The sequence below is a fragment of the Schistocerca gregaria genome, chromosome 9, assembly GCF_023897955.1.
Source record: "Schistocerca gregaria isolate iqSchGreg1 chromosome 9, iqSchGreg1.2, whole genome shotgun sequence".
Lineage (NCBI taxonomy): Eukaryota > Metazoa > Arthropoda > Insecta > Orthoptera > Acrididae > Schistocerca > Schistocerca gregaria.
Genome location: NC_064928.1, coordinates 180,388,350 through 180,532,528, shown reverse-complemented (window position 1 = coordinate 180,532,528; position 144,179 = coordinate 180,388,350). Strand labels below are relative to the sequence as shown.

The following is a 144,179-nucleotide window of genomic DNA, read 5'->3' as shown; positions in this document are numbered from 1 at the left end:
CGGACTTTCTGCGGAGTCAGCGCCCCCGAGTCAAAATGTATGCCGGACTGGCATTCATACCTGAGATCTCCCACTTTCTATGCAGTTGTGTTAACCACTGCACCACGTGGTCGCAGTGTTAAATGCAGTTGTGTGTACCATCTTGGTATGTCCGTCGGCAGATTGACATTCCCCACGTAGCGCTTCCCATTCACAGTCCTCGTCCATGTCCTCCATGCTCATTACTTTGAGATTGCCGAAGGACATCGAATGTGACTGTGCATTTGCACTGAACGTGATGGATTCATAGTGCACTGATGCATCTCAGTCATATGAATGCATGATGTCTGTTGTTTCGAACATATAAAACAAAAAGACATCACGTGGAATAACTGCTGTGATACATATTATGTAAACTGAAGGTGGAGGGTAGAGAAAGGGATGATTTCATAATGTCAGCTACATCTGCAATTTATGCGGAGTTATCGGTCCCAAGTGAAAATACCTGCTGGTGCAGGATTCGAACCTGGGATCTCCTACCTACGAGACAGTTGCATTAACCACTGTACCACACATATACAGCATTTATTGCAATTGTGTAGACTATCTTGACATGACCATCGGCTGACTCACGTTTCCACCTAGCGCTATCTATCTCAAGGCTCTGTCCATGTCTTCCATGCTTGCTACTCTGAGATTCCAACAGAAGGTCGAACGTGGTTGTGCATTTAAACTGAAGGTGGTGGGTTCATAGGCCATCGCTGTGACTCAATTATATGAATGCATGGTGTCTGTTCTTTTGGACATGTCTGAAAGAACAGACACCATGTGGAAATCGCAGCTGTGCTACATGTTATGTAAACTGAAGGTGGAAGGTGGAGAAAGAAAAGGAAAGGCAAGGAACTCGTCATGTCACACATTTTCACTTGGCACCGCTGACTCTACATAAAGTGCCGATGCAGTTGATGTGACACCAGACATTCATGTAACTGAGTAGTCTTGATGGCCTATGAATCCACCACATTCAGTGTGAATTCACAATCGCGTTCGACTTTCTGCAGGAATCTCATAGCACCATGCATGGGGACACAGATGGGGACAGCGGATATGTGGCACTAGGTGGTAATGTGCAGAGACATGAACACTGTGTCCAATTACCTCAGTGGTTAACACAACTGCCTCAGGAAGCAGGTGATCCAGGTTCTAATCCTGGTCTGGCAAACATTTTCACTCAGAGCGACTGCCTCCAAATAAAGTCCTGATGCAGTTTTAACATCATGAGTTCCCTTTCTTTTCCTTTCTCCCCCCCCCCCCCCCCCTGCCATAAATTTACATAATTCTAGGTAACTTCTCTCAAAACTAAGTAACTAAGTACAAGGGGAAGGCCTCAGGCACAGCCAACCGATTCGGCTCATATTCGTCAGATCGCTTGTGTACAATGTAAACTGGAAGACTCTTAATTTCGGCTCAAAGAAGTTTTTAAGAAAACAACCGTTAAAGTTCATGAAGTGCAATCGGCTCAGAATTGACAGGATCGATAGACAATTGAAAACAGAGTACTTTCATCAACATGTATGGGGTCGGCAAACGCCTGTTTTCATAGATATTGTGGAAAGAAACTTTTTTGACTGCCACTTAAGAACTCACAAGTTATGTGCTGTTGTGCGAAGGCACCGCGGGTGTAGCAACGAAAGCATTTGACTGGAAAGCGGAGAACCTATTACCGATTCCTAATTGCCTTCGCAGTTATTTTTATTTGTGTCTTTTTCTGCGTCGAAAGTGGTAGGAACAGGAGGTAAGTAAACCAGTAAGAAATAATAACAAAGTGGGCAAACAAATTTCTCAAACAACTTGGATCAGCACAGAATTGAAACTTTAAATCTTGTTGTGTGGACACTATTCTGGGTAAAACTGCTGCGAAAGTGAGCATTCGGTGAGCCTTATCGTATAACAGAGAAAACGAATCCCTGTCGCTGTTGGTACAGCGCTTAAAACAGTCGTGGCAAAGCACAGATCCAGAGTCATTCCCCTCCAGCGATTTCTTCCCACTCAAGCTGTGCGATGCAGTGATGTCACAGTCTCGCCACTGGGGAAAACGAGATATACACGCCCTGCACCGAACTTGTGACGTCATACTAGTCGGCTTGTCCGTCACATGTGACGAACTCTCGGCTCTGTGCAGGCCCCATGGGAAATCAATCCTCTCGTGAGCCTCTCTCACCGCAGCCTATGGTTGCTCATTTATCAGCAGTCGTGTGCGCAGTCTCTCTTAAGGCGACATTGTATGTCCTATGCCGCCATTGTTAGATTATCGAATTTTGTGACCCATTATCTTGGAAACATTTCCAGAATTATTAAATGCACCTTTCTAGATACACTGAACTAGAATTATTAATAAAATTGTAATTTGTAGCATGTTATCTTTTTTTTCAAACACTCAATTTTTTGACAAAATTTTGTAAATAAATGAACATAAAAACAAAACAACTCAGGATATATTAATTATTCTAGTTCCATATGAGTTGAATCTCCCACTAGGCATGCTGTGAAAATTTTGTGTCTCTACCATCAGTACTTTTTTAGAAAATAGGTCATTTATTGCAAAAATGTAGTTCAGAGACATTGAGGTTTTAAATTTTTTATTAGAAATTCTTATGTAGACTTACATTTCTGCGTCTTTTGTGCACTAGAACTGCCCTGGCCCATAGTCTGTGTCTTCTTCAGTGAGACAACGGCCCAGTGCTTGCCTCCTCCGTTTGTTTCTTGCTTGTTTTGTAATTTGCTGAGCAGCTAACTCTGCTTCATGTGCACAAAGCTCATCCAATTCCCACAGTCCTTTAGCTGTGTTCTGTCCAAATCTTACCCCAAACTTCTCTAGAACCTTAAGTCTTTCATAGTTCCCACCATTAAAAGTTATTACAGCATCAGACACTGCTAACCTTAGAGTCATAAGACCAAGAAATACATTTTTAGGCACACGGCAACACACAACGCTATTGAAGGACTCATTCACATTCTGGGTCTTCCCATCCAAACATTTCTTTAGTAGCTCAGCATTTGCCAAATCTCTGTAAATACGTTTGATTGTCTTCTTTACTGCCAAGGGAAGGGAATATTTATGTGTACATGCATGCAGGGTGCCAGAAAATTCAGCTTGCCTATATTTACACCAAGTGTTTGGTGGAAGTGGACACAAAGCATGACTGGCTTTTCATTGGTTGATATTCGAAGAAAGAAAGTGCTCCATACAGCTTTTTTCGTTTTCTCTAAATTGTCACAGTTATCTCTAAAGGCCTTCCCATAATTTTATTTACATATAAAAAAACAATAGAAGTTAGCTTACTACAAAAATAGTCGATAATCCCACTACTTTCAACGAAAACTAGTATCAGAAACAAAGGACTGATTTGCTTATTCGTAATGCCAACTTCTGAGACGTAGCAGTAGGCAAAAAACAAAGCAATTCACAGCCTTCTAGACTGTGTAGTTCCCAAGATATCACTGCTCAAATGTCGCAGTATATGTGTAGCTGCAAAATTTGACAGTCACACGACAACAGTCAAACTATTATTTGGTGGTCTCACAACTGTCTGATTTTAATCTATTATGTACCAAAATGTTCAGGAAAGTCCAAAGTAAATTATGGAGAAGAAAACAGAAAATGTCAGATTTCAACGAATTTCATGTACAATGTCCCTTAAGCCCTTTTCAGACGATGAACGAAACTGTGCCAGAAAGATTACAGTCAACTGCAGCGTTCCAAGCGTACTAGGCTCGGAACTACAAACTTGTACAAGATCTTGCGCCAGCATATTTAAATGACAAATGTAAACACAGCGTACTACTAACTTAACAGTGCCAAAGTCGTGATTTCACATTAGCGTATCATTAATTGTATTTGAAATTTCCGAAGATTTAAAAACTTCTGCGAAAATGAAACTTCCTGCTAGATTAAAACTGTGTGCCGGACCGAGACTCGAAGTCGGGACCTTTGCTTTTCGTGGGCAAGTGCTCTGCCAACTGAGCTATCCAAGAACGACTCACGCCCCGTCCTCACAGCTTTACTTCTGCCAGTACCTCGTCTCCTAATTTCCAGACTTTACAAAAACTCTCCTGCGAACCATGTTCGTTCGTTCATCGTGTAAAACGGGCATTACTCTGGACTTGGTTGTGGTTATTACTGGGGCTATTCTTTCATTTCAGTTCTCAGGAATATCGAACCCAAACAGTACTCAAAACCGTGCTTTCGATGAGTAGTGGGAGATTAAGTACTTCTTTGCATGCAATTCCGACAAACAAAACCCAGAGTTTAGTATGTTGAAAATGTTCAAGTCAAAAGAAAGGTTTTAATCTTGCTCGACAACTTTCTTCGCTCCATGAGCAACATACGGACGCTATTATCATGACAAACGATGAAGTTAAAGAAAGATACCGAACCTACAAGAGTTGCCTGAACGATTAAGTCTTAAAGAAAAGAGCTCAAGTGCGTCGTATGTGGTACGTTTAACAACGTAGCTCAAAAATGCTTTACCAATGGCGTAGTTGTGAAAGTATGTGGAGTAGAAATGGCAAAACCATTTTGTAAGGTGGCAGGATAAATGGTCAGATTTGCACCTTACATGAGACCTTTACAAATCGCAATGAGCAAGTGAAGATGACACCTAACGTAAATCGACACTTATGAGAACATTTGCCTATCAATATGTAATGCAAAAAGGGATGACAGTCAATCTGCGGTAATTAACACACCATTTCTATACAACGCATGTCTTTGAGCGGAAGGTAGAACAAGGAACGCGAGTCGAGTCGTTTTTAGTTTTGAAAAGCCAGCTCCAACAGGAAGCTGTGCTGTGGGAGTTACGCCGGAAACCACTTAAAGGGCTGGCAGGATGGAGGACAGCGACCCTGGAACAGGTGATTCAAGCCGGAGGACCGCCTGTAGCGGGGGCATCTGCTCAAGGGCAGAGAAGAAGCTTTAGAAAACCATGTTTTGGAATTCCAGCGGGATACATACAAAAGAGTGACGCATTTTCGTCCAGCGAGTGTGACACAAGGAAAGGTCAATGTACTTTAGGCATCTAGAATGGGCACAAAACGTCCGATTGGTGGAAACAAAAAAATGCTGAAGTTTCGACGCATTTTGATAGAAGGGACGTTGCGATTGGTAGAGGGTGTTTCTACAAATAAGAGGAACGCTCCTATTGGTCGAAAAAAGCCGTGACTTGAAAAAAGAACCCAAGTGAAGGGAGGTAGTTCTGCCATGGGTAGAACAAGAGAAATTTTTGGGAACTCTTCTCTGACCTGGCGTCAAGTGCAGAACGGAGAACTTAACGCTCCCTATGACGCAGAGAAGAAATTTGTGTGAACACTGCGTTCACAGCGGCTGCAGCTAAGGAATTAGCTGTAGCAACATTTAGCTCCAACTGTGGAGAAACGAACCAGACAAATTAGTTAATTGTTATTGCGAGAACTGAGAGGTCACTATAATATGCACGCTGCTCCAACCATGCATGTGTCTATCGCCACATAATAAGACTGAGCCTGAGTACATGTTTTCTCGCATAATGAGAAACATAGGGAAAGTTTCTGCTGGAAATTTCAGTAAAGGCCAGATTAGTTTTGTAGGAATTTCACTGGGAGAGAACAGCCTTGCAGACAGCAGCACGTCACAACTTAAGGTAAATACCATATGCAGAGGCGTAAACTTTGTTGGTTCACCAGCTTGTGTCCACTGTAAACTTGAGCAGCCTTGGCTAATCTTGCACTCAAATTTGTCACTTCACAAACCATCCATTGTAGATTTGATTGTTAGCCTAAATAGTACCGAACTTGGAACTGGAATCAGACGATTTTCGTAGTACTGACCAACATGATAACGTATATGTAGAAGCAATTTTGTAAAGAAACTTCCAATTAAACTTTCATGTTATTGTGCTTAGGATTAATGTAAAGAAATTTCCAATTAAACTTTCATAATTTTGTGTTTAGGATTAATGTGCTTTCAGAGAGTTAATATTTAACACTGTTGTGAAGAAACGTATTTCACTTTTTGATTTTGGCAAGATGCGTTATCTGTTGTGCTGTTTTATTTTGGCGTGTTGAAAAATGTGAAAGCTGTAATTTTGTGAGAAATAGTGCGACATTAAACTTGTCATTTCACCTCACACAGTTGTTCTCAATTCAAGAATAAAAAGCAAAATCATACTCCTACACCCTTACAATTTGATTACCATGATGCTACTGAGCACTTTAAACAGTTACTTTGTCACATAATGCAGTAAAGAAATCGAGTTCTTGATGTGGAACATAGCATAACAAGGAACTAAACAATTTAGTGGCAAACTGTCGATATTATTCCTTGTGTGTGGACCAGGGTGCCGATGGAACATATCTTAGTCAATTACTATTTTTTATTCGTCTAATGATGACCGACTTTTCTACACCGGTATGTGAAGAGTTATTCAATTTAATTCCTGTACTCACAAGGGAAACTTCCCATACCACTTCTCTCAGATTTGTTGGTAAGACAGTCCAATGGACAGCCCGTTAAATGCTGAACACGGATCAAGCGTGAAAACAGGAAGGTGTACTGAACTGTGAAAAACAAAATAGAAACCATGGACAGTATAACAGAGTGGTTAAATGGTCATGGTGTTGGATTGCACAGCAGGTGGACTAGCCATGTTCTAAACTTTCTTCTGCCATCTATTTTTTTTTTCCCACAACATTATGAACTATCCTTCCAGTCATTGAAATGTTTGTTCTCTTTCTGTAGTCTTGGCAGTTGTCTTACTGTAACTAATTACAGAAAACGAGTCATGTTGTAAGAATACGTTACCGTCGCAGGTAAATGTGCTGAACAGCAAGAGCAGGCGAAACACTACACCAATGATCGTCAAAGCTTTTTTCTCAAGGGCCAGTATTAACACCGAGGGACGACACCTTGGGCCGCATCTTATTATTACGAGGGTCACTCCAAAAGAAATGCACACTATTATTATTTTTAAATCCATCTTTTATTCTACATGTTTGAAAGTTTTACAGTGTGTAGATATATCCTTAGGAACAATATTTTCATTTCTCCACATAATTTCCATCCTTCTCAACTACCTTACTCCATCTTGGATCCAGCGCCTGTATACCCACATGGTAAAATTCTGGATGAACCTGTTGGAGCCACTGTTTGGCAGCGTGCACAAGGGAGTCAACAGCTTAAAACTTTGTTTCATGAAGAGAGTGTTTCAGTTTCCCAAAGAGATGATAGTCACACGGAACCAGGTCAGGACTGTAAGGCGGGTATTTCAGTGTTGTCCATCCGAGTTTTGTGATCGCTTCTACCGTTTTTGGCTGACATGTGGCCATGCATTGTCACGCAACAGCAAAACATACTGATTTTGCCGATGTGGTCAAACACAACTCAGTCGAACTTGAAGTTTCTTCAGTGTCGCGACATATGCATCAGAATTTATGGTGATTCCACTTGGTTCCACTTGGCATGATGTCCACAAGCAAGAGTCCTTCGGAATCGAAAAACACAGTAGCCATAATTTTTTCCAGAAGAAGGTGTGGTTTCGAATTTTTTTATTTTATATATATATATATACATATATATATATATATATATATATATATATATATATATATATATATTTTTTTTTTTTTTTTTTTTTTTTTTTTGTTGGGTGAATTTGCACGATACCATCCCATTGATTGCCTCTTCGTCTCTGGTGAAAAATGATGGAGGTATGTTTCATAACCTGTCACAATTCTTCCAAGAAATTCATCTCCACCATTCTCGTACTGTTCCAAAAGTTCGCTGCATACCGTTTTTCTTATTTCTTTGTGAGCCACTGTCAACATCCTAGGAACCCACCCAGCACAAACCTTTTTTAACGCCAATACTTTTATTATTCTGCAAACACTTCCTTCCCCTATCCCAACGTAGCATGACAATTCGTTCACTGTGAGGCGTCTGTCAGCAGTCACTAATTCGTGAACTCCCTGCACATTGTCTGGAGTGTGTGCAGTACGAGGCCTGCCACTGCGAGGACAATCCTCAATATTGCCATGCCCGCTTTCATCACGTAACCTGCTTGCTCACCGACTAACTGTACTGCGATCGACAGCAGCATCTCCATACACGTTTTGTCAACCTCTTGTCGATGTTTCCCACTGTCTCGTTTTCACAGCACTGGCATTCTTTGACAGCACGTTGCTTCTGACGAATGTCAAGTGTAGCAGCCATCTTGAAGACATGCTGTGACAGCGCCACTCACGGGCACAGGTTGAACTGAGTTTGAAAACAAGCGGGAAGGATGTATCTACACACTGTAAAACTTTCACACAAGCAGAATGAAAACTGTATTTTTACAAAAATAGTGTACATTTCTTTGGGAGTGACCCTCGTAGTTGGTAAGATATACAAATTGGTATGTTGCAAGCGTCCAGTAGACTAGTTGTGATAAGGGCGGGATAAGTTGGCAGCTGGCCCCCATGTAGTGATCGTTAAAAATCGGCACCATTCAGACTACTTCATTTCAACTGTTCTCTGTTTCAGATTGTTGCACCTCAGTGACCCCAAAGCTGTAGCGCAGCTTTGCCTAACTTACTCTTGAGTTGTCTGTGTGAACGGGTGGTTAATTGATTAATAAAAGTAACTGTAGTTATGTTTCAAAGCATTATTAAGTATGAGGCACTATGACATATGATTTGAATGTCAGTTTTCTTCTACTCATTGCACTGTATTATAAGATCTTTAATGTAATGTTCCTCTCTGCACGCAAGTATTTACTGATTTGCAAAACATGACACCAGAGGAGAACCTGTGGCAACTCCGTCTGTCTGTTGGTAGAATTTACCACCACATTGGAAGTAGTTGGTAGTGAGTGTGTGGCGGAATAGTTCCACTGTGTCTTCGTCGAAGTAGCAGCTTGGTAAAGTGAAGGAGTTCTGAAGAGATACCTGCGTGAAGAGGGACGTGACATCAATCCTGACCAGGATGTCACCTTTGTCCAGATGTGTCCCTCGAAGTATCTTCTCAAACGCCGTCGAATTTTTGACATGGTGAGGACAAAGACCCGTGAGAGGCTTCAATAGCTGCGCCAGGTGGTTGGTTATTCCATAAGTTTGTGAATAGGAAGTGCAATGCGAACTTTTCAGGATATCTTACTGTATTCCATTCACAACGCGACACACTGTCGATCCAGAAATCCAGTGAATGATAGATTCTGGAATTGTAGAACGATCAGACAGTGAATACAGAACGCAAAATCCACACTGTTATGAAACAATGTTGATTAGCAAGAACAATATTAGTGCCAAAGAAATAAACGCTATGTTTTGATATTTACATCAACCACATTCCATTTTGTTTCTATTTGGACCGTTTTGTACTGATTTTCGTTTTCGTATGTTTCATAGACATTGCCTCCCCATGTCAGCTTGGTGCCATCAATATATGAAACCAAGGTTTGCACGTCAGTCTATGATTTCTATTTTGATTCAGTGAAATATTCTGAAAATTAAACTTGATCGTCATTTGAAACTGCATTATTCTGGCATTGGACTCGGTTGGTGTGCTGTCCTAAAGCATTGACTGCACACCGACCAATGCAGCGCCATGCCGTGAAACGGCATCGAAGAGGCACTGACCCGCATGCTAACAGAAAGAGTGGGCAGCACCACACCTCAAGGAAGACAGAGATCGGCGCCCCTTATCAATGCTGACATAACCAGCCGCCCATCGCCGGCTGCCAGTTCGGTCGCAGATTTCGAGACCATAAGTAATAGCAAGTAACAAGAAGACAATACTTAGCATCTTTTCTGTGAGTAGTAAAAGAGACTAAAGTACTTGCAAGTAGGAGGCACAGGAAGCCACTTTATAAAGAGAAGTTTTGTTGCTTTTGTTTTTAGAAGTAATGTGTTCCATTAGGGTACAAGTGTTTTGCACAGATCATTTGGATTCTTGCCACCAGTCATAGAACTTTCCTCCTTTCTTGTTTGTGTCCATGCTGACTCCCAAAGTAAACGACACAACAGTTGGTATCTTTAGAGTGATACCACATGCGACCATAACAAAAAATTAAACTTGTCTCAACTGAAAGTGGGCAGTGGGGGCAGAATCTCAGTTAGTTCTTACAGTTTCAGATGCCAAGACAATGCGCATCTTCGATTCGGATAAGTAATACCTTGGCAACACTGACGGCATTAACATCTTTTATTTCGAGCTAAATGAATTTTTTTTAACTTCACACAAAGTTTTTGTGTATTTTCCAGTACTGAATGTCCTGTCAAATTTCAAATACAGCCTTGGACAATGTGATACTGTCCCACATTGTCCTTTAGTTAAAAATATACCAACTTAGCGATATCGTATCAGGTTGGCGACTTGATTCAAGACTTCCTTGGTGTCAGAACTCAACACGTCGCTCTTAATGGAGCGAAAACGATAGATGTAAAAGTAATTTCAACAGGGCCCCAAGAATGTGACAGAACCGTTACTGTATACAATGTATGTTAATGATCTAGTTGAATGTTTCGGAAGGTCTTTAAGGCTGTTTGCAGATGATGAAGTTGCCTAAAAGAAAGCAGCAACACTAGAAGAGAGTAACGATTTGCTGAGGTCTGATGACTGGCAGTTGACCATGAATGTAAATAAACGAAAAATACTGCGCATATGTAGAAAAAGAAATCCACTACTGCTTCAACTATGCTATTGATGGCAAATTGCCAGGCACAGTAACATCCATGATATGCCTAGGAGTACCTCCGCAGAGCGACATTAAGTGGAATGAGCACATCAAACAAACAGCACGAAAAGTTGTTGCCAGATGGAGATTAACAAGAATAATCTCAAGGAATTGTAATTCATCCTCAAAAGAAGTGGCTTAGAAGGCGTTTGTTCGACGAATTCTTGAGTATTACTACTCCATCTACGCCCATTACCAGGTTGGGTTAATAGAAAAGATCCAAAGAAGGGTGGCGCGTTTCGTCACTGGATCGTTTAATCGGCGTGAGAGTGTTATGGAGATGCTCAACATACGCCAGTGGCAGACGTTAGAAGAGATGTGTTGTGGATCACGGGGAGGTTTACTATCGAAATTATGAGAGAGTGACGTGCAGCCATATTTACCTGTGCGAATATGCCTCTAGTTTTGCGCCTCTGTCGAATGTAGCTGAAAACTGGTTGTCTAAAATAGGCTATTTTAAATAATGTGGTCTATACCAGGTTTTCGATCCAACTGTTGTGGAACAAGATACAGTTTATGGCCATATCGAGCTGAAAGTATCTAACCAAAAAATTAATTATTCAGCAAACCTGCATCTGACTGTGTCTGTGAACTTGTTTCTTGCACTCCTCCATTTTTCCAGAAATGCAACATGTATTTGACTCAGCAATCAAGTTTAAGAGAATAATGCTGTTTGTGCACTGGCATTAAGATGGTATTGGAAAATTAACTTTTACCCCTGATGTTTACTTGGTTCTTTCATTGGTGGGTAATTTTAGTTTACTACTCATTTTCATATTCAATACAAGCAAAGGATGTGGATTAGGATTCAGGCTGTTAGATGTAAACACAATGTTCATCTAAATACACATATTGTTAAAATTTTGAATCATACACAAAACCTACTATTTCAAACATTTTCGTAGCACGAATCAGTCTTAAAAAAATATTTTACAAAACGCTTACTGTGTCAAACCTTGGACATACAAACCCTAACTCTGAACATTATCTAACAAAAACCAATTTGAAATGATTATATATCTTCTCTCATTTATGTGCTAAAGTTTGATCAGGGGCAGCAACCTACCTTAACGCTGTCACCACGAGTCTGCTTCCTCCGCGCACCTAGCTGCTACTCCTACCTTAAAGCTGTCTGCACACGTCTGCTTCCTCCAGGCATCTACCTGCGACTCCCCAGTTTTTTACTGTGCGTGCCTGGCTCTCTTAAACATCAAAGACCCTCCTATCAAAGATATTATACTCGTTCCACCTTGCAGTTGGCAACTACCGACTATTTTCTGGAGCTACCCTGATCAGACCTTAGCACATACCTTTCAGAGTATCACTCATTATAATTTATGCTGATATAAACAGGTAGCCACATACTACATAGGATAGATGCCCTACATCACTGATGGAATGCAGTAGCCTAACTCTGAAGTGACCCAAAAGTTTTGATGTGGCAAGTAAATCATCAACACTTTTCCTAATTAGACTGTCATTTCAAGTATATAGTCTAGTTTGCCAAAATACACCATTCTGTTTCAATAACAATGCTTTAACTAGAAATGCTAATTACTCTGAGACTTAATGTGCCCAGAAAGTTAACATATTTCCAACATCAGCTGGAGAGATACTTCATTTATTAATACATACTTTTGATTTACTTTATCTGAAACTCAGTAACAAGATACATATTTACATATGAACAATGGTAACGAAGTTAGCAATTATTGATACTTGTGACGAGCATAGTTTTAAGGTAAATTAATTACATATACAGTTTCTCATTAATTAAATCAATATACTGGATAATAAAGCTATTTGGCGAATCACCAAGTTAATATTCTAGATTTTTTGCTATTGCACATAAGTAATAATATTGAAGATATTTGCAAAAATTAAAATAAAATACACAGATTGAATACATTTGGGGTAGGTTGAAGATCCACCTCTGTATTTGCCAAGATGTTATCATCAGCTTACTGATGTTTGATGACAGCTGTTGTGGTCCTTTTGCTTTTAGCTTGGAGTCTGCTAAGGTTGAATAGCTTACCATCAGTCCTATAAGCTATTTCAATACTCAACGACAGGTTTTCCTTAACAAGGTGTAGTATGATTCCCACATACATAGAGAATAGGCTATGTGTAATAACACATCCCTGCTTACTGATGGCATAACCTCAAATGTTTCTCCAGGTCCATTGCTGACAAGGACAGCAGCATTCGTGTTGTCATGTAGAAGCTGGAGTATTTTGATGTATTTTCCAGGACATCCATTTGATGCCTGAATTTTCCAGAGTGGTTCTCGATTAACAGAGTCAAAGCCTTTAAAAATGTCTATGAGTACCTTGTGCAGGGGTTGGTTCTGTTCTTCACATTTTTCTTGCATTTACCTTGCACTGAAAATTATACCTGGCGTGCCTCGATTAGGTGTCATGAAGTGACACAATGAGAAAACTATGGAAATTAGAGCTAATAGGGACCTTTATCGATGGCCATTCTTCCCACGAGTTATTTGCGACCAAACAGGGGTGAGTGCATCAGCTAGTGTCACCAAAAATACAGAGCACTACACACCGTCAGGAGTAAAGTTGTTGATGTATGACTCACTCGACGTGTTGGCTTACCTTGCCAGTGCATGCCCCTGACGCAGTGGGCTGCAGACAGCACCCACTTGGGTGCCACGATCGTGACGGTGCACGACAGTGTCGTGATCTCCTTCAGGATGAAGATGTATGCGGCAAACGGATAGAGGCCGACGTGGGTGACGAAGCCGCCGAACACCTTGGTGTGTGGCGACCAGCCCACGTCGCTCATGTCGGCCGTGCGGCGCCATGACTCCAGAGCCTGCCTCCCTAGCCGGATCTCGTCGGCAGTGTTAATGCTACAGCGCGCCGCTGCGATCAGCGCGCCCCAAGCGGCGATGCGGCACACCACGGCCATGACGCAGTAGTCCAAGGACGGCAGGCAATTGTTAGCTTGGATCCTCCTTTCTATCATTTGAGCGTTGAAAACAGCCAGGGAGAACTGAACGTATGGTACATTTCAAACAATTACTGACAGTATAGGTATCACACTACAGTATGAAATCTGATAATGTCATCGGCAGCATTACACCAAATTTTGTTTACATAACAAAGCGACAGCGTTAAATACTGTCAGCTGTTTATCGATCGTTATGTGACGTCTCTGTTTGATGCTACTCAATAGCCTCTCTGCTTCTATCAGAGCCTCTGGCGTGTTTACATTTGCATTTTTGCATTCATTGTCTCCATCTCCACCTCCTCTGTCAGAAGGAAGAAACCACACACTCAGAAATCGACCGATATTTGGGAATTAAACAGTCAGATATTTGTCAGAAGGAAGAAGTAAATTTTATTGCTACGAGTGTAGGAAATCGCCAAACATTCGGAAATAAAGAACCATATATCTGTCGGAAGGAAGAAGATGCACGTTATTGCTCCTCGTGTCACTCACAGCATTTTAAACTGTTCTCTTAGGTTCCTGTCTAACAACATTCTCTCAAATCGCCGCATATTCGGAAACAAACAGCCAAATATTTATTTCATTTTTCATTCTGTAATCAAACCGAAACATCAAATAACGGTGAATATTGCGGAAATAGTGGTATTAATTCATAACAAAGCCCCAGAATGTGTTAACTGATCTAAAATACAAAAATTTTAGCACATTGTGAGATACAGACTATGTCTTTTGTCTCCATGACCCACAAGCTTAAGTCTATTTACATGAAATTTGTCTGAAGTCTTTGTTATCATGATATCTCTCGAAATCCTGTTCCATTGGGCGCTATTTATTAACATTTAATAATAAGGGTAATGTGTTTGTTATACATTATCAATGTGCTGTTGCCATGAAATGGCATACTGCAAGTAATAATACAAAACAGTTAAAGTTTCGAATATAAATATGGCGTCTGCCGGATCGATCGCCGGTATTCATCATCACAGGCATTTACTCGTTGACAAGAATGAAATGTTTTCTGGTAGTGCTATCTGTGAATTCTTTGGTGGCTAAATAGTCCAATTCTACAGTCACAGAATTTTGTCGTATTTGTCTTGAGGACATCTTTATATAGTTATGTTTGCCCTCCCTGATTGCGTTGGCCATTATTCAATTGGAAGAACATGATTTGCTTAGGGAGACGGGAGTTTGGGATGCAGATGATATGATGAGCCCAACGAAGTTGGTGTACACCCAAGGAGAATATGAAAGAAAAATGACAGGATCGGCGAACAAACAACAGCATTTTGGTTTCTTCCAGAATGCTGCTGTTTGTTCGCCGATCCTGCCATTTTAGTCTCAATATTCTCCTTAGGCAGCGCTGGTGGTATTTTTCTAAGGACTTTAAGTGATGCCTATATATGGTCCAAATTTCACATCCATAAATAAGTGTAGGCAAGATAACAGAATTTTAGACTTTAAGCTTAGTTTGAACACTGAAACCATGGTTATCAAACACTCTTAGTACTTGCACAGTTTCTGCAGAAAGATGGCCTCCCGGATATGGAAAACTACTATCTCTAGAAGTGTTCCATCAACTGTGATAACTGGAGCTGCTGCAGTGGAATTTGGGGCTTGTGTTTTGTCTGTGTTAAGCTCTAGACCAATGGATTTGTTTGCCAGACTGCATGCATTTGGGTAGTTTGTAGATCCTCCTCCGTGTTAGCCAAGATAATGTTATCATCAGCTTACTGAAGTTCGATGACAGCTGTTGTGGTTCTTTGCTTTCAGCTCGGAGTCTTCCGAGGTTGAACAGTTTACCATCAATCCTATAAGCTATTTCAACACCCAAGGGTAGGTTTTCCATAACAAGGTGAAGTATGGTTCCAACAAACATCGAGCATAGGCTAGGTGTAATAACACATCCCTGCTTACTGGTGGTGTAACCTGAAACGTTTCTCTGGGCCCATTGCCGGCAAGGACAGCGGCATTTATGTTGCCATGTAGCAGCTGAAGTATTTTGATGAATTTTCCAGGACATCCATTTTTTCAGAGTGCTTCTCGATTAACAGAGTCAAAGCCTTTAAAAAGGTCTACGAGTACCTTGTGCAGGGGTTGGTTCTGTTCTCTATATTCTTCTTGCATTTACCTTGCACTGAAAATCATATCCAGTGTGCTTCGATTAGGTGTAATGCCGGCCTGCGTTTCAGGTAGGGTTTTTGCAGCCAGAGGAATTATTCAGTAGGAGAGACTCCTAGCAAGGATCTTTCCAGCTGTTGGGAGTGGTGATATTCCTCGGTAGTTTCCACAACGGGTCTTAACACACTTATTGAATATAGTTATAATAGTGGTGTCACGCAGATCAGCAGGTATTGTCTCAGTGTCCCATATCTTGGTAATAAGGATGTGAAAGTTTTTGCTTAATTCGGTACTGCCATTTTTAAAAGTTCAGCCGAGATTTCATTCAGCCTATGAGCTTTGTTATTCCTCAGCTGGTGGATATTTCTTCAACCTCTTGAAGGACAGGAACATCATTCATATGGTACTGAGTGGGTTTTTGTGGTATTTTTGTAAAAACGTCCTCTTATACCTCTGAATCTCTGTTCAGAAGTTTTCAAAGTGCTTCTTCCACGGAGAGCCGATAGATGCCGAATCTTTAAAAAGGTGTGTACCGTCTGTAGACCTAAGGGGGTTTAGGACTTTTTCTGGAGGGGCCATAGATCGCTGCTGCGGCAGTGACGAAGTCTCTGGAGCTGTTGGTTTCTGCTAAATTTTCCATTTCGGTTGATTTTGTAGTCCACCACAGATTTTTGAGAGCTCTGGATTTCCTTTGAAAATCAACTTTGGCATGGGGATAAGCTCGTTTCTTGTGGACTGATTTTGGGTCATTTTTCCAGGATTGTAGGCCTTTCCTTTATCTAACATGCTTTGAAGTTTATCATCATTTTCGTCAGCCCAGTCTCGAGGTTTTATTTCAATGAATCCAGTTGATTCTTGGCAAACTGTAAGCACGAAAGTTTTCAGTACTGACCAGTGTTCTTCATGATTGTCGGGATACTCAGCAACAACTTTTGCTTCACAATGTTCTGCAAATTCTTTTAGCTGCCAGCCGCGGTGGCTGAGTGGTTCTAGGCGCTACAGTCTGGAACCGCGAGACCGCTACGGTCGCTGGTTCGAATCCTGCCTCGGGCATGGATGTGTGTGATGTCCTTAGGTTAGTTAGGTTTAAGTAGTTCTAAGTTCTAGGAGACTGATGACCTCAGAAGTTGAGTCCCATGGTGCTCAGAGCCATTTGAACCATTTTTTTCTTTTAGCTATTCAATATTTAGCAAACTTTTTTGCTAGTTTCTTTTGCTTCCACCGTTTGAGTGACACTTGTAGAGCCATTACTGAACGGACTATTCTATGATCTGTCCAGCAGTCATGAGACCGAGCTACAGTTCTTGTGATCCTCACATCACGTTGATCACTAGACCGCACACTCACATAATCTGTGAGATGCTATTGTTTTGATCTGGGTGTTGCCATATGATTTTAAGCTTATTTTTCTGTCGAGAGAGAGTGTGTGTAATGACGACATCATGTTCTGCGCATTTAGTCAGAAAAACGGTTCCATTGAAGTTGCCATCGCCTATAACCTCTTACCAACGACACCTTTCCATAGTACATAGTCTCTGCCAACTCGTGCATTGAAATCACCTAAAGGAATAATTTCATCTCATCGAGGCTGGTTGATAAGAGTCGATCCAGTTGGCTGTAGAGCTCTTCTTTTTATCATCCTCTGTGTCCAGGATTGGTGCGTATGCACTAATTATACACACATCAAAAAGAGTTTTGCATCACCTCGGCTCCAAGAGTTCCAGAACCTGTACAGAAATTTGGAATAGAGATCAACATAAACATCATTTCCGCCCTCATTTTGCTCATGAAAACCACACATTGCATGTTGTACCACCATACAGCGAGATCTTCAGAAGTGGTGGTCCAGATTGCTGTACACACTGGTACCTCTAATACCCAGTAACACGTCTTCTTGCATTGATGCATGTCTGTATTCGTCGTGGCATACTATCCACAAGTTCATCAAGGCACTGTTGGTCCAGATTGTCCCACTACTCAACGGCGATTTGGCGTAGATACCTCAGCCTGGTTGGTTGGTCACGTCATACATAAACAGCCCTTTTCAATCTGTCCCAGGCATGTTCAATAGGGGTCACGTCTGGAGAGCATGCTGGCCACTCTAGTCGAGCGATGTCGTTATCCTGAAGGAAGTCATTCACAAGATGTGCACAATGGGGGAGCGAATTGTCGTCCATGAAGACGAATGCCTCGCCAATATGCTGTCAATATGGTTGCACTATCAGTCGGAGGATGGCATTCACGTATCATGCAGCCCTTACAGCGCCTTCCATCACCTCCAGCGGCGTACGTCGGCCCCACATAATGCCACCCCAAAACAGGAGGGAACCTCCACCTTGCTGCACTCGCTGGCGTTCAGCCTTACCGGGTTGCCCTCCAAACACATCTCCGACGATTGTCTGTTTGATGGTACATGCGACACTCATCAGTGAAGAGAACGTGATGCCAATCTTGAGAGGTCCATTCGGCATGTTGTTGGGCACTGCGTGGTGCATGGTGTTGTGGTTGCAAAGATGGAACTCATCATGGAAGTTGGGAGTGAAGTTGCGCTTCATGCAGCCTACTGCACACAGTTGAGTCGTAACACAATGTCATGTGGCTGCACGAAAAGCACTATGGCGTTGCTGTCGGGGTTCCTCCGAGTCATAACCCGTAGGTAGCGGTCATCCACTGCACTAGTAGCCCTTAGGCGGCCTGAGCGAGGCATGTCATCGACAGGTCCTGTCTCTCTGTAGCTCCTCCCTGTGCAAACAAGATCGCTTTGGTTCACTCTGAGATGCCTGGACACTTCCCTTGTTGAGAGCCGTTCCTGGCACATAGTAACAATGCGGACGCGATCGAACCGCGGTATTGACCATCTAGGCATGGTTGAACTACGGACAACACGAGCCATGTATCTTCTTCCTGGTGGAATGACTGGTACTGATCGGCTGTTGGACCCCCTCCGTCTAATAGGCGCTGCTCATGCATGGTTTTTCACATCTTTGGGTGGGTTTAGTGACATCTCTCAGCAGTCAAAAGGACTGTTTCTGTAATACAATATCCAGAGACAATGTCCATCTTCAGGACTTCTGAGAACTGGGGTGATGCAACTTTCCGAGCGATATATTATCCATGAAGAGATAATGAATAAAATCAACATTTTACGCATACAGTCACATGCAGGCGGAAGTGGAATGAAATAAAAGAAATCGAAGTTCTCCAGTTCTTCCGTGGAAGATTTGGGCTATTCATTCACTTAGTTGTGTTATCTTAATGAACATTCGTTATAGGGCCAAGTAGAAGAGAATGAATTTTCGCATACTTGCGTCTTCTTTTTCAATGTGAGGGCGAAGTAACTCTAAACAAGTTAACAAACGTTTCACTATCCATCAGCAGAAAGCTGATGCAATCATCAAAATGTGAGTGTAACATTTCCATTAATGGGTTTTCAGTTGCATAGTTCTCTCTCTCATTCCCTGCACCATTGTCTTGTTTGATTAATATTTTAACTCAGTGCCAGAGTCAATGTTGTTCAAAATGCAAATGAGATCGTATTTCATAGCTTATTGTGGAACTACACTCCTGGAAATGGAAAAAAGAACACATTGACACCGGTGTGTCAGACCCACCATACTTGCTCCGGACACTGCGAGAGGGCTGTACACGCACGGCACAGCGAACACACCAGGAACCGCGGTGTTGGCCGTCGAATGGCGCTAGCTGCGCAGCATTTGTGCATCGCCGCCGTCAGTGTCAGCCAGTTTGCCGTGGCATACGGCGCTCCATCGCAGTCTTTTAACGCTGGTAGCATGCCGCGACAGCGTGGACGTGAACCGTATGTGCCGTTGACGGACTTTGAGCGAGGGCGTATAGTGGGCATGCGGGAGGCCGGGTGGACGTAACGCCGAATTGCTCAACACGTGGGGCGTGAGGTCTCCACAGTACATCGATGTTGTCGCCAGTGGTCGGCGGAAGGTGCACGTGCCCGTCGACCTGGGACCGGACCGCAGCGACGCACGGATGCACGCCAAGACCGTAGGATCCTACGCAGTGCCCTAGGGGACCGCACCGCCACTTCCCAGCAAATTAGGGACACTGTTTCTCCTGGGGTATCGGCGAGGACCATTTGCAACCGTCTCCACGAAGCTGGGCTACGGTCCCGCACACCGTTATGCCGTCTTCCGCTCACGCCCCAACATCGTGCAGCCCGCCTCCAGTGGTGTCGCGACAGGCATGAATGGAGGGACGAATGGAGACATGTCGTCTTCAGCGATGAGAGTCGCTTCTGCCTTGGTGCCAATGATGGTCGTATGCGTGTTTGGCGCCGTGCAGGTGACCGCCACAATCAGGACTGCATACGACCGAGGCACACAGGGCCAACACCCGGCATCATGGTGTGGGGAGCGATCTCCTACACTGGCCGTACACCTCTGGTGATCGTCGAGGGGACACTGAATAGTGCACGGTACATCCAAACCGTCTCGAACCCATCGTTCTACCATACCTAGACCGGCAAGGGAACTTGCTGTTCCAACAGGACAATGCACGTCCGCATGTATCCCGTGCCACCCAACGTGCTCTAGAAGGTGTAAGTCAACTACCCTGGCCAGCAAGATCTCCGTATCTGTCCCCCATTGAGCATGTTTGGGACTGGATGAAGCGTCGTCTCACGCGGTCTACACGTCCAGCACGAACGCTGGTCCAACTGAGGCGCCAGGTGGAAATGGCATGGCAAGCCGTTCCACAGGACTACATCCAGCATCTCTACGATCGTCTCCATGGGAGAATAGCAGCCTGCATTGCTGCGAAAGGTGGATATACACTGTACTAGTGCCGACATTGTGCATGCTCTGTTGCCTGTGTCTATGTGCCTGTGGTTCAGTCAGTGTGTGTATCTGACCCCAGGAATGTCTCAATAAAGTTTCCCCTTCCTGGAACAATGAATTCACGGTGTTCTTATTTCAATTTCCAGGAGTGTAGAAATGTAGATGTTTTACACTGAAGCGCAAAAGAAACTGATATAGACACGCGTATTCAACTACAGAGATATGTAAACAGGCAGAATACGGCGCTGGCGTCGGCAATGCCTCTATAAGATAAGTGTCTGGCGCATTTGTTAGATCGGTTACTGCTGCTATGGCTGGTTATCAAGATTGAAGTGAGTTTGAACGTGGTGTTATAGTCGGCGCACGAGCGATGGGACACAGCATCTCCGAGGTGTTGATGAAATGGGGACTTTCCTGTACTACCGTTTCACGAGTGTACTGTGAATATCAGGAATCCGGTAAAATATCAAATCTCCGACATAGCTGCAGCCGGAAAAATATCCTGCAAGAACGGGGCCAACGACGACTGAAGAGAATCGTTCAACGTGACAGAAGTGCAAGACTTCCGTAAACTGCTGCAGATCTGAATGCTGGGCCCTCAACAAGTGTCCATGCGAACCATTCAACGAAACACCGTCAATATGGGCTTTCGGAGCCGAAGGTCCACTCGTGTACCCTTGATGACTGCATGACACAAAGCTTTACGCCTCGCCTTGGCTCATCAACCTCGACGTTGGACTGATGACGACTGAAAACATGTGGTCCCATTTCAAATTGCATCGAGCGAATGTACATGTACGTGTGTGGAAACAACCTCAGGAATTCATGGACCCTTCATGTCAGCAGGGGACTGTCCAAGCTGGTGGAGGCTCTGTAATGGTGTGAAACATGTGCAGTAGGAGTGATATAGAACCCCTAATATGCCTAGTACGAGTCTGACAGGTGACATATGTTGTTTGGTTGGACGAGTCTAGTTTGAAATTGCACGGAGCAGATAGACGTGTGCTGGTATAGAGACAAACTCATGGATCCATGGACCCTGCATGTCAGCAGAGGACTGTTGATGCTGGTAGAGGCTGTGTAATGGTGCGGAGCTTGCGCATTTGCAGTAATATGTGACCCCTGATATGTCTAGATACGACTCTGACAGGTGAGACTATGTAATAATACTGTCTGATCACCTGCATCCATTCATGTCCATTATGCATTATGACGGAATTCCAGCAGCACAATACGACATTCCATACGTCCAGAATTGCTACAGAGTGGCTCCAGGAACACTCCTCTGAGTTTGAATACTTCTGTTGGCCATCAAACTCCCCACACATGAACATTATTGAGCATATCTGGGATGCCTTGTAACGTGCTGTTCAGAAATGATCTCCACCCCCTCGACCTCTTACGGGTTTATGGGCAACCTGGCAGAATTCATGGTGTTAGTTCCCTCCATCACTACTTCAGACATTAATCGAGTCCATGCGACGTCGTGTTGTGGCACTTCTGCATGCTCGCTGGGGCCCTATACGATATTAGGCATGTGTAACAGTTTGTTTCGCTCTTCAGTGTAAACTGTTGGGTATAACAAAATGTTATTTCTTTTTAAGACAGTGTGGTATTGGTAAAAGAGAGAGATGGGAACCTGCTTTCTTTCTTCAAAGCGAATTAGAATAATCTGCATTGACAGATTCGTATAAAAAGTCAAAACAGGGAAGGTGTAAGACAAGTTTATTGTCAATACTGATGTTTAATTGTTCTTTGAAAATGGAATGAGGAAAGAAAAACATCGTTATTGTTTGTCAGAAACAGAAAATTAGCACAATAAGGTTCATTGGTGATGAAGCAGTAGTAGCCGAAATAAAATGGTTTTTGTGCTAAATGTAATGGAACCTGTGGTAACTCTAGGTTAAGATATGCAGATAAATAAGAAAGTGTCACAGGTGGACACGCTGCAGGACTAAATGTTATAGCCGGTGAAGAGAATCCAGATGCGATCTGTAAATTTTGATATCTGGCAAGCAGGAAAGATAAACCTGATAGGTACACGCAATGCATACAAGCAATGAAAAGGACAAGAGGTCTTTTATAAGAATAAATAGCGGTTAATGCCCATGAATGTAATACTTGTGCCTAGTTTTAAATGTACTATAATGAGTCCGAAACCCGCAAAGAAATTCGCGAAACGAACTACAATCGGCTCAAAGCATCAGAGGGTTTGTGGCAAGCATGCATGTATACTCAATCAGTTCCTTTTGAACTTCAACACATCAAGCATCAATCATTTCTCGCCTTAAATGATTTTAGATGATACAATTACAACTCAGTTACTGTAAACCACATATATTACATCCCACTCAGTTTTTATTATTACATGGTCCAGCCACATTAATGTTCGGCATCAAATTGCAATAAACACTCACAGACGGTAGGCGACAGCACTAACAGTGGAAAGAGTATAAAGCGTGTCAGCACACGAAAAACAAAGCGCAGTCGTTGTCATAATATGGAGATGGAGCGATTTATGTGACGTCCAAAGGCGCATGATCATTGGTTTACAGACCCCCCCCCCCTCTCCCCCAGGGGGCTTGCCGCTCTTTGGAAGGTTCATGATTGGCTACCACAGGGCCCCAGCCTTTGCAGCATATTTTTCCCTTCTGCACTTCATGTCTATCCTCTTGTTATTCTTTTTCCCCTCCCTTGGGGAACATGTCTGGGGTGCTGTTGGGAATGTTCTGCATTGTCTGTCACTGACGTAAGAACAGTCTCACATTTGTTCTTCGCTCCCTTCTTCTTTCTCGTTCCTCCGTTTCTGTGTTTGATGATCCTCTTTTTTCTTCTTCCTCCCAGTGTGCTCCTGAAGGCCGGCCCACACATCTGACGCGTAACAGGTGACTGGGTAATATGTAATTTCCAGCAGTGGGTCGACAGGTAGTGTTTGCACGTATCCCATGGTACGGGCCAGGCCCAGTGTGGGGTGATTGCCTGAGTTGCAACCTTCCCAAATTGCTGAATGGTCCCTCTGTCAGGTATTCGGGAGGAGTGACCTAAGGTGAGAACAATCACCTAAGGCAGGTGAGCCCCTTTGTGAAGGGGACCCCCAGTTGGAAGGAGTATGCCACCAGAGATGTTGGCAATCGTGGGGGATTTTCTCACAATGAATCAATCATCTTCAAAATCAATGTCTACAAAATGTAAACGTAATGAGACTAATGATTCAAAGTCCCTTCTTCCTGCACCATAGTTCCTCACGATCTCACATACTGAAGACTGTCAGTCCTTCGTCATGGTAAATCCGTTTATTATTCAGAAAGGTGTTGATGCAATTACTGGCCCTGTGAAATCCTGTTCTCGTTCACACAGTGGCAATTTCCTTTTGGAGACTACTACTGACTCTCAAGCATAACAACTACTTGCTGCTTCACTTCTCCATAGCTACCCTGTTCATGTCGAGGGCCATAGCACTCCGAATTCTTCCCACTGTGTCATTTACACCAGGCTGCTCTATCGTCTACTCGAGGACAAGACCCAATCTTACCTCTCCCTCTCTTATCAGGGTGTCATTGCCATCCATCATGTAATGAGAAAGATCGATTCCTCCTTAGTTCCCAGTCGCACTCTTTGTCTCACCTTTGACAAAGTGGTGCTTCTGTCCAAGATCAAATGAGATTATCACAGTCTGACTGTACATTCTGAAACCGATGTGCTGCTACCAGTGCCATTGTTTCAACCACACTAGAACATCTTGTCAACACCCAGCCAAAAGTGTAACCTGTGGTAGGGATGAGCACGAGGGCGATTGTTCGCCTACTTCTCCCTGCTGTATCAACTTCAATGGCGGCCATGCCGCCTCCTCTCAGGATTGTCCCATGTATCTTGATGAGCGGGCTGTTCAAGAGATCTGGGTAAAGAAAAGAAGTGCCTTACCCATTAGCTCGCAAGTTACTGGTTAGTCGTAAACCCTGTGTTCTCCCATCTGGCATCTATAGATTTGTTCTTGTTACCCCTCACTCCATGCAGGACATGGCCATGCACACATGCAACCTCCAATTCAGCTCTGAGGTAGTGTAATTATCCACTGCCAAGGTAGCATCGCCAACCCCCCATCCAGCTGTGCAACAAGCTGTCAAACTGTCGCCTCATGGAGCGAAGCCACCAGCTACACAACTGGCAGGCCAGAGAGGACAGAAGGATTACTGCTGTGAAGACCTACTCTGTCCCCCCAGCCAAAGAAAACCCGAGTCTTCCTCTAACTGGAAAGGCTCAAAATACTCCACCAAAGGCGAACTGTTTTTTCCTTTGCTGACTTGAAGACCCTCTTTAACGGTGTTGTGATGTGTTACGTTAGCCTGGCCGGCTTCCCTGTCGCCGGAGCGCACCACCAACCGTTTTTCAGCATTTGAGTCCACAGACCGACCACACAAGCAAGCCAATGCTTCTGTGGACCCCATGGAGCAGGATACTACTCCTTCTGTGCCCTGTAGTAGAGACTTTCACAGACTGTCACTTGGCAGCCGCTGAGGTGACCCCTACATCTCTTCCTCATCATGACTCTCCTCCAGTGGAACGTTCATGGTCTTCGGACCCTCACAGAGGATTTACAGCTGATTTTGGCACTACAGCGTCCCCTTGTACTCTACCTTCAGGAAACGAAATCGCACCCTCATGACCGCTTTGAGCTTTCACATTTCTTCCCAGTTCAGTTTGACCTTTCCCCTCAGGTCAGCATTCCATGGCATGGGGGCGTCATGCTGCTCATACAGGATGACAATCAAAGTCAATCCATCTCCCTCACTACCCATCTTCAAGCTGTTGCAGTTCGCATTTTCCTTCCCCACCCGACTTTTCCCTCTGTACATTTATGTCCCCCTGTCATTCGATGTCACTAGCACAGACCACCTTCAGCTTATTGGGCAGCTATCTCCTCCATTTTTTTCTATTTGGTGACTTTAATGTGCATCATCCCCTTTGGGGTTTTCAGAGGGGTGCCCTCTTGGCTGACCTTCTTAACCACTTTAACCTCTTCTGCTTCTGCCTTAACACTGGAGCTCCCATTTTCCTTTCCACCTCCTCGCACACCTATTCCATTTGGACCTACCATTCTGCACTGCCCAGCCACACGGAGTGGCCACGCAGTTAGAGGCGCCAAGTCACTAATTGTGCGGCCCCTCCCGCCAGAGGTTTGAGTCCTCCCTCCGGCATGGGCGTGTGTGTGCTGCCTTTAGTGTAAGTTAGTTTAAGTAGTGTGTAAGTCTAGGGAGCGATGACATTAGCAGTTTGGTCCCTTAGAAATTCACACACATTTGAACTTTTTTTTTGCACTGCCCAGCTTGGCCATCGTCTTGAGTGGTCCATTCTTACTGACACCTACTCGAGCAACCATTTCCTATGTGTTATCCGTTTGCTGATTCCTACTCCATCCACGTACACACCCAAATGGCAGCTTACCAAGGCTGACTGGCAGCTTTGCTCCTCCCTAGCGATCTTCAAGGAACAAGATTTCCCCAGTTATGATGACCACGTGGAATATCTCACAAACATTATCCTTATTGCTGTAGAAAGCTCCATTCTTCGCACTTCCTCTTTACCATGTCGTGTCCCACTCCATTGGTGGACTCAGACAAGCTGTGACGCAATTTGTGCACGAGATGTGCTCTCCACAATTATAACCGTCATCCAACAATGGCAAACTGCATTCATTACAAACGGATGAGTACAAAGTGTCGTCGCATTCTTCGGGATAGCAAAAGAGGTAGCTGGATTTCAATCACTAGTTCTTTTAACAGTTCCACCCCTTCCTCCGTCATGTGGGCCAACCACCAGTGGCTCTCTGGGACCAAAATCCATTCCCCAATTTCCAGCCTGACAGTAGCAAATGATGTCATCATGGACCCTATTTCTATCTCCAACACCTTGGGCTGCCATTTTGCGGAATTTCAAGCTCTTCCCACTATCACCCTGCCTTCCTCCATTGGAAGTGAGGAGGAGACTCATGTGATACCCTTCTCTTCGAATCTTGAGTGCTACAATGCCGTCTTTACTATGTGGGAGCTCTCAGTTCATCTCGATCCTCCACCCCAGGGCCAAACGTCATCCACATTCAGATGTTGCAGCACCTCTCTCTTGTGGGCAAACACTTTTTGCTTAACACATACAACAGCGCCTCGGCAGAGGGCACATTTCCTAGATGCTGACGCGAAGCCACCGTCATACTTATACCTAAGCCTGGTAAAGAAAAAAATCTTCCTTCTAGCTACTGCTCCATCTCTCTTTCCAGCTGTGTTTGCAAGGTAATGGAACGTGTTGTACATGCCTGGCTGGTATGTTGGCTCGAGTCTCGTAACCACTGCACAATGAGAATTTCGAGCGTGGCGTTCTGCAGTTTACCATCTCGTTGCTTTGTCCACCAATGTCATGAATGCTTTTCTGCGGAAATCCCAGACTGTGGCTGTGTCTTTCGATTTGGAGAAGGCCTACAACATCTGTTGGAGAATTGGTATCCTCCGTACTCTTTACATGTTGGGATTCCGTGGCCACCCTCCCTGTTTCCTTCAGGAATTGTTAAAGATCGAATTTTCAAGGTGTTTGTCAGGCATCTTTATTCAGGAAAACAGTGTGACTCAGGGTTCTGTCCTGAGTGTCGTCCGCTTTGCTATCACCATTAACCCTATCATGGCCTGTCTCCCACTGGGCATCTCCGGCTCCCTTTTTGTTGACGATTTTGCAGTTCTCGACGGACCCATCTCACTGAGCGTCGTCTTCAGCGATGTATTGATCATCTTCATCCCTGGAGCATTGGTAAAGACTTTTGCTTTTCCACTGACAAAACCGTCTGTATGAATTTCTGGCGATGCAATTGGTTTCTCCCACCATCTTTACATCTTGGGCCTCTTACCCTTCTGTTCGTTGAAACTACTAAATTCCTAGGGCTCATGCTAGATAGGAAACTGTCTTGGTCCTCCCATGAGTCGTACATGGCAGCCCACTGTACATGGTTCCCCAATATCCCATGTGTCGTCAATGGTATTTCTTGGGGTGCCGATCGAATCACCCTCTTCTGTTTATACTGGTCCCTTGTCCGTTCAAAACTTGACTGTGGCTGGTTTGTTTGTGTATCTGCATGTCCATCCCTCTTACGCCATCTCAACACTATCAATCATTGTGGCATCCGTTTGGCCACGTGCGCCTTTCACACTAGCTCAGTTGAGAGTCTGCATGCTGAAGCTGCTGAACTACCATTGTCCTACTGCAGCGACTTTCTCCTCAGCAGGTATGCATGCCATTTGTCTCCCTTGACACACTATGTCTCTTTCTTTGATAATTCCTTTGATCGCCAGTATGGGTCTTGTCCCTCTTCTCTGTTACCTCCTGGAGTCTGCTTTCAGCACTTGCTACAGCAACTTAACATCACACTACCTGTAGCTTTTCTGGTAGGTGTGAACCCTTCACCACCTTGCCTTCATGAAGCGGCCCATATGAACCTGGCCTCCATTCCCTTTCTAAGGACACTACTCCAGCCTCGATCTATCGCCTTCAGTCACAACCTTCATACGGAACTTCGCAATAGCACCTTTGTCTACAGTGATGGCTCTCGGACTGACAATGGGGTTGGGTGTGCCTTCATCATTGACACCCGTGTCTTTTGATGCTTCTAGCACACTGCTCAGTATTTACAGCCTAGCTCTGCGCCCTGTGTCAGGCCATGGAGTACATCCGGCAACACAGCCTTTTCAATTGTGTCCTCTGCTCAGACTCACTGAGCGCCCTTCAAAGTGTTACGTGCTCTGTACAGTGCCCATTTCTTGGTGCAGCAGGTCCAGGGAAACTGTCACTTGCTCACTCTTGGTGGAGCCAGTGTGCCAGGCCATGTCCGTCTGTCAGGAAACGAGATTACTCACACCGCTGCCAAGGCTGCAGTCCTCACAACTCAGCCCGTGAGTTCCTATATTCCCTCTGATGATCTCTGTGTTGCCGTCTGTCAGGAGGTGCTGTCCCTTTGGCATCGCCAATGGTTCTCCCCTCACGGGAATAAGGTCTGGTTTATTAAGCCTCTCTCAGTGGCTTGGACGACGTCCTCACGGCCCTCCAGCCAGGAGGAGGTTATTTTAACTAGGCTGCATATTGTGCACTACCATTTAGGCATCATCATTTGATAAGTGGCACTACTACCCCACTACTATGTACACATTGCGCCCAAGTTTTAACTGTCCGCCGCTTCCTGATGGAATGCCCATTTTTTAACCATTTACGTTCCTGCTGGGGATTGCTGTCTGAGCTATGGGCGATTTTAGCAAATGAAATGCGGGCTGTCGACCGAATTTTACTTTTTATCTTCCAAAGCAATATGGTGAAGGCCATTTAACTTTGTTTTGGACCTCTATTTCTGTATGGTATCTTTTTTAACCCTTTCTCCGCGTGCCTGTTTGTAGCTGTCTTCTCTTATGTCAATAGGGACATGTATAGTCTTTGTGTTACATAGTTTTGACTTGAGCGCATATGACTCCAGTTTTTTGTGCTTCCTAAAGATAAGCAATTGGTTCACAGGCCAAGGGTGGAAGCATTTCTGAAACGTGTAACTTTGTAAACTGCTCGCGTGTCCCCGTCGTTAAGGTATAGACTGATGGAAAAATGGCGCTATCCAGCGCCAGCCCTGAGGCAACTGTGGTGCACCACAGGCCACAGATGACAGAGGTGAATGACGAATGCAGATATGTGTACGGGCTAACAGAGGTGCAGCTGTTGAGCAATTGACTGTCCAGATGAACCAAGGGGCTACCAACAATGTCTCCTCAATGACCGTTCATATGTGAACGTTGCCGTGCATGGCCCTCCACTGCATGTGCCTGGTTCATGCGCCCATGCTCAGATGCTGTTCATCAGCTACATGGGCTGGAATTGGCATGCCTGTACCGCAAGTGGTCGTCATTGAGCGACAACAGGTGGTCTCTTCAGATAGATCACTTTTCATGCTCCACCAGGCATGAAGCGTCCAGAAATAAACGCCAGCAACCATTTTTAGATGGGCCATTATAGTCTGGGGAATGTTTTTATGTCTCTGGGTGATATAGTCAGTAGTATGACAGTGCCATTTCCAGGGCATTTTTATGTAATTTACAATCTTGATTCCTGACTGCTGTTGAGACAACAACTTAATTAATTCCCTCTCTCTTATGTAATATTTACAGCTACATCTTTACTCTACAATTCCCAATTAAGTGCCTGGCAGAGAGTTCATTGAACCACTACTAAACCACTTATCTGCTGTTTCACTGGAAAAGCAAACACTTCCCATACGAGCTCTGATCTCTCTTATTTTATTATGATGATCATTGCTTCCTATGTCGGTGGACGCCAACAAAATATTTTGACACTCTGAAGAGAAAGTTGGTGATTGAAATATCATGAGAAGGTCCTGCCCCAGTGAAAAACGTCTCTGTTTTGCGGATTCTTTTTAATGCTCATGTGGATGACAGTACGTTTCATGACTTAGGGCCAATTGCCACTTTTTGCACCATGCAGATGTCTTGTCTAAAACATTTTGCAATTTGTTTTGATTATCTGATGATTTTACATGACAGCATCATCTCCAAACAATCAAAGAGGGCTGCTCAGATTGACTGCTAAATCGTTTATGTAGATCAGGAATAATAGAGGGCATATAGCACTTCCTTCGGGACCGCCAGATATTACTTCTGTTTTATTCGATGATTTTCTGTCAGTTATTAGGAATTGAAACATTTCTGAAAGAAAATCATGAAAACAGTAACACATACGAGACGATACTGCATGGGCAAACAGCTTAATCAGAAGTCGCTTATGAGAGACAGTGTCAAAAACGTTCTGGAAATTTAATAATAAGGAATCAGTCTGTCGTCCCCTGTCGATAGTGCCCATTATTTCGAGAGAATATAGAGCTAGTTGTGTTTCACAACAACGGTGTTTTCTGATCCGTATTGGCTATTTGCCAATAAATCGTTTTCTTCTAGATAACTCATAATGTTCGAGAACAGCATACGTTCCAAAATTCTACTGCAAATCGACATTAGTGATACGGACCTGTAATTCAATGGATTACTCCTACTACCTTTCTTGGACATTGGTGTGACCAGTGCAACTTTCCCATCTTTCGGTATCGATACGGATCTTCTGTCGAACGAACGGTTCTACATGATTATTAAATATGGAACTAGTGTATCGATATACTCTGAAAGAAACCTGACTGGTATATGAGTACAATGTGGACCGGAAGCTTCGCCTTTCTTAATTGTTTTACGCTGCTTCACTGCACCGAGGATATCTGTTTCTGAGTTCCTCGAATTCTAGCCAGCCAGTGTGGCCGAGCGGTTCTAGGCACTTCAGTCTGGAACCGCGCAACCTCTACGGTCGCAGGTTGGAATCCTGCCTGGGGCATGGATGTGTATGATGTCCTTAGGTTAGTTAGGTTTAAGTAGTTCTTAGTTCTAGGGGACTGATGACCTCAGATGTTGAGTCCCATAGAGCTCAGAGCCATTTGAACCTCGAATTCTGGACTATTTACTTCACCTTATGTTGTGGAAAAATTTCGGAATACCGTGTGTAGTAATTCTGCATTAGTGACACTGTCGTCTGTAACATCACCATCGTTACCGTTTAGTGAAGATACTGATAGCATCTTGCCACAGGTGTACTTCACATGCGACTAGAATCCCTTTGTTTTTGTATGTACGTCCTTTTGATTGGAGGTTTGAGGGACTTCGACCGTGCACTTATGCAATAAAATGGAACACCTACAGCCGTCCTTATGATGTTATTTATTATATGGCTACCAGTTTTGGTGCTTGAGTGCACCATCTTTGGGCCTTAACTGACGCTGATGGGGTTAACTCCAATCGTATACACAGTTCATCAGAAGCTAATATCTATGAACTGGTTTTGGCTGACTACCTGTAACAATGATGTTGAGTCTCTGACCATCAACTACTAACTGACTAGACTCAGTCAGAGGTCGTGCCTCCAATCATCAACTACCAACTGCCTGACTTTGACTCCAGTCAGTTGATAGTTGAAGGCTGAAGACACATCTTTGTTGCAGGCAGTCTGTGAAAGCCAATTCACATACGTCTGCCTCTGATGAATCGTGTAAGCGATTGGAGTTAATACCCTCAGCGTTAGCTGAGACCTGAAGATGATGATCCGAAGCACCGAAACTGGTAGGCATATAATAAATAACAAGGGCGGCTGTAGGTGGTCAGTTTTATTACACAATCTCTTTGGGTTTTCCGCCACATTTCGAGACAGAGTTTCGTTGTGGAGAGTATTAAAACCATCTCGCATTGAAGTTCGCGCTAAATTTCGAAGTTCTGCAGAACTTCGTCAAGCTTAGAGATCTTGCGTTCTTTTAAATTTGGTCGGCTTTTTCGTTGTTTCTGGTATAGAGTTCTGAGGTGTTTTGTGTACCACAGGGTGGATCATTACCATCTCTTATTAATTAATTAGTGTATATCTCTAAGTTTCCATCGATACCATTTCTTTGAATTTAAATCACATCTGGTCCATACTTATATAGTCAGATCAGAAAGAGTGGAGACCGTCTCTTAGGAAGGCGTCTAGCGAATTTTTATCTTGTTTTTTAAGTAGATGTATTTTGCGCTTACTTTTCGGTTGGGTTTGGATGTTACGGTATTAAGTCTATTCGCAACAACCCTGTGGAAACTAATCCCTATCTGTCATGATGCTCCTTATTAGGTCAGAATTAATCATCGTGTGGTGTTGCAGTTCTTCTTCTTATGTCCATGCTTGCTACACCTCAGAGCACTGAAAAACAATAGCTCACACTCAGCATTTGCAGACCACCTGACAGCACACAATCACCACCCAACGAACACTCAAACGGACTTGCACATCTCTCAAACTAGTAATAGCTCATACCAAAAATTAACTATAGAAGAAAACTATCGTATCCAAAAATCGATATCCCAATGAAAGAAAGTACTCAATGAATACACATCACTGTAGAATAAAACCCTCTTCGTCACAATAGAAGAACTATACAAATAACACCCACACCAAAACAACTCAAAAATAGAATTCTCCCCCCCCCCTCTCTCTCTCTCTCTCTCTCTCTCTCTCTCTCTCTCTCTCTCTCTCTCTCTCTCTCTCTCACCCCCTCCTCTGCCCCAGTCCTGAAAACACACACACACACACACCAAATAACTTCAAACTCGCGTGCCTCACCCAGCCAAACACGCTACGAAACAATGGACATCACATAGCAGCGACAACATGTAATGGCGCGGAAAACTCTGTCTATGTTTTGAAAATTTGGAGAAAGTGAAATGTCAAGCGACCATAGGACACGAAATCTGCCTATTCACTTCACCAACAACGTATGAGAAAGTACCACAATATCAAAACCGTGCCGGCCGGTTTGGCCGAGAGGTTCTAGGCCTTCAGTCTGGAACCGCTGCGGTCGCAGGTTCGAATCCTACCTTGGGCATGGATGTGTGTTATGTCCTTAGGTTATTTAGGTTTACTTACTTCTAGACTGATGACCTCAGATGTTAAGTCCCATAGTGCTCAGAGCCATGAACCATAAAGCCCATAAGTTACACACGAAAATCGTGATATACATTCATTTCCGATTTTAAATGCATAATAAACAGAAAAATAAAAATTACGTTTTTCTGTTTTACAGATGAGAAGTTTCATCTTATGTAGCAGAATAGCTGCCAAAATAAACGTCCAATAGTACCATGTAAGGTATGTAAACTAATGCATACATCCACTCTTTTTGCCAATTAACTATAAACAGAACTATGCCGTAATGTTATAAACAACACATACTGCATCAGGTCGGTAATAAATATCTCAACTGTGAACTATGAACAAATGATGTATAATATTTTACAACAGTTATTCATTCACAATTGTAAATATTACGTACCAAAAGTTTGGCTAAATGTTAATTTGTAACAACAACTTTACAGTTAAAAAATAAAAAAAGAACCCACTGAAGGTAGCACAAAATGTGCTTAAATTTGTCTGGGTGAAACAAAACAGAAAAAAAGGTGTCTTGCATAAGGCGGAATCCTCTTTCCATTAGTCAGAATTATTTGTTTTTCTTGTGGTTTTGATACTGTGGTGCATTCTCATATGTTGTTGCCGATTTCGTGGCCTATAGTCGCTTGACACTGCACTTTCTCCGATTTTTCAAAACATAGGCAGAGTTTGCGCCGCCATTACGTGTTGTTGTGGCTGTGTGGTATTCATTTGTTTCGTAGCGCGTTTGGCTGGATGAGGCGCGCGAGTTTGAAGTGTATTTGGAATCTGTGGTATTTGGTTTGTTGAATGAGCGTCTATTCCCCTCTCCGTATGTCCCTTGTCTCCCCACTCGCCTCGTGTTGGGGGGTTCCAATAGCGTTTGAGTATTGGCGCACTGACCTGGACTCCGCTTCTGTCAGGAGCCCAAACAACAGGTGATCGACATGCATTGAATCTATGAAATGGTGCATTGGTAACAGGTAGGCATAGCCACAATCTAGACTTGCCTAATAAAACCTGCAAGAAAAGGATGACTCATTGCTGTGCTCTATCATTTGAAAGTCATATCATAGTCGCTGAGTGCACCCATGTTCCTAATGGAAGGTAACCTGATAAACCTCTGACTGTTTGTGCTGTTCTTCTCTGTATATGTTCAGTATGCCCTGTTAGTCCTTTTTGGTATGAGTCCCCACACACTTGAGCAATATTCTAGACTGGGTCATAAAAGTGATTTGTAAGCAATCTCCTTTGTGCACTGATTGCACTTCCCAAGTATTCTGCCAATAAACCTGCTTTGCCCATGACAGAGCCTATGTGATCATTCTATTTCATATTCCTACAAAGATATATACCCAGGTATTTGTGTGAGTTGGCCAAGCCTAACTGTGACTCACTTTACTGTAGTCACAGTATACGAGGTTTTTTCGTTTCATGGAATGCACAATTTTACGTTTCTGAACATTTAAAGCAAGTTGTCAATCTTTACACCACTTTAAAATTTTGTCAAGGTCTGACTGAACATGTTTGCATCTGCCTTCCGACAGTACTTCATTGCAGCCAACTGCATAATCAATAAAAAGTCACAGGTTACTATTAATATTGTCTGCAAGGTCATTAATATACAATATGAACAGCAATGCTTCCAGCATACTTCTCTAGAACATACTCTAAGTTACTTCTACACCTGACGATAACTCTCCATCTAAGATTTCACTTGATACCAGGGTGCGATTTGTGGTTCTATCAATGGGGGGATGTCTTAGAGGGTTAGTAGAATTATATATGTTACTAGCTTGGACCATGGCGTTACGGATCGTTAGACAGCTATTTATAAATAGATGTTAATGCTGAAACTCACTATAGACGCTTATGCATTATCAGAAAAGCCATCCCTTGTTATATCTTTAAAAGTACACTATAAGTGAAGGTTATTTACAAAATCATCTGCATACAGGTACAGGTATACGAGGGGAATTCAAAATGTAGAGGCACATTTGTGAAAAGTTGTACTTATTCTGATGATATAAAACTGAAACATATTAATATGTGTCAATAAAATAGAAAGAAACTTCCACATAGGAAAAATAAATTAAAAACAAAGATTCCAAGACTTACCAAGCGGGAAAGCGCCGGTAGACAGGCACAATAAAACAACGCACACACAAAATTTCGAGCTTTCGCAACCGGCGGTTGCTTCGTCAGGAAAGAGGGAAGGAAAAGGAAAGAGGAAAGGATGTGGGTTTTAAGGGAGAGGGTAAGGAGTCATTCCAATCCCGGGAGCGGAAAGACTTACCTTAGGGGGAAAAAAGGATAGGTATATATTCGCGCGCGCGCGCGCACGCACACACACACACACACACACACACACACACACACACACACACACACACACACGCACACACGCACCCCCCCCCCCCCCCCACACACACACACATATATATCCATCCATACATATATATTAAAAACAAAGATTCCAAGACTTACCAAGCGGGAAAGCGCAGGCAGACAGGCACAATGAACAAAACACACAAACACACACACAGAATTACTAGCTTTCGCAACCAATGGTTGCTTCTTCAGGAAGGAGAGGGAAAGACGAAAGGATGTGGGTTTTAAGGGAGAGGGTAAGGAGTCATTCCAATCCCGGGAGCGGGAGCGGAAATACTTCCCTTGGGGAAAAAAAGGACAGGTGTACACTCACACGCGCGCGCGCCCACACACACACACACACACACACACACACACACACACACACAAGCAGACATATTTAAAGGCAAAGAGTAAGGGCAGAGATGTCAGTCGAGGCGGAAGTACAGAGGCAAAGAAGTTGTTGAAAGACAGGTGAGGTATGAGCGGCGGCAACTTGAAATTAGCGGAGGTTGAGGCCTGGCGGATATCGAGAAGAGAGGATATATTGAAGGGCGAGTTTCCATCTCCGGAGTTCGGATAGGTTGGTGTTGGTGGGAAGTATCCAGATAACTCGGACGGTGTAACACTGTGCCAAGATGTGCTGGCCGTGCATCAAGGCATGTTTAGCCACAGGGTGATCCTCATTACCAACAAACACACACTTAAAGTTCCCATCTCTGGCTGCAATCCTTCTTTCCATCAGTCCTTATACCAGTTCCAAACAGCACAATCCATAGCCCTCACCCACCTAATCCTTCACCTATACATCGACTCGGCCAATGAACACACCCGTCAACTCCTATCCCAAATCAAAGTCCTCAATCTTTCCTCTCCCACATCCACACCGGCTGTACATAGCATCCTCCTACAGGCCAACCGCAAATTAGAACAACATGCCACCCTCCACCTCAAAAAACTATCCAATCTCCTGGTTTCTCACCTCCGGAAAGGCAACTCACCCACCCTCCACAACCTTTCCAACAAACCTCAACCTCCTCTCATTGCACACAGACCCAGTCTCTCCTATCTACTCAATCTCCCACTTCCAGCTCCACTCCCCCCAACACCTAGTCAACACAATTTGGAACCACAACACCCCAATTCAGTAGTTAACCTTTCCTCCAAACCCCTCTCCCAATCTGAAACTGCCCTTGCCCTTGTCAAAGATTTACTGTCCCACACTCGTAGTCTCTGCTGGAAATATCACTTTGCCACGAAGAAAAATAATACTGATCCCACTCCTAATGATCCAACTCCCCAAGACACTATCCAAATTGAACCCTGCCTGCAACAGTTCCGTCCTCCATCACAGCGGGACCCACCTCCTCTTCCTCAAAATCACCCTCTCCAAACCTTCCAGGAATTTCTCACTTCCAGCCTTGCCTCCCAATCTTTCTTGAAAAACCTTAATCCTACTCCCAACATCACCACAGCTGAAGCCCAGGCCATCCGTGATCTGAAAGCTGACCGATCCATCATCATTCTTCCGGCTGACAAGGGTTCCACGACCGTGGTACTTGATCATCGGGAGTATGTGGCTGAGGGACTGCGTCAGCTTTCAGACAACTCTACACACAAAGTCTGCCAAGGTAATCCCATTCCTGATGTCCAGGCAGAGCTTCAAGGAATCCTCAGAACCTTAGGCCCCCTACAAAACCTTTCACCTGACTCCATCAAACTCCTGACCCCACCGACACCTCGCACTCCTACCTTCTACCTACTTCCTAAAATTCACAAACCCAAACATCCTGGCCGCCCCATTGTAGCTGGTTACCAAGCCCCCACAGAACGTATCTCTGCCTACGTAGATCAACATCTTCAACCCATTACATGCAGTCTCCCATCCTTCATCAAAGACACCAACCACTTTCTCGAACGCCTGGAATCCGTACCCAGTGTGTTACCCCCGGAAACCATCCTTGTAACCATTGATGCCACTTCCCTATACACGAATATCCCGCACGTTCAGGGCCTCGCTGCAATGGAGCACTTCCTTTCACGCCGATCACCTGCCACCCTACCTAAAACCTCTTTCCTCGTCACCTTAGCCAGCTTCATCCTGACCCACAACTTCTTCACTTTTGAAGGCCAGACATACCAACAATTAAAGGGAACAGCCATGGGTACCAGGATGGCCCCCTCGTATGCCAACCTATTTATGGGTCGCTTAGAGGAAGCCTTCTTGGTTACCCAAGCCTGCCAACCCAAAGTTTGGTACAGATTTATTGATGACATCTTCATGATCTGGACTCACAGTGAAGAACAACTCCAGAATTTCCTCTCCAACCTCAACTCCTTTGGTTCCATCAGATTCACCTGGTCCTACTCCAAATCCCATGCCACTTTCCTAGACGTTGACCTCCATCTGTCCAATGGCCAGCTTCACACATCCGTCCACATCAAACCCACCAACAAGCAATAGTACCTCCATTATGACAGCTCCCACCCATTCCATATCAAACGGTCCCTTCCCTACAGCCTAGGCCTTCGTGGCAAACGAATCTGCTCCAGTCCTGAATCCCTCGACCATTACACCAACAACCTGGAAACAGCTTTCGCATCCCCGCAACTACCCTCCCAACCTGGTACAGAAGCAGATAACCAGAGCCACTTCCTCATCCCCTCAAACCCAGAACCTCTCACAGAAGAACCCCAAAAGTGCCCCACTTGTGACAAAATACTTCCCGGGACTGGATCAGACCTTGAATGTGGCTCTCCAGCAGGGATACAACTTCCTAAAATCCTGCCCCGAAATGAGATCCATCCTTCATGAAATCCTCCCCACTCCACCAAGAGTGTCTTTCCGCCGTCCACCTAACCTTCGTAACCTCTTGGTTCATCCCTATGAAATCCCCAAACCACCTTCCCTACCCTCTGGCTCCTACCCTTGCAACCGCCCCCGGTGTAAAACCTGTCCTATGCACCCTCCCACCACCACCTACTCCAGTCCTGTAACCCGGAAGGTGTACACGATCAAAGGCAGAGCCATGTGTGAAAGCACCCACGTGATTTACCAACTGACCTGCCTACACTGTGATGCTTTTTATGTGGGAATGACCAGCAACAAACTGTCCATTCGCATGAATGGACACAGCCAGACAGTGTTTGTTGGTAATGAGGATCACCCTGTGGCTAAACATGCCTTGATGCACGGCCAGCACATCTTGGCACAGTGTTACACCGTCCAAGTTATCTGGATACTTCCCACCAACACCAACCTATTCGAACTCCGGAGATGGGAACTCGCCCTTCAGTATATCCTCTCTTCTCGATATCCGCCAGGCCTCAACCTCCGCTAATTTCAAGTTTCCACCACTCATACCTCACCTGTCTTTCAACAACTTCTTTGCCTCTGTACTTCCGCCTCGACTGACATCTCTGCCCTTACTCTTTGCCTTTAAATATGTCTGCTTGTGTCTGTGTATGTGCGGATGGACGTGTGTGTGTGTGTGTGTGTGTGTGTGTGTGTGTGTGTGTGTGTGTGTGTGTGTGTGCGCACGCGAGTGTACACCTGTCCTTTTTTTCCCCAAGGGAAGTCTTTCCGCTCCCGGGATTGGAATGACTCCTTACCCTCTCCCTTAAAACCCACATCCTTTCGTCTTTCCCTCTCCTTCCTGAAGAAGCAACCATCGGTTGCGAAAGCTAGTAATTCTGTGTGTGTGTTTGTGTGTTTTGTTCATTGTGCCTGTCTGCCTGCGCTTTCCCGCTTGGTAAGTCTTGGAATCTTTGTTTTTAATATATTTTTCCCATGTTGAAGCTTCTTTCTATTTTATTTACATCCATACATATACATATACATATCCTTAGCATAAGTTAAGTTTAAGTAAGATTAAGTAGTGCATAAGCTTAGGGCCTGATGACCTCATCAGTTTGATCCCATAACACCTTACCACAAATTTCCAGTTTCCACATCTCATGATTTGTCAGATCAGGCACATGAAGCAGCCATGCCTAGCCCACTTTAACTGGCAGTGATCTCTTCTTGCCATATGGACAAGTAGTATAGGGCATTCAAAGTTAAGTGACACCTTTTCCCCCTTTATTTGGCTGTAATTATGAGACACAATACTATGTCTAATGTGGCCATTTTCAGTTGATAATACATAGAGATAAGTAAAAAAAAAAATCACTTGAAAATAGCCATAGAATCTAATATCAGGTGACTGTGTCAGATGTAAAGACTTTTGTCTAAAATTACAGTGCAATAAGGGAAAAAATGATGTAACTTAATAATTTCAAGCAGAATGTAGACATTAGTTCTAAGAAATATTACAAAGACTTTTCACAGTCCCTGTACAGGCAGTCTTAAAATTACACAAACAGGTCTGTACATGTATGGATGTGTGTGTGTGTGTGTGTGTGTGTGTGTGTGTGTGTGTGTGTGTGTGTGCGCGCGCGAGTATATACCTATCCCTAAGGTAAGTCTTTCCACTCCCGGGACATTATGCCTGTCTACCGGCGCTTTCCCGCTTGGTAATAGTGTTAATAGTAAGACTTATTAAAAACTTTCTGCGTTCGGGTCCACAAATTTAAATTATATGTAAAGTTTTACTCCAGTGAGTAGGAAATAAACAGCCCAGGTTGGGATGCATAAACTAAAACCAGAGGAGGGGATGGTCTGATGCAGAGGGGGAGAAATCCCCCCCTTTCCCCCCTCAAATTGCACACTGCTTGATACCCCTTATGATTCTACATTTGACAATAAGCAAAGGAGTGGTGATGAGTCAAATGCTTTTTGGAAATCAAGAAACACTACATCTGTCTGACTGCCTTGATCCAAAGCTTTCAGCATTTCATGTGAGAAAAGTGTGAGTTGAGTTGCACATGATCGATGTTTTCAGAATCCATGTTGGTTGACACTGAGGAGGTCATTTTGTTCAAGATAGCTAATTATGTTTGAGCTCAGAATATGTTCTAAGATTCTATAACAAATCGACGTCAAATATATTGGACGGTAGTTTTGTTAATCACTTTGAGTACTCTTCTTATAGACGAGTGTTACGTGTGCTTTCTTCCAACTACTGGGCGTGGCTCCTTGTTCGAGAGATCCATGATAGATTATAGTCAGAAAACGAGCTAACTCAGCCGTAAATTTGGTATAGGATCTGATAGGACTTCCATCGGGCGCCGGTACGTAATGGTGTCAGTCGTGATGTGGCAAAAGTGGTGTGGCCACGTAGTTGAAAATATTGCTTAGTATTTCCCTACCTATCGTGAACAGATACTCCAACACACAGCTGTGTAGTTCAAAAAAGTAATGATAAGTGTGAGACCACATTCGACGATTCTATGACGGCAGTAGCCAAGCATTACCGGCGGCAATAACTGCCAAACAAACCTGCTGAAAATGACACTGCGTAGCAATGTTGCTTCCAGCAGCATCACAATATTGTGAACATGGGAGGCAGTAGTAATATTTCTGAGCCAGCAAAAGCAGAGTGGAAATCAATAATGAACTAAGTTTCAAAAACATTTTTTTTAGTTAGACCCGAAAAACTAAGCTAAGTGCCATTGCCAACAGCCTGAAAAGCGGGCAAAGTGTTATGATCATTTTTAGTAGTGGACATCTTACAGTCAAAGCCCGAAATCGACCAAAGAGGGAATTGGCTGGCCAAGCCACAAAATGGTTACTTTCGCTTTAAATTGGCCAGCCAATGTCGGATCTTTTCCTGATTTTGGGATCTGGCCGACCAGTTCATGAAGTGGCTGGGGCTGATCGACTAAACTCTGAAGAAAGAAGCAAAGCAGATTTGACTGAACAATCCAAACTGCATAAGTCAGGAAATGGCGTACATCACTGCAAATTTTCCGGTTAATGTCCAATCTTAATTCACACATGTCAGGTGAGAAAGAGTCATGATAATATGCAGCTCACAAATGTATGTTACGTGTTAAATGAATTTAACTTGAGTGTTAACTGGCCTGCTGACAAGTTGAAACAAATGTCCCAGAGAGAGGTTAATCTTCTGTGAAAGGAAGCTAACCTCAGGTTCACTACTATAATTTCCTTAGTAATCATATAAATACAGAAATTGAGAATGTACGTAATGATAAGGCGTAAGGTCAGTATTGCCTCACGTGTTCCAGCATTTCTGAAGAAGAGAAATTTGTTAACATTGAGTATTGATTGAAGTGTGAGGAAGTCATTTCTGAAAGTATTTGTATGGAGTGTTGCCATGTATGGAAGTGAAACATGGATGATAAATAGTTTGGACAAGAAGAGAATACAAGCTTTCGAAATGTGGTGCTACAGAAGAATGCTGAAGATTAGATGGGTAGATCACATAATTAATGAGGAAGTATTGAATAGGATTGGGGAGAACAGAAGTTTGTGGCACAACTTGAGCAGAAGAAGGGATCCGTTGGTAGGACATGTTTTGAGGCATCAAGGGATCACCAATTTAGTATTGGAGGCCAACATGGAGGGTAAAAATCGTAGAGGGAGACCAAGAGATGAATACACTAACCAGATTCAGAAGGATGTAGGTTGCAGTAGGTACTGTGAGATGAAGAAGCTTGCACAGGATAGAGTAGGATGGAGAGCTGCATCAAACCAATCTCAGGACTGAAGACCACAACAACAACGTAATGAGAAGCCTAGAAAGACAGTACAAATAATGTTGTCTTTCATATTAATAGTAAGGTTCAGTTGAATTAGTCAATATCAGTAGAAGTTCAGTTTTTTAGCCCTACCATTTCCAGGTCTGTTCAACTGTTATAAACATGAATACTAGAGCCTATTTAGGGTTTGTGTGTTTAAAGCAAAGTGTTTCCACATCTTAAAAAAATGTTTAATACAGTTTATCTGCAAAAACATGTTTTCATAATAGTATATTTAATCAATGTTTGAAATAAATAAAAAGCTTTTTAGTTTGTGTGTATGTTCTCATGTGTGTTGTTAGTATTTTATACAGATTACAGTAGAGGAAGCATGCGAATGTCGAAAAAATGAGTGAGGTATTAGGGAAGGTGGTATTGGCACCTAATTTGTATTTATTTATCTGAAGAAATTATTTTCAAAAAGCTGCAATCATAGAGAGCCATATGGCAACTGTGAAAAGAATCAGTTCAATTAAACTCGTTATGATTAACCTTAAAATAATGTAGTTATTTTCTCGTCCATTTTCACAGAAAAAAATGTAACACATGAAAGACAAGCTTTAAGTATGTTTAGTAAATATATTTTCTATTCAAAATGGCCAGGGTAGACCTCAAGTAAGGGGGGGGGGGGGGATGGAGTGGGGGTACATCACATTTCATGACAAAACTTCACAAATGGATGAAGTGGGAGCAAATAAAAGAGAAAAACAAAAATTAGGTTTCATAATTAACTGACATTCCCCTATCGCATCTGAAAGATATGCAAATAGAAAAACCAGAAAACGTAACAGTACTCACAATGAATCCAATTTATCAGGAAGAAAGACAAAGCGCAATAGGCAGACCCTTCTCCACAAAGCAGCAGCTATAGGTCACACAGGGTATGATGGCCGTTACCAATTTTCGTCAAAAGCACTGGACGACTTCTTTGATTGTTCAGAAGGGGAGGCCGACAAACGTTCGCCACCTTTCATCCAGTCGGCGATGTCTGAATCGACGTGCAGGCCCTGCAGTCTTTCTCAAATGATTTTACACAAACCATTTGGTAAAAGAAAAACTCATTTTTGCTTTGCTTGTAGCATTATATGTCAGGTTCATCACAGCATGCCCATCATTCTGTTAACGGTCGTAGTTATTGTGATATTTACGTGGAAGTAAGACACTGCGGAATTCGAAAAAATTTTTAATGAAAACTAGAGGTCACTATGATTTTGCATTTGGTGCATATTACATAATATGTCGCCGCATATGAAATTTAGCTAACATTTTGAAATTTTATTTAGACTTGGATGGAGGTCTCTATCTTTCACTATTCTCAAGAAAATTGATCTGTAGTAGTACACACATTTGCGATAACGCCATGCCAGCGACAAAGCCAGAGTGAAATATCTACAACATTCCTCATATTTCATAAACGGTTGGAGATATCGAAATGAGATTTTGTCAAATGGTAACACACAACAGGTGATCTTTCCATATGGTTATTATGCAGAACTTCATTATCTACCATGTTATTCCACTAACTACAGATCTTTCCGATCAAGGAATACAATTTCTAAGGGCCATCGATAGCTTGTGAAACGAGAAATGCTATGGGTTTTGGAACAATGTAAGTGAAGTCATTACTCGTTTATTTTGTACCAAGGATGTGCTTTTTCATAAGATGCTGACCTTACTTTTCCTCAGTTCCTCATTTAATAAATTTAATCAACATCTGTTTCAGAATTCTCTCGCAATTGCGTCTGCAGAACATGATAGTGAAGTGAGACTATGTAAACTCTGCTGAGTTTTGGCAAAAAAGCAAATTTTGACATGGAAACAAGAGAAATGTATAGGTTTCTCTCAAAATTCCCCACTCATGAAACGTCTCTGAAAGATACAATTGGTTAACAAACCAGGCGAAAGAAACCACTGCATTTTCAGTGGAATTCATTTTAGATAGTAACCAAAGAAGAGGTGACAGATCCTTTTGAATGTTCTCCATTTATGTATGGGGGTAAAGGAGCCCCATTTAATATTTGCAGTCAGTGCTTTTTTTCTAAAAAAAAAAAAAAAAAAAAGTAAAATAGTTCGAGGATGCTCCGACAGTGGATACAATCCAGCGAAAATTACTTATAACTGAAGCATGGGATACGACCTGTCTACTTTGAGCCATATCATCATCAACATATCAAGGGTGGAGGGGGGAGGGGGGGGGGCGGGGGGTGGAAGGTATCAGGCTCTTCAGTTGATTTTACAGCTCAAATTAAGCAGACGATACCGAGAAACACCCAAAGATACAAGAGAATGTGGGATCGAACGCTTCAGTTTACATCACCTCAAATGACGCATGCGATTCCCATCAACCCCTGAACAATAAAATGAAATGGTATCGTAAACTTCAATTAACCTATGATACACCTAAATGAAACAGCAAGAGGAACGGCAAGCACAAACAAATAAAGAACAACAAAAACAAAGATGAAAATGAATCGCAAAGGATCATGGTAGCAGGACCATAGACACATCTACCGGTAACTCGGCTTTGAGCGTACGCATATCCGTTTAGCATTACCATTGCCCACTATTAGCGGGCAAGGGCACTACATGCTTGTTGACCTGGCTGCCAGCGGTTCAGTTGTTGAGAATTGTTGCCGTAGCTTCGAAATGCTGGAAACAGTCAATGACATCGCTTTTCCCACCAAAAACTGCACTGGTATCGTCGTATGCAATTACCAACATGAAAAAGTGAAATAAAAAATTTACATCCATGAAATAAATCTTTGGCACTCTTCCAAGTTCCCAACATCGTAAAAAATTTACTTTGTCGATAAAAAAGTTTAGGGGTACGCATTCCCCAGAAAAACAGCACTGTTTGCAGTTCAGAACGACACTTCCCTTCCAGCGCCAGCCCGCAGCTCCCACCATTACCGCTCTCCCCAAGCGTGCCCTGCAGTTTGCGCATCTACCCGCCACTATATTCTGCATGCACTATACTACATGCACGGCACAGTTAACACTGAATGTTAGAAAAGTGCCGCCTACCTCGTATTGTTGCCTCATCACAGTACGCAGTTCGATTTAGCCAGGTATTTCCCGACATTGCAATGACATTGCATTTTGGCTAGGAATCTCCAGCCAATTCGTGAAATGTCTACATGTATGTGATTACTCTGCTATTCACAATAAAGTGCCTGGCAAAGAGTTCAATGAACCGTCTTCAAGCTGTCTCTGTACCACTCCACTCTCGAACGGCGTGCGGGGAAAACATGCACTTAATTTTTTCTGTGCGAGCCCTGATTTACCTTATTTTATCATGATGAACATTTCTCCCTCTGTAGGTGGGTGCCAACAGGATGCTTCCACAATAGGAATAGAAAACAGGTGATTGAAGTTTCATGAGAAGATCCCATGGCACGAAAAACGCCTTTGTTTTAATGATTGCCACTCCAATACACATATCATGTCTGTGACACTATCTCTCCTATTTCATGATGATACCAAACGAGCTGACCTCCTTTGTATTTTTTGATGTCATCCATCAGTCCCACCTGATGTGGACCCCACACCGCACAGCAATACTCTGGAATACGGCAGACAAGTGTGCTGTAACCAGTCTCTTCAGTATACCCCTTGCACCTTCTAAGTGTTCTGCCAATGAATTGCAGTCTTTGGTTTGCTCTACCCACAACATTACCTACGTGATCATTTCAATTTAGGTTATTTGAAACTGTTATCCCTAAGTATCTAGTTGAATTTACAGCCTTAAGATTCATGCGAGTCATCGTGTAATTGAAATTTAGGGGCTTTCTTTTAATACTCATGCGAGTAAGTTCACACGTGAAACTTCCTGGCAGATTAAAACTGTGTGCTGGACCGAGACTTGAGAACTTGGGACCTTTGCCTTTCGCGGGCAAGCGCTCTACACAGTTTTAATCTGCCAGGAAGTTTCATTTCAGTGCACACTCTGCTGCAGAGTGAAAATCTCATTCTGGGAACTTCACATGTTTTTTCATTCAGGGTCAATTGACACTCTTCACACCATACAGATATCTTATCTAAAGCATTTTGCAATTCGCTTTGGTCATCTGATGACTTTACAAGATGGCTACTCAGATTGTCTCCTATGTCGTTAAATGCAGATCAGGAACAATAGAGGGTCTATAAGACTTCCTTGGGGAATGCGGATATTATTACTTATTCTGAATCAGTAATTTCATTTCATAAATCTAAATATTCATACAAATCTACACTCACTAAAATTCATTATTTCATAAACCACTGTTTATAACTTATATACATTCTAAATTTAGGTCTAACACATTTTGATAAATAGTTAAAAGGTGACATTTTTTACAATGATGTAAATCTCTTTGCTTTGCTTTCTGTGGTATATTTGTGCTACTACTTTATGAACACTTGGTGGGAAGTTGGGTAGTAATCGAGACCAGTCATGTGTATGATCAGTAGGAAGCAGACATTGTAGTTGAGATCGATAGCTCATGGAATCGAATGAACTTCACATTATGTTATTCTGATGTTTCAATAGTCGAATTACAAATACTGAAAGTGCAGATTTTTTTTCTTTTTATTTTGTAGATAGTGATGAACCAGACTTTCAGATCCTAGCATACATTTTTTGTACAAAGCAGACCTGCTGCATTATTCTACCTCTATAAGATGACAATGGAGCCAACTTCAAGACAATCAGCTAAGTAAAAAATATATTTTAGCGATGTGAACATAACCTTCAAAGCAACAAATCCACTATAATGACAGATGTCAATTCCAAGGGCAAATCATTGTATATCCAGTAGTGAATTGGTATATTACAACAAGAGGAAGAAATACACATTAAATTATTTGAACAGTTATTGCACAAAGGAATGTTGACTGATATTCAGTGTACAATAACAGAAAAATACCAAAGAATTCTTTGAGGGCTGCAGTACCCAAAACGCTATACTCTTAACGCACTGTTTCATTTGTCCAGACAAGTCTAAATTTCTACAATAATATTACAACTTGCTTGGTTTTTAATTCCCACAAGAACATGATTCTTTTCTTACCTTTTCAACATCCTTTGAACAAACATTTACAGAGATGGCAACATTTTGTTCTTTTCCATTCTTTTATTGAGCATTTATAACAGCACCACACACAACAAGTTGTGACCTGGTCACAGATTGACACAGTGGTACAGGAATTGTAGAATGAATTTCTTTCATTTCTGCCAGTGATCTAAAGACCAAAAGTTTTGTGACTTTTGGCCAAAATAAAAGAAATTCATTCAACGATACATACATGCAGTTATTAAGTGCACAAAAATTCCATCCAGTGGGATCAAATACATTGACAATCGGCTTTACTTTTGGATTGTCACTCTGAAATGAAGCACAAATCAGCCTGTCTTCACTGATTTTGATGTTGAAGTTGAAACTCCAGCTACAATAGATGGCACCAAAATGTACTGCATTAAGCTGACTTCATTAACAGATTGTGTGATATCTGGTTGCATAGTGTCAACTTAATCAACACACTGACCTGTGGAAGGTTGCACACACTTAGGTTTTTCAACACCTTGACAACATTTATGAGGCAGAGGCAATGTGATTGCTATCTCTCGGTACTGAGTCGAGTGCCAGTGAGCTGACTTCAAACTGCTCACTCCAGTGGCGGAGAGATCGATGCCACGGAAATCCCGTGTATCAGTACCGGAGTCCAGACTTGGGCTGGAGTTGCCGTCTTTGCCACTCGCCAGCAGGCCACGCCACTGTCCCTGTTCTGCTGGCAACACGATTATGGTTTTGTTCCACTACAAGCTAGCAGTGATGTTTTCAAACTGTCACAGCTTGTAACAGTGCGTCCAAATGATGTACTGTTGGGCTAGTATTTGTTTGCACCTGTAGGCCTCTAACTGCTTGCCTTCTCAGCTGTGAAATTCCTTGCAATGGCCATTCCCTTAGAGCCCTTCATCTTTCTCGGTTTCACCCATAGCAGGGACATGTCTCGCCTCACCTAAAAGAGAAAGCACATTATTCGATTTACAGTAACAGGCTAAAAATATGATAAAAGCAGTATGGAACTTAATGCACTACTGTGAGGTTAAGGCTTACCTTATCTGGGTTTAAACCTCAAGCAGTCACGTTGGTTGACTGAGTCGACCAGAGTTCACTGTTTTGATCTGAATTCTTATTACTTATTGTTGGACTGCTTGAGGTTCCATCTATCTTCAAGCTGGACCTCTATTAGTCACATGTATTGTTGCTGGAGTTGTAGTGAGAAGACACACTGGCAATAATTGCAGCTTATTTTTGTTCACGCTCTGGTGTACGAAGTCAACAACACAGCCACTAATGAGAGTAAAATTTTTTATATTAATAATTTATACCAACTTTTAATAGATTAAAATCTTGCACTATCAAATAAGTTTCATTTTATTTGTACTTTGAGGGCTTGTTTCAAAAAAGGATTGGCAGAGCAGGAAATTGAAAATCTTCTAAATGATGATTCCAACAACAGGGAGTATTCTGAATTTGACAGGTCCAACTGGGAGGAAGAACTAATATGAGTTAGCAATCACAAAACTTAATCAGAAATAGAAGCTGTTCCATTAGACGGAAATAAACATATACATCTGGAGGAAGAGGAAATCCAATGTCATGAAGACGATGATGATCTTGATTTTATTTGTGGGTCTGTTGCTGGTAAAGATGGTAAAACTATATGGTCCAAGGCAAGTGTTACAGCCAAAACGCTCTCAAGAAATATAAGAAAAATTCTTCCAGGTTCAAAGAAGTCTGTTATGATTATTACACAGCAAGTGATGGCATTCAAGAAGGTTATTAATGAGGACATAATGATTCACTTGTTGGCTACACCAGCTTGCATATTGGAAATCTGATATCGTAAAACAACTGTTCCAGAGAGGGGGATGAAAAGGAGACTTTGACGGAAGACATCTGTGCTTTTACTGGAACCCTTCTATTGATTGGCTTTTGAAGGGTGGAAATAAAATAAATGTTGAATCACTTTGGAATAATGATGGCACTGGCATGACGATTCTAAGAGCTTATATGTCTTATAGACGGTTCTTATTCCTCCTCGTAAGTGTGAGATTTGTTGACAAAGTGACAAAACACAAAATCATGAAGAAGATAAAATAACAATGATTAGGGCATATTTCCATAAATTTGTTGCAAATTGTAAGGAAAGCTTTAGTTTGGAAGAGTTTGCAACCATAGATGAGTCGTTAGAGAAAGATGTTTGTTTGTTCTATATATATCAAATGAACCAGCCAAGTAGGACTGGAAATATTTTGTTATTCATGATACCAAACTTTCTACACAGTGTCAGTGGAGTTACACTGTGGAACACAACAAGATGGTCCTTACAAGGCTTCAAAACATATGGTATTGAGCACCGACTAACAGAAACTCCGAATGGACCCCACTGGAATTGATACGTCAGTCAGTCAGTCAGTCAGTCAGTCTCTCTTTCTCTCTCTCGACGTCCTTTGGTAATGAGGATCCAGGAGTCTGTATATGCCCTTGGTCACAGTAGACATTTAGCAACCTTCATTTGGACCCCAGGACATGTTGGGATTCCGGGCAATGAACTTGCTGACAAACTGTCCAAACAGGCTACCAGTAAACCAACTCTGGAGATCAGCCTGCCAGAGACTGATGTTTGATCGGTCTTCCACCATAAAGTTTTCACAATTTGTGATACTGAATGGTGCACCCTTAGTACACCTAATAAACTCCATGTTATCAAGGAGACAACAAATGTGTGACGGTCATCCATGCGAGCCATTCAGAGGGTCTGTGCATTCTGTCTTACGTCACAAAGTTTTTTGGCTTTGGAAGACGGAGTGGTATAACAGTATGCACAACAAACTGTCTTAAGGAGACTGCAAATGTGTGGAAGTCTTCCCTGTGGGCTTCTCGTAGGTAATCAGTTGTCCTCTGCTGGCTCTGCATCGGCCATACTTGGCTAACACATGCTCACCTTCTCTGTCATAAGAATCCACCCCAGTGTCGCTGTGGCTCCCACATGACTGCTGTCCACATTTCGGTGGACTGCCCAATTTTAGCCACTCTGCGGCAGACTTTTAACCTTCCCAGCACCCTACCTATGGTGTTGGGTGACAAAGACTCACATGGATGGTTTAGTTTTACGTTTTATTTGTGACGGGGGTTTTTATCGTACAATCTAAGGTTGGGCGTCTGGCCTTCTCTACCAGGCCTCCACACTTCCTCCATTTTACCTCTTTGTCACTCTTTCTTTGCATTTTGCTTGCCTTGGTGTTCATCTTTTACCTGTGTGTTCATCTCACCTTGTCTTTTAAGCTGGCAATTTTAGTATGTTGCAGAGTGGCTGGCTCCTCCTTTTTTTTATTCTTGTCATCAGCCACCCCAGGCCACCTGGTATATGATTTTAATACCTTCCTCTACTTTTCCTTTTTAGTGTACAGTTTCCCCTTTGGTTTGCTTCTTTCTTTTTGTCTTTTGGTGTGGCTTACCATTGGTTTTATGCCCTTTTACTTTCCCCAACTCCTTTTGGTAATTGTTTTACTTTGAGACTTGTTTGCTTGAGGAAAAAAAGGCTGATGACCATGTAGTTTGGTCCCTTTATAACCCAAACCAACCTACATGCATACATTTTTTAAAGAAAGAATAAACCACCATTTGACTGTGTATTACTCTATTTATCTTCTGTACCATCTAGAGATTGACTTTTATGCCATTATCAAGTACAATGCTAAAAGTTCTTAGACCACTGACTGTTACATCTGCAAGGCATGTGTTAGTTTTGTTTACCCACTTTGGACTACCTTAACAGACACAGTTTTTTTATGGACTATTAGATGGACTTTCTTTCAAAAAACTCCCTCCAAAATTCATGTGCATCTTACATTCAAAATCTATATAAAAATTTAGTGTTTGATTTAAAATTCCTGCCAGTCTTAAAAATGGCCATATATTCGATGCTGTGCCCACCTATCTCTATCTGGCAACACTGGACTGAACTGGAATCAGCAGTGCATCACTGCAACAAATTTAAGTTGTGGGCATTCAGAAGCTTGCTAACAATCTTACCCTTCTGCCCGTCCATCACAAACCCAGGACACTGTCTAGCCTATGACAGTACAATATTTTTGTTCATAGCTAGTTTTGTAACTGAAAAAAATAAAAGGTATTCATATGATGCAGGCTATAAATTGGAAGTAATAGCATATGCAGAAGAATATGGAAACTGAGCAGTTGAGAGGCATTTCAACCTTCCACCAACAGAAATAAAGCATTCACCATTGGTGGGCTAGTAAAGCAGAAGTGAAAAAAATAAAGGAAGCCTAAATTTGCAAACAGAGGACTGAATGCAAAATGGCCAAATTAGAAAATGAAGATTTTCAGGTATTTTAAAGATCAGTTCAGTTCTATAAACAAAGAGCTTCTTTTTCAGTCTGGCTTTGCAGTCTAATAATAAAAATGGTAAAAATGTAATTTGTTTAAAAATTGGTTAAGAATTAAGGTACATATTATAGTCCATAGTATCTTATAGTATGTAAAATATGGTATGATGTGTTAATGGTCTAAGAACTTTTAGCACTGTACTCAATAATGGCATAAAGGCCCAAATCTACATAGCACATAAGATGAATACAGTGATACACAGTCAAATGGCACTTTATTGTTTCAAAAAAAATGTTGGAAGACTGAGGCTCAGCACCATCGAAAACTTTTTACTCTCATCAGTTTTCTTATGTCATTTACTCACTTTCCATTAGGTTCCCATTCAGACATTTACCATCAGCTCACTTGGCTGGTTGTCACTGGAGTCAAAATTATGACTCCCACACCATTCCAATCTATTTCCAATACATTTCTTTGTTTTTCTTACTTCTCACAGTAGCTCCCATCATGCAGGTCTTCACTGCTTGCTAAATAATCCCCAGACATTTCAAACGATTTTTAAGTCTATACCTCCTTGCTGTAATTAGACACTCATGGTATACAATGATCATTAACTTTACACCTGATCGTGGAAATTCACTGTCAATTTTATTTTCAGTTTGTTAATTATACATTATGTTAGTTTCTTCTTATTGATTTTGCTCCATTAAGTTGTTCTGTCATTTTTTGAAGTAAAGGGTGAAATACCATCACCAAAAACAAAGGAGGTTCAGATGTGCCCTGGAAACTTAAGTACTACCCTGAATAGCTTTGGTGATTTATGGTCTCTCTTGCCTAATTCTCTTTGCATTTTCTTCAGTTTTAATTTGCTGTTCATGGACGACGGAAATGTCACAGTTTAAAATAAGGTCTCAAAATCTCTGGCTCACCATTATAAGATCAATGTGAATCCTTCCACTGTTCCTAGGCTTTTTCCACGAATACAACAGTTTTTCACAATTCTTAGACCGAGGTTAACAATGAATAAATTTTGCTGCATGCAGTTTTCTACCAGGCAGCTTCCTTTCCCTCTGTCCGTATTCTCTTATTATTTTTTTTTCTTCTCCTTTTTTTGTCTACTGAATTCCAGTGCCCTCTTATAATTAAATTTTTGTCTTCCGTAACTGTCACAACAATTTTTTTTCAGCTCATCACAATTCTTTCAATCTTTGTCATCAATGTCATTCATCTTCAAAGATATTTGGCATAAAAAAATTGTGCATCTGGGGTTAGTATTGGCATTGTGTCAGTATTGGCTCGGACTATGCTATTTGTAGTAGTTTACTTGTGTTCTAGTTCTCCTGTTTGTCATTAGAACCACTTCTGACTTACCACTATTTGATTTTTTGTTGGTAATCCAGTACTCTGTTGACCAGAAATCCTCCTCATTGAAATGACATGTATTCAGCAGGGTGCCATCATCCAAATGCTGCAATATTTTGACAAGCTGTATTGCAGCCAGCTTTGGAATGTCCTCATGATTTATCATCTGCTGGACACCACCTAGCATACCCCGGTTGTGAAGCTTTTAGAGTAATTTTGTAAAAAATGTTGAAAGTTTCCAGAACCAATCAACAAAATTTATCCAGATATTGCCAAAAATTGTTGAAGTCCTGAATGGTACTGTGAAAGAGCCATTCTTTCACCTAAAATGATGCTGTGGATTCCTTAAACAGCCAAATTCAGGATATGATAACCAGGTCCAGTTACAGAATTTAAATCTATAGATACAGTAGTGGACACTGATGATGCAGTTAATTTCACCAGCAATCTGAAGATCTTCCTGGAATGCTACCAATTCAATTGAAAATATGATCAGTAATTGTAATCTTATAAAATTTACATCCACCAAAGCTTTGGCATGGCATATAGCTCAAAGTAAAAAATGTAGTCACCTAATGTCACAGAATCTTCAGTACTTACAGGAAAAGGAACAGGTGAAAACTTATTTACTACACAAATACCAACCCTGCACTTAGGCTTGATTTTGCCAACCCTGCACTTAGGCTTGATTTTGCCATTACAGTTAACAAGGACAGTCAAACAGTGTGATGTTAACATAGAAATCTCACATTTTTCACACAGGCAAAACTATGAAGTACATTCCAGAGTATATTCTCTGTAAGACACCTCTTCATCTGAGCTCCTAGACGTAGCCAAGCACTGGGTTAGTGTTTACATACATAACACAACATAATAGACACATGTTCAGGGAATGAGTGTCGAGGAGCAGATGTAGGAATCCTGTGAGGAATTCCAAGTGAGGTCCTTGTGGAGGTGGTCTGCTGTTACCTTCCTCCAACCACTGATGAAGTGTCAAGTGTGTATCTGTGGGGAACAGTGTGGGTTAAACCCAGTGATGATGCAAAGCCTCCTTGACTCTTAATTGCACCGAGGGGCCTGCCAGGCTTAATGTGCCGATCCAACGGACGGGTCACCATCGACAGTGTCAACACAGCCTCACTTCACGAGACACTGTGTAGCAGGTTTGGAATTTAGTCCAGGACTACGAATGGTGATCAAGAACTTTATGCGACTGGTTTTAGGGATGCCAACCTCCAGTTCAAGCTGTGTGTGTCCATGTGAACATTCACTGCAACAGAAGTGAGAACAGTGACTTCAGCAACTTTGGCTGTACGAGTTGTATAACTATGTAGCCTCAGGTTGAAACTGCTCTTTTTTTGAAGTGTCACAAGAAGACACAAACGGTGTGTATTTGTTAGGATATCGCTCTCTGCAGAGTTTCCCTGCTCGAGTAGCAGTGGGTAAACCTTTGACCAAAATACAAAAACATAATAATTATGAAATTTCTAGTTCAGGACTGCCCTTACTGGACACAACACGCTGTTTAAAAGTACTACAGCACTATACTATCTTTACTGCAGATAAGAATACATTATTGTAACCACTGTTCTGCTTCATATTTTCTCCATAAATGGGCAGAATTTCTACTTTATCTTAATTGGTATCCATTGTACTTGCAAAAACTTTCAACTGAAGATGGTTAACTGAAATGGCAGAACTGGAAGGAAAAATCAGCATTGGCTGTATTTTGTTGTTTTATTGCTCAGTTTATATGATCACTCTAAGCTTGTGGTTATAGCTTGATACCAATGCCTACCAATTTTAATTGTATATTACAGCACTGAGGATGGTCACTAAGTGACAGAAAATCGGTTTTGCTTACAATAAAACAACAAAATACGGCCAATGCTGAATTTCCTTCCAATTCTATCCACTATTTGGTCGTGGTGCACACAACACGTTATGGAGTCACCAATCAATGAAATGGACAGACTATTACTCACCACATAGATGAGGCACTGGGTGGCACAAAGGAAAACTGAAAAAGCTGTTCTCCAAGTGCTAAGGCATTACTGCAGATGGGCCATAGTGCCGAGAGAGGACAGCAGCCACGTGTGTGTGTGTGTGTGTGTGTGTGTGTGTGTGTGTGTGTGTGTGTGTGTTGTGTACATCTGATGAAGGATGAAGACTTAGTCCGATAACTGACACAATATATAGCAGGCTTTTTTCAGTGCCCCTGTATACCATCCAACACCACCTCAATTTTTTGGGCAGCAATCTATCCTTTTCACATTATTGTTATTGCAATGTGCCAGCCAGCCTGCATGTAGTACACTCCTGGAAATAGAAATAAGAACACCGTGAATTCATTGTCCCAGGAAGGGGAAACTTTATTGACACATTCCTGGGGTCAGATACATCACATGATCACACTGACAGAACCACAGGCACATAGGCACAGGCAACAGAGCATGCACAATGTCGGCACTAGTACAGTGTATATCCACCTTTCGCAGCAATGCAGGCTGCTATTCTCCCATGGAGACGATCGTAGAGATGCTGGATGTAGTCCTGTGGAACGGCTTGCCATGCCATTTCCACCTGGCACCTCAGTTGGACCAGCGTTCGTGCTGGACGTGCAGACCGCGTGAGACGAGGCTTCATCCAGTCCCAAACATGCTCAATGGGGGACAGATCCGGAGATCTTGCAGGCCAGGGTAGTTGACTTACACCTTCCAGAGCACGTTGGCTGGCACGGGATACATGCGGACGTGCATTGTCCTGTTGGAACAGCAAGTTCCCTTGCCGGTCTAGGAATGGTAGAACGATGGGTTCGATGACGGTTTGGATGTACCGTGCACTATTCAGTGTCCCCTCGACGATCACCAGAGGTGTACAGCCAGTGTAGGAGATCGCTCCCCACACCATGATGCTGGGTGTTGGCCCTGTGTGCCTCGGTCGTATGCAGTCCTGATTGTGGCGCTCACCTGCACGGCGCCAAACACGCATACGACCATCATTGGCACCAAGGCAGAAGCGACTCTCATCGCTGAAGACGACACGTCTCCATTCGACCCTCCATTCACGCCTGTCGCGACACCACTGGAGGCGGGCTGCACGATGTTGGGGCGTGAGCGGAAGACGGCCTAACGGTGTGCGGGACCGTAGCCCAGCTTCATGGAGACGGTTGTGAATGGTCCTCGCCGATACCCCAGGAGCAACAGTGTCCCTAATTTGTTGGGAAGTGACGGTGCGGTCCCCTACGGCACTGCGTAGGATCCTACGGTCTTGGCGTGCATCCGTGCGTCGCTGCGGTCCGGTCCCAGGTCGACGGGCACGTGCACCTTCCGCCGACCACTGGCGACAACATCGATGTACTGTGGAGACCTCACGCCCCACGTGTTGAGCAATTCGACGGTACGTCCACCCGGCCTCCCGCATGCCCACTATACGCCCTCGCTCAAAGTCCGTCAACTGCACATACGGTTCACGTCCACGCTGTCGCGGCATGCTACCAGTGTTAAAGACTGCGATGGAGCTCCGTATGCCACGGCAAACTGGCTGACACTGATGGCGGCGGTGCACAAATGCTGCGCAGCTAGCGCCATTTGACGGCCAGCACTGCGGTTCCTGGTGTGTCCCCTGTGCCGTGCGTGTGATCATTGCTTGTACAGCCCTCTCACAGTGTCCGGAGCAAGTATGGTGGGTCTGACCCACCGGTGTCAATGTGTTCTTTTTTCCATTTCCAGGAGTGTATTTCCACTGTTAGCTGATTCAGGCAGAAGTCGTGCTTCATTGATGCTGCACATTTTCATGATTTTGATAGAGAGTAACTGATCCCAGTGCAGCAGTTGCCACAGAATCAGCTAAGTGAAAAATCTGTGCAATCTGCATATTTATTTTTATGTAAAAGCTGACTCCCGAATTTTCCTTTGTGTGAGACTGCATGTGCCAGATCATGTACCAATTTGTAGGTCTAGATTCACGTGTTTCACTATTGGCGTCGCTTCTACATAATCCACCACTGAGTGTATCAATACTCATTTGTGTTGTGATATATTGCAAAATTTTGAATATTTATGAGTGGTGCAATGAAGCCATACTGTTGTCATCAATTGTAGGCTTAAACTTATTTGTGCTGTTTTACATTTTTGAGAACAGTAAACTATCCTTGTTCAGCACAATCATTAATTAATTTCGTTGTATAATTGTGTGATAAATACACTCCTGGAAATGGAAAAAAGAACACATTGACACTGGTGTGTCAGATCCACCATACTTGCTCCGGACACTGCGAGAGGGCTGTACAAGCAATGATCACACGCACGGCTCAGCGGACACAACAGGAACCGCGGTGTTGGCCGTCGAATGGCGCTAGCTGCGCAGCATTTGTGCACTGCCGCCGTCACTGTCGGCGTTTGCCGTGGCATACGGAGCTCCATCGCAGTCTTTAACACTGGTAGCATGCCGCGACAGCGTGGACGTGAACCGTATGTGCAGTTGACGGACTTTGAGCGAGGGCATATAGTGGGCATGCGGGAGGCCGGGTGGACGTACTGTCGAATTGCTCAACACGTGGGGCGTGAGGTCTCCACAGTACATCGATGTTGTCGCCAGTGGTCGGCAGGAGGTGCACGTGCCCGTCGACCTGGGACCGGACCGCAGCGACGCACGGATGCACGCCAAGACCGTAGGATCCTACGCAGTGCCTAGGGGACCGCACCGCCACTTCCCAGCAAATTAGGGACACTGTTGCTCCTGGGGTATCGGCGAGGACCATTCGCAACCGTCTCCATGAAGCTGGGCTACGGTCCCGCACACCGTTAGGCCGTCTTCCGCTCACACCCCAACATCGTGCAGCCCGCCTCCAGTGGTGTCGCGACAGGCATGAATGGAGGGACGAATGGAGACGTGTCGTCTTCAGCGATGAGACTCGCTTCTGCCTTGTTGCGAATGATGGTCGTATGCGTGTTTGGCGCCGTGCAGGTGAGCGCCACAATCAGCACTGCATACGACCGAGGCACACAGGGCCAACACCCGGCATCATAGTGTAGGGAGCGATCTCCTACACTGGCCGTACACCTCTGGTAATCGTCGAGGGGACACTGAATAGTGCACGGTACATCCAAACCGTCATCGAACTCATCGTTCTACCATTCCTAGACCGGCAAGGGAACTTGCTGTTCCAACAGGACAATGCACGTCCGCATGTATCCCGTGCCAGCCAACGTGCTCTAGAAGGTGTAAGTAAACTACCCTGGCCTGCAAGATCTCCGGATCTGTCCCCCATTGAGCATGTTTGGGACTGGATGAAGCCTCGTCTCATGCGGTCTGCACGTCCAGCACAAACGCTGGTCCAACTGAGGCGCCAGGTGGAAATGGCATGGCAAGCCGTTCCACAGGACTACATCCAGCATCTCTACGATCGTCTCCATGGGAGAATAGCAGCCTGCATTGCTGCGAAAGGTGGATATACACTGTACTAGTGCCGACATTGTGCATGCTCTGTTGCCTGTGCCTATGTGCCTGTGGTTCTGTCAGTGTGATCACGTGATGTATCTGACCCCAGGAATGTGTCAAAGTTTCCCCTTCCTGGGACAATGAATTCACGGTGTTCTTTTTTCCATTTCCAGGAGTGTAGGTTACTTTTAATAACTTTCAGATGCTTACAAAACTACATTTTTGAAAAGTTTGCAGTATGAGTGCTGTGGATTTCATAGCAAAAACAGCATTTGTGATTCACAGTTACTGACACAGAATACATCAACTCGAATTTCAGTGTATATGAATTCAAATAAACATACATTTTTTAGAATTTTTGAAAGTTACTATTATCCTGGGCACAATCTAATTCGCAGCAAATCAGCATCTGTGATTTAGTTACTGTAACTAACATATTGTGTTACGTGTAGTTTTTCCTTCTAGGGTAATTCTCATTATCTACGTTTACTGTAAATTAATGCTATTTTCAATTTTTTACAGTCTAATGAACCTCAAAAAGCTTTAGAAAACTAGGTACCTTAATAGAAATATTGCTTTCTGTACTTGGTTTAATTCTTATAGGGAATTAGTAATTTTTAGCTCAACTGATACACTGCACCAGCCCCCCATGCATCCCCACTGTGAATACTGTTCTTGAATACAGAATGAGTTGGTTGATGTTCGTAAGTAGCTGGAAATTGTCCTGGATACTATCAAATGATTAGCAGGTACTGTGAATCAGTGTGCTGAAAGATGTTCGGAGAGTCACATACCTGTGATACCAAAGATACATCCAGTACTATTCTCTTCTGTGGATCTTGCTTTTTCTGCAAAGAGTACAGGATTTGCCATTACTCGTCCAATTGACTATGCATTATTCTTCCACCTGACTGTGAGTGTGTGTGTCAATGGTATATCTAGGCATTCTCTACAGGACAGAGAGGGATCAGGGAGGACTCAGGTTGTTATGCCGATCCCCCTAATCAACAAGTTTTAGGTGCTGTCTTTCAGTGAAACTGTGAATCACTTCACGGGGAAACCTGCTTTGTCCTGTGTCAAGGGGAGGCAAAAGCAAATGGGTAGGGATATATTAAGCATCACTGGATCAAATGTATAGTGGCAAGCAATGGTACCCCTTAGGGAAATGGCAGCTAGGAACAGGAAAGGACACCAGGTGCACTCAGTGTGTATGCCTGAAGACCTCATTCAACATTTTGTAGAGGCTATTCCAGCACCCACAGAGGGAAAAAGATGCAACTAACTCCAGATTGTGAAGCGTGTTGCAAACAAACAATTCCTGTAATCTGGGTCCAGAACTTTGAACATTCCAGCGACAGGCAACTAATATTGGGAAGACCAGCCTTGTGCATGGAGTTTCAACAAAAATCACAATTTACAGCATTTTCCCCAGAACCGATTGTGACCCTTTGGTTCTGAGTCTAGTGAAAGGACTGAACCAGACACTTCGTATGTTCCATGACAAGCCAGGCTGCACTACACATCAGATGATGCTACCCAGGTGGATGACTGTGTGTGGAGTGCACACAAAGATTTTTTTTTGATTACGCAACACACTGTCCAGTCCACGTAATGACGACTGTAGGAGACCCACAAGTACACGTGTAAGATCCAAAAGGATGTCCTCTACATGCAAGAATATTAAAATCTTTGTAGTTGAATGCTGCAGCATTTGTAACAACATTTGAAACACTCCTGAAAAGCAGCCCTCTCATTATACTAGATACAGATAACTGACTGAAACCTGAAATTGATAGCAATATGTTTTTGGGAAATTTAAGTGTATACTGAAAGGATGGGCTAGTGGACAATGGAGGTGGTGTGTGTGTCGCAAATCTTCAGAGACAGAAACTGAATCTGCTTGCAAGACAGTTTGGGGAAACCTCAGTCCAGTGGTGGGCATAAAATGGTAACTGGATCCCTAAGACAGTCTCGACTCATTCGCTGACTATGTAAGCTCAGACCTTGGTTTAGATTCAAAGAAACAGAATTGACAGTATTGTGATATGTACACCAAATAAATTTATAAGGGATGGTACTGACTGTCCATGGTACACAAAACAGATCAGAAAACAGCTACAGAACCAATGAAAACAGCATGCTAAATTTACAAGAATGCAAAACCCCCAAGATTGGTGAAGTTTTACTGAAATTCAGAACTTAGTGCGAACTTCATTGGAAGATGTTTTTAATAGTTTCCACAACAAAACTTTGCCTCAAAATCTGGCAAGAAACTCAAAGAGAGTATGGTCATTTGTAAAGTAAACCAGCGGCAAGATGTAATTAATAAATTCACTGCGTGATAACAGTGGTGATGTTACTGATGACAGCGCCACTAAAGCGGAGTCACTAAATACGGTTTTCTCATACTTATTCACCAAAGAAGACAAAGTAAATATTCCAGTATTCAAATTTGCCAACATGAGTAACTTAGAAACAGATATCCTTGGTGTAGTGAAGCAGCTTAAATCACTACTATTAAGGGCAAGGCCTCTGACCCAGATGGTATACCAGCCAAGTCCCTTTCAGAGTATGCTAATACAATATCTTCATACGTATTAAGCATAATGGAACTGCTCGCTCATTGAAAGACCTGTACCTGAAGAGTGAAAAAAAAGCACATGCCACGTCAATACCCAAGAAAGTAATATTGATTTGCAGTAGGATTTTGACACATACACTGTGTTGAAAAATTATGAATTACCTAAAAGAAAACAGATTCTGAAAATAATGTTCTAGTGATACACAACTAGCTATTTATTCTCATGGAGGAATGAGTGGTATCAACAGGGGATGTCAACAGACATAATATTTTTAGACTTCCACAGGGCTTCTGACACCATTCCTCACAAGCAACTTGTAATGAAATTGCATGCAAATGTAATATCATCTCAATTATGCGACTGGATTTGTGATTTCCTGTCAGAAAGACCACATGTCATCACAATTGACAGAAAGTCAAAGTAAAACAAAAGCAGTATGTGGCATTCCCCAAGGAAGTGTTATAGGCCCTCTGTTGTTCCTGACCTACATAAACAATTTAGGAGACAATCTGGCAGCCCTCTTAGATTTTTTGCAAATGATGCTGTCATTTACCATTATGTAAAGTTATCATACAGTGACCAATTGCAAAATGGCTTAAACAAGATACCTATGTGGTGCAAAATGTAGCGATTGACTTAAATCAAGTCATCCACATGGGTACTAAAAGGAATCAGCAAAATTTCAGTTACATGATAAATCACACAAACCTAAAGGCTGTAAATTCAACTGAATACTTAGCGATTACAATTATGAATAACTTAATCTCGAATATCTTAAAGATTTTGACCAAAGCTTCCTTCAGTAAAGAAAACACACACATCCACATAAGCAAGCACACTTCATGCACATGACTGCTACAATCAGTAACTTCAACTGGAATGCGACTGTCATGTGAATAACAGTCTACAGTGGGGTACAGAAGGGGAAAGGGGGGAGCGGGGAAGGATAGCAGGATACTGGTGGTGGCAGAGAAGAGGACTGTCTGCAGGGACTGGAGACCCACCAAGTGTAGGGAGGTGGAGTTGTGTGTGTGTGTGTGGGGGGGGGGGGGGGGGGGAGATGAAGAGCAGCAGAAGAAGAGGGGAATGGAAAAGGAGTGGATCTCGGAAGGGGAAAAGACAGAAAAGTGCACTGGCAAAGGCTGGCACACAAAAAGGTTAAGGGAATGTGGAAATGTAGGAGATGATAGGACAGAGGGGTGGAAACAGATGGACAGTGTGGGAACAGTATGTTACTGTTAAGTTGAGGATGGGATAGTTTTGGAACCAGAGAATGTGTTGCAAGAATAACTCCCATTTGCACAGTTCAGAAAAGCTGGTGGTGGAGGAAAGTACCCAGACGGCTTTGGTTGCAAAGTAGCCATTGAAATCAAGCATGTTAAGTTGTGTCACAGGGTGGTCTGCTTTGCTCTTGGCCATTCATCATGGTAGACAGCTGGTTGTTAGTCATACCCACATAAAAAGCTGTGCAGTGGTTACAGTAGTGCTGGTATACAACATGGCTGCTTTCCCAGTTGGCTCAGCCCTTGATGGCATAAGATAACACTGATAGGACTGGACTAGGAAGTGCTAGGCAGGCGCATCGGGCAGGTCTTGCTCCCAGGCCTTCCACAGGGGCATGATCCATGTGGCAAGGGGTTGGGATTATGAGTGGCATACTGATGGACTAGGATGTTGTGGAGGTTGGGTGGACAATGGAACCCCACTTCAGAAGGGGTGGGAAGGGTCTTTGGTAGGATGTCCATCATTTTAGGGCATGATGGTAGATACTTAAAGCCCTAACAAAGCATGTGGCTCAGTTATTCCAATCCACGGTGGTATTGGGGGACTAAGGGGGCACTGTTGTCTAGCTGGCTCTTGGGCCTGGTGGGAGGGTTGAAGGTGTGTGGGGAAATGACATGGGAAATATGTTTGCAGATTAGGTCCAGGCAATAGTGCCTGACCGTGAAGACCTTGGAGAGATCTTCAGCATTTTGGGAAGGGGAGTTCTTGTCACTTTAGATACACTGTTTCCAATTGGCGAGGCTGTATGGGAAGAATCTCGATGTGGAGCCAGCCACCAGCTCTTTCCATTCCAGTCCTCTCACAGTCTTGTCTTAGCCCATCAAAGGTCAGGCCACATGTGAAAGCAGCCATGTTGTATACCAGTTCTGCTGCAACCATTGCACAGCTTTTTGTGTTGGTATGAATACCACCATCTAGTAATCCAGAAAGATGAACAGCCACCACCAAACTGTGGCCAAGATCAATGTTGAGCACCCTGTGGCACAACATGCAGCTGAACATAACACACTCAATTTCAAAGACCAGGCTATCTGGATCCTCCCCTCCAACGTCAGCTTTTCTGAACTGCGTAAATGGGAGTTGTCTTTAGAACATTTTCTTCAGTCATGAAATTATCCCGGTCTCAAACTACGGTAGCATACAGCCCCCACCACCACCACCACCACCATATCCTATCACTTCCTCCCTTTTCACATTCCCTCACCCTCTTTGTGTGCTGCCTTTTGCCAAAGTGCCTGCCTGTTATTTCCACTTCCCTTCTCCTCTCCTCTCCTTTTGCAATCTCCCCCCCGTCCCATAGTCCACCTCCTGATTCTACCCCTGGAAGTCTCTAGTCCCCAGGTACTGCTCTTCTCTCATCCCACCCATACCCTGCTATCCCTCGCCCATCCCTGCCCCACAGCAGATTGCTATTCACTTGACAACCGCATTCCGGTTGGAGCTGCTGGTGATAATAGTCGTGTGTGTGTGTGTGTGTGTGTGTGTGTGTGTGTGTGTGTGTGTGTGTGTGTGTGCGTGTGTTTCTTTGCTAAAGAAGGCTTTGGTCGAAAACTTTAATGTGTAACAGTCTTTCCATTGCACTCAATGATTTCCATTGTTTTAGTTGGAATGATGATGTACGTAACTTTGTGGGGAAAGCAAAATAACTTTGTACGGAAAGCAAACCGAAGGCTGTGATTTACTGGCACGACTCTGTTCTCTTCTGGAGCAATGCACTGCAGATGGGATCCGCTTAAGATAAGACTAATGGAGGACATTGAAAAAGTTCAAAGAAGGGCAGCTCATTTCATATTATCGTGATATAGGGGAGAGAGTGTCATGAATACGATACATGAATAGGGATGGCAATCATTAAAACAAAGGCATTTTTTGTTGCGGCAGGAACTTCTCGTGAAATTTCAATCATCAGCTTTCTCCTCAGAATGAGAAAATATTTTGTTGGAACTGATCTCCAGAGGGAGAAAATAAGATAAATCAGAGCTCACTCTGAAAGATTAAGAGTTAGTTTTCCCACGCACTGTTAAGAGCATAATGGCAGAGAAATAGCTTGTAGGTGAGTCAATGAATCCTCTACCACGCACTTAATTGTGTATTGCACAGTTCCCCAATCATACAGTAATCATTGGTGGAGACTTTAATCATCCAATCATCAACTGGAAAAATTACAGTTTTGTTAGTGTTGGCATGTAAAAAATCACGAAATGCCTTCTCTGAAGCTACCTACAACAGACAGTTTGGAACCCCACTCATGATGGACATATATTGGATCTAATAGCAACAAAAACACTCTTGACCTGTCTGAGGACGGCCACATTGAAACTAGTATTAGTGATCATGATGTGGTTATGGCAACAATAGTTACCAAAATACAGCTAAAACAAGTATAAAGATACATGTGTTCAGTACATTAGATAAAAAAGCAAGGGTGTCATATTTCAATGAGGTATTTGAAACCCTCAGCACAGGGCAGTAGCATGTAGAGGAACTGTGGCTCATGTTTAAAAGAACAGTTGACATGCATTGGATAGATATGTACAGAGTAGAACAATTCATAATTGGAGAAACACCCCATGGTACACAGCCACTTAAAGAAACTGCTAAGGAAGCGGACTACTGTATAATAAATGTAAAACAAAAGCATAGAATTATATATAGAGAGGTGCTGAATGAAACACATTTGGATGCCAAGAGATCAGCACATGACATTTTCAATGATTACTGGAACAGAATATCAACAAATGATGTTTCCCAAAACTCAAAGCAATTCTGGTCATATGTAAAGACTGTTAGTGGCTCCAGTGACACACAAATGAGACCGGCACGGAAAATGAGCAAAGCAAAAGATGAAATACTTAATTCAGTTTTCAAATGTTTCTTTACTAGGGAAACACAGGAGAAATGCTCCAATTTAATCCTCGTTCCAATGAAAATGAGAGCAAAGTAAGTGTTAAGTCTCAGTGGTGTTGAGAACAGCTGAAATCCTTGAAACTAAACAAAGCATGAAGGACCAATGGAACCCCTATCAGTTCTATTTCTATACTGAATTTGTGGCCAAGTTATTCCCTCTTCTGACTATAATCTGCTGTACATCCCTTTGGCAAAAAAAAAAAAAAAAAAAAAAAAAAAAAAATTGTTTGAAGACAGAACAGGTCACAAGCAGTTCCTAGAATGGTAGTGGAAGTCATCCAAAAAATTACCACCCAATCCTTGACATCTGTTTGCTATACAATCATAGAACATATTCTGAGCTCAAACATAATGGACTATCTTGAACAGAATACCTGCTTCAATGCCAACCAGCACAGCTTCCAAAAACATCTTGTGAAACCGAACTCTCACTTTTCTCATACAACATACTGGAAGCTTCGGATCAAGGCAGTCTTGTAGATGCAGTATTTCTTGACGTCCAAAAAGGATCTGACTCCGTACCACACCTATGCTTATTGTCAAAAGTACCATCATATGGGGTATCAAGTGGAATTCGTGACTGGATTGAGAGCTTTTTGGTAGGCAGGATGGGGAGTCATTGTCTGTTGTAGAGGTAACTTTGGATGTGATCCAGGGAAGTGTGGTAATACCCTTGATATGTATGTTGTATATTACTGATCTTGAAGACAATATTAATAGTGACCTCAGACTTTTTGCAAGTTATGCAGTTATCTATAATGAACTGTCTGAAAGAAGATGTATAAATATTCAGTATGATTTGGATAAGATTTCCAAGTGATGCGAAGATTGGCAACTTTCTTTAAATGTTCAGAAATGTAAAATTGTGGACGTAAAAAAATGTCAATATCAATAAGCCACAGCTGGAAGCGGAAAACTCATAAAAATACCTGGCTGGAACAATTCCTAGGAGTACAAAATTGAACGATCACACTGGCTCTGTTGGGGGTAATGCATGTGATACACTTTAGTTTATTGATAAAATATTGAGGAAACGCAATCAGTCTACAAAGGAGATTGCTAACAAATCACTCATGTAACCCATTCTATAAAACTGCTGAAGTGTGTTGAACCCCTACCATATAGGACTAACAGGTGATATAGAACTTATACAATGAAAACAGCACAAATGGTCAAAGGTTTCTTTGACCCATATGAGAGTCACAGACGTATGCTATCTCAAGAAAGCCTATTTATAAAGGTTTGAGAACAGGATTTGAATTATTACAGCAGGACTGTACTAAAAACCCCTACGTATAATTCACATAGGAATCCTGAGGACAAGATCTGATTAATTACAGCACACACAGAGGCATTTAAACATGCATTCTTCCAACACTCCAAATGTGAATGGAACAGGAAGAAATCCTAATAACTGATACAATGGCACGTACCCTCCGCCAGGCACTTCTCAGTGGCTTGCAGAGTATAGATGTAGGCGTAGGCTGTATCTCACATGCACTAAGTGAATACTGGGTTGGTACCCATGTGCCACCTCAGATATATGCTACGCAAATATTTACAATGCTTTCTCACACTTACATATATAATTTACTCTCAACACAGAGAGCTGATTCCATCCTGGGGGGAGAGTGGGAGTGTATGTCAATAGACCTTACATGTTTGTTCTTCTTTAGCCCATAATCAGCAGCAATACTAGAAGCATACACAGTGATCCACTAATGCATCCCAATTTTGTTTCATTTCTGTTCTGTTAGAAACAAAGAAGAATGTGAACCTTTTAAGAATAAGAAGTGGAAGAGAAGAGCTAGAAATAATAGAGGAATTTACCTATTTGGGAAGCAAGATTACAAGGGATGGTAGAAGCTGGAAATTACAGTGAGCAGAATAATACAGGCTGAAATTGCATTCCATTTATGAAAGAACTTATTCACCAGCAAGAACATTAGTCTGGAAATAAGGGAACAGGTTATGAAAGCATTTGTTTGGATTGTGTCGCTACAGGGTGAGACTCTTGGACAGTAGGAAACGAAGAGAGAAGACAGTTAAAAGCCCTGGAGATCTGGTGCTGCAAAAGGATGAAGAGGACCAGGTAGAGAGACAGAATTATCAATGGAGAGGTGCTGAAAAGAGTACAGGAAATCAGATTTCTGTGGAAGCCCATCCAAAGAAGATGAAATGAACTTATTTTAAGACACAGTAACATCACAGGGGTAATAACGGAAGGCGCTGTTGAGGGGAGGGATCCCTTTGGATGCCGAAGGACATCATACATGCAGATGAATGATGGACACACTACATACACGAAAACAGAGAGGAAGGCAGAATGGAATATTCCTGCAAACCAATCTCGGGGGCTGAACAAAGATTCCAAGACTTACCAAGCGGGAAAGCGCCGGCAGACAGGCACATGAACAAAACACACAAACACACACACAGAATTACGAGCTTTCGCAACTGGCAGTTGCTTCGTCAGGAAAGAGGGAAGGAGAGGGAAAAATGAAAGGATGTGGGTTTTAAGGGAGAAGGTAAGCAGTCATTCCAATCCCGGGAGCGGAAAGACTTCCCTTAGGGGAAAAAAAGGACAGGTGTACACTCGCGCACACACACACACACACACACACACATATCCATCCGCACATACACAGACACAAGCAGACATATTTAAAGGCAAATATGTCTGCTTGTGTCTGTGTATGTGCGGATGGATGTGTGTGTGTGTGTGTGTGTGTGTGTGTGTGTGTGTGTGTGTGTGTGTGTGTGTGTGTGTGTGTGTGCGCGAGTGTACACCTGTCCTTTTTTTCCCCTAAGGGAAGTCTTTCCGCTCCCGGGATTTGAATGACTCCTTACCCTCTCCCTTAAAACCCACATCCTGTCATTTTTCCCTCTCCTTCCCTCTTTCCTGACGAAGCAACTGCCAGTTGCGAAAGCTCGTAATTCTGTGTGTGTGTTTGTGTGTTTTGTTCATGTGCCTGTCTGCCGGCGCTTTCCCGCTTGGTAAGTCTTGGAATCTTTGTTTTTAATATATTTTTCCCATGTGGAAGTTTCTTTCTATATATATATATATATATATATATATATATATATATATATAGAGAGAGAGAGAGAGAGAGAGAGACTGCTTGTGAATTTGTTGTGTATGTGTTCTGTTTCTCACCAAAAGGGTGCTGGCCGCACGAAGACACTTACCACTGAAGAGGCTGAAGGTAACACTGCTGTACACAAAGTGCTGAGAAGTACCACAGACCACATTACTGAGAGTCCAGCTTATGATATGAATTGGTCCAACAGATAATGAAGGAGATTAATTAGAGGCCATGATAAAAAGACTTAATCCAAGCATTGTGAGTGGGAGACACTGATGTTAGGATGTTTGATGAATCCAAATTACAAAGGATATAACATGAACTAGTACAAAGCCATGTTCCTTGTGGGTAGCTTCACTAGCAGCCATTATTGGGCTTCTACCAAGAACAATCCTGAAGCTACAGTAGATAGTGTGGTGTGGTATTCATGATGATTTATTGGTTCACAAATGTACATTTACGTATACATCACACTCCACAATCTATCTAACAGTGGCAGAGGGTGCTTCTGGTATGACTAACTGAAGCTCTCTACTTTGTTCCACTCGCGAATGACCCATGGGAAGGATGATTACCAGTAAGCCTCTGTATTAGCTCTAACTTCACAAATTTTCTCGTCGTGGTCTTTCTGCGAGCTGTATATGGAGGAAGTAATTATTGTCCGACTTCCCAGAACGTGCTCTCTTGAAATTTTGGTAGTAAACCTCTCCGTGATGCACAATGCCTCTCTTGTAACATCTGCCAATGGAGTGTGTTGAGCATCTCTGAAATGCTCTCAGGCTGACTAAATGATCCTGTGACAAAACATGCTGCTCTTCACTGGAACTTCTCTCTCTCTTCTATCAGTCCTACCTGGTAAAGGTCCCACATTGATGAAACCCAGCCTGGCATCTGCTTTTCCTACCATTTGTTTTATGTGGTCAATCCACTTAAGGTTACTCTGGATAGTTGCTCCTACATGTTTTATGATAAGACACATTTCCAGCAATTCATCATCAGTAGTGTAGTTGTCGATTTCTTTGCCTATTTATGCATATGTTGTATTTATTTACATTCAGGGTCAACTGACAGAACCTGCAGCTTTCATCAATCCTCTGCAGGTCATTCTGCAAATTTATATTCTCTTCTGGCACTGCTACTTTCTAATAGACAACCACATCATTCGAGAGCAGTCTTAATGCGCTTCAAACACTTTCTACTAAAGCATTTATGTATACTGTAATCAGTAATGGTACTATCACACTTCCTTGGGGTACTCCGGAAATAACCTTTATATCTGTGGATACTATTCCATTAAAAAGAGTGATATATTGAGTTCTGTCTGCAATGAATCTTGAGTCCAGCCACAAATCTCATCCGATATTCAGTAAGCTTGTAATTTTTTTCACTAAATGGCAGTGTGGGACGGTGTCAAACACCCTCTTGAAGTTGATGTGTTCTCTATAGCCCTATGGATCTTATGGAATAACAGGGTGAGCTGAGTTTCATGAGATCTCTATTTGTAGAATCCATGCTCATTTTTAGAGAGGGGATTTTCATTCTCCAAAAGTATCTTAATTCTTGAGCATAAAACATGTTCCAAAAGTCTACAACAGAATGCCATTAATGATATAAGGCTATAATTATTTGCAGCTTTCCTACGATCCTTTTTGAAAATGGAATTGACTGTGCGCTTTTTTCCAGTTGATGGGTATCCCCCACTGCTCTAGTGGTCTACGATAAACTGTTGCTAGAAGTGGAGCAAGTTATTTTGCATAATATTTGTAGAATCTCTTAGACATCTCATCTGGTCCTGAAGTCTCTCCACAGCTAAGTGATTGTAGTGGTTTTTCTATTCCATAATCGGTTTACCTCCATATCTGCATTTTGACATCTGTATGATAATTGAAAGGAGGGACCATGTTACGATCTTCTGCGGTGAAACAATTTCAGAAGACCAAATTCAATATTTCAGTCTTCTCTCTGTTATCTCCTGTTTCAGTGCCAGCATGGTCACTGAGTGAATGAACAGAGGATTTTGAACCACTTACTGATTTTACGTAAGACCAAAACCTCTTAGTGTTTTTACTCAGATCAGTTGACAAAATTTTACTTTCAAAGTCACTAAATCCTTTTATCATTGCTCTCTTTACACTCATTTTTTGCTTCATTCAGCTTTTGTTTGTCAGCTACGTTTTGACTTCGCTTGAACCTGTGGTAAAGTCCTCTTTTGTTTATGTAGCAATTTTCTAACACAGCTATTAAACCTCAGTGGGTCTCTCTCATCTCTTAAGACTTCATTCACGACATACTTGTATAATGCATAAGGCTTTTGGCATTTCATTCTCAGCACTGAATATTTAATGCTACCTGCTCAGATACTTTGCAATTTGTATGCTGTCACTCTTGGTGAGTAAAAATAGTTTCCTATCTTTCTTAATATTAATCATATATCGGCTATGTTCCTGAGACATTGAGTCTCACCTTCATCTACAATGATGGTGATGTAGGCTGATGCAATGAATTAAAATTTGTGTCAGTGCCCGGATTTGAACCCGAATCAATACTGAAGTGAGTTTAGAAGGTGAAGAGCAATGGTCTGATTGTGAATTGGAGTTTGTATTGGGGAGGGAGACATGCTAGGGTAGTCTTTACAGCTACGGTAGCTGGAGTGCCAATGTAGCACAAAGTATAGAGCTTCTGCCTAGGAAGCAGGAGTGTCAGATTTGAATCCTGGCACTGGCACAAATTTTTATTCACTGCTTCAATCCACACCATTATCGTAGGTTTCTTACCATTCCCTGATAAATCCATAGTCACAGTTGCCTAATGATCACTGATACCTTCCTCTAATCTTACTGTTCGATAAGTTCAGGTCCGTTTGTTGCTAGGAGGTTTAAGATATTACTTTCACAAGTTGGTTCTCGAGTTATGTGCTCAAAGTAATTTTCGTTATCTGCTCAAAGTTATTTTCGGACAACACATTCAGAATACTGTCACACAACTCTCTGTCTCTGGCACCAGTTTTGGCGACATGACTCTCCCAATCTATACCTCTGAAATTGAAGTCACCCCCTATTACAACAACTTCATCAGGAAAATTATTAATGATAATTTGCAGGTTTCCTCTGAAATGCTCTATCACTATAGCTCCTGACCCGGGCATTCTATAAAAGTATTCACTTACCATTTTTTACCAACCTTCGATGTTTAAATTACATTCAGAAACCATGATAACCTTGCCAGATGTCAAATTCTTTACTGCAATAAATACACCCCACAATTGGTGACTACCCAATCCTTATGATAAATATTCCAATCTGAACCCAGTATCTCATTACTATTCACTTCCAGTTTCAACCAACTTTCTGTTCCTCATACTATCTGGGTATTATAACCTTTGAAAAGTGATACTAATTCTAGGAACTTTTGTCAGATGCTCCTGTAGTTTACTAATATCGTATTAAGCTTTTCTGTATCTTGTCTGCCAGGGGGATAATTCCTTGAGAACATTCTTCGTGGAACAATGAATGCGGCAAGGTCTCTGCACGCACTACAAACTTTTGTTCCTCTCCTTGTTGCAAACTGAGATGATCTGGACAATGTGTAGTTTGTGCAGAATGGTGCACCTCCACACTTTGGACTGCATTCACAAGAATAACTTGACAATGCTTTTTCAGGCTGTGTTTTTGGACACCACAGAAATGTCAAGCAGCCGCCAATGCATGACCCTATCAGATTTCTTTCTGTGGGGTATCTGAAGCAGAAAATGCACACCAGAAAACCACCTGATTTGAACAATGTCATATCAGTGCTTAGAGATAAGTGTGTGTGCATTGCAAATGATATGTTGTTGGTCAGGAATGATGCACTTTGACGGCAGTGGTGTGCTACTATTAGCTGGTGTCTGTGTTAAAATGTGAACAGCCACATTGTGTTGTGAATAATGGAGGTAATTTGTGCACAAGAGGTAAATTCATAAACACTTTGTGACACAAAAGACATCTAGAGGGGGAAAGGGGGGGGGATTACATCAGGATAAATGGTACGAAACACAGATACTACTCTCTTTACAAGGGTGTCAACTGCTACGACAAGCTTCACACCGGAGTAAATATGTGGTGGAGCTGTTTTTAGCATGCCTAGATACAGTTCTCCATAGGGGACTCAAGGCTGAGGGTCCCACACAGTCCTCACAAAGACTGTTGTTCAATTACTGAAGAAGGTATATGTTTCACACCACCATTCATGTCCAGAAATTTCACGTGAAACAAGACAGGATAAAGGAATGCTGATTCCACTAACAAACAAAATGTCTTAACAATCCAGAGGATGCTGCAGTTCTTTCTTGGGTCTCTTTTTTTCTCTATATAAAAACAATGAAACTTACTTTTTGATGGTACTTATGTTTGGCATCAGGGCTGTCACAGCTATTTCCACAATTACACTCACTCCTCCGTTTACCATACAGTATTAAAAACCATTGACTGTCAACTATTAGCCAGCAGATATTGAGAAACACTTATACAAAAACAAGTTAACAAGTTTATTAGGTCACAAATTCAACATTTCACTACATAATGAGATCTCATCAACAACAGAAATAAATTATTCTTACAACAGAGCATATGATATATTGTTGCACTGTTCTTTGCATAAAGTTTTAACATCACATACGTGATACAGAAAAAAGGCTAAATGGGCACAAATTGCAGTTCTATATTGCACCATTCCGTTCATTTCATTTTGCATATTCTGTTTGCCAGTGACATCACAAGCCATACACACAAAAGTAATGTTCTCTCCTGTAGTGCTTACTAGATGTCTTCATTGTGCCATGAGCCCTATGCTTCATACATTTTAAAGATGCATTGTGGGTGTCTGATCATAGGCCAGAATCATGTTCCTTTACTAGCCACTTTTCACCAGATAGGAGGAAGAAACACACATCCACTAATTTGAAAGTGACTGCACAGAGGAATGTGAACCCGTATTCAGCTGGCAATAACAGAAAATTAACAAAAAGCTCTTTGAGAGTTGCAAATGACAAAAGCACTATACTCCTAGCACTATGTTTCACTAGTAAGACAAGTCTAGCATTCTGCAACATTGCACTTCATGGGATTTTAATTTACACACACACACACACACACACACACACACACACACACACACACGTCTTACCTAATGTTTTCAACATCCTTTGAACAAGCGTAGCACGTTCATCACTTTACAATTACATAGAGGGCAACGTTTTGTAGTTTTCCACACTCTCACTGTGCATTTATAGCAACAGCACATATGTGCATATTTCGAATGCACAAAAATTCCATCCAGTGATCTCGAATAACACGTCATACATTTATCGACATCAACAATGGGCTTTTCTTTCGGTATGTCACTCTTTGAAATAAAGCAGAGATCAGTCTGAGTTTTCACAGAGCGCAGTTCATAGACACTTCCCTTACTGGAATGCTGCACATAGTCAACCTCATCAACAATCCGACTTGTGTGTTGCTGCCCAGTGTCCACTTCATCAACACTCTGACTCACAGGAGGCCAAACAGCATCAACTTTAACAACATCACAACCTGTGGAAGGGCACGCAGAGTCAACTTCATCAGCACTCTGACCCGTGGAAGGCCGCACAGCGTCGACTTCATCAACGCCCTGACTCGTGGAAGGCAGCACAGCGTCGTCTTCATCAACGCCCTGACTCGTGGAAGGCCGCACAGCGTCGACTTCATCAACGCCCTCACTCGTGGAAGGCCGCACAGCGTCGACTTCATCAACGCCCTGACTCGTGGAAGGCCGCACAGCGTCGACTTCATCAACGCCCTGACTCGTGGAAGGCCGCACAGCGTCGACTTCATCAACGCCCTGACTCGTGGAAGGCCGCACAGCGTCGACTTCATCAACGCCCTGACTCGTGGAAGGCCGCACAGCGTCGACTTCATCAACGCCCTGACTCGTGGAAGGCCGCACAGCGTCGACTTCATCAACGCCCTGACTCGTGGAAGGCCGCACAGCGTCGACTTCATCAACGCCCTGACTCGTGGAAGGATGCACAGCGTCGACTTCATCAACGCCCTGACTCGTGGAAGGATGCACAGCGTCGACTTCATCAACACCCTGACTCGTGGAAGGATGCACAGCGTCGACTTCATCAACACCCTGACTCGTGGAAGGATGCACAGCGTCGACTTCATCAACACCCTGACTCGTGGAAGGATGCACAGCGTCGACTTCATCAACACCCTGACTCGTGGAAGGATGCACAGCGTCAACTTCATCAACACCCTGACTCGTGGAAGGATGCACAGCGTCGACTTCATCAACACCCTGACTCGTGGAAGGATGCACAGCGTCGACTTCATCAACACCCGGACTCATGGAAGGATGCACAGTGTTTACTTCATTAACACCCGGACTCATGGAAGGATGCACAGCGTCTACTTCATCAACACCCTGAACAGTCGAAGGATGCACAGTGTTGACTTCATCAACACCCTGACTCGAGGAGAGATTCACAGTGTCAACTTCATCAACACACTGATTTATGTAAGGCTCCACAGCATCAACCTCATCCACACTTCTATACAAAGTCCGCACAGCATGAACAGCTTGACTCTGAGAAGGCCACAAGGATTCAGCTCTCTGAACATCTCGACACGATGTCTGTGATGTTGAGTCATTTCGACTGCTGTCTTGATGTAAATTATTTGACTGTGAGGCAATCACACAAGCTTCTCGACGTGTAACACGTGCTAACAAATCGACTACATCAACACTTTGTCTCAAGTCGAGTCCCAGTGAGCTGACTTTCAAACTGTGCTCTCTGGTGCTGGAGAGCTTGATGCCATGGAATTCCCGCGTATCGGCACCAGAGTCTGGACTCAGGCTGGAGTCACTGTCTTTGCCACTTGCTGGCAGGGCAGAGGCAACTGTGCTCTGACTACAAGCCACACCACTGCTCTGGCTGCAAGCTACACCACTGTCCCTGTTCTCCTGGGAACACGATTCCAGTTTTACTCCACTAAAAGCTATTGGTGATGTTTTCAAATCATCACAGCTTTTAAAAGTGTCTCTGAACATTGTACTGTTGGGCTGAAATTTATTTGTGCTTGTAGTCCTCTCACTGACTGCCTTCATAGCTATGGAATTCCTTGCAGTGGCCACTCCCTTTGAGCTCTTCCTCTTTCTCCTCTTCCTCGGTTTCACCCGCGGCTGGTACATGTCCCGCCTCACCTAGAATAAAGAGAAAATAAATTGGTCGATTTACAATTTTTGCTGTTTCAGACTTTGAGGTCTTTTTACAGCAACTTAAACATCACAATTCTAAAAAGGAACCCCATATAGTCATATCACATATCATTTCTTTAAAAATTAGTATCTTCATTTTTTTTTATTTTACTGTCTTTTGTGTGAGCATGAACCATTACAACAATGCCATCTACTGGAATACTTCTACTTAAAGGAACTAGTTGACTGTTTTAAGATAGATGACAGCACATCCTAAGCTGCTTAAGACTATTGTATGTTGTGAATGCACTTATACAAGCACTAATAATTGTTCCAAAAAGTAAGAAATTAATATACAAGGCCAACCATTTTGTTATCTATCATATGTAACTCAGCACTGTGTAATGGAAAGGATGAATTGTATAAATAATTCAAATTAAAATAACTTATAGGAAGGCAGCAAAGTGACATCATCACAACCTCCGATTATTTGACAGGTGCGCACCCAGTTATTTTCGAGGTAAAATTGCAGTACGTAAGTGCTGTGCAATGGAATTTAAAACCTCAGTGTACAGAGCAATTCCTGAAAGGTAACACACAAACGCGCACAGGTGACACACCTCTTCCTCCCATTCCATTCACTTATGCAGTGTGGGAAGAATGATTCACTGAATACGTACGTACGTATGTAAATATTTCTGCTGGTATTAGTTGTCCTTTATAGTTTGGCAATCATTGTTGCCACAATCGAGTCATGGTCATTGATAACAGTTTTCAGGTGGCCATCCTCAAAGAGCACATAGTCTATTGTTGCCATTGGATCCAATGTATTTTCATCTTAAGTGAGGTTCGCAACTGTCTGTTCTAGGTAGTTTTCTGAGAATGCATTTAGTAATGTTTTACAGGATGTCTTATCATGCCCTCCAAGAACAGAACAGTAATTTTCCCAATTAATTGTTGCATGATTACAGTCTCCACCAATGATTACAGTATGACTGGAGATCTTGCATACAATTGAACTGAGTTTTTCTCTAAAGTTTTCAGTTACATCAAGAGATGAGTGTGGTGGGTAATAGGAGGACACAATAATCATTTTATGCCCATTCCTGGTACTGAGTCTTGGCTAAACAATCTCACATGAAGCTTCAATTTATATCTTAATGGATTTGAGTTTCTTCTCTACTGCGACAAATACACCACCCCATTTGCCTAGCCTTTTGTCTTACACTTAAATTTCCCCAAAAATCTCACTGCATTCAATTTCACATTTCAACCAGCTTTCTGTACCTAGTATTACGTGAGCTCCACTTCTTTTCATGTGCGCTTCAAACCCTGGCACTTTGCTGCGAACACTTCAGCAGTTTACCATTAGGATTTTAATACTCTCAGCTGCAGGAGGCATTTATTTCGATCTTCCACCGATACTTCTAGGTTTCCTACAGTTATCATTATCTGGACTGAATGGAGAGTCGCCTAATCTAAAACAAATCCTTGTGTGCACCCCACACACAGTCAGCTAGCTGAGTAGCAGCCTCTGACACATGGTGCAAAACTGACCTATTTAGGGGGGACCCTACAGTTCTCAATCCTATGGTACAAGTCCAGGAAGTCACAGCCTAGTTTGTCACAGAACCTTCAAAGTCTCTGGTTCATTCGTTCCATTCGACTCAGAACCAAAGGCATGCAATGAGTTTTGGGGGCAGTGCTCAAAATTGTGAGCTTTGTCGAGACTCCATGCGCACGGCTGGTCTTCTCAATCTTCTCTGTCAGTCACCAGAATGTGTGAAGTATGACCTCAGAGCAGAGACAACAGGCATAATTTGTTCCAACATGTTGGAATTGCAGTTGCTTGCACCCTGTACCTCAATGGCGGATGGACCAGCCTCTTCAACAAGTTGAATGAGGATCCAGGCATACTCAATGAGAGCACCTGGTATCCTTTCTGTCCCCTGCTGTCATTTCCCTAAGGGATATCATCATTCAGCATACATATGACGTTTGAACTGTCAACAATTAACAGGCCCCTACCCTTTAACATCCCAAAAGAAGTGAAGTGAGTCCCACTGCCTCAGCTTAAATTACAATTACAGCATCTCAAACGTGTTAGAGGGATTGGTACAACATCCTAATTACTCCCTGGTTCCCATCCACCCCGTACAGGACGCCTAGATTTAACACTGACACATCACTCACAGTCAAGTGGATGAGTATGGACAGATCCTGTACTTTCTGCAAAGGAGACAGGATTCACAGGAGAGGGTAGTACTTGATGTACCTCTGATACCATTATCACAGGTACACGACTCTCGGGATCTCTTCAAACACACCAAATTACAGTAAATTTTCGACAGCTCTGCTGCGGCAAATAAGCATGGTGCTACCCCACAAGGGGTTATGGGTGTTAAAATCTCCCAAATATAGGAAAGATGTAGGGAGTTGATCGATCAGTTCACCCAATATATTCCGGGGTACTGCACCATCTGGAGGGAGATATACATTGCAGACAGTTATTTCCAGTATCGTCCATATCCTGACAGCCACACCTTCAAGAGGAGTTTGAAGGGGCACAGGTTCACTACATACCAAGTTCACGACATAAATGCAAACTCCACTTGACGCACTATCACATTCATTATGGTTCTCGTAATATCCCCTGTAACCGTGAAGGGCAGAGGTTCACATTGCTGGGAACCATGTTTTCTGGAGGGCAATGCAGAAAGCAGGTGTAAAGCTTAACAGCTGCCGTAGCTCAGCCTGGTGATGGAAAAAATTGCCACAATTCCACTAGGGGGTGATGTGATCGTGAAACTGGGAAGGCATGAAGTGTCAATGAGGCAGTCTACACCTCGGGATCACCTACTGCCACAAACTTCTTTCCTGAACAGGCTATCTCCATTGATTCTGAGGCTCTGGTGAGATCTAGGTCTTCAGCAGATGCCAGAATCTTCACCTAATACTCAGATGCAGAGCTTGTAGACAGCAGTGGTGTGGGTGCCACCGCAATTCCCTAGGTCTTGGTGGTCATCTTTCTGGATTTCTCTCACTGATCCTTGGGTTTCTCTGGCTGGAAGGGCTTCACTGATTCAGCCTCCAGGACTGAGGATGATCGTGAAGCCCTATGACTAGCTGCTTTTGGACACTTCAGCCACTGGCAGCTGTCATCTTTCTCACTAGCCGGAACCTGGGAAGGGAGTGACCCAAGGGACACCTTCCTAGTGAGAGGAGTCGAAGAAGACTTATGCTTCTCCAGCTGAATGGTTGAGGGACAATGCTCCAAAGACAGGTGAAGTGGGAGCAACGGGGAGGGAAGTGCCCCCACCATCAAGAACGCAGGTGTAGTCTTCCGGTTCTGAGAGCCGACTGCAACTCGCTGAGCTGATGGGGTGACAACTGTTCTAATAGCAGCGGCATAAGAGGTGGTCATAGCCACATGATGTAGGCGCTCAGATTTCCTCTTGGCCTTAGTGTAGGTTAGTCGGTCCAGGCCATCACCAGGAGTCCCAATGTCCCAGAGTGACAGGCATCATCTCCTTGGCATACATGGGGAGTTAATGGTGCAGACATCAGCAGGGGGCTACAACCAACAGGGTACAAGACGGCCCCACCATAATGGAATGGCTACCATGGTGGATATGAGGTGCAAAGAATTCCATGGTCACTGTCAGCACAGAAAATGACTCTGCATAGTGGGTGAAGGAAATCACGCCCAAGAAGGTGTCCTCATTCTAGAGGTGGAGGATGAGAAGGACTGCAATGCCACAATGAGAAAGTGGGCTAAAGATCTCAATGCATGATGGACACAATGCACCATGTAAGGCGTCCTTCCCCAATTGGCTTGCTCTTCAGGAACATTTTGAAAAATAGAGGTCAAAGTGTACAGGAGACCATCACATAAAGGCCGAAAGGTGTGAGTCAACTATTACGAAAGGTAGGAATACCTTGGGCCTATTCTAATCCACGGGCCCAAATAGGGGAACAATATGTGGGACTGGGTTCTGCTTAGGGATAGGGAAACTTTTCTGTATTGACGCAGATGGAAGGAGCAAGGATCCATGTGCTGGGAAATATGTGAAAAATTATGTAAATGACATAGAATTACGTCCAAAAAAATTTGCAAAAATAACACCCAAATACGTGAGAAAAATCACGAGAAGAATGAAATGGATGCAAAAGGGGGCAACAAGAAGAAATCTCAGGAAGTCGATGATAAATGATATAGTTTATCCAGGTCCCATCTCCTTGAATTCCTACCTTTTTGCAGTTTCTTCAGTTTTAATCTACAGTTCATAACCAACAGATTATGGTCAGAGTCCACATCTGAACCTGGAAATGTCTTACAATTAAGAACATGGGTCCAAAAACTCTGTCTTAGCATTATATAATCTAGCTGAAACCTTCCAGTGTTTCCAGGCCTCTTCCACGTATTCAACCTTCTTTCATGATTCTTAAAGTGTTAGCTAAGATTAAGTTATGCTCTATGCAAAATTCTACCGGTAGCTTCCTCTTTCATTCCTTACCCCCATTCCGTATTCACCTACTATATTTCCTTCTCTTCCTTTTCCTACTATCGATTTCGATTTCCCCTCCATGGCTATTAAATTTTCATCTCTCTTCATCATCTGAATAATTTCTTTTATCTCATCATACAATTCTTCAATCTCTTCGTCATCTGCGGAACTAGTTGGCGTGGGCTTCATATCTATCTTGGCAACAATAATGCATTCACTATGTTGTTCATAATAGCTGACGTGCACTCCTATTTTTTTAATTCATTATTAAATCTACTCCTGCATTACCCCTATTTGATTTTGTTTTTGTAACTCTGTATTCATCTGACCGGAAGTCTTGTTTGTCCTGCCACTGAACTTCACTAATTTCCACTATATCTAACTTTAACCTACCCATTTCCCTTTTTGAATTTTCTAACCTACCTGCCCAATTAAGGGACCCGACATTCCGTGCTCCGCTCCATAGAACGCCATTTTTCTTTCTCCTGACAACGACTCCTGAGTACAAGTATGGTATCTATAAATCTATGAGAACCTTTACTGCAAACATGTTCAAGTAAAACAGAAATTTTTAAGTTGATACAATTTAATGTTGTTTCCTCTGAGGTTTCACAAAATTGCCATTTTTTAAGTACAGCATTAAATTGTTGCAGTCACTAGTTCATAATTTCATGCATGTCCCCTGTCCTACCGCTGCGAGTTAAATGCTACACGATTGTTCAAGCAAGGTGATAATGTATCTAGTGCTTTGGCGCATCGGGAAACCTCGAGCCTATTCGAATGCAAGCAATGTTCATTAAGCCCCACCAAATGGGACTGTTCAATATAAATTTGTAAGAAAGCTTAACAGTGTGAAAGCTTCATATGTAAATGTACGACAACTTCTATCCTAATATATTAAACAATGTAAAAATGTTGACCTCGTCAGCAATTGCTTAATCTGTGAAAAGATCACCACGTATTTTTCGAATGATGAGTATGGGAAGAAAGCTCGTCTTATAATAAGGTAAATACAGTAATTTACAAAAACACTTGCTGTTTTCTCTGATCAAAATGGATACAATAATGATCTTCTATTTATTTTTTACTGTTTTGTGTGAATTTCTTTCTATGTCAGTGATATTGCTTTTAATTTTCCTTACTCTGTTTGACTATAGTAAAATACAGATTCCTATTTTAATTCTATTTTGTCCCTTTTTTCTTTTACTTCTTTTTCTCCTATGCACTTTTAATGAGCAACTTCGAGCCATTACCTTGTAACATTTCTCGCAGTATCGGAATGCAGGTCTGTTGTTCACGTTGCTGCACTGCAGACACGTCCAGTAATCCCTCCTCGGGATTTCTGGATCAAAGACGTCAGAGCTGCCTGATGAAGCACAACTAGAATTTCCTGCGTTGTCCCATGTCTTGGGTGGTGGAAGCCCAACAACTTGAAGCTCCTGTTAACACAAAACACAACACATATAGCACTACGGAAAGATTTTCCCTGAGATCACTTGTATTCTTCAAAACTTAGCAGCAGACAGAAGGAAAGTAATAACAGTGATGGAAATTTTGCAAAACAAATGCCTCAGAACTATGTGTGGGGCAGATTCCGATAGGATGTACTCTGGTGGATGTAGCAGGCTATCAGCCAATGATAAAACAGAAGTGAAGAAGAGTGAGGAGATCATAAATTAATAGCCACATTCTATTCATGAAAATGAACAGGACAATGCACCCAAAGTGTTGACCAGTCTGTCAACCACTGAACATTGTGCTGCTGCTATATGAAACTCTCAAATTCCAGAGAAGAAATAAATATTCAATGAAAGAAACTGGCACCTTATTACTCATGGAATGAAGGCCAGGGGTGCAAAATTAAGCTAGTAGGAGTATCATGCAAAAATTATTTTAAACAGCTTATTAGATGAGCAATGTGCCTTAAACCTTTCAGGTAAAAAAATGTGTAACAACATTAACTACGCACGAGCACAGGTGTGAGATTGTCAGCAACAATTCAAAAAATGGTAGCAGATACTTGTATTGAAAAAACTCACAGAATTATAGAAGAGCTAAATATGCAAGAATACTGGCCCAATACACACTCCACGGAGTGACACATGTAACTTGAGATGAGACACCCATGAAAGTGATCTGTACAATATGCAATAGCCTGGCAGTTTGACAGAAGACATCAAATTCTGCAATAAAAACTACAATGTTGAGTTTCATAATGGTTGGAAAGGAAACTATTTAGGGCCCATCCCAGCATTCATACTAAGCTACTGAGGGAAATCAATCTGGATATCTGGACAGGAATTCTAATCTTTCTCCTCCTGAGTACAAGCCCTGCAACTTTATTCCCAGACCATCACTCATGCTGGATGTAGGAAGAAGCATGCGAGGGGCATTCAGGCGAGACGACAAAACTATATCCAAACAATAATTTCAGTCATTTATCAAGCACATAACCCCACCACACAAAGCTACACTATCTCACCCTCATTTTTAGATGCTGCCTTGCCAAAGCTGTCCAAAGCGTATGTCTGCTTTAGGACTCCGTGTACATATATTACTGAAATACACATCACAGATGAAGAGGCAAATGAGAAAAATGACAAATCATTACAAACATACAAACATTGAATCAGATTTTAAACGGCATATATGGTTCTATTAGTCTATTATTTTTTGCATGTTTCTGGAGATGAAGAGCTCAAGTGTATCTATGTGAGAACTAATCAATTCTCTCATTTTCTAAAGAGAGAAAACTACTGTTTTACATTTTCAACAACTGTCTGGACAACAAAAGATGACAGACATAAGTAGATCACACCACAAAAATGTAGTATTTTCTTCAAATTTATATTTATACAATATATAATTGTATTGGTTCTTAGCTGGTGAATCACTTTAAATACAATGGTGAAATGGCAACAGTACATCAGGATATGCAGTCCCAAAACATGGAAAGTAATTTAATTGTGTTCTATCTCAGACTGCTTTCAAGTAGAACAGAAAGGATTAACGGTGGCGTGGGGTTATGAGGAAGAGGGAAGTGATCAGTGTTTAACTTCCTGTCAACAATTAAGTCCTTAAAGATGGAGCACAAGCCCGGGTTAGGGAACAACGGAGAAGGAAAGCGGATGCGCCCTTTCGAAGGAGCCATCCTGGCACTCGCCTTAAATAATTTAGGGAAATCGCAGAGAACCTAAATCAGGATGGCTGGACACAGATTTGAACTGTCGTGCTCCCAAATGTGTGTCGAGTGTGCTAACCACTGTGCCAACCCACTCAGTGGGTGTTATGGTGATTTTGACCAATGAGCAGAGATGGAAACTGCAAAGACAAAGTTGTTAGATAAAATCCTTCAGACTGGGATTTGAGTGTCTGCATTCATCTGAGAGTTGGTGGAGTTCTAACACTTCAGAAGTAGGAGCACACAGAATTTAACAGAAAGAAAGGAATTGATGATACGGACAAACTGGGTTGTATGTAAGCATCTAAATACAAAGCTGGAATTATGGTAGATGTTTCAGGGGAATCTTACCATCTGTGTTGGGAATCTGCTCCTCCATTTACAGGATACACTACAGGATTGTCTAACAAATATAGCTGTAGAGGTAAGATGGCAAGTGTGTCATTCCGAGGCAAATCAGTTAAGACAATAACTGAAAGCTGCCCCCAGGAGCGTATATCTCTTCCGGGAGCCCTACAGCCTCAGCACATGACAGCCTATGCCTGTGAATTAACACTGTGATGTAGCAAAATTAAACTGCCAACTGCACTGCAGAATCAAACTACGTTCTTTTACCACAGTGCAAAATTCTTATACACAGAGACAAAACTCTTAGGCTGAATCTGAATATTCAGTTACATCAAATGCTACCATACATTGACAAAGTGAGCAACAAAGGAGCTATGTTAATATGCAGCATGTAAATAGATACAAGACAACACCACTTCCACACCACACCAGTAGTAATTAAGCTATGTCATAACAGAACAGTTTACATGCACCAGTTGTGGGTCCTGCTACAGCAGACAGAAGCACTGTGGCCTTCAGTGTGCCTCTCAGAGATGGTAACATTAGGACTACAGCCTCTACGATCGGCTGTGAGACAACAATTGAGCGGCTAACGCACATGTAGAATTTTATGCCAATGCTGATCCGCATTTGACAAAACATAAACATGAAATATAATCTCAATAAGTGGCAGGTGCAATGGGAAATCTCAAACTTAAAGCAGAATTGTCTCATTATCTTAGAGTGTTCGGGAAAGATTAAAACCGAGACATTCTTTACCGAGTGAAGGAACGATTCACTTTCTCACAGCTCGTAGCTCTACTTCACATAATTTGTGTCAGACCGAGAGGAGGCACAGACAGTGCCCCAAATTTGGCACTCTGGGTGGTACGTGAGATTGTATCACATCTGAATGCGGAGAGTACGCAGGAGTAGCCTGTCAGGGGAAGAAGCAATAGAGAATGGAAAATCTTTTGACTTAGTACGAGACAATAACCAGAGCACTTTGAACAATCTAGTAGAACAAATTGCCAAAAGAGCTGTGAAAGATTATCTGATATGTAGGCCTAGATTGCATCTAAACATGAAGTCAGAAAAATCAATCATAACTTTGCTACATTCGTCTGTCAATAGTCTTGGCGGATAATACCAGTGATGGTGAGGGAGACAGCGCTAACTGTCTGAACACAGAACAGAGGTTCTCTACTGTGATATTGCTCCTTCACACCACCTACCTGCAAGTGCAACATTTTATGTAACACATTATATAATTTTCATGCACTCCCTAACGTCGTAGAGTGCTAATCTGCTGATACTGACATGACACACACTTTATGTTATGCTACTTTTACTATACCAAGAATAATCTGTTTCTGAAAATATAATGTAATTGGATAGATAAAAAATCTACTCACCAAGTGGCAGCAGAAGAAAACACACATAAAAAGTTAATGAAATGTGCAAGCTTTCAGAGCCAGTGGCTTCTCCTCCTGGCAGAAGGGTTGAAGGGAAAGGATGAGGGACGAAGGAAGAGGCATGGAAAGATTTAGAAAATTGGGAGAATTATGGAAAAGTCACCCAGAGCCCTGGATCAGGGGAAACTTACCAGATGAGATGAGATGGAAAGGCTATTTGTTTCATCCTATGCAACAAGTCTCCCCTGACCTGAGGTTCTAGCAGACTTTTCCACAATTCTCCCATTTTCTTAAATCTTTCCAGTTCTTTTCCTTCATACTTCTCCTTTCCCCTTTAACCCTTCTGCCAGAGAAGGAGCCACTGGCTCCAAAAGCTTGCACATTTCATTAACTTTTTATGTGTGGTTCCTCCTACCACCACTTGGTGAGTAGATTTTTTACCTATCCAATTATGTGCTATTTATACTTTAGGATTTAGTTAATAACAACATAAAATATTTAGGGTGGTGGTAGACTAGAAGACGAGACAAAACACAGCTGTTTTGAGCAGCAGAGGGCTAGCAAATCCAACTTTAGTGGTGGTGAGAGGGCAGAGGGAAGCAGTGTGTGGATATTGTATTAACTATTGCAGTACCGATGACTCCTTGATAATCCAGCACTGTACATTTGTGTAGCCCCATTTCTGTTGGTTTCCAGGCTATACTGTAATACTCAGGCAACAATTAAGTAAAGAATAAAGTTTAACAGTAATTTGGCTAGATGCTTGCTTTGTCAGCATTTAGCAACTTTTCACACGTGTAGAGTATCACAGAATGTGACGACATTGATGGTCACGATGCACTCGGAGGATTCGATCAACAGTACACCTCGTCTGCCCCGAAACACTGATTGCAGGAGCTGCAGAGCTGTTGGGATTCATCCAGCATCTGGGAAAGCTCCGGAAAATCAAAAGGCCTAACAGGTGTATTCGGTACACAGTTGTGAGGCCACAGCAACCAAATGACCGACTGAACAAAACTATACTGCGTAATTGTACTAGCAGGCAAACTGACCTAAAATTACTTTTTGCAGTTCTGTCATAGTGCTGACATTTCTCAATTAAAAATAAGCAACAGGAAGCAGTTTGAAGAAAAAAAGGGGGGCCCCACAGGAATGCATCTTGCCTAATAAGAGAAGCAGGCCATGGATTAAAAGACTTAAAACACAGTAAGGGACCAGAGAAAGTGACACTTATACTTAGGAATAAATGATCAAAAAGTACAGAAAGTACACAGTATTGTCACACACAACTGTCAAGGAACTTTGTTGGCAAGGAAAGGTGTTCTTAGGCTCTCTACAACAGATCAGAAAATGTAATCATTTCTCAAGCAACTCATTAGAACTATGCCTCAGTCCTGCATTCTAACAGTAGAGTCAAATGGAAACAAGTTCTTCAAAAGAGAAGTTTGGTAATTAAATTTCATGCTTCAACAAGGGACTTCATTCCCAGCTAAAAATCTTTCAAAATAGTAACACTGTTTCAACAAGCAAGTGCAAACAACATACAGTCAAACATTTTGGTGACAAACATGCATGAATCAAAAAAATGTATCTGACCACAGTGATGCATTCTCCTCTACACACATAACTCACCCAGTAAGCCAAATATAAATGTACTGAGACCAATGAAAAAGGTTTCAATAACTTTCCACAAACTGAGAGACTAATGCAAGGATTGTGGGGCTATTTCCAACCACCTCACAAAACAAGCACCAGAAATTACATGGAAGTTTTAATTGGAATTATTTCATTAACATCATTCTAAACATCTTGTGTGTGTGTGTGTGTGTGTGTGTGTGTGTGTGTGTGTGTGTGTGTGTGTGTGTGTGTGTTTTCTGAGGGAAAGGAGTGTCTGACAGAGTGATCAGAGGGGAAGAATATGGTGGAAGAGAGAAGGTTGACACAGAGAGAAATTTATGAGAGGAAATGACAACAATAACTTGTGTTCTACCATTTCAGCAACTGTAACTACATCATTAATCCAGTTGCAGCATTCTTAAACAAAAGTAAATGTGTTCAAAAGTGTAAAATTGACAACAATTATGGCAGAAATGGATAATTAATTTACTAAAATATTTGCATATATATTTGATAACATTATTCCCATTTTAAGCACCTGCACAATGCTAGGTTGCAATACGGCTCTAAGATCTCTTCTGGTGTTTGACAATACTTGCAAGAAATGAAACAGTCTTGCAAATATTTTTTCAAAAAAAATTGGTTGTAGAGGTACTGCAACTTAACATACTGCAGACAGATAAAATGAGAACCATCTGCGTAATAGTAAATGGTGAGCAAGAAAGGAAAAATTTCGCATGGGTGGAGTCATAACACAAAGGAGGGAGGGCAGGGAGGGATGCAACACCACACTGGCACAAGAGTACACAGTGGACAGGGGACACACACAAAGAGGTCTCCCTCACAGTTCTGCGCCCCGTGTCACTCATATTTCCCTGATCTTATGGGAAGTGGTATTTCGGTGCAGGATAGCAGTCAGTCAAAGTTGTGTCCGGCAGTTCTTAAATTCTTAATATCACAAAACTTACGTTCACACTGGCATCACTCGCAGTACTGCTATCACCAAAAGGATTCGGCCCTTCATTAGGTGACCGTATTTCAAATTCGACACGACCTACTGCATTTCTCTCTGACCACTCACTGCTAGACGTTTCGCTGCTGCGGCAACATAAATCTGTAGGATGAAGGAGTGTTAATGACATTATTTCTGTCTACAGGCAAAATTAGACAATTTACGAATATGTGGCAGCCTGAAGATTCGGCGGAGCCGGAAGGATCAGCAGCAGACACTGCGACACTGTTAAAGAAAAGAAAAGAGAAAGGGGTACAAAGATGAATGCGACACTCTACACTTTGCATTCGATAATCACAAACTAGTGATATTTCTTAACATAATCGATACAATGAATGAAAATGTTAACAACACTTATTTTGTGTTACACTTCCACACAATATCTGAAACTATTAGCACGACCCAAATATCACTTTACTTTTGTTTCTTTGGTGGTCATGTGTGATCATTGCTATGAAAATTGTATACATAAAGTTTTGCTTCAGAAAGAAATTTTTTATTTTATGTTCCCAGTTGTTTAATGCTATAAATGGATTGAACATGTATTATGTCAAAACAATAAATGGACTGAGCACATATTCTGTCAAAACAGTCTTTTTCGTCAGCGTCCGAAAGGTATAGAAAGGAAAGCATTTCTGTTATTACAAAAGCAAAAACAGGTAACGGAAAGTCCTTGTCGAGTCCTTCATTGAGCTAGAGTACACACACACACACACACACACACACACACACACACACACACACACACAAGCACGCGCGCACACACATTGTCACTGCGATTATTATCCAAGTTGTTACTCTTACTCCTTAAATAGTTAAGGGGAGTTAGAACAGAAATATTTTTTTTTTTCACATTTTTGATTTTTATCTCATTATAAAATCTGCAATTTTCTGAATAAGATGAGATATATCACTTATAAACTCACATGGGAAGTATTTTATTTTTTTAAATATAATTTACACCAGTTGAAAATGTTTAAATATATACTTTCATTGCTTCAATATCTAATAAAATCAGTAATTTTTTTTGTATAGAAGGCTGTGGATTGCTGTGTTATAAAGGTTAAATTACGTGTTTGTATTGGTAGCACTGTCAGAAACAGTATCATAGCATTTCATAGTATAAACACGTGTTTTATGTTGAAGGGCTAACATTTTTCAGAGGAAAAGTGACTAACAGATTGGTAAATCTCTCAAAAAGTAAAGTATGACGCCAAAACAAAGTGTTTTTAAGAAACATGGGTTTCATGGTAATAGATTTTCGAATAAAGGGAAACATTGTGTTCAACATGTGGCGTGTGAAATTACAAACAATGAAATACAGGCAAAGTCTTCAGTATTTAGAGAAACACCTATTAGTACTTCGAAGATTGAAATAAAAAGTTGTGATACACAGTTTTCTCAAAACAAAAGTGATGTAAATGGTAGGTTAGGTTATATTCTGATAGATTTACACATCTTAACAAGGGTGTTAGGTGAATGTATGTGTTGTAAAATATGTGGAGGGCCAGTTAGTTTACATGAAGACAGAGAGGTATCAAATGGACCAGCCAGGAAACATATCATTAATCGTGCAGTTGTAAATATACTCATTCATTTTAGAATTCTAAGTGTAATGATAATTATTTTGAAGTAAATGTTAGGTGGTTTTATGGATTGAGAGCTATTGGCAAAGGACACACTGCAGCAGAAACAATGTGTGCCGTGATGAATATGCCACGCCCACCTTGTAAAATTGGCAAGTATGCAGGATGTGTTGGAGCTGCTGTAAATGAAGCTGTTGAAATAAATGATGGTATGACTGACATACCAGTAGCTTTTGATGGCACTTGACAGAAGTGCGGCTACAGTTCTAAGAGTTCTGTTGCTACAGTGACCAGAGTGGATACTGGAAAGACAACAGATTTCCAGATTTTAACCAAACATTATTATAAGTGTAAATCAGGGAATGAAGAAGAACATATTTGTGACAGAAATTATGAAGGAGCAAGTGGTGTTATGGAGGTCTCTGCAGATATTGAACCTCTTAGTCCATCTGTGAACGAAAGGATTTGCCATGTTACACTAAGTTCTTAGGTGATGGAGACTCAAAAGCATATAACAGTGTAGTAGCCACTCAGCCTTATGGTGAGAACATTAACGCAAAACTGTAATGTATTTGTCATGTCCAGAAGAGGACGGGCACCAGGTTGAGGAAGTTGAAACAAAGTTAGACAGACAATAAACTCTCTCATGGTGAAACCATAAGAGGCCAGCTGACAGACAAAATGATTGATGAACTACAGCAGTATTATTAGAAATAATACTGAGGATTTGTTGAAAATGAAGCAGGCAGTATAGGCTCCCTTCTTTCTCAGACTGTCAACTGATGAAAAACCAGTACACCACATTTGTCCTCCTGGACCTGATTCATGGTGCAATTACTGCAATGCTCAGTACTCAAACAGTTCATACAGCCATAAACATTCCATCCCAGCAGCAGTCATGGATATCATAAAATCTATTTACAGAGACCTAGCAAATCCCCCCATGAACCATGGACCTTACCCTTGGTGGGAAGGCTTGAATGCCTCAACGATACATATAACCATACCGTAGGTGCAACCACAATGGAGGGGTATCTGTTGAGAGGGCAGACAAAACGTGTGGTTCCTGAAGAGGGGCAGCAGCCTTTTCAGTAGTTGCAGGAACAGTCTGGATGATTGACTGAACTGGCCTTTTAACACTAACCAAACAGCCTTGCTGTGCTGGTACTGTGAACGGCTGAATGCAAGGGAGAAACTACAGACGTAATTTTTCCCGAGGGCATCCAGCTTTACTGTACGGTTAAATGATGATGGCGTCCTCTTGGGTAAAATATTCCAGAGGTAAAATAGTCCTCCATTCGGATCTCCGGACAGGGACTACTCAAGAGGAAGTTGTTATCAGGAGAAAGAAAACTGGCATTCTACGGGTCAGAGTGTGGAATGTCAGATCCCTTAAACGGGCAGCAAAGTTAGAAAATTTGAATAGGGAAATGGATAAATTAGACTTAGATATAGTGGGAATTAGTGAAGTTCGGTGGCAGGAGGAACAAGACTTCTGGTCAGGTGAATACAGAGTTATAAATACAAAATCAAATAGGGGTAATGCAGGAGTAGGTTTAATAATGAATAAAAAAAGTAGGAATATGGGTAAGCTACTACAAACAGCATAGTGAACACATTATTGTGGCCAAGATAGATATGAAACCCATGCCTACCACAGTAGTACTAGTTTATTTGCCGGCTACCTCCGCAGGTGACGAAGAGATTGATGAAATGTATGAAGAGATAAAAGAAATTAATCAGATAGTGAAGGGAGATGGAAATTTAATAGTCATGGGTGACTGGAATTCGATAGTAGGAAAAGGAAGAGAAGGAAACGTAGTAGGTGAATATGGAATGGGGGTAAGGAATGAAAGAGGAAGCCGCCTGGTAGAATTTTGCACAGAACATAACAATCATACCTAACACTTGGTTCAAGAATCATAAAAGAAGATTGTATACATGGAAGAAGCCTGGAGATACTGACAACTTTCAGATGGATTATATAATGGTAAGACAGAGACTTAGGAACCAGGTTTTAAATTGAAAAAACATTTCCAGGGGCAGATGTTGACTCTGACCACAATCTATTAGTTATGAACTGTAGATTATTGCTTTTAATAATGGCAAAATTTGTAGGATGAAAGTGCTACAGCATATGGAAATTCATCCTGGAGCAAACTGCATCAGAGAACTTGAACAGATGGGCAAGGTTTGATTGATAAAGCAGAGTATGCAGCACAGTTGAAAACTAAGGAGTCCAGAAGGAAGAAAAGAAGAAAAACTTGGAAAAAGATCAAGAGGATGATATACAGTTTGGTACAAGGTGCTTTTGAGTGAGAAGAAAAAAAAATTAAGGATATATTAAGCGAGTTAAAGTCTCTTGAAACCTGAAAAGTATTTCCTGAGAATTGACATTTTCTGTTGCATTTTTCCCTAAATTTCAGAAACACTTCGAGTAGAGTATTCAAATTTTCAGCGAGTAATAACATACATATCCTGAGGCTATTGAACTAAAATAAAAGCATAATGTTATGTACAATTAAAATTATTTAGGATGCTGTACAAAAATGTACACAAAATTTTAACTGTGTAATTTAAAAAATTGTATTTCTGAAAGCAGCTGCTGAAATGCAATTACTGTAGTTCAGTAGACTCATAACATACAGTTTAATGTCCTGTAAGTTTCATGTCAGTGGCTACTATGGTTCCTGAAATAGAGGGAAGCCAAGTCACTAAATTTAATATTGTCGGGATAGGGTGTTCCTACACCCCTTAAATCAAAAAATGTGTTTAACTGCTTCTGAAAACTGGAATTTAATTTGGCCACCTTTTGTCTCTATAGACCTGTGACATGGTGCCCTGGCAAATTCAACTGCATAATCAGTAAACTGACAATACACACAGACAAGGTACTGCTTCTCTAAAACTTAAACGTTACAACTCTGTTTGATACTCTTACATACACTACAACTATTTTACTCCTTTTGTACACCGTAGGCACAAACTTATTATAGAAATGTAGCACTTTTCCATTTGTACTGTATTTATTTAGACTACTACTGCATTTCATAACAAGTATCAGCTTTTTAAGTCATTACTAAATGTTTAGCTAGAACAAGTTGCAGAACATATAATTACAATAGCATATTTATACGTGCGCTTCTATTCGTAAACCAAATGAAAAACATGCACATCATGTGAAAATGCTGCCATTTTCAAACTGTAATCTCACAAAATTGTTGACATTAGCATTTACACTCTTGCCACTGGCACATTCACGGGTAACGTCTAATTTAAGTATATCCATTATAGTTGATGAACTGGAACTGTGATTTAAATTGGTGATTTATCAAATTAAATTTCATAACCAACTTAGATCACACCTGCTTCCATGCAACATGTGGAATGTACCACATATAATCATATGTCACTGAAGACTTGCCAACTGCGAAATATCAGTCTATTTTAATTATTTAAGGTTAGAAATCAGTTTTTCTCTCCTTGGTCAAACAAAACCTTTCCCAGATATTCATTCTCAAATTGCAGGTCTCAAAATAACACACGGTTTTCGATATACATTAAATAGTTTTATATCAGTTCATAAGCTTAAATTAGATACAAAAAAACTAATAACCAAGATAACAATGTGAAAGCATTTTAGCTATGATATACACAAAGGTTAAAACAAAACAAATTAAATTCACATACAAGAAAACACAAAATACATTTTGCAGCCACTCACCACTAACTGAAACCTATCAGAACTGATAAAATCATGAACAGGACACTCCATTGCTGCCTGCAAGGATAGTGTTGTAATTGGAAATGAGACACATAAATGTTAGTTTTGTGGAATATTTATGAAGTGAGAATCCACTTTAAGAAAAAGTATGAAAAGACAGATTGCTACTTACTGTAAAGAAGACACATTAAGTTGGCCCAAGCTGCTGGAGTTGGTGTTCATGTGTGCTTGAAGCATGCCTCCTTGTGTGTGTGAATGGTGTGTGTTTCTCTTTTACTGATGAAGGCTGTGATCAAAAGCTTTGGGTAAGTGTCGTAATTGTTCCTGTCTGCAACTTAATGTGTCTTTTTTATGGTAAGCAGCAATCTATTTTTTCCTACATTGTTGATATTCCTATCTGGAATTTTGATTGTTTGATTTTGAGAATCTGCGTTATATTGATCACAGATAACAATAAAAAACATTCTAAAGATAGATAGAATAATTTTGCTGGATGAACAATTATACATTTCACAAAGGTGGACATAAGCAGACAATTCCACTACACATTTATGATAACAAGCTTGAAGTTGTTTTAAATATTTCACCATAATATTAATAATGACAATAATCGCACATGCACCAGCTGAGATGGCAGGTAGCGCTATTTAGAAATGGAATGGAACGGAAAAAACAGTCAGTTCAAACAAGAGATCTCACCGGAGGGACCTCACACACTAGTTTGCCCTTTCCATTTTCTTCATACCTACAAGACTTGAAGCTCAGTGCCTGTACATCAATTACCTACAGCAGTACAAGAAAATTCTTACAAAAACTTGGAAAAGTTGTATTCAAAAATAAAAGAAGATTTCCAAGAGCTGCTAAGTACAAACCATTACGTTCTTGTCAACACAGCTGTTGACAGCTGAATGTGTAGCATATAAGTCTCATACTTGTAAAGCTAAGAAGATTTCCAAGAGCTGCTAAGTACAAACCATTACGTTCTTGTCAACACAGCTGTTGACAGCTGAATGTGTAGCATATAAGTCTCATACTTGTAAAGCTAATGATCCAAGTCAAATTAGTGGCAGTTTTCATTTTCTACTTAAAGTCATATTTATGAACAAAAGGAAATGCTAATTAACAAATACTGAAACATAATTTTTTAAAGTTATTATTATTGGTCTACAAAGATCAAGTAAAATTGGCTACTCCCTTGCAAAATGCCTTATTGCTACAGGAAAAAAATTATGCTATAATTCAATTACAAAACCAGGACGCTATGTTTTGGAGTATCTTATTTTAATTAAAAAGGGATAGTTGGAAGAAACTGAAAAGCAAGAAAGAAAAATTTTCAGGGAGATGTAGGACCCCAGAAGACTAACAAAAGGACTCGAGGAGCTCTTATGAGTACACTGAAAAAATGACAGACACAGTGCAGAAACAACAGTCAAAATTTTACCTATGAAGAATGGACAAAAACTGACTGAGCACGAAGGTCTCTGATTACATCACATTGTTAAAGTCCACTTCTAAGTGGGTAGAAGAGGTCAAAAGAGAAACTGCTGTTACACTACAGCAGAACCAAAACAGAGAATAACTGAGAAGCACAGTCAACAGCACAAAATCATTTGAAGAGAAACCACTAAATAAGAGGTCCACAAATTACACTGAAGAGGAGATGGAAAGAAAAAAAAGTGAAAGAATGAAGAGGTGATGGAAAGAGAGGAAAAAAAAGCCGAGAAGCTCCAAGTTCTACACGGTCCGCAAATAGCCAAATTAAAAAAAAAAAACTGTTAAAGCTCTGGAAATAAGATATTTTATTTTCAATCTGACTGTTTTGTATTTTTGTACCTAATTTTTGTTTAAAGTAAATACTGAAGTCTTTACACAATTAGTAATTAAAAAGAAAAAGACATTTTATACAAAAATAATTAAAATTTCTATTTGATAACAAATATAGAATTTTAATAAAAGTATTAAAAAATGTTGCTACTAGCAAGGTTTAAACTGGTACTTTTTCAATTACGGGAAACTTACACTATGTACTCAGCTATCGACAGCTGTATTGATAAGCTCGAAATGTTTTGTGCTTAACAATACTCAGAAATCTCCTAATCTCAAAAGGATTTTTTTGTTTTTGTGAGAACTGAGTCATAGTGTTTTAGAAAACATGAAAGGTCACTGAGCTTCAAATTCTATTTGCTTGAAGAAAATTAAAGAGGTTCAGTCCTTAATATCACCTCATCAGATTGATATTCACAAGAAACAATCTTGCACGTACTGCTAACTACAATTAATAGACAATAAATTGTCTAAATACACTGACAGATATAGATATTTACACGGACCAGAATTGTTTTAGCGGGGAGTAGAACTCGATCTAACAGATCGAGCTCTCTAAGGGATTCTACAACTGAAGTAACTCTAAATCATTCCATTCCCCCAAAGCAGGCAGCTGTCATGCCCATTGGTATGCAAAACTTACGGACGAAGGTAACCTTCACACAATGTCTCTATATTCTCGACACATAGAAAGAACTGATACAGTATAGTACAGACAGTAACTGAAAGAAATATGTAGTAAGATGAACAGTAATGACACTTTTATTCGGAGACAATAATTACACCAATGTCACCGTGACTTTTGATGGTACCCTGGAAATTACAAAAGGCAGAACAAGATTCTTAATAGGGTATGCAATCATCATGCTCTGCAACTTGCTCCCACGCTGGTAAGGAGTTCTTGTGGGAGGGAGTTCCATTCCTTCACCAGTGCAGTTGACAACTGCCAAATGGCTGTCAGGGTATATGGACATGCTGGAATAAGTCTCCCCGCCACATCCCTAATGAGCTCGATAGGATTTAGGTCGGGTGGCACCCAGCAGGCCAGTCCATTCACCGCATATCGTCTCGTTCCGACAGCTCCTCAAGCTCCCCCGTTTGATGCAGTCGCACATTGTAATCTGTAAAAATGAATCTGGGGCCAAATGCACCCCTGAAAAGATGCATGTGGAGAGCAATAATGCCTGTCAATAATGTCAACCAGTAAGTACACCGTGTTCACAGATTTGGTGATCTGTGCACCCATGCAACATTATGCCCTACACACTGTAACACCAGGATCACAAAATGATGAAGTTTGACAATGTTCCTGGGTGCATTACATGTTGTAACCTCTCACAATATGAGGGTATGTCTCGAATCACTATTCAGACTGAATATGCTCTCATCTGAGAATAGCACACGACTGCACTCCTCACTGGTCCAGTCTCTATATTCTCGGCACCATTGCAAATGGTGCTACTGACATGTCAGTATCAATGGAACACCACTTATTAGTTGCTGGGCAAAGAGACAATGCTCACACTATCACCATCCCACTGTGGGTCATGTGACTGTGTGCCTTGTAGTCCTGTTAAATGTGGTTCCCTTCTTACAAACTGCTCAATGTAACGGTCATCTGCTGCTGTAGTTGACTGTGGTTGGCCACCTCTTCTCCTTCACGCAGCAGTGCCTGTGGTTCAAAATGCTTCCCGTGCGTGCTATACAATGCTTTGAGCAATACCAAACTCCTGGGCTACGCTTGTCACATGCCATCCTCCTTCCAGTTTCCCAATGATACTCCCCCCTGTGTGAAGTCAGGTGGTGGTGGTTAGTGTTTAACGTCCCGTCGACAACGAGGTCATTAGAGACAGAGCGCAAGCTCGGGTTAGGGAAGGATTGGGAAGGAAATCGGCCGTGCCCTTTCAAAGGAACCATCCCGGCATTTGCCCGAAAGGATTTAGAGAAATCACGGAAAACCTAAATCAGGATGGCCGGACTTGGGATTGAACCGTCGTCCTCCCGAATGCGAGTCCAGTGTGTTAACCACTGCGCCACCTCGCTCGGTTCCTGTGTGAAGTCATTCAAATTTTATTTCTGAACCAAGCTGTAATTAAGAACACCACCACAGTGCACTGTACCACTCGCTAAGTGACACGCGCAGTCTTTTCCAATTCCTTCAGCTGCCTCGCATTGTGGAGCCAGCCTCATTCGGCGTCACAGCACGGTGACCTAACACCATGTAAAGTGCAGCGTTCTCTACTCGATTGAGAACTGTCTGGCGACATGCTCCAACACTCCCATTCACTTCCACTGAGTGGTTAATATGTTACATTCATAAGTTTTGCACAGGTCTGTATTACAGTCTGCACACTGTCAACTAATGATAACATATAGTTGGGTACAAAAGTTAGTTCTATTTGTAATTACTTTCCCAGTCTTTTACTACTCCCATTTCCATTTCTTTTCAAGCAGGGACAGGCTAAGAAGACAAAGCCATCAACAAACCTATTTCCATGGTCTGGGGCTGAAAATTATGACAAAGAAATTTCATTACACGACAGTCGCTATGTTCCCCCTAATCAATATACTGTCTGAATAAATATATGCAACACATTACCAGATACAAAACCACAGAGCCTTTTATAATCTTTCCTCATTACTAAAACTCTTAAATGACAAAAAAGTTTATGGATTTATGGAAACAGTGATGGAAAATAGCCAGAAAAACATTTGACTTTCAAGTGTTAAAAGTAATGTGAAAAAAAAAGAGAGGGGGGGGGGGGATGAAAGGAAGATGAAGTAGGCATAAATAGAAACTCTAATTATATTGAGCCTACCAATACATGTAAGTGGATTGCACTAATGTACAATAACAAAGGAAGAGAGTGACAAACAATGCACCAGAAATGACTTCTCAATAACTGGCGATTCACTGACACACACAAGCTTTTGGCCACAGCCTTCGTCACAAAAGAAACACACACTATTCATTCACACGAACAAGCACACCTCACACACACACATGACCACCAACTCCAACAGCTCAGACCATAAATGAATGGAAGCAGCAATCTGGAGGGGGGGGGGGTGAGAAGTGGGAGAGGTAGCAGTGTACAGGTGGGGGGAAAGAGGGGCACTGTCTGGTAGTGTGTGCAGGGACTAGAATGCCAACAGGTGCAGAATCAGGAGGTTCTGGGGCAGGGAAGTGGAGAAAAGCGAGAAAGCAGAGGAGCGAGGAAATACGGGTGGGTGCGTTATCAGAGGGCATCGTACAAAGAGGGTTGAAGACGAGAATGGGGAGGAGGTGACACGACAAAGCAGGTGGAAACTGTTGGGTGGAGGGTGTGGGGACATTATGTTACCACAGATTGAGGTAGAGATAATTACAGGAGTGGAGAATGTATTAAGGATAACTCCCATCATAATAGCTGGTGGTGGAGGGGAGGATCTAGATGGCTCAGGCAGTCAAACAGTCATGGAAATCAACCATGTTATGCTCAGCTGCATGTTGTCCCATAGGGTGATCCATTTTCCTTTTGGCCAGTTTGGGGGAGGCCCTTCATCCTGGTGGACAGCTCGTTGATAGTCATTCATACCAAACAAAGCTGGTATATGAAATGGCTGCTTTCATATGTGGTGCTTCAATGGGGTAATATAAGCCTGTGACAGGACTGGAATAGGAAGTGCTGGGTGGGTGCATTCGGCAGGTCTTGCACCTGGGTCCTCCAAAGGGATATAATTCTTGTGGCAAGGAACTGGGATTGGAAATGGCACAGGTAAAGACTAGGACGTAATGGAAGTTGGATAGGCTATGGAACACCACTGTTGGAGGGGTGGGAAGGATCTTGGGTAAGATGTCCCTCATATCACGAAATGATGATAGATAATCAAAATCCTGACAAAGTATGTGGTTCATTTGTTCCAGTCTTGGGTGATGCAGGGAGGCACTCTTTGTGGCTGGTTCTTGGTGACTGGAGGAGGACTGGAGGTGTGAGGGAAATGGCACAGGAGATCTGTTTGCGGACTAGGTCTGAGGGATTGTGCCTGGCTGTGAAGGCCTTGGTGAAACCCTCAGTATACTGGGCAAGGGAATTCTTGTCACTGCAGATACACCATCTCCATTTGACCCAGATGTATCTACATGTACATCAATATAGATATTCTGCAAACCACATTACAGTGTGTGGCAGAGAGTACTCTGCCACACTGGTAGTCATTTACTTTTCTGTTCTAGTCAGAAGTAGAGTGAGGGAAAAATGACAGCCTATAAGTCTGTGTATGAGCCCTAATTTTTCATATCTTATCCTCATGATCCTTACACACATGTATGTTGGTGACAGAAGAATTGTTTGCCAGTCAGCTTCAAATGATGGCGCTCTAAATTTTCTCAATAGTGTTCCTCTAACAGAATGTCGCCTTTCGCCTGGCATTCCCATTTGAGTTCCCGAAGCATTTCCGTAACACTTGCATGTTGTTCTAACCTACCTGTAACAAATCTAGCAGCGTGCCTCTGACCTGCTTCTTTGTCTTCCTTTAATCTGACCTGGTGTGGACCTTACACACTCAGTGAACCACACTTCCCTAAAATTCTCCCAATAAACTGAAGTCAGCCATTCACCTTCCCTAACACAGGCCTCACACGGGATGGATTTTTGGTGTGAAAGAGAGATAGCTGTTGAAATTTGTGGCACAGCCATGGGCACCCACATGGCCCCTCCTATGCCAACCTATTTATGGGCCATCTAGAGACATTCCTAGCCTACCAAAATGCCAAACCTCTAGTCTAGTCCACATTAGTTGATGACATCTTCATGATCAGGACTCAGGTCCAAGACACTATTTTCATTCCTGCATTATCTCAAAACCTTCTCTCCCATTCACTACACATGGTCCTCCTCAACCCAGCACGACACCTTCCTAGACATTGAGCACCTCCTTTCTAATGACTCCATCCACACCTCTGTCCACATCAAAGACACAAACCACCAACAGTACTGCACATTTTGATAGCTGTTATCCCTTCCATACCCATACAGCCTGGCTGTTGTGATAAGAACTCCCTTGCCCAGTTTGCTGAGTGTCTCCCCAAGGCCTTCACACTTCACAGACAGGAACTATCTCGCAGACCTAATCCAAAAACAGATCCCCCTCAATTCTCCCACCACTTCCAAGAACCATCCACAAATGAGTGCTCCCTTTGTCACACAATATTACTTTTGACTGGAAAAACAGAACCACATCCTTCACCAGGACTTTGATTACATATATCAAGCAGTGACAAAAGATACTTGCCACCCGTTCTAAACTGGTGTTCCATAGCCCACCAAACGTCCACAACATCCTACTCCACTCGTATGCCATTCCCAATTCCAACCCAAACCCTTTGCCACAAGGATCATATCCCTGAGGAAGACCCAGACGCAAGACCTGTCCAATTCATCTGCACAGCACTTTCTACTCCAGTTCTGTCACAGGCTTATCCTACACCATCAGAAGCTGGGCCGCCTCTGAAAACAGTCATGTCATATAACAGCTCCACTGCAATCATTTTACAGGTTTTCATGTCAGTATAACTATCTACAAGCTGTCTATCAGGAAGAACAGCCACCAGAAAACAGTAGCCAAAAGCAAAGTGGACCACCCTGTGTCACAACATGCCGCTGAACATAACATGGTTAATTTCAATTGTTGCTTCACTACCCGAGCTATCTCCCCGCCACCACCAGATTTTATGAACTGCACAAAAGAGATTTATGTTTATGAGACAGTCTCTAGTCCCCTCCCATCTCTGCCCACTCCTCTGCTTTTTCACTCCATTTTCCCCCCTTCCCTGCCCCACAACCTCCTGTCGCTGCACCTGTTGGCATTCTAGTCCCTGCCAAACAGTGCCCCTACCACCCCCCACTCCCTCGCCAACCCATACACTGCTGCCCATTCCACTTCCCCGCCCCTCCAGATTGCTACTTCCATTCCATGTGACAGATGCATTCCGGTCCAAGCTGCCGCAGTTGGGGGCTACGTGTGCTTATTTGCGTAAATGAATGGTGTGTGTTTCTTTTTCTGGCGAAGTCTGTGGCCAAAAGCGTGCGTGCGTGTGTGTGTGTGTGTGTGTGTGTGTGTGTGTGTGTGTGTGTGTGTGTGTGTGTGTTAATTGTCCATCTCTGCAACTTATCATGTCATCATTCCAGAATGTTGTAATCTCTCTCTTCCTTATTTTTTGATAGTCCAGTAATCCATCTTTTCCTACATTTCTGATATTCCAACTGGGAATTTCCATTGCTCAAATGTTAAAATAGATACCCCTGGGTGAATAAGTATGCATCAATTACATGATCACTTCAAAAATGGGCAGACAACAACAAATGTGTTTCCATTGTTGTGAGGACAAACTCATAAATCTTAAATGGAGTGCAAAATCTGATCCGTATGGCACAAAATTTGTACATTGCATAAGAGTTCACTGTAAGTGGTATACTGCACAGAAGATTGATGAGTAAAAAGTTAGTGGAATATAAAACAATGGAAAATCCAAGATGAAATAATGACAATATCATGAAAGGATACATTCCTACTCACCATACAGAGGAGATGCTGAGTTGCAGACGGACACCCAGAAAGATTGTTTTAAGGGTGGGATTTTGGCCAAAAGGTCACCTTGTAACGTAGAACACACACACACACACCACACACACACACACACACACACACACACACACACACACACAATAACGATATACACACATGTGACCACTGTTTCTGGCCACTGAGGTCAGACTCCAAACAACTGCACTGGATAGATGAAGCAACCTTGCGTGGGTAGTGGGGGTAAGCAGGAGGCTGGGGTGGGAAGGGGGAGGGATAGCAAGGTAGAGGCTGGGACGACATAGTGCTGATTGAGCAAGCATTCAAGGACATGGTGGTGACAGCATATGACTTTTAGGTGCAGTTGCAAGTTTTGAGGGAGGGGAAAATGGAAAAGGGGAGCACGAGAGGAGGAGAAAATGACTGGTGGGTGTGTTCGACGAACAGAAGGCCATATACTGCTGGAGGGGGAGCAGGAAAGGGGATAGCTGAGTGAAGGACAGGGACTAGTGAAGGCTGTGGACAAGGAGGGGGGATGGGGGGGTTCTGGGAATGTGGGATATGTTGCGTGGAGAGTTCCTACCCACAGAACTCAGAGAAGCTGGTGTTGCTAGGAAGGATCCAGATGGCACAGGCTGCAATATATTTTACGTTCCTGTAACCCATCTTCCACTCTTCATCCCCCCCCCCTCCCCGCCCCCATAGTCCCTGTTGGTCACACACCTTTCCCATTCCTTGCTCCCACTCCAGCATTACACAGCCTTGTATCCCTCCAACGGACACACTAGTCTGTCTCTTTCTTTCCCCTCATCTACCTCTCTTTTTCACTCCCCCCTCCCCCCCACCTAAAACCTCCCCCAATGCCTAGCAGCCCTACTCTGTCTCCAACATGTCACTGTATATTCCCACAAGCATCACTACACCCTCCCTCCCAACCCCAAACTCTTCCTTACATTCACCACTCAAATTGCTTCGCCTAGCAGGCACAGTTGCTCAACAGTCCAGCCTCAGTGACCTGAGACAGTGGTCATGTGTGTGCAAGTTGAGCTTGCATGAATGTGAGTTTGGTTTCTATGATAGTAGTAGTCCTCTTGACCAAGAGCTCACATGTACAGCCGTCTTTTTTCGTGCCTGTCTGTGACTCAGTATCTCCTTATATGGTGAGTATCAATCTATCCTTTTCATAATACTATCAGTGGAAAATAAAGTAAGATAGAATTTTGGTTGTATTAATGAAGAACACTTATCTGCAAATTGCTGTGAAGAGTTGAGGCAAAATATTGTAATTTTATCTGTATACAGAATTCCAGGTGTGGAAATAATGGAACCACTTTCATCGAAATTCCAGTGACTATTGCAGAAACTTAAAACGTAAGCCAATGAAAGAGTCATAATAGTTGCTGATTTCAACGCACATTTAGTTACTGAAGTCAATAGCTCAGCAAAATTCATTGACTATTCAAAAATTGGGTTTTTATGTTAATTTCACTGATTTTACTCAAGCAAACAAACCATCAGCAACATATAAAGAAAATATTTTAACAAAGTTTACTTATATCGAGAAAAATGATTTTTGTTTAGATTTAGGACTGCCTGATCATTGTGCCCTATTTATGGAGTGACCAACAATGGCAGTTCTACAAAAAATATATGAACTTATTCCATCACAGGTAAAATAATAGACTGTACTACAGAACACAGTACAGTATTTGAAATTTTGTCTAAATTCTTGGAAAACTTCCAGCTCACTTTTTAATGATGCTTCCCCTCTTGCTGTACAGCATAAAGAACAAACACAGCTAAAGTCCCAACTTTGTTGTCTATATAAAAGTTACAAAAATACTTTCAGAAAGGCACAAAAGAACTGGCAAATAATACATTTATCTTGGGTAGTGAGAACAAATCAAAGACATTTTAGTCAGTGATCAAAGCTGAAACACGCACTATAACTAGAGGCCCCAATATTTCCAAAATCCAAAGTGTTACACACAGCCTCTAAAATAATCTGCACAACCACTACCCGCAATAGTTAATAAGTCTTTGATGTTGTTTCATAGATACTCTGAATTATGTAATAGTTAAATCACTACTCAAAAACAGCACAAAAGAATTTATGAGAAACTATCACCCGATACCTCTTCTTCCACCACTATCAAAAATATTTGGAAAGGACCTCACAATATAAACTCAAAATTTCACACAAAAATTAAAATAATCAGTATGGGTTTCAAAAAGGCAATGGCACAAGATCTGCTATCAACCACTTTGTAGACAAAATTAGCTCCTCTCGAGACAACTTCCTACATGGCACAAAAAATTCTTGTCACCTATGGACAGCCTTTGATAGTGTGAATCACTGCTTGCTACTCTCTAAACTCAAAAAAATAAGGCATTAGGGACACACTATTAGAACAGTTTAGGTTCCACCTAACAAACTGAAGACAAGAAATGGTTATAACATCAGCGAGTGGTAACTGTGGTTCAGAATGCAAAACCATTTCATTTCACAAAGAATTCCTTAAAGCTCAGTAATAGCTCCCATTTTTTTCTTAATACTGACTGTCACACAGTTTTATGAGCAAATGACGAACCTGAAATCACTGACTAACAGTATGTACCAAAGTCCCCAAACTATCTTAAATACTCGAGAAAAATTAGGTAAATACTTTAATCTAAATTGCTTAAAATTAAACATCAAAAAAACTAAGTTAAGACAGTTTAAAACAAACCAAGTCATGTTAAATGATGTTCAAATTCACCACAAAAACAACGATTTAAAAAACTGAACTCCATCCGAACAGGTCACGAAGACCCTACGGTACCGGTCGGATGGCATGTCATCCTCAGCCCACAGGTGTCACTGGATACGGATATGGAGGGGCATGTGGTCAGCATATCACTCTCCCGGCCGTATGTCAATTTACTGACCCAAATGCTAGCCCAAGCCTACAGAGCTTAACCTGTGCTACCACTGTGGCAAGGCCTTTACAAAAACCAGGAAGCAAAATGGTCATGAAAATCCTAGGAATGCACCTGGAGAAAAATATGTCACAGGTCTCGCATATATAACAATTCACAAATAAATTAAATAGCCCAGCATTTGTAATAATGATGGTATACAATACTAACAGCAAGAACGTAAGGAAAGGACACCCATAAAGTTCAAGATGGGCAACTCATTTTGTACTATCATGAAACAGCGGAGAGTGTCATGGATATGATACACGAATTTGGGTGTCAATCGTCAAAACTAAGGAATTTTTCATTGTGACAACATCTTTTCACTAAAGATCAATCACCAATTTTGTCTTCCAAATGTGAAATTATTTTGTTGACACCAACCTACTTAGGGAGAAATGTTCATAAATAAGAGAAATCAGAGCTTGCAGAGAAAAATGTAAGTATTCATTTTTCCTGCACACTGTTTGAGAGCAGGACACTAGAGAAATAGAATGAAAGTGGTTTGATGAATCCTCTGTCAGGTACACGAGTGTTAATTACCAAGTAGTCATGTAAATGTAAGTAATATGTCACATTTACTTCAAATCTGTAATAAGATATGGAATTAAACTTTGGCATAGCTCAAATAATATGACTGCAATATTAAGACTTCAAAAAACCATCATCAGAAATAACCACAACATAAGGTGAAGAAAACTGAGTTGTCCACTTCTAAAAAAATCCACATCTATTAAGGATTCCATCACAGTACATCTGCAATCTTATTACCTTTGTACACAGTAAGCGAAATTTAATGTAGTGAACCAATTTCAACTTGTATATGACACCAGGAATCAAAGCATATTCTTGGTAAATCATTTTGCATCTAAACTTTTTACCCACAGGATACAGAGTTGTTAATGGCAGATCATAACACACAAATGAAAGAATAAGTTAAATGCATTACTCTGTTCTTAAATGCTGACAGAAAAGAAACAAAGTGGATGCCAGATCTCAATAAAAGGCACAGGCCTGCTATTGTATTATTGACAGCTGTGTAAACACTGAACAGTGAAATACTACTTTCCCGAGAGAGGTGTAATAATATCAATAGTGCAGCAGTTTCTTACCCCCTGTGCATCAAACCAGGTCATTTTGCTGACACATACAAACTTCAAACTTATCTGAAGATACACTGATTCTTCTGTCTCAATGTGTTTACCCATTCTATGCTCCTAAAGAGAGAGAGAGAGAGAGAGAGAGAGAGAGAGAGAGAGAGAGAGAGAGAGAGAGAGAGAGAGAGGGGGGGGGGGGGGGGGGGGTTTGCAACGACTAAGTTACAGTAACTTAGAACACCTGTAAGTGGAAAAAAATTGTAAATTGGCATCAATCATAAAAGTTTTATCTTGAAGACGACACATTTTGACAGTGAAACCACAGACAGTGACACTAAGCAGTGGTGGTTGTTTCACAAACATTTTATGTACTGTAACACACATTTGCAACTTATACATCACAATGCAGCACACATAGTGTTCTTAGAGCATTGAAAGCATCTTCTGCATCTTCAAACTATCTGCTGTGTCATAACTGTAGAAACTATGGCAATTCACTTGATTATTGCCAGTGGAACACACAAAATATCTTTAAAGTCACATCACATGCTGCTGTGAGAAATAGCCAATGCTCATCCCTCTAAACTACAAAATATGAATGTAGAGGAAGTAAAATCTTACCTGTTTCTTCTTCCTGAAATGAAAACTCAGTCTCTGATCCAGGATCCGTATGGCGCTCTGGCAAATCAATCAACCTACAAATGTCATTTTTGAAGACCTTGGTTGGGATGGTGGCATCATCTGAAAAACATATAAATGGGAATAAAATTGTAACCGCTTCCTTTCACTTCACTGTGACTTTTGCAGAGACTTTGAAGTGATAAGACAATTCATAAATTGCTCTCAATAAAATGGTAAAGCAAGCTCAAAGAGTAAATACAATGAATGAATACTCCTGGGTATAAGAAATAACCCACAAACTTTACAGAGCAGCAGTCACGCAAAAATATTGCATAATATAATCAAACTAAAGTTTTGTGTAATCACTACAGTGTTCTTATTGAGGAAATTAACAATGAAGTCATAAAACTGGATGACAAGTGTTTGAATTTGTGGCAGATGAAGAGGAGGACTGGATGGAATGAAAAGGAAGGAGACAAGTAAAAATGACCAAGAGTGATTTTGTTGCACTAAATGTTTTCAAAGCTAAGCTTTCTCCACATGCCCGAGAAAGGAAAGTTTAGATTCTGAGTTTTTTTACACTTATGGTTGTGAAATGGACTTTTAATTGAAAAACCAATTAAAGCTGTGAATTGTGTAGTCAACAATGGAGGCACACCATGCCTGGAATTTTGAGAGAGAGAGAGAGAGAGAGAGAGAGAGAGAGAGAGAGAGAGAGAGAGAGAGAGAAATGTATTGGTATGGAGTGGAGTGTGCACTCAAAATGAAAGCCAGCAGCAAAGAGAAAGGAAATATGTAGAGGAGCAGAAGAAGGCGTTTTAGCAGTGTCCGTTCTATTAGCCATCATTCTGTATGAAGTCATTCTGTATCTGTTTTTAAAAAAAAGAGAGACTGTGTTCACCTAATTTTACAACTACCTACAAACATTGTAACCATACTATAAACAAACTGCTTGTGTCTGTGGATGTATGGCTGGATATATATATATGTGTGTGTGTGTGTGTGTGTGTGTGTGTGTGTGTGTGTGTGTGTGTGTGTGCGCGTGCGTGTGTGTGTGCGCGCGAGCATATACCTATCCTTTTTTCCCCCCTAAGGTAAGTCTTTCTGCTCCCGGGATTGGAATGACTCCTTACCCCCTCCCTTAAAACCCACATCCTTTCCTTTTCCTTCCCTCTTTCCTGACGAAGCAACCACCGGTTGCGAAAGCTCAAATTCTGCGTGTGTGTTTGTGTTTTATTCATTGTGCCTATCTACCGGCGCTTTCCCGCTTCATAATATAATCAATGTTACATTTGTTTGACCCCTTTAACATAAAAACCCTGGGTTACGTCATTTTGGTCATTTTCACAGAAACTTAAAATCCCTCTGGCTACGTAAGAAGAGACCCTCGAAAAAATAAGAACTGGTTTATAGCCATTTCAGCACTGATAGTCACATGTGAGAGTGTCTGCTACTACATTTGTAGCCTAGTTATCATGTTTTGATTGAGTTGGTTGCCACTAGATATCACCTTCACTGTGTGCAACTTTGGATACTTGACAACAAAATGAATGCTTTCAGACTGTCTCCTATACTGTTGTTAGGGAAATGCTTTCAAAACACAATTACTATAGTTATCCTGAGTCTGACACTGAATTTAGCAGCTCAGAAAATGAAGGAAAATGTGATGTTATGTCGCTAGACGAAGTGACGACGTTTTGCCAGTTTAGCGACAAGTGCTCACCAATGGTACAAGATAAATACACCCACTGTACTGCAGTCAGCCCCTTCAGGATTTATATTCACAGTGAACCATTGTGAAATACACGATTGGACTTCGTAGCTACAGAGAAGCTAAACAATGACTTCAAGTTTCAGGATATTTTAGTCAAAGTCCAGTGCACAAGCATACTGGGATTTTATTACTGGCGATTTTCAAAATGTTGTAACTCATTAGAAGCTGTCTTTATGTGTGTATATGTAATGTCATTAATTATAGGATGTTTTTCATTAATAAAATACTGTTGGAACATAATTTGAAAAGAAAATGTTACATTAACTGGTTTAATATGCAGGGTTTTTTATAGAGAAATGAATATTGTAGAAAAAAAGTGGAGGGGGGTGGGGGGGAACCCACCATGGGCACCTTTTGACTGCAAAATCATTTACTTGTATTTTTTAGTCAAAAGGCAAGCATGGTGCCATTTTCAAAATTTTACGTGACTCTGAACCCCAATAATGAGAATACTGTTGTGCTCTTTTGATACAGCTCTACAGTCTGTACTGTCCCAAGGCCCTTCATCTATGCACAGCTAGTTACTTACTTACATTTGAGCCTGCTTACCATAGTCAAGCTTTTGTATTGCTCTTTATTCTTGTAGCCTATTATTTTAAACCTATACCGACACATTTCTCCTTTTAACTTCTTATAAAGTGACAAAGCCTGTTGCTCTTACTTCAGAGGGATCACACTGTTGAATGTAGCATATAACATTTTATCCAGAACCCTATACTATAGACTAGTGCCATATATGGAAGATATACTGGGTGATTCCCAGTGAGGCTTTAGGCCTAACAGATCAGGTGCGGACCAGATATTCATACTGAAACAAATACAGAGAAAAACATATGAATATAATGTAGAAGTCAACATTATATACATGGATTTTGAGAAGACTGCGAGAGTTAGGTCAATATGTGTGTTATGAATAAAATACATATTTGTCTCATAGTAGTAGAGAAATTATGACTGGACAAAATGGTTTTAAATCTCAATTTGACACCAACATCTACTTAATCAGTATTCCAGCAACTGAGAGTTGCAGTTACATATAGACTATACATCAGACAAGAGATTAACAATTAGCATGTGTTTTTATCTTAGACTTACATTTGGCTCAAAAATTGCTACAACAAAAAATTATGTACACAGTAAAGCCCCATTTTTAATTTCCGCATTTTGTATTTTCCCACTTTTAACAGTCATTTTTGTCAGTCCCGACACAAGTTCTATACTCTCAATACAATGCTTTCCCGTCATTACAGTTCTGTATTATTTTATGTTTTCTTTGACATCATCATGATCTTTACCATTTGTTTTCATATAGATTTTTGCAAAAAGTGCAATTTATTTCTGTTAAAAGTCAGCCCTTTTATTATAGGTTCACAGTGTTTGGAACATTGGTAAACTATGCTAATAATTATGTGACAATAGACTTTGGTAGCAACCGTCCTTCTGTTCAATGTGTTTTATTACATCAGCTTTAATTTTAAAACAGCCATCTCCATAATGGGCTTTCACAAACCACTGTTACTTCCACATCTAAAATGCTAATCCATACTACATAAATGGTCTTAGATTAGTACCAGCTACAAACACATGTAAACATTCCTCCTCAAGAAGCACTGTAACACGACAATTACCACCCTCTTTCTCACCCAGGTCATCCTTGAACCAAGTGACCATCTTGTCAACACCAAGTTGTAGATTTCATGCCTATTGTTCTAAGTTTACGCAGACTGACAACTGTAGTGTTTTAACCAATATAGTGTTACAAATTTTATTAACCATAATTTTGTAATGATATCAAAAATAAGTCTCACATTAGACTATAAATATTTCTTTAATGTGGTTTCACAAAAGAGTACAGCCAATTGTTGTTAGAAAGAAAGAAAAATCAGTTAATTGTATCAGATTTTTTAAAGGAAAAATTTAAATTGTTTTAATTTCGTATTTTGAACAATATAAAGAGATGACAGTAAGAGTAATTTATTCATTTTCACTTGTTATGTTTCCAATGTTTTCCTGTAGTTCACACTTTCTTGCATTTTACACTTTTTTGGGTCAGTCCACTGAAAATGAAAAAAAGGGGAGGGGGTAGGTACTATGTATTGATATTACCGCAATAAACTGTGGTCAAGCCGCTGATAGTCCTCAGAGTCGCATACAAAGCAGCAGTCTCTTTGCTGCACTCTTAATGACGTTGGGTACAGCACTACAGTTCCTGCAGCCACACAAAGCCCATAAGGATTACCTCAGGCAAATAATTAGAACATCCAAAACAGAATGCGCTCCATAACAAATCTTCACACATAAAGACAGTTCTAACCCTCAAAATGACCTTTCTACTCAAATTTGCCAAATACACAACTACGTGTGCTGCTTCAGTTATGCATCCAACAAGTACGGAATTTTCCTTTTAATCAAATGGCTTTTAATTTCGAAGTTATTATGAATTTGAAAAAGGGGGGAGGGGCAGAAAAATCAATGTCTTCAATAGTCTAAATAGGGAAGATATGTTAGAAGACAAAATTGATCGGCACACTATCCAAATATATTTCTGTTATTAGGGCAATCTCAGAAAGTTCTATGGCAATCATGTAGGTGGATAGGGAATCAGTTGACTGTTTCAATATCACTAAAGGGGTTACTAAAGATGATGCCCTTCTCACAATGCCTTTCAACTCGACCTTAGAAGCCATTATGCAAAAACTCCAAATAACTCCTCACGTAGGTATAAGGACCATGCAGTTGGTGGCATATGCTGACAACACTGCAGTAATTAGTATACCAACGATAACACGGGAGAGAATAGTGGTGAAATTGAAAGAAGCCGCATGGCATATGGATCTGGAAATTAACAAATCAGAAACCAAATATATGTAACTCTACAGAACAGAGGATAATAATCTGGATATGATCAGCAGCAGGTTTTAATTTTGAGCATGTAGAGGATTTTTAATACCTAGGAGTTAATATTATTAAAATAAATTCCATGTCCACTGAAATAAAAGCCCACATTTTAAATGCTAATATGTGGTGTTACACATTTAAAAAGCTAATTACCTCTAGTTTGTAAACTGACAACTAAAAATCACTACATATAAGGTTACAATCAGACCAGTGGTTACACATGGATGTGAGGCATGGATGCTAACCAGCAATAGCAAACAACAACTCTGAATATTTGAATGAAGAATACTACGGAAAATTTATGGAGGAATCTGAAATAATGATAGTACACAGAGAGCAAGGTCAAATTATGACTTGGATCACCTCATACAGGGAGCTGAAATAATAAGGTTAATTAAAAGTAAAAGAATAGAGGACACAAATACAAAGGTCTTCCAATAGACAGTAACAGGAAGAAGACTAAAAGAAAGACCACATAAACGGTTGCTGGATGAAGTGGAAGAAAAGATCAGAGCCCTAGGAATCTGTGGATGGAGAAGGAAAGTAAACGAGAATGCAGAATGGAAGGAAACTTGAGGAGGCAAAGACCCACAGCGGACTGCCAAGCGACAAGAAGAAGAATACTTCTTTCCATTACCAAATTGACAATTCCTTTATGCCGCAGACTGTGCCCTGAAAACTAGTATCTTCTTTTAGTCAAGTTCTGCTATAAAGATTCAGCATCTCTTCATTAGTTAACCAATCATTCTTCTATAGCATTTCATTCCAATAGCTTCTATTCTCTTCTTGTCTGAACTGTTTATCATCCACATTTCACTTTTGTGCAAGACTACATTCCAGACAAGTACCTTCAAAAAAGCATTCCTAAAAATTTTATATCTGATGTTAACAAATATCACTTTATCAGAAATTATTTCATTGTTGTGGTCAGTCTTAATACATTCTTTCTACTTCTGTTATTGTTATTTATTTTGCTGCCTGAGTAACAAAACTCATCTATTGCTTTTAACGTCTCATTTTCTAATCTAAATCTCTCACTATCACCTAATTTATTTCATTCCATTCCACTACCACTTTTCTACTTTTGTTGACGTTCATATTATAACCTCTTTCAGATACTATCTTTCGCGGGCAAGTGCTCTACCAACTGAGCTACCCAAGCACGACTCAGGCCCTGTCCTCACAGCTTTACTTCCGCCAGTACCTCATCCTCATTCAGCTCATTTATCGCTATATGTTGATAATGCCATGTGATAAAAATCACCATAGTAGTTACAAATCTTTTTCAAACTACACAATATTAGCCTTACACATACCAGAAAATGTACTGTTTTACACAGCAGAAAGAAATTGGATATTACATTGCTAAGGAAGGAGATGGAAAGTGTTTTCTTCTTCCTGAATAATTTATGATGTGTATTGTCCCCATTTAGAAATAAGCAATTCGATTGGTGTTACAATTTTGCAACCATCTGCAATACTAAATGACAAACAGTCACCCAGCCCCACAGGCAGGTTGCCTGTCTAACGGTTCCCAGGGGTAACGCAAATTTGATTTCCGGTATTATATATAATCATTGACAAAATTTAATAACGATTGTTTTAGTATGGATATTGGGGTTTCAAGGCTTTGTTGCATTTATTACATTCAACTTATAATTATAAATCATACATCAAATGAAAGATCAACTGAAACAGTTTTGCTTGTATACCAGTGTTCACACACATGTAATGTTTCCTGTGTCTTCCAATAGGAAGTGTTACAGATAGAATGACGAACTACGACAGTGAAGTTTAGGCTCATTCTGCACACCTACGTCGTGCATTTGGCAATAACTGATAAGCGTTCAGTAGAGTTCTGAGTACTTCATCACAAATGTCGCAGCCAGAGTGAGCATTAAATTTAATCAAAGCAAGTTGTTTGGTAAATTTCTATTCCACTTCTTGTGTGTTGTCATTTGTGATCGTGGTGGTAAATGACAGAAACGAGCAAGAGACACACTTAATTCAACCACAAAGCAAGTGTACGTGTGTACCGAAACTGTTGCTTTGATTGGTCAGATGGTTGATCGGGGGATGGGTAAAGGGGCCAAACAACTCAGTCATCAGTCCCTCGATTTGAGAGTGGTTTATCTGGAAGTAGATATATCCACCAAGAATGTTTTCTGATACAATTGGGAGATTCATACCACTAAAAGTGAGAAGGCTAAAAACGTAATGGACATATTTTGTATTGTCAACAGCAAACGCAAGATGGAGGAGATAGGGAAGTCAGAAGGTAGGTGTCTCAGGGATTCTGCAATGTGACAGGAAATTTCCCACCCATAGCCATCACACCCCTGATCCATTAAAGTCAAGAGTACTCACTATTCAACAAAATTTAACACTCAGAACAGAAAACTGGGCATGGCAGAAAGAAGGCAAACTGAATCTACAAGCGACAGAAACATTGTAAAAGAGAATGTAAGAGGAGCCACGTCAAGGAGGTTAGGTCAGGTATCCCCCAGACTTTGCGGATATACTCTATTCATCATAAGAATAAACCTCATGTAAACATTACACTACGTATTCTTCCGCGTTTCCTGGAACCTCATTGGGTTTCATTTCATGTGGGGCAGAAGCCATGCTTTTTCGAGTACAGTCAAGTACAGTAATAAGGATACATTTTATGATGTACATTACGCGTACATCGACTCAGCGATAATACGGGACAACAACTTTACCAGCACATTTAAATTGGACAGCACTGGCCAGCCACCTGGTCCAACCAACCTGCAGTGATGAGAACTGTTGTAGCAAAGACATAAAAAGTGTTGAGCAGAGAACAATATAGCCTTGAATGTCATTTAATTTTTAAACAGAAGGAAATAAAGGTAAAACTCAGGTGATACGCTTCTTAGGTAATCTGATGGAAAACATAACATGCTTGCGATCTTAGTAACATACTTGTTGTTGTTGTTGTTGTGGTCTTCAGTCCAGAGACTGGTTTGATGCAGGTCTACATGCTAATCTATCCTGTGCAAGCTCCTTCAACTCCCAGTACCTACTGCAACCTACATCCTTCCGAATCTGCTTAGTGTATTCATCTCTTGGTCTCCCTCTACGATTTTTACCCTCCACACTGCCCTCCAATGCTAAATTTGGGATCCCTTGATGCCTCAGGACATGTCCTACCAGCCGATCCCTTCTTCTAGCCAAGTTGTGCCACAAACTTCTCTTCTCCCCAATCCTATTCCCTACCTCCTCATTAGTTACGTTATCTACCCACCTAATCTTCAACATTCTTCACCACATTTCGAAAGCTTCTATTCTCTTCTTGTCCAAACTATTTATTGTCCACGTTTCACTTCCATACATGGGTACACTCCATACAAATTCTTTCAGAAATGACTTCCTGACACTTTAATCTATACTCGATGTTAACAAATTTCTCTTCTTCAGAAACGCTTTCCTTGCCATTGCCAGTCTACATTTTATATCCTCTCTACTTCGACCATCATCAGTTATTTTGCTCCCCAAATACAATACTCATCTACCACTTTAAGTGTCTCATTTCCTAATCTAATTCGCGCAGCATCATCCGATTTAATTAGACTACATGCCGTTATCCTCCTCTTGCTTTTGTTGATGTTCATCTTATATCCTCCTTTCAAGACACTATCCATTCCGTTCAACTGCTCTTCCAAGTCCTTTGCTGTCTCTGACAGAATTACAATGTTATCGGCGAACCTCAAAGTTTTTATTTCTTCTCCATGGATTTTAATACCTACAACGAATTTTTCTTTTGTTTCCTTTACTGCTTGCTCAATATACAGATTGAATAACATTGGGGAGAGGCTACAACCCTGTCTCACTCCTTTCCCAACCACTGCTTCCCTTTCATGTCCCTCGACTCTTACAACTGCCATCTGGTTTCTGTACAAATTGTAAATAGCCTTTCGCTCCCTGTATTTTACACCTGCCACCTTTACAATTTGAAAGAGAGTATTCCAGTCAACATTGTCAAAAGCTTTCTCTAAGTCTACAAATGCTAGAAACGTCTTGTTCCTCCTGCCACTGAACTTCACTAATTCCCACTATATCTAACTTTAACCTATCCATTTCCCTTTTTAAATTTTCTAACCTACCTGTCCGATTAAGGGATCTGACATTCCATGCTCCAATCCGTAGAATGCCAGTTTTCTTTCTCCTGATAACGACATCCTCTTGAGTAGCCCCTGTCCGGAGATCCGAATGGGGGACTATTTTACCTCCGGAATATTTTATCCAAGAGGGCGCCATCATCATTTAACCATACAGTAAAGTTGCATGCCCTCGGGAGAAATTATGGCTGTAGTTTCCCCTTGCTTTCAGCCATTCGCAGTACCAGCTAACATAGTACAGAAATTAAAAATGAGAGTGATGAAAACTCCTGACTTTAACACGAGTAATTTTTACACATAACCTATGTGCAGTGTAAAAGCGCATTGCTGGATTTCACCATGTAGTTAAATATTGAAGCCATTGAAGGTATTACAGTAAGTCATCTGGTAATTTCTGAACTTATTCCGGGACTCTGAGGAATACGGGACATATCTGCACTGCTACGCTGATAACAAGGGGAACAGCAACAGAGTCTCCAACCACCAAAAAGTGCACATTTCTTCCTCCTCATTTATAATGTGCTGTTCGGCATTTCGCTGGTGTTCATCAGTGACGTGTCACAAAGCTTCGTGCATTAGTTCCAGCAAATCTGACAGCTTAAATGTCTTATTTCTCATGACAAATTCTTTAACTTCGCTCCAGATCAATTCTGTTGGGTTCAGATTGCAAAGTTAAGGTGACAACTGTAAAAATGCATCATTTGTATAGTGCCCTCAACGCCATGAAAATTATTGTTTCCCATGTTTTTATGATGCTTATCACTCTGGCTCGTGTGAGACCACATCTGATCTACAAAACAATGGTCATATTCAAACAAAGAGTATTTGATTATTCATTTTTCTCCAAAAAATTTTATTTTGTAATGTTTTCTTAACTTCAAAATCTTTAACAATCTTTTATAAAATATCGATAATTAAGAATGTGTAGCCATTAACAGTGTTCCGCACACATGTTTCACTACAAAGCAGGAAGCAGTGTCATCCATTTTCATAGAACATTTGACCTCAGAGACAATCAGAGCACAAGTAGCGCTTATGGAGACTGTGGCTGTACACAATTTTTGAAATAAACTTAAAGAAGCTAAAGCATGGTTGAGGAATACGTTGATAGCTGTTTAATACATCAGTAAAGTTTCATTTACCCTGACATAGTAATAAGAAATCTAATACAGCAGTTGGACCTACTTCCAAGAGTAGACCACCATCATTGTACGAGAGCTATGGCTGCTGACCAATCATCATGTTTGTGTTTGTTTACATCAGGTTTATTCTTATGATGAATGGAGTAAAGTGGAGATGGCCCATCCCCAACCAGCCTGGCCTTGCTCCAGTGGTAGATTAAACCCTTATAACTGAGAATAAAAACAACTTTTATCGAGTAACAGTTCAACCAGTCATGAATCGACCACCAATATTAGAGACAATGAGCCCAGAAGGCCACACTTAGCACGAAGGGTCGAAATAGGCTCCACAATTACAATGTGAAGGCAGCTTGTTACACAAAAGAAAACTACAGGTTAACCTAGTACACCAAGGCAGAGATGACACAGGACTGTGGGTTCCTTCCGGGAGAAGCAGAAGTAACAGGAGCCTGTGATGCAGTAGTCTCTTCGACTGTGCGAAGTTTATTAGATGAGGCAGTAGCCCATCATATATTGTCCCATTTCAGAGTGAGTAGATCTCTCGTGTGCATCCACAAATTTGCACTTGAGATTGGCAAAGTGAATGGGGAGCAAGAAAATGCTCCTCAAGCCAAACGGTACAGGATGACCAAGAGTGACTGAAGAATTTGCTGATTGTGTTTAAGAGTCTTTTAGGTGTAACCCCAAGAAATCAGTTCAGAATCCTAGCTGTGAATTAGCAGTTCCAGTGACATCTGACTTTTAAGGAGGCACTTACATTTATATCATCATCATTTGCAGCTGTTACAAGCTCTAAAGCTTACAGACTCCAATTTATGTGCCAACTTTGCAAACAACATGATGCTGTAGGACGAAGTAGCTTTTCTGCATCACGTCGTCTTCATTGATGGATCAACATTTCACCTACATGGACATGTGAACACATGATGTGTACATGTGTGGGTCACTAAATCCCCACAAGATGGTACAGTTGCAATGAGACTCCCACAAATTGAACGACTATTTTTTTTGTGCCCTTTTCCATGAGAATGTTTACGGGTCTTTCGTTTTCCGTGAAGCAACTGCTAATGGTGTTCCCTATCTCAATGTGTTAGAACGACGGCTCTATCCTCAATTGGAAGAAGCTAAACCACATACCTTTATTTAGCAGCAAGATGGTGTACCGCTTCACTCAGTATGTGATTCGTTAAACACTGTTGTACCTGATTGCTGGATCAGCCACGATGTTATTGCAAAAGAACAGACACCATGCGGAATTCGCACCTGTGATAAATATCATGTAAATTGAATGTGGAGGGAGAAGAAAGGAAATGAAAAAGATGAGACTACTTATGTCAGCAATGTCAGGACTTTATATGGAATAAGCAACAATGAGTGAAAATGTGTGCCAGACACATTCGAACCCAGGATCTCCTGCTTATTAGGTAGTTGCATTAACCACTGCGCCACATGGACAAAGTCTTTATCACAAGCCCGTGCACTATTTTGGCACGGTCCCCATCCACGGTCTTCATGCTTACTACTTTGAGATTCACCCAGGAAGTCGGACGTAACTGTACATCCACACTGAAGATGGTGGATTCATTGCCCATTGAGGCCAATTTGCATTATATGTATCGCAGCTGCATATGCTGCATTGTGTGTTCTTTCAGACATGTCCAAAAGAACAGACAATAATTGGTTTGCCTCAATGGGCAACGAATCCATCACTTTCAATGTGGATGCACAATTACATCCAACATCCTATGGGAATCTCAAAGTAGTGAGCATGGAGCACATGGACAGGGACCATGGATAGTGATGCTGGGTGGGAATGTAGGTCAGCTGAGATGAGTGCAAAGATAGTCCATGCAATTACAAAAACAATGACTGCAAGAGCCCACTGCTTATTGACTTTCTGGAACATGGCATCAACTTAACGAATAGCAGTATGTAGACACTTTGCAAAAACTGAAGTGCATCATCTAGTCCATATGCCCAGGAAAGTTGATGGACAGCACCTGTCTGTGTTGCATGATAATACTCACCCACACTTTCTCATGTTGTTTCGACTATGCTACAGGTTTGCTGGGAAGCCTTCACACATCTTCTACACAGTCCTGATCTCTCCTCAAGCAATTTCCATATTTTTTGGAGCCACGAAAGATGTTAGTGCCTGTTGATTTGCTTCAGACAAAGAGGTGCACACCTGAGTACAATCATGGTTCCGTAGACAACAGTAAACATTTTTGCATGAAGACACTGGCCGTTTTGTCTCACAGTTGGATAAATGTATTACAGCCATGGTGATTTCTTTTGCAATAATAACCATTTACTTATTTTCTTCCATCAGCCTCATTTTCATTTGACTGTCCCTTACACATACAGTTGCTGCTTTTGTATAAAGGTTTCTTAGGTTTTTCATTTACATGGCACCAACCTTTCTATTGTCTTCCATTTCTTGTCCAGCCAGTCTATGTTTTCCAGTTTGCATTTCCGGCATGCCTCATTTTTAATGCATCTGATTCTCTTTTGTACACTGTAATTGGTGAATATTTATATTTTCTCATTTTATAAATTAAATATAGTATCTCATGTGTTGTGCAATAATTCCTACTGAGCCTGGTCTTTTTGCCTACTGATCATCAGGTATTTTCTCTATTTAATATCTGACAGCTATCCATTCTTCATCTATTACATTTCATTCCCCTGTTTCAGTCAAACTTTGCCAAATGCTCCTTTTGAAACTTTCAACCACACATCTTCCTTTCAATTTATACAGGTCCATCACCTTAATTTAATATCTTTTTGCAACTGATTCTGTTTTAATCTGCAGTTCATAAGCAATAAATTATGGTCAGAATCCAAATCACTTACTAAAAGTGTTTGCTATACAACATTTTGTTTTTCAAACCTTGTCTTACCATTACATAATGTATCTGAATCCGTCTGGTGTTGGAGGTCTCTTCTATGTATCTGATCTTCTATCTTAGCTCTTTGAAATGATTAAATTGTGTACATGCAAAATTCTGCTGGAGGGTTTACCCTTTCATTCATTCCCCCATCAACATTTTCCTTTTTTTCCTTTCCTTCTTCTTAACTAATTCCAGCCCCTGTGAAAAAAACTGCATTGCCATTAATGTACTTAATTTCTTTTACATCATGATTTTTTTTTTTTTTTCAATCTCTTCATCATCAATGGAACTCATAGGCATATATACTTGTACTTGCAGCGTTATGATGATCCATTCACTATGCAGCTCATGTTATGTTACCCATATTTCTATTTTTCTGTTCATTATTAAATCTACTCCCGCATTACCTCTATTTGATTTGTTGGTGGTAACCAGAGTTCAACTGGTCAGAAATCCTGTTCTTTCTGCCACCACATTTCACAATGTCCCGCTATATCTAATTTCTTATTTGAAGTTCTATAACCTACCTACACAATTAAGAGACCTGGCATTCCACACATCAACCTATAGAATGCCAGTATTCTTGAGACTGTCCTTATGAATAACCTCTGCTCAGAGATCTAAATAGGGGACCATTTTACTTCTGGAGTACTTTATCTCAGAACATGTCATCACCACCACCACTACACTGAGCAATAGAGCTACCTGCCAGTGGGAGATATAATGGCTGTAGCTTCCATTTGCTTTTATGCATTTGCAGTAGTCTTATATCAAGGCCATGTTGGCTAACGTAATGAAGCCAGAAGAGTCAACGGCCAATCTGTTACACCTGCAACTATTGAAAAAGACTGCTGTCTCTTTTCAGGTGCCATATGTGAATGAAGGAGTTCTGTTTTCTACTGTCACATTTAACATACAGTACATAATACAGGCAGTTGGCACACAAAACTATGCTTGACTGCATCTCGGGCCTCCTCAGTGATAAAGGGAAGTACCATCTGTTAACAAATTTACTGGACCGAAGTTGGATGCATTCCCTACACATTAAAAAAAATTAAAAAAAAGGGTCAATTGAGAGATTTGTTAAAATTACTGAAAGAAAAAGGCTGAAAGCTGCACAGTACTTATCATCAAAAGGTACTACTCTACATAAACACTCAAAAGGAGAAAACTGCGACCCCTGTTTGTTGCATTACATGTTCCTTCTTCAGGGAGTAAAGGTAGGACTGTTGGGAAAGGATTGATAACAGGAACAGATTATTCAGACCCCGGATGTAGAGGGACTAACTGTCTTGACAGTACATGGCCAGGGCTATGGTTTTCTCTTGTTGAGGCCTACAATGATGTCTCTCCCCGATATTCCCCTTGCACCACTTACTGTTACCTTCCATCACCCTAGTAACCTCCACAATGTACTCATCAAATAATATGTCATTCCCAGGTTGCTATACCTAGCCCACAGTTCCTGATCCTCCAATCAACACTTACTCCAGCTATACAGCTGGCAAATCTTCAAATATTGAAGTAAGATCTACTTGCAGACTCACATATTCCATTTACCAACTAACAAGTGCTTACTACACAGCTTTCTATGTGCGTATGATCACCACTCAACAGTCTGAAAACTTGAACAGACAGCCAGTTGCTGGTTACTTCGCAGGGACTGATGTGTGCCTACGGTTGCAACATCACATAAGCCATTTGCATCCTCCCACCCAGATATGTCTTCTTTTCTTTTTACATTTGTAATACTTTTACCTAAAATTGTGAGTATAGTCCTTTCTAAGCTAAATGTTTTCCCTTCCTGGCACAAAAAACCCGAAGTTAAAATGTAGTGCACTAAAAGAGAAAGCAGACAACTCCAGCATTCTGTGGGTCTCCTGGTCAGAGCAGATAAATGTGAGCCAATGGGCAATATTCTACACAAATACAAATGAGCATTACTCTGTGTCTCATATCACACTAGAAGGAAGTGCACCGTCCTCCAGTCAGTTTGTCAGCTTCACTGACGTACCTCGTCATCAGTTCCTTCTTGCTTCTGGGACACAAAATAGTCTACAAGATGATACGATTCCGATTGTCAGACGTTTCCAGACGATCTGCCTTCACTGCTCCACCTACTGCTCAGCTTCCCTCCCATCCGAGGCCAGATTGCCACACATTCCACCTCTATATGAGAACCACGGTGTCATTTACTGACTGGACTGATTTACAGGCCGATTTCTGTGTAGAGTTCTGTGTAAAGCAACGAGGGCTAGGAGCAGTTACAGAACTTATCACCGCCCTGAGACCTCTTCTGCTCTGGTACTTTCTTGACTGCCCCCATCTATACACAACACTGCTATGTGGCTTGGGAGGCAGATTGTAACATCACAACAAGGGAAAGTAATGTAGCTCTGGTGGTGTTCACCCCACTTTGGCTCTCCGATGTATTCTACGCTGTGTTTGACTCAAGTAAAATGCTCTTTTTTGAGAAGTAATTGAAGCACTACTCTGCCATGATCATATTTGATCTGCACTCAATTATCGTGAATGTTATTTGTTCCAATCCTGTTAAAGGACTTTTCAGTATCCTCTTCTACACCGAGACCCTCTAGGCGTTCTTTTTCTAGGACTGAAAATGACTGTGCTGCACTGAAGTTGTTTGTCTAGTTTCTGCAGTGATAGTGCACGTGTGAGAGGAGCTGGCACAGACCTAACTAAGCAAATGTCGCACCACAAGAAGCTGATGCCACAGAGCAAACAGTTGCTCACCGGCCTCTGCACAGGGGTCCCCGCAGTTGCTCTAGTACCCTCACAGTGGATCACATTGAACATCTTTAATCGGGAAGATCTAGATGCTTTGCACTTTTAATCAGAGTTTCTATAAAATATGACAAGGCCAGTTCCATTTGCACCCTAGTTTTCAGCTTTAGGATATTTTAATACATCAAATGACTTTGAAACTCTACACTTTAAATCGATTAGGTGTGGCTGCTGTGATAACCCCTCGTCAAATACATGATCTGAGAATCTTATAGATGTTTCAAAGTTAAGAACATGTCCTCCATTCAAAGTAAATTAAAACCACAGCATAAATGTGAATGCTGTTGTTATGTCACTAATATAATTATTACTCTCATTTTATGGACATATTCCTTCACATTCTGCTATTGCCACATACCAACAGTTCGGATCTCGATATGTGACGCACTTTTGCACTATCTATGGTAGCATATACCAACGGAAATTGGAAGTGTTCTGCCACAAACACCTCAGCCGAACACTACTGAGCTCATACCCCAGCATTCCCGCATGTGTTATATGTCAATTGAAAGCTCATTCTTACGAATGTGTCTTTTCAGCACAGGAATGAAGCCAACGTTGAAGGTGAAGAACAGTGTGAGTACACAGTGGGTACTGGATGTGTCTAATGTTACTGGAACTTTCCAGGCAGAGATCTCAACACAGCTCTAGAGCTATCCCTTTCCTGGAAGTCAAATAACTAGTATAAGGGGCATGTGCAGCTCGCACGGAATGTTGGCTGTAGTGCGCCGACTGCGTGATGAGTGCTGACTGGGCAGACTTGGGACAGCAGGGTAGCAAGAACGGCTGGCGGCTGGCACAAGAAGACCATAGCGTCATTCAACCGGCTCAGATATACAGACGGATGACGACAACTGAAATCCGCCCAAATATTAAATGTAGAGCCAGGGTCAACAGGGGCATCGAGTGGCCCTCTGTGGTGTTCAAATCACATACCGACATGTCGGTAGATGACCCAGTGAATCGCCACAGGAAGCAGCAATTCTAGACATCTGTACTTCTCAAACTTCTGGAATGGAGATACAGAGGGCTGTTGGATACGAAGACAGAAACAATTCAGTAAATGTCGCAAAGAGACTGAACACTTGTCAATATGCAACAAGAATGGTTAACTCCTGTTCCCATACCCTTCACAGCTAAGATACCAAAAGGCGTATTCCTGCAGGATAATGCAAGACCCACATTGCGGTTCACAAATGCCTCAATGAATGTATGGATCATCAACTGACGTGCCTGGTCCTCTGATTTGTTATGCACAGAGCACGTGCTGGATCTGGTGGAAACATATATTTCAAAATGGGCCTCCAGCCAGCTACCTTCATCAACTCACATAGCTCGCATTTCAGACACGGCAAGGAATTCATCAAGATGATGTTCAGAGAGTCTTTGCTTCTTTGCCACAATCAATACGGGAGAGTATTCCTGTCTATGGGAGGGTCACGCACTTACTGGTGGTGCTGGTGGACGACATTGGTTAGAAATCAGTTTATCATTTAACACACATTATGTGATGAACATCTAAAAGTTTGATAAATTTCGAACCGGTGATACCACATGTAACATTTACCATTTCTGCCAGTATATTATTAGTGAGACAGAATGCAGACTACTGTCACAACTGACGTGAAGTGTAACAAGAGGCCTGTTTTAGCTCGGAAGCTGATAGTTCCGTTTTCCACTACTGCATTTTACTTGCAACTTGCCAGAGCCCTGCATTATTTTAGAAATAACTACTGTTTGGAGAGCAGTTACGTCTGCATACTTATGGTCATGATTTTGGCCAGTGTCGAGTAATAGCTGTAATGAGACACATTTACTAAAGAACCAATTCCATTTTACTCATACAGTCTGTTCTTTTTGCAGAAGTTTTTCCCACTTCCTTTCTCACTATGAAGTGCATCAATGTACTTCACAAAATCATAAACAACATTTCAACATTAAAAGTGTGAAAATACTCTGTATTTTAAAAACAGAAAACACTGTACACAGCAAAAGCAGAAAGTAAAGGAAGGGGCAATGACAAAATGAGGATAATTCAAACAAGTCTGTCGCCAGTACCCAACACATCATTCTGTATGAATTAATTCATATAGTGTTCTGTAGTTGAGATAACTCAATTAATAAATACAGAAAATAAAAAAGAAATGTAAAAAATGGAAATGATTGTATGGCATTGTTGACTGGGAGGCCCCATTAGGGGAGTTTGGCCACCGTATTGCAAGTCCTTTTTAAGTGACGCCACATAGGCGACTTGCAAGTCAATGATGATAAAAATGCTGTATATACCTGGAACAGAAATGCGTAGATGTGACAAAACATATGATGAAAAATGTGCGTTACATCATTTATTATGTTTATGTGTATTTTCCTCCTGCAAATAATTTCTTTTTATCTGAAAATGCAGATTTTTCACATTTCGGCAACGGGTATGTTAAGGCGACTGTCACATTAACAGGGTGTATATGTGGACAAGGAAAAAGAATTCCCAGATTTTCCCCAGGTTTCCCAGTTAAAAAAACACTTTTCTCCTGGGTGAAGACAATCTTTTTCTGTGTTAAGGGACAGTATATTTTCCTTCGGAACTGTAAAACTTACCAATCCATTGAATGGTTAGGGTTTTATAATGGGCGTACAATTTCCCGGCACTTTAGAAAACGAAACTCAGGGGGGCAAAAACATGTTTTGGAAAGATCTTTGATGTGCAGCAACATGTACGCTGCATATTTTTGTATTACACAAGTATAAATTTGAATTCCACCAAATACAGCATGTTATTTTCCGGAGCATTGAAATCGAGTTTGTGATGTGCCTTTGTAAGCCAAGCATAGCTTATGTCACGTGATCCCACCAGCCAATGACAGTGGATATTCAGACCATAGGACACGTGATATAGTCAGCCAATAGCAACATCACTGTTAAGTAGTGTGAACACACAAACAGGAAGTGTTAATAGTTTAAATTAATATACATAGTATGGCTACAAGAAAAGCAAAGCTTTCACATATAATATTGGTCTCTAAGGCTAATAAGCTGCAAGAGAAGCTAAGCTTTCACATACAATGTAGATCTTTCTGTGTGTGTGTTACACTTTACGATATATCTCATAAATGAGACAGTAAAATATTTAGTAATGAATAAATGTCTGATCTTCTGGGATCGAAGTTGTTCTAAATGGCTTGTCAACAAAGAGTTGATTTTTAAATGCGAGTCAAACGCTCTGTGATTTAAGAAATTCATTGTACATTCTCGCATGTAGTTCAACTTCTGTAAAAGGAAATTTACATTATAAGTAACACTTTTCAAACCACCATTCCCAATATTTTCCCACAACCTGTTAAAAGGTTCATTTCAGCAGTTGCCAGAGAGCACCATATAACAGGCAGCACCGTACTTGCGTAGCTACGATGACACAGGAAGCCCCTACATTCATATGTGTAAAACATTAAAAGATCTTACATTGTGTCATGAAAGAAACAATACATCAGACAATACTCCAAAAGCACCAGAATTTCATGAACCATACTAAAATGTGCACATTTAAAGTGCACATTCGTATGTCCAGATTCCCAGTGAAGTAGGCCTACCAGATATTAAGCTTTTCAGTGTGGTTTTCAGGATGTAAATTTTCTTGGAGTACCAGTACTGTATATTATGTTTGGTTATTTATTATGGCATAATGCCATACGTGCTAGATGATGAAAACATGCACTTGAAATGCAGCGAACAGTTGAAACTAGTCAATAGTTCGGAATTAAACACTTCATTTCAAATACATTGACTGCCTCAGCACAAAAGATTAACAACAGCCAAATTTCATTAGCAAACTGACAAAAATAACTTCTTTGTTCTGCAAGGTGATTAATGCTTTACTGTCAGAAAGGCGGAAATAAAATAAAATCTGAAACTGATAACATATTTTAGCCCTCAGAAATTATGTGAATATATTTTAATTTACTTGGTAGCGACCGGCCACTGAAATCCGTTTTGTTTTCATTTTACATGAGAGCAGTAAATGAAGAGGAAACAACAAAATCACTAAATGTAAACACGGGTCATGTGGAGACTACCCACTTCCCCACTATAACTCTTGAGTACTTGTGCTTCAGCCCAGGGTTTACAATATTTCCAAACCCCCCCTCCCTCTAGAGTTTGAGGTAGGATGACAAAAATTTTTAAAAAATCAAATTTCCAAAAATATGTTTATGTTGTAGTGCACATCTTTCTGAAGAGTCTGATACATAAAACACGTGTTCAAGAAAATGTAAGACATGTTATTTGGTCTTAAGTGTGCCAAAGTCACAAAGCCACATCTCTTCACACAGCATTCTTCTATCGCACATCACTGCGCTTCGCTCTGTGGAACTGAAATGTATATATTTTGTAATGGATGCCAGGGCAGTGGAAATTAAAATGTCCTGTGGTGTCTCTCCTGCTCCCAGTCGACCGGTCTGATATCCTGGTGCAACCGCCCCAGCCAGATTTCTGTAGCCAGAAGCGAGAGAAGGTACTACTCATATGTGATTCAACTGTGCATGCACATGAGCTCACTCGTAACTGCTAAAACGAATCTAATGTAAACCGTTGTGAAGTCATGCTAATCTGAGGTCATTTGTTACAGTCTTTGACACATTTTGCTGTTGACAGAGACTTTTATGAGCCCTGTTTTTTGTTATTGTGTATAGCGCATTTCCTTTGCAATTTAAGTTTTATTTCTCTAGTTCGTGTTTTATTGCTGCAGTATTATTCTGCAGTAGCAGGATACAGTAATATCCTTTGTTAGAGTAATGGTTTTTACCGGTCAAAACTACAAAAATATAACTGAAAACTAAAACGATGAAAAATTCCCAGGTTTTTCCCTGTTTTCTCCCAGATGAAAGAATGCCGGGGTTTCACCCCGGATCTCCTGGGTCGTATACATCCTGGTTAGATACTTAAAATATAATTACATCACTGTCTATACAAATTAAATGTTCCCCCATCATAGCTTCCCAAGATTGCTTATAACAGACATTATCGACATGCCAATATTGTCACCTTAAGGACCGGAGGTACCAGCTGTGAAGATAATTACTATGCTTGAACTACCCCTAATGTTAGGAACTTAATCATCAGTAACATGTTTTGTGAGTTAGGCACTCATACAAAAACACACACTTAAAAAGCACACAAATTCAAAAAACAAAACCAAAGTTATTCAGACACGAAGTCCTTGCCTTAGGGCCCTGCCACACTGGGATGCCATGGCAAGTCTGTCGGTCATTCTGCTGCCAGCACTCTGGTCTCACAGTACAAGACGCCAGCAGAGACATCAGAGGAATGCCCTCAGTCTCCACTCAGTAGACAAGCTACAAGCTATATGTGCAAGTTCAAAATAAAAAGAAAAAGCAGAGAAAGAAGTTAAGGACTCATCCCATCATTGCTGATCATGACATCAATGGGTTATTTGACATGCTTTATAATGATTTAAGAAATTACAGTGCTAAATTTCGCAGTGTCCTGAGAATATCATTCTGTCCATTTGACGAGATTTTGGAGATGTCCCGAGATTAACTGACAAAAAAGGTCACTGTTTTAAGGAAAGTAATCTCATTGAAGGAAAAGATTTTCATGACCTGTGTATTCAGTAACTAAGTGTTTGTTGTCCCTAGGGATAGTTACAGTTTTAGTTGCAACTCTTAAGTACACACAGAAGTGCTTTTCAGATTTTATTTGAAAAGTATGTTACTATAAACTGAAAATGAATTTACAAATGTTTTAGACAAGAAATCTGAACCCTGACTCTTGTTTACCTATCTTCTTTCTTAAAATAATTCTAGCATGTCTGTATCTGGCCTATTAACATCAGTTTCGCCTGGAAGTAGGTTGAGGAAAACTTACAGAACCCAGATAGTAAATGTGCTTTGCCTGTACTATGGTTGCACTGGAGCATCAGGAACAGGCTGTGAGGAAATTGAGGATCAATCATTTCCACTACCTCCATCCAACTAGAGTCCAGAAAGTGTGTTATTGTAAGTAATTGTAATTGTATTGTAATGTAGAGAGACTTATTCTCCGATCTGAGTTTCATTCCATAGCGCTCACGTGGGAGAGTAAAACTTGGTACGGGTAAGTGGCAGTAGCGCTTGGCAGCTCTGCTGGTGTCCTGGAGGGGGAGCGGCCATAGGCCATCGTGTGTTCCAGTGGCAGCACCACCAGGCCTGCCGCCGTAACCTCGCAGCAGCCGCTCTGCCGGTGGAGCTCCACGCTCAGGTAGATGCCAGGTCAGGAGGCTCCATTATGTCCCACGCTTCTGTATGGCATCTCTGCCAGCAGATCTGCCATGGCATCCCAGTGCGGTGGGACCCTCACTTTAAGAACGGCAAAACCAAATTCCCTGCTCCGCTTATCGGTGTTACCACCCATCGAGCAAAGCATTCCTTTCCTGTAGTGGTAAACACCAGTCTCATCAGCTAAAAGACCCACTAGCTGCCTCTCCGTGCACTGGCTAGTTCAGCAAACATGTATATGGTTCCAACAGACTACACTGGGCCATCAGCCGTTCCATTGAATTCCAAAGATGTTACAAGGGACCTGAAGAGACCACTTACCAATGATTACCCATGCAATACTGCTCATATTCACCATACTAATGCTAACCTTACAAAATATCCAGAAAAGCACTGAAGAAAGCTTTATTACTCTCGAATGTTTGTACATTATCAAACCTAGTGTAGTCGATGGCTATTTCAAGTTGAAGTCAGCCAAGCTTGCTTTCTTTCTTCTTTGTTTGCATAACCTCTAAATCACCTTCTGTACCTTTCAAGGGATGACCAGTCACATATATACATTTGACAACAACTGATCCATCACAATTGCCTACATCTGCATGCTCCCTCTATCTTGCTAAAAATTTCCTCCTCATCCGTCCTACATACTACGCATCACATGATGCCCACTTTCTTTTATAAACACCTACCTACCCAAATATACTTGTCCTGTTCTCAACTTCATGCTTTAAATTATATCTGATTAAATTTTGCCAACCGGACATTGTACAGGCTAGAAATGTGTGCCGATTTCTGTGAAATGTATGGTAATGATCTTTTTATCATTAGTTATTACCTCATTCCAATTCTTCTTGAGCCTGCGGATAAGACAATTCACCCATTATTTACTGCTATCTGATTCACAATGTTTAATTCAGTTTAGCATTGTTACTCCACCATATTTTGGGTAAACTTCACATAAGTTGGTGAAAAGTTTTAAGTGGTACAATTACATAAAGATTAAAGCATGAAGTTGAAATCTGGCAAGTAAATTTGACTGGTATGTGTTTACAAAATCTAGTGCACATAATCATCATCATCATCATCATCACCCCCATCATCATTATCATCATCATCATCATCATCATCATGGACAGTTTACCGGCCTCAGGCTGCGGATAAGACAATTTTCTCCCGTCTTGCCACCATCTCTCTGTCTTCACCTCAGTCCAGCCTTCTCCTTTCTTCTGGATGCATTCTTCTACTCCTTTCAACCATCTGTCTCTATGTCTTCCTCTTGGTATCTTTCCTTCAAGTTTCATCTCAAGTATCCTCCTGGGTATCCTCTTCTCCTCCATTCTCTTATCATGTCCATACCATCTCAGCCTAGATTTCTCCTGTAATGGTTCAACCTTCATTAACTCTCTGATCATCTCATTTCTTAACATGTCTATCTTTGTCACTCTCATACTGTTTCTCAAGAATTTCATCTCACTAGCTTGCACTTTGCTTTTCTCTCTTCCTTTCATAACCCAGGTTTCTGATGTATATGTCAGGATTGGGACATAGTATGACTGGTATGTAACCTTTTTACTGATTTAGAGTACATACTTGCTCCATATCAGGCTTATGACACTCTTCCGAAATGCTTCTGCTTTTCTCCCCCGCTTGCTTATTTCTCTGTTGTTTTTTCCATCTTCCTGTATCAGGCTTCCTAGATACGTTAAACTCTCCACTATCCTCAATTGTTCCCCACCAATTGTTATTCCAGTTGTTCCTCTCTCCTTCTTTCTTGTTGTGATAATCATCCCCTACAAAACCTTTCACCTGACTCCATCAAACTCCTCACCCCACCGACACCTCGCACTCTTACCTTCTACCTACTTCCTAAAATTCACAAACCCAAACATCCTGGCCGCCCCATTGTAGCCGGTTACCAAGCCCCCACAGAACGTATCTCTGCCTACGTAGATCAACACCTTCAACCCATTACATGCAGTCTCCCATCCTTCATCAAAGACACCAACCGCTTTCTCGAACACCTGGAATCTGTACCCAGTCTGTTACCCCCGGAAACCATCCTTGTAACCATTGATGCCACTTCCCTATACACGAATATCCCGCACGTCCAGGGCCTCGCTGCAATGGAGCACTTCCTTTCACGCCGATCACCTGCCACCCTACCTAAAACCTCTTTCCTCGTCACCTTAGCCAGCTTCATCCTGACCCACAACTTCTTCACTTTTGAAGGCCAGACATACCAACAATTAAAGGGAACAGCCATGGGTACCAGGATGGCCCCCTCGTATGCCAACCTATTTATGGGTCACTTAGAGGAAGCCTTCTTGGTTACCCAAGCCTGCCAACCCAAAGTTTGGTACAGATTTATTGATGACATCTTCATGATCTGGACTCACAGTGAAGAACAACTCCAGAATTTCCTCTCCAACCTCAACTTCTTTGGTTCCATCAGATTCACCTGGTCCTACTCCAAATCCCATGCCACTTTCCTAGACGTTGACCTCCATCTGTCCAATGGCCAGCTGCACACATCCGTCCACATCAAACCCACCAACAAGCAACAGTACCTCCATTATGACAGCTGCCACCCATTCCATATCAAACGGTCCCTTCCCTACAGCCTAGGCCTTCGTGGCAAACGAATCTGCTCCAGTCCTGAATCCCTCGACCATTACACCAACAACCTGAAAACAGCTTTCACATCCCGCAACTACCCTCCCAACCTGGTACAGAAGCAGATAACCAGAGCCACTTCCTCATCCCCTCAAACCCAGAACCTCTCACAGAAGAACCCCAAAAGTGCCCCACTTGTGACAGAATACTTCCCGGGACTGGATCAGACTCTGAATGTGGCTCTCCAGCAGGGATACGACTTCCTAAAATCCTGCCCCGAAATGAGATCCATCCTTCATGAAATCCTCCCCACTCCACCAAGAGTGTCTTTCCGCCGTCCACCTAACCTTCGTAACCTCTTGGTTCATCCCTATGAAATCCCCAAACCACCTTCCCTACCCTCTGGCTCCTACCCTTGCAACCGCCCCTGGTGTAAAACCTGTCCTATGCACCCTCCCACCACCACCTACTCCAGTCCTGTAACCCGGAAGGTGTACACGATCAAAGGGAGAGCCACATGTGAAAGCACCCACGTGATTTACCAACTGACCTGCCTGCACTGTGACGCTTTCTATGTGGGAATGACCAGCAACAAACTGTCCATTCACATGAATGGACACAGGCAGACAGTGTTTGTTGGTAATGAGGATCACCCTGTGGCTAAACATGCCTTGATGCACGGCCAGCACATCTTGGCACAGTGTTACACCGTCCGAGTTATCTGGATACTTCCCACCAACACCAACCTATCCGAACTCCGGAGATGGGAACTCGCCCTTCAGTATATCCTCTCTTCTCGATATCCGCCAGGCCTCAACCTCCGCTAATTTCAAGTTGCCGCCGCTCATACCTCACCTGTCTTTCAACAACTTCTTTGCCTCTGTACTTCCGCCTCGACTGACATCTCTGCCCTTACTCTTTGCCTTTAAATATGTCTGCTTGTGTCTGTGTATGTGCGGATGGATGTGTGTGTGTGTGTGTGTGTGTGTGTGTGTGTGTGTGTGTGTGTGTGTGTGTGTGTGTGTGAGAGCGCGCGAGTGTACATCTGTCCTTTTTTTTCCCCTAAGGGAAGTCTTTCCGCTCCCGGGATTGGAATGACTTCTTACCCTCTCCCTTAAAACCCACATCCTTTCATTTTTCCCTCTCCTTCCCTCTTTCCTGACGAAGCAACTGCCAGTTGCGAAAGCTCGTAATTCTGTGTGTGTGTTTGTGTGTTTTGTTCATGTGCCTGTCTGCCGGTGCTTTCCCGCTTGGTAAGTCTTGGAATCTTTGTTTTTAATTCATCTTACTCTTACTTATACCAAATTACATCACATATTCTTGTACTTTTCGTTCCCATCCATCCAACTGCTCTTGTACTTCCTCCTCCTTATTCCCCCAAATTATCATATCATCAGCAAACACAATAGCTTTCATCTTCCTTTCTCCAATTACTTGTGCTACTGTACTTATTATACCATCCATCACTACAACGAAGAGTAATGGTGGAAGTGCAATTCCCTATCTCAAGCCATTCTTCTGTTCAATCCAAGCTGATCTCTCTCCTCCCACTTTCACACAGCTCAGCCAGCCACTGTGGCCAAGTGGTTCTAGCAAACAGAACACAGCATGTTGTTATCAATGCAGAACCGTCTACAGACATTAAAGTAACCTCTGGCGTGCCACAGGGGAGTGTTATGGGAACATTGCTTTTCACAATATTTATAAATGACCTAGTAGATAGTGTCGGAAGTTCCATGCGGCTTTTCGCGGATGATGCTGTAGTATACAGAGAAGTTGCAGCATTAGAAAATTGTAGCGAAATGCAGGAAGATCTGCAGTGGATAGGCATTTGGTGCAGGGAGTGGCAACTGACCCTGAACATAGACAAATGTAATGTATTGCGAATACGTTGAAAGAAGGATCCTTTACTGTATGACTATATGATAGCAGAACAAACACTGGTAGCAGTTACTTCTGTAAAATATCTGGGAGTATGAGTACAGAACGATTTGAAGTGGAATGATCATATAAAATTAATTGTTGATAAGGCGGGTACCAGGTTGAGATTCATTGGGAGAGTCCTTAGAAAATGTAGTCCATCAACAAAGGAGGTGGCTTACAAAACACTCGTTCGACCTATACTTGAGTATTGCTCATCAGTGTGGGATCCGTACCAGATCGGGTTGATGGAGGAGATAGAGAAGGTCCAAAGAAGAGCAGTGCGTTTTGTCACAGGGTTATTTGGTAACCATGATAACATTACAGAGATGTTTAGCAAGGTCAAGTAGCAGACTCTGCAAGAGAGGCACTCTTCGTCGTGGGGTAGCTTGCTCGCCAGGTTTTGAGAGGGTGCGTTTCTGGATGAGGTATTGGATATATTACTTTTCCCTACTTATACCTCCCGAGGAGATCACGAATGTAAAATTAGAGAGATTCGAGAGCGCACGGAGGCTTTCCGACAGTCGTTCTTCCCGCGAACCATATGCGACGAACAGAAAAAGGAGGTAATGACAGTGGCACGTAAAGTGCCCTCCGCCACACACCGCTGGGTGGCTTGTGGAGTATAAATGTAGATGTAGGGGATTCAGTCTGGAACCGCGCTGCTGCTACAGTCACTGATTCGAATTCTGCCTCGGGCATGGATATGTGTGATGTCTTTAGGGTAGTTAGGTTTAAGTAGTTCTAAGTCGAGGAGACTGATGGCCTCAGATGTTAAGACCAATAGTGCTCAGAGCCATTTGAATCATTTTTTCACGCAGCTCACACTACCATGATACATTTCCCTTATCCTCCAAATAATCTTTTCTGCTACTCCTCTGTACTAAAGGGCTTTCCACATTTTGCTTCTATGTACACTATCATACGCTTTTTCCAATGTCCATGAAGGTCATTAGTAGATCTATTCCATATTCATAGTGCTGTTCCTGCAGTTGTCTTACAGCAAAAATTAGATCCACCATGGACTTTCCTGTTCTGAAGCCATGTTGCTCTTCTCTCATTCTTCCTTCTAATTTTGCCCGAATTCGTGCTTCCAAAATTTTCTCAAAACTCTTTGCACAATGACTCATCAATGTTATCCCTTCATAGTTCTTGCACTCTCTTCTACTTCTCTTCTTAAAGATCGAGACAATTATTTCCTTCTTCCAGTTTCTGGGATCATCATCTGTCTCCAAACAATTTTCGTAACTCTCCTGCTGCTCTCACCATCTCTACACTTAGCTCATCCACACCTGGTGACTTCCCTCCCTTCATCTTGCCCAATGCCTCTTCCATTTCTCCCCATGTAAGGTCTTTTTTTATTTGCTGCTCCTCCTCTTTTTTCTCCCCGGCTTGTTCTTCCTCATCCAGGTTGTGCATCATATGAGTGAAATACAGAGGGGGAGGAAGCTTTTAACAAGATGTGGGGAGCACACAGACAGTTTTATAGTGGGCAAATACATTAGATAGGTTACTGACAAACATGAGAAAAGTCACACCCTGAAAGGCATAGAAGAGGGTTTAAAGTGATGCAAGCAAAGAAGAAAGGAAGCAAGCTTGACCTACTTGAAGAAATTGAAATAGCAATTCACTGAGTAAGGTTTGATAATGTACTTAATGTACAAATGGGAGAGAGCTGTAATTCTTTATTCAGTGTTTTTTTTTTTTACCTTTAACGTTGCCTTTAGTACAGGAAATGGGAATAGTTTTGCACAGATAAACATTGGTATGTGGTTTCTACATGTCCCTTGTAACATCCTTGGAACTCTATGGCTCAGTGTCATCTGTTGTTTACTGAAGTAGCCAGTGGACAGGGAGATAGCTGATGGAACCTGCAGCTGATGTGACTGGTGTTTACCACTTCAGGTAAAGAATGCTTTGGTGGATGGCGGATGAGTGGTGCAGAGAATCTGGTGTTGCTCTTTTTAAAGTAAGATGAGGACTTCATGCCCAAAGAACTTAATTTTTTTTTTATATTTCTGATTTTGTGTGCCTTTCAAGTGCATGTTTATGTAAGGTTAGAAAGATAGCCAGATGGTGGGAGCTTGACTCCTGAAATGTGTCACTGAGGATTCTGTTCTTGACATCTGTGGTTGTCTGCTAAAATATTTCTAACAGTCACTAACATGTGCTTTACATGTGAGCACGGACACCCCATAAAGTTTTACTGACAAAGGAGCCTAATTGTGTACAAGGTTCACCCATCATTCTGTCAAAATTGATTTTAGATGTAACAATTCCAATCTGGTCTAATGCTAAACATATACTAATATCCATGTTAAAGAATGTAACAAAACCAAAGCCATTCATCACAAATTTCAAGTAAGTAGCTGTTGGAAGCACTAAGTTATACTCTTTTGTGTTATTCTAAAGTAAATACTCACCACTGTCATCACTGGAATGACTTCTTTTGATGCCACACAGCCCTGACCCTTAAACCAAAGGGCACATTATCAGAATCTGAAATCCTCTAGATAAAAATGGCAGTGACAAGTTTTTAATTGCTTCCACTGAACAAATAGCACAAATTTAATAACAGAGGGTTTTCTCACTGTTCAAGTTAGCCCAGCTTGAATTTATTCAATGACTCAAGCATTAATTTGTCAACAACTTCATCAGGGATTGTGTGGAGGAAGAGGAGGAGCAGGTAAAGAAGCACCAGCAGGGTAAGATGAACAGTGGGAGGAAAAGAGAGAGGTGATAATGAGGACAAAGCTATACGTGCTACGAGAAATCAGGATGATTCACAAAATAAAAGGGCACTAAACAAGGAAAAAAGGTATCACATGGACACGTCTACATTACAACATCAAAGACATATTGTATGTTTCCCTGCTCTCAGTGGCTGCGTGAAGCTATCACTCCTCTACCACATGAAACTGATACATTGACAACTTACAAGCAGTAAATGAAGTGCCCTGTCCTATATGACACTATTCTTCAATTTCACTGATAAATTAATGGTGAGCAAAGGGTGGAGGGGGGGGGGGGGGGGGGGCAGCATTTCACAATAAAGACTTATCTTTCCTCTCAACCAATATAACTACTAATCGAACCATAGTTTTTGAACATTACTCAAACAATGGAAAATCCAGGATGGACTGTAACAATATTACGAGAAGGAAAGTTGCTACTCACCATATAGCGGAGATGCTGAGTCGCATATAGACAACAAAAAGACTCTCACAATTAAAGCTTTCAACCATTAAGGTCTTTGTCAACAATAGACACACATACGCACAGCACACTGTGTGGTTTCAGTTGACAGACTGCAGTAAGGTGTGCGAGTTGTGTTTGTGTGAGTGCATGTGCATCTATTGTTGCTGAATGCCTTAATGGCTGAAAGCTATAATTGTGAGTCTTTTTGTTCGGCCTATCTGCGACTCAGCATCTCCGCAATATGGTCAGTAGCAACTTTCCTTCTCAATATTGTCAGTTTTTGGACATTGGTAGATTATATGGAATAATGTCAATATAAACAAGTCACAGATAGGCACAACAGAAAGACTGTCAGCAAGTTAGCTTTCGGCCAAATAGTCCTTCATTGGAATAAGAGACACCTCCCCCCCCCCCCCCCACACACACACGACGACAAAGTCTGGCTGCTGAGGCGTGTGAGTCGCATTCGAGCGAGTGTGTGTTGTCTCATTATGATGAAGGCCTTTTGGCTGAAAGCTTACTTGCTGACAGTCTCTTTGTTGTGCCTATCTGCAACTCAGCATTTCCACCACATGAGCTGCAACTATCCATTCCATAATACTGTCATAATTCCATCCCGAATTTTCCATTGATTCATGTAATTAGTACACTGATTCAAAACTGTCTTCACTTTCCAAATTGCACTATCTTATAACCTGGTACAAGAAATGAAAGACGAAATATTGCTGCAGTAAATGGGCTTGCAGCCACCCACTGCACATTTCTAAATTAGAGAATACTATATTTATTGTTAAACTAGTTGAGAAACCGTGTATTTCCTGTGTCAGAATATATGGCATGGGAGAAGGCGTAAGCACCATTCTAGATACAAGATGCATACAGATGAATATGTCATTAAGGATATTATGAATGCAGTTATCCTGCTAGAAAGGTAGCTTGGTTGCAGTGTGTGGCAGTGGGTGAATGTGGTGGGCAAAAATTGCAAAATGTGGAGAAATAAATATCCTTGGAAAAAGCTAAATAATATATGACTTACGAACTTTACTGTATACGTGAAAATGTTTTATTGTTCCACTCACAACGCAATGTAATGGTGATAAGAGTTTCACCCACTGTGGCATACTGCGATAAAACTCCCTTACTAACAGCATGAGGCCAAGGGTCATCTGCCATCACAAACATGAGGGGGTGGCAATGGGTGGTCACTGAGAAAAGTCTGTCAGTACAACAGACACAAGCTATTTACTTACAGATATACATTACAAGTTGTATAAACAGTTCGTCAACCAACAAAAACTAACATAAAAAATTGAATAAGAAAGAATTCGAGTAACGTCAGATTACCATCACTTAAGGTGCTAATGCCTGAATGTGTTCTAATCAACAAGTGCTTACCTGATGGCAGGTTTTGACCAAGAGTACTGCATTCACCCATATTTCTGCTGAAAAATAATAAGTGACATAACAGATTTTACTCAGTAAAAGACAGAAACATTTGAAAACAGCTGAGGGCAAAAGTGAACAAACTTATTTTTCAAAACAGTGCCAGGCAGATCAAATTTTAAATATGAATACAAGTCTCTGCTCACAACAAATATAAAACAGTAACACTTCAACTGCATCACATGTACTACTTTAACCAGAGGCAATATCCTGTTCACTAACTGAACACACAATGTCTTTTCACAAAGCCCTTTAAAGTCCCACTTATATAACTTTTTCACTTCATCATTTAGTGCATGTATAAATTTTTCAATGCACATTGACACCAATTTACTTCTCGCTAACTCAAAAAAACACCTTCCCTGCAATGCCAATGAAAAGAACATTTGCAACTACTAACTATCTGTTAAATAAAACTCCACAGCTTCAGACTGCATGACAACATGTCTCATGGACACACGATGTTAGCATCAGTCTGTAGAGTTGGTCTGGTCGACTCATTTTTCGTCATTGGTGATTCTGCAAAGTTTTTAACTCTGGTGGGATAGCTGGTAAAAGTGCAGTTACTGTGTCAGCAGTTTATTTATTTATTTATTTTTCTAATGAATCGTGAAGTGTAGATGGATAATCACGAACCAGATGCAGATAGCCAGTGACATTGTGGTCCTTCATTTGTTTTGATTTGTAAAAAAATCTCAGCAACTTAAGGGGTGCTCTTCTAATAAATTAGCAACTTCTGTCCAAAAACTGAGTAACATTCAGCAACTTATCATTACTTACTCTATTACTACATCCGAATAAATCATGGAATATATTAAAAGCGAAAGTTTTCACTATTCTGAAGTCTAATAGCACAGCACTAATTACACACAACGTAAATTTTGAATTGCTACAAGACAAAGAAAATATCAGTAAGTTTTATTTCCTAACCAAAAGAAATAACACACAATTTTTTTCTGTCAACATCTGACTCATGGTTGGCCATCCTCATTTCCCACATTACCAACACATACATGTCAAGTGAAAACTGCCAACACTTTAACTGCACTCTAAGTGGGACAACTATTCAGTCTACCCTGTTAAACAGAGATCTCAACAACATGAACTTTCCTATCTGTCTCTTGATGATACATGTGTTACTTGAAAACTGTGATACAGAAAAGATACTGATCACATTACAAATACCACCAAATATGGTATTTCACATAAATATAATGAATATGCCACTCACAAAACCCCACGAAGTTCAAAAGTAAAAATTCCACATGAACTCACAAATGTGGGGCTGTAGAATAACTGCAAAATTAAACTTTGACAAGTTAATATTGTATAGCATAGTAGTTTATTCATATAAGGAGCATATGCAATGATAAAAGTTGTAAATCAAAAGTTGAATATACCAAATAAAATAAGTAGCTTTGGTTTTCTGGTGCAGATACCATTGTTTCAAAATTGATGGAAAATCAGAATGTTAGAAAATCAATGAAAATGAAGTGATAAGAAAACTGAATACACCAGTACTACATTTGTGCGATGCAAAACTACAAGTTGCATTTCAGCAGCTCTACAACCTGAATACAACAGCATATTTGCAACTAACAATATGTTGTTGTTGTTGTTGTCTTCAGTCCTGAGACTGGTTTGATGCAGCTCTCCATGCTACTCTATCCTGTGCAAGCTGCTTCATCTCCCAGTACCTACTGCAACCTACATCCTTCTGAATCTGCTTAGTGTATTCATCTCTTGGTCTCCCTCTACGATTTTTACCCTCCACGCTGCCCTCCAATGCTAAATTTGTGATCCCTTGATGCCTCAAAACATGTCCTACCAACCGATCCCTTCTTCTAGTCAAGTTGTGTCACAAACTTCTCTTCTCCCCAATCCTATTCAATACCTCCTCATTAGTTACGTGATCTACCCATTTAATCTTCAGCATTCTTCTGTAGCACCACATTTTGAAAGCTTCTATTCTCTTCTTGTCCAAACTAGTTATCGTCCATGTTTCACTTCCATACATGGCTACACTCCAAACAAATACTTTCATAAACGACTTCCTGATACATAAATCTATATTCGATGTTAACAAATTTCTCTTCTTGAGAAACGCTTTCCTTGCCATTGCCAGTCTACATTTTATATCCTCTCTACTTCGACCATCATCAGTTATTTTACTTCCTAAATAGCAAAACTCCTTTACTACTTCAAGTGTCTCATTTCCTAATCTAATTCCCTCAGAATCACCCGATTTAATTTGACTACATTCCATTATCATCGTTTTGCTTTTGTTGATGTTCATCTTATATCCTCCTTTCAAGACACTGTCCATTCCGTTCAACTGCTCTTCCAAGTCCTTTGCAGTCTCTGACAGAATTACAATGTCATCGGCGAACCTCAAAGTTTTTATTTCTTTTCCATGAATTTTAATACCTACTCCAAATTTTTCTTTTGTTTCCTTTACTGCTTGCTCAATATACAGATTGAATAACATCGGGGAGAGGCTACAACCCTGTCTCACTCCTTTCCCAACCACTGCTTCCCTTTCATGTCCCTCGACTCTTATAACTGCCCTCTGGTTTCTGTACAAATTGTAAATAGCCTTTCGCTCCCTGTATTTTACCACTGCCACCTTTAGAATTTGAAAGAGAGTATTCCAGTCAACATTGTCAAAAGCTTTCTCTAAGTCTACAAATGCTAGAAACGTAGGTTTGCCTTTTCTTAATCTTTCTTCTAAGATAAGTCGTAAGGTCAGTATTGCCTCACGTGTTCCAGTATTTCTACGGAATCCAAACTGATCCACCCCGAGGTCCGCATCTACCAGTTTTTCCATTCGTCTGTAAAGAATTCGAGTTAGTATTTTGCAGCTGTGACTTATTAAACTGATAGTTCGGTAATTTTCACATCTGTCAGCACCGGCTTTCTTTGGGATTGGAATTATTATATTCTTCTTGAAGTCTGAGGGTATTTCACCTGTCTCATACATCTTGCTCACCAGCTGGTAGAGTTTTGTCATGACTAGCTCTCCCAAGGCCGTCAGTAGTTCTAATGGAATGTTGTCTACTCCGGGGGCCTTGTTTCGACTCAGGTCTTTCAGTGCTCTGTCAAACTCTTCACGCAGTATCTTACCTCCCATTTCGTCTTCATCTACATCCTCTTCCATTTCCGTAATATTGTCGTCAAGTACATTGCCTTGTATAAACCTTCTATATACTCCTTCCACCTTTCTGCCTTCCCTTCTTTGCTGAGATGTGGGTTGCCATCTGAGCTCTTGATATTCATACACGTGGTTCTCTTCTCTCCAAAGGTCTCTTTAATTTTCCTGTAGGCAGTATCTATCTTACCCCTAGTGAGATAAGCTTCTACATCCTTACATTTGTCCTCTAGCCATCCCTGCTTAGCCATTTTGCACTTCCTGTAGATCTCATTTTTAACAATATTTAATTGTATATTACTTGACTGAAGCATCTGACACCATTTCTCCAACTCACAACCAAACTCTCATCTTTCAGCATAATCCAGACCTCAAGCTACACTACAGATCAACAGATATGTCAGGGCACACAAGATTTTGTATTTACTTTCATTGACTTCGCCACCTCACAAACAATCGTCTTCCAATATAAATCAATCACACTACACAATTTACATTCCAAAATCTAATACACGGATGAAAGAAATATGGTCAGTATTCTGCACTCTTACTGTTTGCACACATACAATATCAGACAGCACTTCATAATCATGTTACTGTACAAAGTTTATGTCCAGTACCGGTTTGTTCAACTGACCCTATTTATAGAGAGATTAACTACGTAGTCTTCTCATAAACCTACAGAATTACAATTCCTTTATGTAGCATCCCGGAACAATTCCATGAGAACACTTTTAATCCTATGTAAAACAGGGAAACGTGGACGATACAGAGCATAGACAGAACGAGAATAGAAGATCTTGAAATATGATGTTACAGAATAGGGGAGAAAAGCACTTTTTGGCACATGAGAGTGAGAGAGAACAACTTTTACTTTTTCGTTATTTTTATAGCCGCTTCCATTGTATTATAAAGTTTACGGGCATAAATTATCTACCACAACTCTCTGACATTTCATCTACAGAGCAAAATAATTGTACCTACGTTACGTGACAAACCAGAGTCAAAAGTTTTCTGGAAGTCTGTTGGCGATAACGTTTCATTCACTTTGATTCCACACAAAATATTTAACTTCATATAACTTATAAACGAACACCAGCTATAGTATTTTACAAGCTCTAGATGAAACTATTCCCCACGTTTCAGCACATCATACTTGCTGTTATATCCCATTTTACTATAGGAAATAGGTTTCTTGAATGGAATTGTGTGTCACATTTAAAATGTGGGAATTTTAATACGATTAGCCTAATACGATAAATTCTACTTTCACACACCAGTGAACAGAACTCATATTACCCATTTATCCCCAAGCGAAACATTAAAATTTGAATTATATGCAATTAAAAAGTCGTCAACACTTTTGCTTCCGACGTACTCACAATAGAACACAATGCACACATTTAAATAAAAACATACTCAATACTGACATACCGTTACTACTCACTGCACTTAGCACTACGTTTGCAACTTTCTTGTCGCGACTTGCACAGATCGACGCTTGCGGTTTGTTTACGTTGTTATGCAATGTCGCCAACGTAGTAAAGACTTATAAAAAAATAATGTAGAATTCTTAAGTTCACTAAAGACAGTACGAAATAGTCTCTATCCTACTGCGAAAAAGTTTCAGTAACATTAGAATGTATGAATTTTTAAGTAATAAAATCCGGAAAGCAACTTTAACTGCAACCCAGATAAAAGCTAAACTTCGCTGTTGGTAATTTCCAGCCCGGACATCATTTGTTTACTTTTCAAAGTTTTGAATTGTACCAAAATATGACAGAGTAACGTTATTTGTAATAAAATCCAAGTAGCTTAACAAAGCATTGAACTGTTTCTCAATGAAACGTGTGATATGATAGGCTAAAAGTACAAAATTTATTCATGCATTCAGTCATTTAGAGATCATATTACAATGGCACAGGATTTGTCAGCTTAATTGAATGAAAATGAGTAGGTCAGATAATATACTGTGCATACACAGAATTGTGTCAGCATACTTTAAGAGGAAGAGTACAGGTAATCGGCCGTGATCTTCATGAATGAACAATCCTGGAATTTGCTTGAAGTTTCTTCGGGAACCCCAAATCAGGATGGTCAGGCAGACAAAGATATCCGCTCGAATACGATTGTGTCTTACGTGCACTGCCTCAATCGTTTAGCTCGTACTATAAAATGTGTCGTATGAATAGAAATAAAACGTTTGGGATTCGTGCTTTAGTTTCACGTATTTAGTATCAGTCTGGTATATTGTCAAAACGGAAAAAGGTAGAGGTGCGCCAACCATGGTCAGAGCCAGCGTGCGAAACCAGTGAACTGTGAAGCGCCCTTTCAAATTTGTAAATTAGTGAACCAGTTTCTTACCATTTGAGAAAAAAACATATTCTATGACATTTATTTATTATATATCTGCTAATATATTCTAAATAGAAATTATAAGAGATTAAGGATTGTATTCTTTGTATATTTATTTGAATTTGCTTTTTTTTGCCACAGTGCTTCACAATTTTACGCATTTATAGGATCGTGAAAAATATTACGCCTCCCAACTACTTTACATCAGAAAATAATAAAAAGTTATGTTCTTATGTGTAAATAACAAAAGGTTCCTGCCTTTTTTCTCGAGTTTTTACTCTGTGGGTTATCGTCATTTATCTAGATTTTAATATTTAACGTAAGTAAAATCCAAGATGCAGAAATCTCCTGATCCTAAAAAATCAGAACACAATTATACAATATCAACTCTTCTAGCAATTCAATTAGCGGAGTCCGTAATACAATTGAGGGCATCCATGTTATCTGCTCCCTTCTATTGATATTGCGGCCAAGTTAGACATCTTCCCTGACTCATTGTTGAACACACATAGTTTTTTATAAATTTAAATTGGGATAAGGATCTTTCATCACATGCTACTGTGCCCAGCGTCGTTATTCAGTACCTCCTCATTAATTACATAATCTACCCACCCAACCTTCAGCATTCTTCTGTAGCATGACATTTCAAAAGCTTCCATTCTCTCCTTGTCTAACCCATTTATTGTCCATGTTTCACCTCCATACGTGGCTCCACTCCAGACAAATACAGAAAAGAGCTCCAGACATGTAAGCATCTATATTAGATGTCTCTTATTCAGAAATGCTTTCCTTGCTATTCTTATGTCCTCTCTACGTTGGCCATCATTAGTTATTTTGCTATCCAAACAGTAAAACTGGGCTACTACCTCAAGTGTGTCATTTCCTAATCGAATTCCCTCAACAGATTTAATTAAAGTACATTCCATTATCCTTGTTTTGCTTTTGTTGATGTTCATGTTATATCCTCCTTTCAAAATATTGTCTATTCTGTTCAGCTGCTCTTCCAAGTCCTTTGCTCTCTCTGATAGAATTACTGTGTTATTAATAAACTTTGAAGTTTTTATTTCTTCTCCCTGGACTTTAAATCTTATTCCAAATTTTTCTTTGGTTGCCTTTACTGCTTGTTCAGTGTACAAATTAAATAACATGGGAGACAGCCTATAACACTCTCACACTTGCTTCTCAACCACTGCTTCCTTTTCATACCCCTTGACTTTATAACTGCTGCCTGGTTCCTGTAAGAGTTGTTAATATGGTAGCCTTACACTCCTTGTATTTTATCCTCGTTACCTTCAGAATTTCAAAGAGGGTAATCCAGTCAACATTGTCAAAAGCTTTTGCTGAGTCTACTGACCATAAACACATGTTTGCATTTCCTTAACCTACCTTCTAAGGTATGTCATAGGGTCAGTGAGGCCTCATATGTTCCAATATTTCTCCAAAATCCAAACTGATGTTTTCCGAGGTCAGCTTCTACCAGTTTTTCCATTCTCCTGTACAGAATTCATGTCAGTATTTTGCAATCATGACTTTTAAACTGATAGTTCAGTAATATGCACACCTGTCAGCACCTGCTTTCTTTAGAATTGGAATTATTATATTCTCCTTGAAGTCTGAAGGTATTTCACCTGTATCATACTTCTTGCACACCAGATGGAAGAGTTATGTCATGTCTGGTTCTATCATGGCTATCAGTAGTTCTGACAAAATGTCATGTATTTCCGTG

The 144,179-nt window shown here is 41.4% G+C and overlaps 1 protein-coding gene across 8 annotated transcripts; it reads right to left on the bottom strand.

Annotated features, from left to right (window-relative positions):
* Positions 1-72,710: 72,710 nt before the first annotated feature.
* On the bottom strand, positions 72,711-141,616 carry LOC126292216 (uncharacterized). Of its 8 annotated transcripts, none has more exons than XM_049986081.1 (8): positions 141,533-141,616; positions 136,903-136,949; positions 134,733-134,780; positions 105,856-105,975; positions 87,438-87,583; positions 81,183-81,368; positions 74,605-75,427; positions 72,711-74,479 (listed from the first exon to the last, which is right to left on the bottom strand). In XM_049986081.1, exons 2-8 carry the CDS (start codon positions 136,940-136,942, stop codon positions 74,472-74,474), a joined length of 1,371 nt encoding a protein of 456 aa, XP_049842038.1. In that variant the 5' UTR covers positions 136,943-136,949; positions 141,533-141,616; the 3' UTR covers positions 72,711-74,471. The 8 variants fall into 8 exon arrangements, with proteins under 8 accessions (XP_049842038.1, XP_049842039.1, XP_049842033.1 ...); XM_049986082.1 differs by having other exon boundaries at positions 136,903-136,946; positions 141,481-141,545; XM_049986076.1 differs by having other exon boundaries at positions 72,711-75,427; positions 141,533-141,607.
* Positions 141,617-144,179: the final 2,563 nt, after the last annotated feature.

Coding starts and splice junctions, on each gene's coding strand:
- LOC126292216 (XM_049986075.1), bottom strand. CDS start 141,515: ATGTTTTTATTTAAATGTGTGCATTGTGTTCTATT. Junction 81,369..87,437: donor CGAGTGATGCCAGTGTGAAC/GTAAGTTTTGTG, acceptor TTGTGTTAACAG/GAGCTTCAAGTTGTTGGGCT. Junction 75,428..81,182: donor ACTGCGAGAAATGTTACAAG/GTAATGGCTCGA, acceptor TCTTTATTCTAG/GTGAGGCGGGACATGTACCA.